The 124198-nt window shown below is 44.6% G+C and overlaps 2 protein-coding genes across 2 annotated transcripts; both read right to left on the bottom strand.

The window, feature by feature from the left end:
- Positions 1-2534: 2534 nt before the first annotated feature.
- LOC123858262 (large ribosomal subunit protein eL30-like) lies at positions 2535-3386 on the bottom strand. Its single transcript, XM_045895361.3, has one exon. The coding sequence runs from the start codon at positions 3132-3134 to the stop codon at positions 2787-2789; it is 348 nt and encodes a 115-aa protein (XP_045751317.1). The 5' UTR covers positions 3135-3386; the 3' UTR covers positions 2535-2786.
- A 2367-nt stretch (positions 3387-5753) lies between these two features.
- On the bottom strand, positions 5754-63708 carry TSPAN2 (tetraspanin 2). Its single transcript, XM_064588589.1, has 8 exons — positions 63574-63708; positions 47312-47414; positions 35555-35652; positions 33714-33788; positions 32331-32429; positions 31035-31106; positions 11931-12014; positions 5754-9599 (listed from the first exon to the last, which is right to left on the bottom strand). The coding sequence occupies exons 1-8, from the start codon at positions 63640-63642 to the stop codon at positions 9534-9536; spliced, it is 666 nt and encodes a 221-aa protein (XP_064444659.1). The 5' UTR covers positions 63643-63708; the 3' UTR covers positions 5754-9533.
- Positions 63709-124198: the final 60490 nt, after the last annotated feature.

The raw sequence follows: 124198 nt of genomic DNA, 5'->3' as shown, positions 1-124198 counted from the left end.
TTCCTGGTTGTCATGTCCTATGTCAGAAGGAAAGGACAGAGCAGTTAGAAACCACTTCAGGCCACATCTGAGCAAGAAGGAAGGTTAACAGGGAGAAACTCTCAGGTACTGTTCCTCTAAAGTCTATCTTTTCAGGGCACCTGGGTGGCTCAGTTGGTTAGGTGTCCCGACTCTTCATTTTGGCTCAGCTCATGATTTCAGGGTCGTGGGATCGAGCCCTGCATCGGGCTCTGTGCTCAGTGGGGAGTCTGCTTGTGATTCTCTCTCCCTCCCCCGCTGCTCTCTCTTTCTCTCAAATAAACAAATCTTAAAAAAAAAAAAATAAAGCCTATTTTTTCAAGGTTTTAAGTGTTGGAATTCACCTTGAAGCATTGAGCCAGCATCACCTTATTGGGTACATGTTTTTGTTTTGTTTTGTTTTAATTTGAGAGAGAGAGTGAGCGAGAGAGCACAAGAAGGGGAGGGTCATAGGGAGAAGCAGACTCCCAGCTGAGCAGGGAGCCCGATGCTGGACTCGATCCCAGGTCTCCAGGTTCATGACCTGAGCTGAAGGCAGTCGCTTAACCAACTGAGCCACCCAGGCGTCCCAGGTACATGGTTTTTAAAAGAAGTTTGACGGTAAAGAAAATACAAAACTTAACATAATAAAAGAAATAACATAACAATTCCAAATTGTATGATGGTTTTAAACCAGGACTCTAGGTGTGAAAATAGCCAACTGAAATATTTATTGGCATTTATCCCAATTATGGGGAGAAAGGTTCTCCCTGTGAAGGCAAACCTGGAGTCATGCATGCCTCCTAGAAGTCTCTGCTTAAAGTGACCATGAAAGCAGATTAGTGAATACTGCAGGAGCGTACTGAAAGAATTAACCTAGTGCATTTGGGAAGACAGAGTGCAGGTATAAACATGAAGAAATAGTTGATGAACTTTTTGAAAAATAGCAAAACTTCAAAGATGTTTTAAAATACTATTTATCTCAAAAGAACTGTTTGGAACCAAATGTGTTATTGACAATACAACCTGTAAGTTTGCAAATTCAGAAACCATAAATCTGGGTAAAAATCCAAAGTCAGTTAATAGTTTAGATAAAAGAAGACTTTTGTGAATTCTGAAAATTCTAACCCTTCAGAAAAATCAAGTGAAAATTAATGTGTCCCAGGATCGTAATTAGGTTGTTTCTGAAAGGCCATAATCAAAAGACTAGGTTCTCCTCTTTTGCAAGGGCTTGGGAAATGCAGACAAGAATATGGTCTTTCCATGGAAGAAGCAGAGAGAAGAAGCAACAGGGAGAAAAAGGTATATAGTCCTGTCCAGACATCTTGGAAAAGCTGTCTCATCAGATGTGTCTGCTTCGATTCCAGGAAATCTTTACTTTCAGGTCACCAGATGGTGTGCAGTCAGGCTTTGGTGCTTTCTTTAGATGAATCATGTGAATCCAAGAGTCTATTCCCTGGAGTTTGGCCGCACAAAGGTGGTTAGAATTCCTGATAATTATGGGCCTGTCCTGCGAGGTCAAAGAGTCTTTCTGGAGGTGTCTTTTCCAACAGATGAAATCCCCAGGTTGTAAAGTATGATGCTTAAGGTCATTGTCTCCTGGGGGTGTACTTCCTCATTCAGGGACCCGGAGCGATTGACAACAGGGCTGGAGTAGGCCAGCAGGTGGAGTGGCAGGTTGCAGGGTGCAGCACAGCCACAGGACACGGAGTACCTGCTGGACATGGGCAGGTTCATGCTTTCTTCTTCAGCATCTGGGTCTCGAGGCAGGGGCTACTCCTCCTGGAAGGGTGTGATTTTGATGATGGAGTAGGGGTTGACTCTCATTGGGACCACAAATGTAGTGCATTCTACTGGAGTGTCCAAATCTGTTCCCATCCCAATTTTTACCTCCTAGCCAGGACTCCTGCCTGTCATCCCTCCAAGTGCCTCTCACCCTGTACCACCCCCACCCACATTTTCAATTCAAATGATGGAGGTGGGCATGCTATGTAGGCTCAACCAACCCTGACTGATTGAGGGATAGGCATGTGAACTAATCTCTTCCAGTAGGAGTCAGTCTCAGGGCTTTTATTATAACTGTTGGACAAAGAGGAATGTTTGGCCTATTGGGATTTGTAAGCTGTGAGCCTAGAGCCACTGCTGGCCATCTTTGGCATCTCCTGGAAACAGCCAGCCTGAGAATAAAGCCAACCCAGAGGACAGCAAGAGAGAGTGAAGGAGAGAGACCTAATGATATCATTGAGTCTAATCAGAAGCTGGCTTCAACTCTAAATGAAATTGTAGTTTTTTTTATTATATTATGTTAATCACCATACATTACATCATTAGTTTTTGATGCAGTGTTCCATGATTCATTGTTTGCATGTAACACCCAGTGCTCCATGCAGAACGTGCCCTCTTTAATACCCATCACCAGGCTAATCCATCCTCCCATCCCCCTCCCCTCTAGAACCCTCAGTTTGTTTCTCAGAGTCCATAGTCTCTTATGGTTCGTCTCCCCCTCCGATTCCCCCCCCCCTTTTATTTTTCCCCTCCTGCTATCTTCTTCTTTTATTTATTTATTTTTAACATATAATGTATTATTTGTTTCAGAGGTTCAGGTCTGTGATTCAACAGTCTTACTGAAATTGTAACTTTTAATCGTAACTGCTTAAGCTAGTCCGAGTTGGGTTTCTGACACTTGCAACTGAAAAGTACTGACTGATTCAGCATCTTTCCCCTTAGTTTTTTTTTTTTTTTTTTAAACAAGCTGTGGCCAGTTTTATTAAAGGAAAATTTTGCGTGATTTACTCTTCACCAGTCTGTTCTGGCATGCTTCTAATGATATCAGAATCACCTGGATCAACGATAGCCAGTGTGCGTACTCTGTAGTATTTCCCACATGCTGTGCCCAATTCAATATTATTGCCACTGTAGTGATGGACACCAGTTTTGGCCCACATGGCGTAGTATTCTATTTCAGATGTCCTCAAGGCTGGGCAGTTGTTCACGAGGATGACCAGTTCCACTTTGCCATGTCTGATCATTTTCAGAGTCTGCTTGTACCCCAGCACATACTTTCCACTTTTCATAACAAGCTGGGGCCTGGAGTTGATCGACTCCAGTGACTTTTCCATCTTCTTTGTGGCCACCATCTTCCTGCCTTAGTTGCGGGACGGCCCCAACCAAAAGCAGCCGCCAAAATGCCGGGAGAGAGAAAGGAAAGACTTTCCCCTTAGTTTTAAAAGATCCCATCCCCCATTTCCTCCAGGACTTCGCTGTTTTCTTTTTTCTCTTCTCTTGCTTCCTCTTTATTGGCTTTTTCTCCTCAGCAAGAATCATTCTTCAATCTCTTCCTAAATAAAAATGCAAAAGCAAAAACAACTAAATCTTCTTGTGAACCTGTGCAACCTTTTGTTTATTTGCTCCTCTCTCTTTGAATTCTTATTCCAGTTTGTGCGTGTGTGTGTGTAAAAATCCCATCTTAATCTGTTTGGACGGCTATAACAAAATACCACAGACTGGGTAGCTTATAAACAACAGAAACATGGGGCGCCTGGGTGGCTCAGCCATTTAGCATCTGCCTTCAGCTCAGGTCACGATCCCAGGGTCCTGGGATCGAGCCCTGCATCGGGCACCCTGCTCAGTGGGAAGCCTGCTTCTCCCTCTCCCACTCCCCCTGCTTGTGTTCCTTCTCTCGCTGTGTCTCTCTCTCTGTCAAAAAAGAAATAAAAATCTTAAAAAAAAATAAACAACAGAAACTATTTTGGAGGCTGGAAATTTCAAGGTCATGGTGCTCAGCGTGGTTGTGTTCCATTGAGAGATTTTTTTCCTAGTTCATAATTGGTCCTTCTCACTGTGTCCTCATTTGGTGGAAGGGCCAAGAGATCTCTGTGGGGCCTCTTTTATAAGAACACTAATCCCATTTATGGGGGCTCTACTCTCATGACCTAAGAATCTCCAAAAGACCTCACCTCCTAATACCATTACATTGGGCATTTGGATTTCAACACATGAATTTTAAGGAGACATAAACATTCAGACTATAACAAGCCTCCTACACTGACCATTTATTTCCTCACTTCTCATTTTCTTCTCAACCTACTATGATTTGACTTCCACTCCCATCTTCCCTTGAAACTGTTTCCAGTGGGGGTTGACAATGACTTACTAATAGTCCAATATACAGGTCCTTATCTTCTCTGACCACTGTGTTACCCTAGAAGGCCCAGTGGAGGTCATATATCTGGATTCATAACATAATACATCTATGGCATTTATCATCAGTCCTAATGAGGCCGAAGTCCACATTTTCTCTTTTCATGCTTTTTCTTGCTACCCTTCTCTATGATGAGTAGAAATCCATGCTATGGTCTAGCAGGCAACTGTAATGTAGTTCTGAACTGTACTTCTTCTGAAAATGTAATTTTGCTTTGTGCTATAGGAGTGAAATTTGCACATTTTGTGAAAGAAGGGCTAGTATTCTGATAATCTTATGTATTCTATTGACCCTTGGACCCTGTTAAATGTAGAACATATGAGAAACTACCCATTTCAATAAAAGATGATTTAGATGGCAGCTACTGAAGGAGTGCGGGTAGCTGATAGAGACCCTCCAGCCTGAGATGGAGGAATGGATGGGGAGTATAGAACTGTTTCGGGCTTTAAACTTTACTGGAGTAGAGGATTCTAGTTTTTGAAAACTTCTCACTGAGGTCTTTAATGTGAAAGGCTACCCATATTGTTCAAATATGGGCATTTCACTTTTATGTTGCAGATTCCTAAACTATAGTTCCAGCTCGGACTCCTTTCCTGAGCTTCAGGGTATGTATCCAGTGCCTGATTATGTTTCTTCTTGGATGTCCTATAGTCATCTCCAGCTTGCTTCATCACTGCAGTCTGCTTTTTCTCCTGGGCACCACCATCCTTCAGCTGTCAGGAAACCTGGGAATGATTCCAGGTTCCTCTTTCCCTCAATTGCCCCTATATCTGTCTACTTCTTGGTAGGAATCCCAGTATGTTAGTTAGAAATCCTCATGAAATCCTTTGGCCTTTGCCCTCCAATCATTGTTCATACTAAAGCTACGTGATTTTTAAAAGGTTCAAATTTGATTTCGTAACTCATTGTTTAAAATTTTTGCTGTGATGGCCGTACAAAGATAAGACTCCTTGGTACAGTTTAACGGGGCCCTTCATCTCCCCAGTTCTTGACATGTCCTCTTGGAATGCTTCCATGCTGTCTGTTTCAGGGTCTTCTTGATGTCGTTACCTCAGTGATCCACTTTTCTTCTCTGCTGCTATTACTTTTTATTTGGATAATTTGTATGAGTTCTTCAGGACTCAGTTTAGAGATCTCAAAATTCAGAAAATCTCTCTCCCCTGATCAGCCTCTCCAAGATAGAGAGGGTCTACTTCTGGTTAATGAATATCATAGTGCTTACCTCATGGGAATTATATTTGCCCGTTTTTGTCTCAGTCGAAGCTCCTTGAAGGCAGACTTCTCTTATTCATCTTAGCATATCACTATCTTCTAAAGAGTTTTTTCAAATGTATAAAATAGTAGTCCTCAAACAAAGTAAACAAAAATCTAATATTAGAGTGGGTTGCATCTTATAAGGCAGAGCAGGCCCAGAGGAAAATATAGGGACTCAGACTATGGCTATTGAATTAAAATAGAATTGGGAAATATATCAAAAGTTATTCATTAATTCAACAAATGAATGTGTTCAAATAGGTATTTGGTGTCATGCAGAAGTATCTTCAGTTGTGCATGATGATGCATATTTGATTTATAATTAACAGAAACTCTCATCAATATAATAATTGTAACAATTTAGATAATATTCATTCATTGCCAGGTTTGCTACCTCATAGTTGGTTATTTCTTTTAATTTAAATTTCTTCTATTTAATATAAGTAAAACCAACATTAAATTATACAAGAAAAAAAACAATGAAAACAAATCCCAAAGCTTCAGATGGGTTTTTGGCACATTAGCTAAAAATTTCATGAAATCAGCACAGATTTTGCTTTGCAGCATTCAGGACATATTACTTCTATACTTCATGCTTTCCATATCCCCAGGAGAGAGCCATTGGAATAGTGGTTTCCTGGGACGTATTTAACTTTTTTGACAGTGAGGATATCAACAAAATGATTAATAACATTTTGCATTAGTGTAGTCTTTTTACCTTTCAATGGATGCCTACAGATAATAACTTTCAGGTACACTTTATAGGAAAAAATAGTCATGTTGAAAGAAAGTAGAAACTTTTTGTGCCCCTTAAAATATACCTTAATATAAATTTGATTTTGACAAGTCCAAATTAAGATGATGCAGTTAATTGGCTGGCTTAGGGGCCCAGGAATGCTCCCTCATAGGGGTGGGTAAAATAGGGTTGCTGAAATCAGGGGCTGGTGGCCAAAGGGGATGTCAATGGAGAGGTGAACCAGGAAAGTTCCTGAACTCCCAAGGGTGCCTCTTCCTTTTAATCTTTGATACTGACTTGGGAAGATACGCTATCTCCTTCACTGCCTTTTTCCCACAAGCCTCGTTTTCATCAAGTAAACCTATTAACGGGGCACACGGGGAAAGGAGAGCAACTCTCTTGGATGACTGTGCGGGGGACTACACTGGTCCCTGTACCAGTGTGTGGCTTTACAGATTGAACCCTGGACAACAAAGGAGCTATTCTGGATAGTATAGTTTGGATGAGACAATGTTAATTGAAATCTATTTGCACAAAATTCCTTAGGGTTGCTTTTAAGTCTAGCTCCTCATAGTCACACTACAGAAGGGTTACTATTCTTTCCTTTTTTTTTTTTTAACCATATGGTTTGGTAGTTGGACATTTAGATAAATTGTGTAAAGATGTGTATAAAGATATATTAGAATTTTGGGGCACCTGGGTGACTCAGTCGTTAAGGGCCTGTCTTCGGCTCAGCTCATGATCCCAGGGGCCTGGCATCGAGCCCCGCATGGGGCTCCCTGCTCCGCGGGAAGCCTGCTTCTCCCTCTCCCACTCTCCCTGTTTGTGTTCCCTCTCTTGCTGTGTCTCCTCTGTCAAATAAATAAATAAAATCTTTTTAAAAATCCCTTTTAAAAAAGATACAATAGAATTTTAAGAGAAATCAAACAAGCAATTCCAGTACATAGAAAATTTAATTTGAAATAACTTAAAATAGTTCATCAAGAAATTTTAATTCAGTGCCTTGGTACCAGATGCTTAAGAATATATTTGGGTCTGATCTCAAATCAGTTCAGGTAAACAGATATAACCAAAAATTTATATATATGTGTGTGTATGTATATATATATATATGTACCCATATATGTATACATGAATATGTCTGTATTCACACACATTCGTGCATACATATATTCAAGTTATATATGTATATATATTCAAGAGTTATATATTCAAGATACATAGATTCAAGACACATATAGATTCAAGATATATAGGAATTCAAGATATATATAGATTTACGATATATAAAAATCTGCCCTCACTCAGAGGTGGAATTCTCTAATTTTACTCATGGCACAGATTTTGGAAAAACTACTCCCCAAAGGGACACATTAACCATAGATGGAACAGATCTCCACTTCCCCACTTTTAAGTATTGTAGTCTTCTTAAGGTTGTTAATCAGGTATAGAATGAAACTCAGTGTGTTTGAATCAGAGACGATTCTGAGGTGGAAGAAACGAATGCACTTGGGCCTGTCTTCAGGTAGAGGATGAACTACAGCCATGAAGAGAGATGGGCTCTTTGTTCTTTGCTTAAAAGGTTATATTTCTCACCTACTGGAGTATAAACATCTATTTCATGAAGTGATTTTGTTAAAATAAACTTTTCTTTAGCTATAGACACAGTGAAGTAGCCATGTACAATTAAATTTTTAGCTTGCTTCCAATCTGACTTTTTTTTTTTCCAGAAAAGCTTCCTCCAAAGTTCGTAGCCGTAGCAAGTATGGCAGGAGAAGTGTGGTTCTCTATGCCAATAAGACTATTTGTAGTGGTTAAGTCTTTTCAGCAAAACGTTTTGTAAAAGTTTCTTGGGAGTGCACGCTTTCCTTTAGTGCATCCCCAAAGACTTGTGTTCTCACAGAAACTTACATGGTTTCCAAAGTCCCCAGTACTTTCACTTTTGTGTGGCCTTTTAAAGTGTAATAAAAAACCCCCTCTATGATCTACTAAATGTACTAAGTTGTTGAAAATTGACAAAGATATAAGTTTAGATTCTAAATTTGGGTTTACCTACCTAAATTGAAGCATCAAGACCATAAAGAATATGAAAATTTTATTTTTATAGGAGATTTACACAGAAAAAAATATTTCTGTTCTGTGGGTGTAAGTATTTTAATTTTCTTGGCTTGTCTCTGCTATGTGCACCCAACTAGTAGATGCTTTTCTTTCTTTTGGTTTGGCCAAGGATGCTTATGATATAATATTTGAATTAGGAAGAATTTTGTTTTATCTTAAGGGGTGAAAACTGTAGGTCAAAATCTATGAAGAATAATTCTCTGGTGAATAAGAAAAATACAAAAAATTAGGAAAATATGTAAACTCAAGTTATGAGGTATTTCAAAGATGCAGTGCCAGTAAAAATTCTCTTTCCCACTATTTGCAACTGCCAGATCTCTTGCTTTAGTCTTTCTATCTGTACATTTGGAGAAACATGGAAAAATTTGAGATAAAAGCCCTTTTGTTCATGGAGGGCTGCTGTAGTTCAGAGCAGAGTCAGGAAAAAGAAAGTTATAAAGTAATATTTAAATGTATTTATATAAGAACAAAAAATTTCCTTAAAAAGTTACTAAAAGGTATTTTTTTAAAAGTCCTAAAAACACTCACTTTTATAGGGCACATGATTGTCTGTGTGACCACTCCTTTCAGAGAGAGTTTTTTGTTTTTAAATACTAGGAAAGTATGACTTATTCAAATTAGATTTTCCATGCTATATTTAGTTTTACAGATGTGTTTAGTTCTAAAACTGTGTTTTACTGTGTTCTGGGTAGAGTATGTATATAAAAAAATCCCAGGAAACCCTTACACCTAACTCAGATGTAGTCAATTTTAGCACTACACCATCATCTCTCAAGTCCTGTAACTTATTGCTTCCGTTAAGCAGAAATCCTGAATTCTCTGTATCTAACTTTCTATGGCTAGAATCTGAGAAAATGACCCATTATCATTTCTTCTGAATAGCCAAGTTTTTAAAGTTTATCAAAGTTTGATGATCTTTTTCTGAGAGTCAAATAGGTTGTTCCTCTGATATAATAAGAACCAGGAATTTCCAGCAAACAGATTTCATTATGTACAATGCATACACCAGAAACACACAGACCACACGTGAATCTCTGTCAACATACACAGCATTCACTCAAGGGGTAAACGAATAATGAGCCAAACATACATACATGTGCAAATGTACAATTAACAGCATATTATTTTAGATCCTAATGTCCTTTGAATGTTAAAAATGAGCCAGGAGACAGTTCCGGTGACAGCCGTATGAAGGCTCTAGATTGCAATTTTCATGTAGAAGTAGCTTCATATCATATCTCGTGAGGTTCGTATTGCGCAGCAAAGAACCATGCTGAATATCATGCCAAAGATCTGAAACAGAAGGAACCACTTGTTAATGACTTCCAAATGATAGAAATTGATTTTTAAAAAGTCAGCAAACTGCGTGGGTGTCTAACAAATAATTATTACCAATAATTACTGGCTATAATGGCATTTTTATATATACTACTTAATTATGGCTGATGGCTAAAGACTTCCATATTAACCTGTCAACTGTTAGTTGTTTACGCTTTGGTCTAAATAGTTTCCTGTTGTTGGAAAAGCTCTGAAATTTTGAAACAGTGACCACAGATTACAAAGTATAGCATCTCTTCACGTTTCCTGCTCCATTTTAAGGTACAAATGATGCTTCACTATTTAACTCAACAGTTTTCCCAAAGCATAAACTGAGGTGTTGGAACTATGGTATTCTGACGTCTTCTGCCTCTTGGATAATTCTTTGAAAAGCCAAATACCGGGCAAAACCAATAGCGACTGGTATGGTTTGAATAGAAGGATGTCAAAAGATCTTTCTTGTTCTCAATCATTTCCCCTATAATTTCACAGAGCCTATAGAATGTAATCTGCGGGTGCGATGTTTATAAACTACTGTCGATGTTTGTTTAAAGAAATCTGTACCATAACCCTATGATTCTCTCCTTAATCCTATCCTACATCAGGCTAGAATCTATAAATGTTAAATTTAAAAAGCCATGTATTATCTGCTCTTATGGAAGGGCAGAGGTAGGCTTGAGAGAACAGCCTGGAGCAGGGCTCTCCGCTTCTGGCTGCCAGAACTCAGTACCATTGTATGGCAGGGGAGACACCTAATGGACATTTGGCTAACTGATCACACTGTGCAACTCCTACCTTAAGAAGAAAGGAATTACAGAAGGAACGCTGGGGGTGCTGATCCAAGATGACCAATAGAGAGCCTTCCCCCTTCAGTGTGGTTGTCAGGTTGGATGCAACCCTTGCTTCGTCCTGGTTGTACTGTAAAGGGACCCCTTGGAAAGGACCATTTCAGCACTGTCCTGGCACTGTCAGGAGTCAGGGGTGACTGCCTCTAGGACGCTCGCTCACGGAGACTGTAGAATTGTCAGGAGTGTCTCTGCGATACCTCTATTATGTGGCCCATTTTTAAATCTCCCGCCTCAAGATCGTCCTCAGGAAGCCACAGAACGGCAACCAGGCTAGCCCCAGAGCAGGTGAGGAGGGCCCGAGAGATGTCCCTGGATTGCGGGGTGCTCAGCATACCCCTGGGTGCTGCCAGTGCCAGTGCCTTGGTTTTCCTTGTAATGCCCTTTGCCTCCGCCTTAGCTGATCCCCTGAATTAATCTACCTCGAGAGCTAGAGGGTAGGTCCTACCTTAGCATTAGCTGTTGTCGCTCAAGCCCTGGACAGTGGAAATCACCTCTTCACCGGCCTGACCCAAATCCTGCCTCCCTCCAACTTATCTCCACACGGCAACACAGGTCCTTCTAGCCCTTGGTGGCTTCCTACTACCTTAAGGATAAAGCCCGGTCTCTCAAAAGGGCACACAGAGACCACGGTTATGTGGACACTCACACCCTCCTCACGGTCATCTCTTGCTGCTTCGATCACACCCCTTTGGCCCCTGTCGATTCTTGCACGCGCTTGTACTTTGGCGGCCCGGAGCCATCTGCCCCTACCTGGGTGTACGATGCTTCACACTTCTGCATACGTTACTCCCTTTATCTGGATTCTGGGCTTGGGAACACTCAGATTATGTACAGAGCTAGCGTTCATTGAGTGCTATCTTCCAGACACTTTATATGAGTTCATTCCTACAAATACTTTATATGTATTACCCCATTTTATCTTCACAACAATCTCATGAGGTGGGTACATTAAAATCTTCATTTTACAGATGAGGGAATTGAGGGATAGAGAAATTAAGAAACTTTTCCATGATCCCAGGGCCCGGGTGTAGCGCAGCCAGGAGGTGAACCCAGACAGCATGATGCCAGAGCTCGCACTATTAATCACTACGCTGAGCTACTTCTGCAAATCAAAGGTGAGAGAGATTAACCTGGCAGGCTATTTTAAATTTCTAACAGTAAGGAGCGACCCAGAATTGGAAATGACTTGTCTAGTTTAAGCTTGCTGGCCTTAATGTGGGAAGTTATTGCAATGATCAACTCAAGGTCATAATTAGGTTAAAGGTAAAATTGGTATCATATTTTAGAGAACTGAGTATTGCTATATCAAATGAGCTTTGTTCTTAGAAGATGTCCTGTCAACAAACGTCTGTCTTTTACGAGAAATCTCTTCTCAGATACTGCCATATCACACTTGAAGACAAATAAGATGCAAAGGCTTCTTAGAAAGCAAAAAAGGTAAGTTCTAGAACTTTCTCACCGTAAGACCTGCAATCCCAATACCAACAATTCCGATGAGCTGGAGCTTAACACTGATTATGGCCTCAATTTCATCAATGCAATTCTGTTTTGGAAAAAAAAAAAAAAGGAATAACAAACGATGGTATCTGTGAATCATCACTCTGATCCAACCCTCTCCTCTACAGAGCATCCTATGAAAGTTAATCCATGTCAGCTTCTGCTCACATTTAAACCACTTCTCTTAGCACCTTTCTCATAACCTTAAAGCAAAAATGTGTATTGGGGAAAAAATACAATCCTCTCTTTTTGGTGGAATGTTCCTATTTAGGCCAACGACTGCTTCAGAACCCTGAAACCTGGCTGGAGGAAGCTATTCTAGGACCTGAAGCATTTAAAAATTTGGGGCAACCTCTTGCTTTCAGCATATAAAAATAAGTAAAATATCCCCCAAATAATAGTCCCTTGCTTTTGTACTGTCATTAATAATTTAAAAGACTTTCTACATACTCGGTCCAATTTATTATGGAAGGTAGGTATTACCTAGTAAGGCTTAAAAGTCTGTACAGGTTCAGGGCGCCTGGGTGGCTCAGTTGGTTAAGCGACTGCCTTCGGCTCAGGTCATGATCCTGGAGTCCCGGGATCGAGCCCCACATCGGGCTCCCTGCTCAGCAGGGAGTCTGTTTCTCCCTCTGACCCTCCTCCCTCTCATGCTCTCTGTCTCTCATTCTCTCTCTCGTAAATAAATAAAATCTTAAAAAAAAAAAAAGTCTGTACAGGTTCAAATTAAACAAAAGAAAACTGAATGTTAGCAGTTAGAGGACCATTCCTTTCTATGATGGCTGGGCTGGGTGGGTCTCTCTCCTCTCATCTGCCCCATAGACACTTGTGCAGGGCAGGTTCAAAGAATGGGGGATAATTGGACAGGGAGCAGTACGGATCACTTGTAATTATAAATAGTTTCTCCAGCTTCTATTTGGAATCCTCTTAAGTACAGAGGTATGCCCTCTACGCAATTTTGTCTTTAGGCTGCCCAGGGCCTTTTATTTGTCACTAGTCAACTCCCTTTAACACTCACATAAGCTATATGAAACCCTTACCACTATTCTTATGTCTCCTCTCATACTGCATTCATTCATTCATTCATTCATTCATTCATTCATTCATTCATTCATTCAACAAACAGCTCTTGAGCATCTACCTTGCATCAGGCCGTCACTGGAATGGTGTGGTAGATATGGAGATAAGACATGATTTCTTCTGCCCTTAGGGAGTTCACAGTTTAGAAAAGGATACAGACCCACACAAAAATAATACATTATAATACATTCTGGTACAAGTTTGAGAACCACTGCACCAGAGAGTGGCTCTCTCACTGGAAAAAATGGGGGTCAACCTCTAGAAATCCTCCAACCTTCTTCTCCTTCACCTATAAACTTACGTGCTCCATTCAGGGCCAGGCACTGTTGTAGGCAGTGAGCATGCAAAGTCAACAAGGCAGCACTGCTCCTTACTTCCTTCTCGCTCATCAAACCACAGAAGTGCCCTTCTCTTTTGAAGGTGAACCCCTTTACTAGAGCCGGGTCTCATTGCCTCTCATGGCCTCAGGAAGCCTGTGATGTCAGTTATCTTCTTGTCTTCCTATACATTTAGCCTCTACTTCTCCATTGACATTTCCACTCATCGTATAATGCCATGCCCGTGTTCTTCAGTCTAAAACAGTACCCTCTACTATTGTCCTCCTCTACCTCTGCCCATATCCCCCCTTGCTTTCACACCCAGCTTTTTGTGAAAAAACTAACATGTATTGGTTTCCTTCACTGTAGAAGAAATATGTGTTTACTGTTGAAATTTGGGAAATTCAGTAGTTCCCCCCCTTATCTGCGGTTTTGCTTTTGCAGTTTGTTACCCATGATGAACCACGGGTCTGGAAGCAGATGATCCCCCTAACATATTGTTAGGTCGTTAGTAGCCCAATGACCTAGTAATCTCATCATTTTATCATCTTGCATCATCACAAGAACAAGGGTAGGTACGGTATGGCAAGATATTTTGAGTGAGAAAGAGATCATGTTCATATAACTTTTATGACAGTATGTGATTATGCTTGTTTTATTTTATTATTAGTTACTGTTCATGTCTTACGGTGCCTAATTTATGAGTTAAAGTTTATCATAGGTATGGATATATAGGAAAAAAGACAGTATATTTGGGGTTTGGTACTATTTGTGTTTCAGCCACCAACTGGGGTCTTGCAGCATATCCCCTACAGATAAGGGGGAACTACTGCAGATTAAAAAAAAGAAAATAAGACATATTTGCATTCTTACACTAAAGATAATCACTAACACTGTTGGTGTATTCTTTTTCTTTCTTTCTTTTTTTTTAAGATTTTATTTTTCTGAAGTAATCTCTACACCCAACGTGGGGCTTGAATTTACAACCCAGAGATCAGGAGTTCATGCTCTACCAACTGAGCCAGCCAGCCACCCCTATTGGTATATTCTTTTTTTTTTTTTTTTAAAGATTTTATTTACTTATTTGAGAGAGAGTGAGAGAGAGCATGAGCAGGGGGGAAGGAGAGGGAGAGGGGCAAGCTGACTCCCTGCTGAGCATGGAGCTCGATGTGGGGCTCATCCCAGGACATTGAGACCATGACCTGAGCTGAAGTCAGATGCTCAACTGACTGAACCACGCAGGTGCCCCTGGTGTATTCTTAAACACAAACACACACTTAATTCGTTCTTTATATCCAACTATGTGCTTTTTAGACTTAAAACTATGACTTCAAAATTACTTTCTTTAAAAATTCTTTGAAATAGTGGCTTTTAATGGTTGTAAAACAATCATATGATAGTATATAATTTAGACAATCCCCTATTGTTACATATTAATGGCCTATTCAGTATTTTATTCTTATGAAAAACACTGCAATGATACCATATCTCTGATTTCTTTTCCTTAAAATAAATTGAGGAGTGGAATTTCTGAATCAGAGGGCATGAACATACTTAACTCACTAGTCTTTTTAAATTTCTTTTTAAATTTTAATTCCAGTTACTTAACATACAGTGTTTAATATTAGTTTCAGGTGTATAATATAGTAATTAACAGTGCCATACATTACCCTATGCTCATCACAAGTGCACTCCTTAATCCCATTACCTATTGAACCCATCCCCCCATCCCCTTCTCTCTGGTAATCATCAGTTTGTTCTCTATAGTTAAGAGTCTGTTTCTTGGTTTGTCTCTTTTTTTCCCCCTTTTGCTCTTTTGTTTTGTTTCTTAAATTTCACATATGAATAAAATCATATGGTATTTGTCTTTCTCTGACTTCTTTCGCTTAGCATTATACTCTCCAGCTCCATCTATGTCATTGCAAATGGGAAGATTTCATTTTTTAATGGTTGAATGATATTCCAGTGTGTGTGTGTGTGTGTGTATACACATAATATCCTCTGTATCCATTCCTCAGTCGATGGACACTTGCGCTACTTTCATATTTTGGCTTTTGTTGATAATGCTGCTATAAACATCGGGGTGCATGTATCACTTTGAATTAGTGTTCTTGTTTTCTCTGGGTTAATACCCAGTAGTGCGATTGCTAGATCATAAGGTAGTTCTATTTTTAACTATGTGAGGAGCTTCCATAATGTTTTCCATAGTGGCTGCACAAGTTTGCATTCACACCAACAGTGCATGAGGGTTCCTTTTTCTTCACATCCTCACCAACACCTGTTCTTTCTTGTGTTGTTTATTTTAGCCATTCTGAGAGGTGTGAGGTGGTATCTCATTGTAGTTTTGACTTGCATTCCCCTCATGATAAGTGATGTTGAGCATTTTTTCATGTGCCTGTTGACCATCCGTATATCTTCTTTGGAGAAATGTCTGTTCATGTCTTCTACCTATTTTTTAATTGGATTATTTGGTTTTTTTGGGTGTTGAGTTTTGTAAGTTCTTTATATATTTTGGATACTAACCCTTTATCAGATATGTCACTTGCAAATATCTTCTCCCATTCTGTAGGTTGCCTTTTAGTTTTGTTGATTGTTTCCTTTGCTGTGCAGAAACTTTTTATTTTGATGATGTCCCAATAGTTTATTTTTGCTTTTGTTTTCCATGCCTCAAGTTGGCCATAGCAACATATTTCCAGATATGTCTCTTGAGGCACGGAAAACAAAAGCAAAGCTGCCTGTGCTCTCTTCTAGGATTTTTTATAGTTTCATGTCTCACATTTAGGTCTTTAATACATTTTGAGTTTATTTTTGTGTATGGTTTAAGTAAGTGGTCCAGTTTCATTCTTTTGCATATTGCTGTCCAGTTTTCCTAACACCAGTTGTTGAAGAGACTTTTTCCCATTGGATATTCTTTCCTGTTTTGTTGAAGATTAATTGGCCTTTGGGTTGTGGGTTTATTTCTGGATTCCTTATTCTGTTCTATTGATCTATGTGTCTGTTTTTGTGCAGGTTTTTCACCTCTTTGGTTAGGTTTATTTCTAGGTATCTTGTTATTTTGGGTGCAATTATAAATGGGATTGTTTTCTTAATTTCTCTTTCTGCTGCTTCATTATTGGTGTGTAGAAATGCAACAGATTTCTGTACACTGATTTTGTATCCTGAGACTTTATTGAATTTGTTTATCAGTTCTAGCAGTTTTTTTGGTGGAGACTTTAAGGTTTTTCTATATATAGTATCATGTTGTTTGCAAATAATGAATGTTTTACTTCTTACTGATTTGGATGCCTTTTTTTTTAAGATTTTATTTATTTATTTGAGAGAGAGAGAATGAGAGAGAGCATATGAGAGGGGTTAGGGTCAGAGGGAGAAGCAGACTCTCCGCCAAGCAGGGAGCCCGATGCGGGACTCCATCCAGGGACTCCAGGATCATGACCTGAGCCGAAGGCAGTCACTTAACCAACTGAGCCACCCAGGCACCCGATTTGGATGCCTTTTATTTCTTGTTGTCTGATTGCTGTGGCTAGGACTTCCAGTACTATTTTGAATAAAAGTGGTGAGAGTGGACATGCTTTTCTTGTTCCTTTATGTTTTTTATTAACTGTTTTATGTATTTAAGTGTTCCCTTGTTGGAAGCATAAATATTTACAATTGTTATATCTTCTTGTTGGATTGTCCTCTATATTATGATATAATGCCCTTATTCACCTCTTATTATAGTCTTGGGTTTAAAATCTAGTTTGTCCAATTTAAGTATTGCTATCCCAGCTTTCTTTTGACCTCCATTGTATGATAGACATTTCCCTGTCCCCTCACTTTCAATCTGCATATGTCTTTAGGTCTAAAATGAGTCTCTTATAGGCAGCATATAGATGGGTCTTGTTTTTTTAATACATTCTGTCGTCACCCTGTGTCTTTTGATTGGAGCACTTAGTCTATTTACATTCAAAATAATTATTTATAGATGTGTATTTATTGTCATTTTATTATTTGTTTTGTGGTTGTTTGTGAAGATTTTCTCTGAAACTTTCTTGTCTTTCTTTTATGGTTGCTGATTTTCTTTAGTGATATATTTGGCTTCCTCTTTATTCTTTGCACATGTGGTTTTTGATATACGGTTACCATTAGGTTTGTATACAACCTCTTCTGCATATAGCAGTCTCTATTAAATTGATGGTTGTTTAAGTTTGAACTGATTGTTTTTTCGTCTCCTCCCCATATTTTTATATGTTGTTATATTATTATATTTTATATCCTTTTTGTGTGAGTTCCTGGACTGATTTTTTACAGAAATATTCATTTTTATTCTTTTTGTATATTCTACTTCATGCTGTCACTTTTGGTCTCTCTTTATCACTCAAAGAGTCCCCTTTACTATTTCTTGCAGAGCTGGTTTAGTGGTCATTAACTCCTCTGTTGTTTTTTGTTTTATTTTGTTTTGTTTTTTGCCTGGGAAACTCCTTCTCTCTCTTATTCTAAATGATAGAGTATTCTTCCTACATAGAGTGTTCTTGGCTGAAGATCCTTCCCATTCAGCACTCAGAATATTTCATGGCATTCTCTTCTGGCTTGGGAAGTTTCTGCTGGAAAATCTCCTGCTAGTCTATGGGTTTTCCCTTGTACTGACTTCTTTTGTCTTGCTTTAAAATTTTTTTCTTTGTCGCTATATTTTGCCAGTTTAATTACAATATGTCTTGGTGTGGATCTGCTTTTGTTGATTTTGATGGGAATTGTCTGTGTCTCTTAGCTCTAGATATCTGTTTCCTTCCCCAGATTAGGGAAGTTTTCTGCTATTATTTCTTCAAATGAATTTTCTGCCCTTTTTCTCTCTTCTTCTTCTAGGACTCCTATTATAGGAATGCTATTATGTTTGATGGAGTCATTCAGTTCCCTGAGTCTATTATCATTTTGCATAATTCTTTTCTCTGTCTTTTGTTCAGCTTTCCATTACTTTCCATTACTCTGTCTTCTAGGTCACTAATTCATTCCTCTGCTTCTTTCATCCTGCTGTTCATTCCATCAAGCATGTTTCTCATTTTGTTTATTGAGCCCTTTATTTCTGCTATGTTATTCCTTATCTCTGTGCTAAGGGTCTCACTCAGGTCTTCCACTCTTTTCTCAAGTCCACTGAGTATCCTTATGATCACTGCTTTAAATATGCCATCAGGTATGTTACTTTTATCTGTTTTGCTTAGATCTCTGGATGTGGCCTTGTCCTGTTATTTTGTTTGGGATAAATTTCTGTCTCCCCATTTTGTCTGCCTCTCTGTGTCTGTTTCTGTGTGTCAAGAAAGTCAGCTGTGTCTTCTGTTCTTGAAACTGCTCTTTTATAAAAAAGACGTCCTGACACTTCAGGAGAGTATCCTATGTGTGTTGCTTATGCCGTTATTGTGTCTGAGTCACTTTTCCTTTCCATGCAATTGTCTGCACTGACTTTCTGCTTGTTGGTGTGTTGTGCTTGCTCTCTGTGGCGTTTGGGACCCAGGGAGGCCAGCTCTGAGTGGACATGCCTTCCAGGGAACTTGGGAGCAGGGTGGCAATGTTAGCAAAATTTGCGTTGGGTCACTAGTCCTATGCTGGACCCCCAAAGCACTGTGGTAGCTGGGGGCTATGTGCCAGGGCAGCCAGCGGTATGAGGCTGGGCTTGGTATGTAGCTGTGACTTAGCACGTGACGGTGGCTAGGGTACTCAGCTGGGCATGGTGCAGCAGCTGGGCACTCAGAGGCTGAGCAGGTGTGTGGGCAGCTTTAACAGAATTTGTCCTGAGCCCAGGGCCAAGGTTAGCAGGCGTGGAGTGGGCAAGTCCTCAGGAGATCTCGTGGTCATGGTGCACTGCTAGCAGGTTAGGTAGCAAGTATCTGCCCAGTCCTGCTTCCCACGTTTATGCTGGAGGATGGTGGAGGGAAATGACACTTGCCAGCTCCTTTGTTTTCGAAGTCACCCAATATGCTCTGAAATCAGTATGAACAGATCTGTCTCCTGTTTGCCCCTGGCACTGTGGAAACTGCTATTTTCATGTTGCCTCTCCATAGAGGCTGCTCTCTAAGGGTGGTGACCCAGCTATCTCTCACCCTCCCAGCTTGCCCAGTGCTGAGTCAGCTGACTCTTCAAGCTCCAGGCTCTAAGTCCCACAGGTGTTACAAACTCACGGAATTCAGCCTCTCTGGTTTTTAAAGCCAAATTTTAAGGGGAATAGTCTTCCCTGTGTGAGCTCCCTGGTGCAAGAGTCCACTTCTCTGTCCTCTCTGCATGTGCAGCTCCCTCCCTTCTGCAGGCAGCCTCCCTCTGCCTTTCTGACCTTCCTAACCCTTCAGATGCAGCTTCTCTATATTTAGTTGTGAAGTTTGTTTTTTCAGTCTTTGGATTGCTTTCCAGTTTACTGACTTGGATGTGGGTGATATCTACCTGTAAATATGGTGAGGTCAGAGTCCTCCTACTCTGCCATCTTAGAAGCTCTCTTAACTCATGAATTTTACAGTCATAATGACCTCTAAACATTTTGTACCAATTTCTCTGAAAGTGCTTGTTTTATATAAATTTTGCCAACATCATATATAATTAATAAGAAAAAAAACCCAGGGGCGCCTGGGTGGCTCAGTTGGTTAAGTGACTGCCTTCGGCTCAGGTCATGATCCTGGAGTCCCTGGATAGAGTCCCGCATTGGGCTCCCTGCTCGGCGGGGAGTCTGCTTCTCCCTCTGACCCTCCCCCCTCTCATGTACTCGCTCTCTCTCATTCTCTCTCTCTCAAATAAATAAATAAAATCTTTAAAAAAAAAAAAAAGAAAAAAACCCCGGCCAATTTCATAGGTTAAACAATGACAGCTCTTTAATTTGCAATTTTTTAAAACATTGCTATTAATTGCTTACATTTTTATGTGTTTAATGGTAATTTCGATTTCATCTTTTCTGAATTCTCTTTTCCTGTCCTTTGCCCCAAGACTACTTGAAAGGGCACCCCTATTCCTTATATCTCATTTCATGCAGCATGGGCTCTGTCCTCACTCTGCCCGACATCAAGGCACCTTTTTAAAATGCTCAATCCTATCAACATTTCAGTAGTTATCTTACTGAACCTCCTTGGACTTTTAGTTCCCTACACAAACCATCATATTTTCTGCTTCTGTGCCATTGCTTATGCTATTTCCTCTGCAGACAGATCTCCCCCTCCCCTCTCCTGTCTAATGCTTCCATAGTTACTTCTCACACCTGAAGAGTTAGCGGAGACATCTTTGCTCCAGTCAGCTTTCCCCTGATCTGTCCCGTCTCTGGCCTCACTAAGTAACCCGTTGTGTTTTCATAGCACTTGTACACTCTGTGCATACTTCTGTTCCTGCCCTTTATTCATTTCTGTGCTTATCTTTCCTGTTAAACTGCCAAGTTCCTTGAGAGGAGGGACTTTGTATCATTCATCTTTGTATTTGCAGTGCCAGGCATAAGATAGGTATTGATAAATGTTGAGCTGACCTCCGTGGCAGCACCTGACCCCAGTGATCATTCCCTCCCCCGACCATGTGTCTTCTAACATGTGTGTCTATTTTTTCTACTTTCTTTATTTGGCAGCTCTTCCTCTCCCCATCCTTAAATGTTCTTGTTCCCTAGAGTTCTATCCTTGCCCTTCTTTCTTCCAAACCTAATGGATCAAATTCTTATCTGCAGCTTTAAGTTTCCCACAAGGTACTGACACCCAAACCTCTCGCCTGATCTGCAAGCTAGATTTTCTGGCTGTCTATTGGACATTTCCAGTTGGAAGTTCCACTGGCTCCTCAAAATTACCATGTTAAGCACTGAACTCACTTTCTTTTCTCCAAAATTTGTTCCTTTTTCTCTATTCCTCAGCTCAATAAATGATACCATCTATCCAGCTGGTATCTATCCCTCTTCTTTCATATCTAACTGGTCTGGTGATCAGGTCCTGTAGATTTTACTTTCTAAACGGCCTTCTCTCCATTCCTGGTGCTCAGTCCAGCTCGTTACCAGTTAACATCTCTTGGCTGACAGTGAGATAACAGCCTTCCCAACTGGTCTCCTTGGCTCCAGATTATTCATTTTCCATCAATCCTCCAAACTGCTACTACAGCAAACTCAGGAAAATGCAAATCCCATCCCAGATTCTTTCCCAAGCATACTGCATGAAATTTAGACTTTGGGGTTCACAAGAATATTCAAGGCCCTTCAAGAACAGGCCCCTCGTCCTTGAAGAACTCATATCCACAGGCACTCACTCCCCACTGCGGGCACTTTTCTGGATACAACTACCTTTTTTTGCTTCCATGCCTTTATCCTATACCTTCTACCCTTCTCTTTTGTCTGCTAAACTCCAATTCATCCTTTAAAACTCATCCTAAGAATCACATCAGGGGAGAGGACTTCTGGAAAGATGGCAGAGTAGGATGATCCTAAGCTCACCTCCTCCCATGGGCACACCTCGATAAAAGCTACATCCACGCAACCAACTCAGAAAACCTGAAGACTAGCAGGACAGACTTTCCATGGTTAATCATAGAGAGGAGGCTACATTGAAAAGGGTAGGGAGGGGCGCCTGGGTAGCTCAGTTGGTTAAGCGACTGCCTTCGGCTCAGGTCATGATCCTGGAGTCCTGGGATCAAGTCCCACATCGGGCTCCCTGCTCAGCAGGGAGTCTGCTTCTCCCTCTGACCCACCCCCCTCTCATGTGCTCTCTCTCTCTCTCTCTCTCATTCTCTCTCTCAAATAAATAAATAAAATCTTAAAAAAAAAAATGAAAAAGAAAAGGGTAGGGAGGGCAGAGATGCAGTTGGGAAACAAACCCCTGGGTAGATTAACCACAAACAGGAGGGGCACCACAAGCATGGAGAAAGGAGAGAGACAGACCCCATCCCAGGCATCCCAGGCACAGGGCACTGGCACTGGGAAGATAAGTCCCTATAACATTTGGCTTTGAAAACCAGAGGGGCTTAACTTTGAGAGTTTTTACAATCAGTGGGGCTTAACACCAGGAACTTTAAAAATCAGCATGCTCTGCTCTGGGAGAGCCAGAGGGCGATAGGAAACTGAGTCACTATTCTTAAAGAGCCAGCATAACAAACAGGCCTACTGAGATAGAGCATAGAAGCAGCAGTTGAAAGGTACCTGGGGTGTATGGGAGGGAGATTTATTTACATCTCAGAACGTGTGCTGGAAGGGCAGGGACCTTTAGGAGACTTTTCCAAGAACAAAAGACCTGGTGGGCACCATTTCTCTCCCCCTGCTCCCCAGCCTAGATACCTAGATACCTACAGGAACCAGTGAGAACACTTGCCACCTAGCTTGCTAACACTGCCTGCCTCTGTGTTCTCCTGTGGATCTGGGTCCACCCCATCCAACCAGCCCCACTTGGCAGGAGTCTCTCCAGAATGGCTCCTGCCATATCTCAACTTGCAATCAGCCCAGGCAGGGACTCCACTACTCCAAAGTGACTCCTGCCCTGGGAAGAGGGGAAGATAACCATACACACCATTTCAACTGTAGTCTGAGTAGCCAAACCTTATAATTGGCAGTTTAGAGAGAGAGCCCTGCCAATCAGTGCATCTGCAGCAGACAGACTGGGGGCAGACATCTGATCTCATTATTGGCTCTGCCCACCGACAAAAACCTCTTTAGGACCTCACAGGAGGAGAGCCCGGCAGTTCACAGTCACTGCAGCATCAGCAGATGGATTGGGAACAGACATCTGGTCTGACTATAGGCCCCACCCACCAATGAAAGCCTCTCAGGGGACAAGGCAGAGATAGTGCCCTGCAGTTTGGTGTGACCACAGCCCCAGTAGATGGGATGAGGGCAGACATCTATTTGACTGCTGACACTGCCCAACAATAAGCCCACTGTGGCCCCAGATTAACCCTGTAACAGCACAAGGACCAAACCCTGCCCACCATAGGCAAAGTGGGCCACTGCAATTGTCTGGACTGAAGATAAACAAGGCTTAGCTAGAACAGTAGGGCCTATGCAACCCACATAGAAGACACCCCTGAAGCTCCTGGCCCTGGTGAACAGGGGACATTGCACTGCAGGGTACCACAGGACCTCTTCCTCATAGGCCACTACTTTCAAGGTCAAGAGACATAACTGACTTTCCTAATACATAGATACAAACACAGAGAGTTAGACAACATTAGGAGAAAATGTTCTAAATAAAAGAACAGGACAAAAACACAACAAAAGAACTAAATGAAATGGAGATAAGCAATATTCCTGATAAAGAATTCAGAGCAATGGTTATATTCACTGGACTTGAGAAAAGAGTGGGGAATCTCACTGAGATCTTCAACAAAGAGAAAATATAAAAAAGGACCAATCAAAGATGAAGAACTCAATAACCAAAATTAAAAATACAGTAGTGGGAATCAATAGATTAGAGGAAACAGAAAAATGGATCAGGGAGCTGGAAAACAGGGTAATGGAAAGCAACCATGATGAACAGCAAAAAGAAAAAAAAAGAACCATAAAAAATGAGAATAGTTTAAGGGAATTCAGTGACATCATCAAGCATAATAAAATTCACATTATAAAAATACCAAAGAAGAAGAAGAGAGAAAATGGGCAGAACATTTATTTGAAGAAATAATAGCTGAAAACTTCCCTAATCTGGGGAAAGAAACAGGTCCAGGCAGCACAGAAAGCCTCTAACAAGACGAACCCATGGAGATACACACCAAGACACATAATAATTAAAATGGCAAAAAATAGTGATAGAGAATTTTAAAAGCAGCAAGAGAAAAGTAAACAGTTACATAAAAACGAAACCCCATAAGACTACCAGCTGATTTTTTAGCAGAGAATCTGCAGGCCAGAGGGGAGTGGCATGAAAAATTCAAAGTGCTGAAAGGAAAAAACCTGCAACCAAGAATACTCTAGCCAGCAAGGCTATCATTCAGAATAGAAGGAGAGATAAAGAGTTTTCCAGATAAACAAAAGTTAAAGGAATTCATCACCACTAAACCAGACTTACAAGGAACATTAAAGGGAGTTCTTTAAGTGAAATGAGAAGGCCATAAACAGGAGTAAGAAAATTATGAAAGGCAAAGATTTCACAGGCAAATACAAACATAACAAAAGTAGTAGATTAATCACTTATAAAAACAGTACAGAGATTAAAGCACAAATGCAGTAAAATTAATTATGTCTATAAAAATCAGTCAAAGAATTCACAAAATAAAATAATGTAAAGTGTGACATCATATAAATAAAATGTGGAGAAGGGGGAGTAAAAATTTAGTGCTTTTAGAATGGGTTCAAACTTAAGTGACCACCAGCTTAAGATAGATTGCTATATGCATAAGACGTTGTATATGAGCTTAATGGTAACCACAAATAAAAAACCTGTAATAATATCCAAAAAATAAAGAGAAAGGAATCCAAGCAAATTATGAAAGAAAGCCAGCAAATCACAAGGGAAGAGAGAAAAAAGGAAAAAAGAACAGAGATGAACTACAAAATAACAGTAAAACAAGTAAGAAAATGGCAGTAAGTACATACCTATCAATAATGGCTTTGAATGTAAATGAACTAAATGCTCCAATCAAAAGACACAGGGTGACTGGATGGATAAAAAAACAAGGCCAATCTACATGCTGCCTAAAATAGACTCACTTCAGACTTAAAGACACATACAGATTGAAAGTGAAGGGGTAGAAAAACCTTTACCATGCAAATGGAAGCAAAAAAAAAAAAAAGCTGGGGTAGCAATACTTATATTGGACAAAATAGACTTTAAAACAAAGACTATAATAAGAGACAAAGGAAAGACATTACATGATGATAAAGGGAACAACCCAACAAGAGGATATAACACTTGTAAATATCTACGCACCCAAATACATAAAGCAACTATTAACACACATAAAGGAAGAAATTGGTAGTCTACAATAATAGTAGGGGACTTTAACACCCTACTTACATCAATGGATAGATCATCTAGGCAAAAAATCAACAAGGAAACAGTGGCTGTGAATGATACATTGGACCAGATGGATCTAACAAATATATTTAGAACATTCTATCCAATAAGAATAGAATATGCATTCTTTTCAAGTGTATACGGAACATTCTCCAGAACAGGTCACATGTTAGGCCACAAAACACATCTCAATAAATTAAAAAAGATTGAAATCATATCATACATATTTTCTGACCACAATAGTATGAAACTAGAAATCAATCACAAGAAAAAATCTGGAAAGAACACAAATATATGAAGGCTAAATAACATGCTAGTAAACAAGGAGTGAGTCAACCAAGAAATCAAAGAGAAAATTAAAAAATACATGGAGACAAACGAAAATGATTATACAGCATTCCAAAATCCTTGTGATGCAGCAAAAGCTGTTCTAAGAGCAAAGATTATAGCAATACATGCCTACCTCAAGAAGCAGGAAAAATCTCAAACAACCTACACTTACACAAAAGGAGCTAGAAAAAAGAAAACAAACCAGGCCCAAAGCCAGTGGAAGGAAGGAAATAATAAACATTAGAGCAGAAATAAATGAAATAGAAACTAAAAAGACAGTAGAACAGATCAATGAAAACAGGAGCTGGTTCTTGGAAAAGATCAATAAAATTGATAAACCTTTAGCCAGACTCATCAAAAAAGGAAGAGCAGAACTCAAATAAATAAAATCAGAAACAAAGGAGAAGAAAAAACAACCGACATCACAGAAACACGAAAGATTATAAGAGAATACGAAAAATTTTATGCCAACAAATTGGACACTTAGAAGAAATGGATAAGTTCCTAGAAACATGTAACCTCCCACAACTGAATCAGGAAGAAATGAAAAATTTGAACAGACTGAATACTAGCAATGAAATTGAATCAGTAACTTAAAAATTCCCAACGAACAAAAGTACAGGACCAGATGGCATCTCAGGTGAATTCCACCACTTGTTTAAAGAAGAGTTAACACCTATCCTTTTTTTTAGTATTTTCTTCCTTTCTTCCTCCCTTCCTCCCTTCTTTCCTTCCTTCCTTCCTTCCTTCCTTCTTTTTTCTTTTCTTTTCTTTTGAAGTGAGAGAGAAAGAGAGCCCATGAGAGTGAGGGGAGAGGCAGAGGGAGAGAGAAAGAGAGACTCTTAAGTAGGCTCCATGCTCAGCACTAAGCCTGATGTGGGGCTTGATCATAGGACCCTGAGATCATGACCTGAGCCGAAATCAAGAGTCAGATGTTTAATTGACTGTTTCACCCAGGCTCCCTGAGTTAACACCTATTCTCAAATTATTCCAAAAAACAGAAGAGGAAGGAAAGCTTCCAAATTTATTCTATGAGGTCAGCATTACCCTGATACCAAAACCAGACAGAGACACTACAAAATAAGAGAACTATAAGCCAACGTTTCTGTTGAAAAAGATGCAAAAATCCTCAACAAAATACTAACAAACCAAATCCAACAATACATTAAAAAAAATCATTCACCATGATCCAGTGGGATTTATTCTTAGTATGCAAGGTTAGTTCAGTATTCACAATTCAATCAACTTGACACATCACATCAATAAGAGAAAGGTTTTACCATATGATCACCTCAATAGATGGAGAAAAAGAATTAAACAAGGTACAACATCCATTCATGATAAAAACCCTCAGCAAAGTAGGTTTAGAGGGAACACGCATCAACATAATAAAGGCCATATATGACAAGTCCACAGCTGAAATTATACTTAAGGGTAAAAAACAGAGCTTTTCCTCTAAGATCAGGAACAAGATAAGGATATCCACTCTTACCATTTTTTTCTTTTTTCCCACTCTCACCACTTCTATTCAACATAGTACTGGAAATTCTAGCCACAGCAAAAAGAAAAGGCATCCAAACTGGTAAGGGTGAAATCAAACTGTCACTATTTGCAGATGACATGATACCACACATAGAGCATCCTAAAGACTCCACTGAGAAACTACTAGAATAGATAAATGAGTTCAGAAAGGTCACAGGATACAAAATCAATATACAGAAATCTGTTCCATTTCTATACACTAATAATGAAGTAGCAGAATTAGAAATTAAGAAAATAATTCTATTTACCATTGCACTCAAAATAATAAAATACTTAGGAATAAACCTAGCCAAGGAGGTGAAAGATCTGTACTCTGAAAGCTATAAAACACTGATGAAAGAAATTGAAGATGACACAAAGACATTCCATGCTCATAGACTGGAAGAACAAATATTGCTAAAATGTCCATACTACCCAAAGCAATCTACACCTTTAATGCAATCCCTATCAAAATACCAACAATATTTTTCACAGAATGAGAACAAATAATCCCATTTCTATGGAACCACAAAAGGTCCCAAATAGCCAAAGCAATCTTGAGTAATAAGAACAAAGCTGGATAAAATCAATCCCAGATTTCAAGATACCCTACAAAGCTGCAATCATCAAAACAGTATGGCACTGGCACAAAAAAAGACACACAGATCAATGGAACAGAATAGAGTCCAAAAATAAACCCACGCTTTTATGGCCAACTAATCTATGACAAAGGAGGCAAGAATACACAGTGGGAAAAAGATAGTCTCTTCAACAAATGGTGCTGGGAAAACTGGACTACTTTTTTACATCATACACAAAAATAAACTCAAAATGTATTCAAGACCTAAATGTGAGACCTGAAAAAATAAAATTCCTAGAAGAAAACATGAGCAGTAATCTCTTTGACATTGGCTGTAGAAACATTTTTCTAGATATGTCTCTTGAGGTATGGGAAACAAAAGCAAAATTAAACTATTAGGACTAATCAAACTAAAAAGCTTCTGCACAGCAAAGGAAATAATCAACAAAACAAAAAGACAACCTATAAATGGGAGAAGACATTTACAAATGGTATATCTGATAAGGCATTAATATCCAAACTACCTAAAGAACTTGTAGAACTCAACACCAAAAAACCAAATAACCCAATTAAAAAATGGGCAGAGGACTTGAATAGGCATTTCTCCAAAGACATCCAGATGACCAACAGACACACATGAAGAGATGTTCGACATCACTCATCATGAGGGAAATGCAAATCAAAACCACAATGAAATATCACCTTACACCTGTCAGAATGGATAAAATCAAAACACAAGAAACAAGTGTTGATGAGGATGTGGAGAAAAAGGAATCCTCGTGCACTGCTGGTGGGAATGCAAGCTGGTGCAGCCACTGTGGAGAACAGTATGGAAGTTCCTCAAAATATTAAAAATAGAAATACCATATGAGCCATCAACTTCACAATTGGGCATTTACCCAAAGAAAAACACTAATTTGAAAAGATATATGGCACCCCTATGTTCATTGCAGCATTATTTATAATAGTGAAGATATGGAAGCAACCCAAATGTCCATCAATAGACAAATGGATAAAGAAATAGTATATATACACAATGGAATATTACTCAGCCATATAAAAGAACGAAATCTGACCATTTTTTAGATCATTTTCTCAATTTTAATAGTCTTACATAAAAAAGAAATTATTTTTGTTACTTCCTTATCAGCAAGGAAACAAAAGTCTCTCACCTCTACAGCCTTTGAATGCCTATATATTTATTTATTTTTTTAAATTTTATTTTATTATGTTATGTTACAACATGGATGGGCCTAGAGGGTATAATGCTAAGTGAAATAGAGAAACACAGTCAGAGAAAGACAAATACCATATGCTTTCACTCATATGTGCAAATTAAGAAACAAAACAGATGAGCAAAGAAAGAAAAAAAAAAAAAAAGACAAAAAACAGACCCTTAAATACAGAGAACAAACTGGTGGTTGCCAGAGGGGAAGTGGGTGGGCGATTGGGTGAAATAGATAAAGGGGATTAAAGAGTGTACTTGTGATGAGCACAGAATAATGTACAGAAGTACTGAATCGTTACACACCTGAAACGAATTTAACGCTGTATGTTAAGATACTTGAACAACAACAAAAACGAATCACATCAGAAGGGCCTCCTGCAAGCCTTCAAATCGCATGCCCTGTTGAGTGTGTGGTGCCCCCTCTCATGCAGCCTAACTCATGCACCATTGTGTGGTGGTGCTGGCTCCCTGGCTGGTCTGTCCAGCAGATGGTGAGAACTCTGAGGGCCCTGGCTGTGCCTTATTCATGCCATCCAACTCACAGGGAGTCAATAAGTTTTCAATGCATGACTCATGACACAAGCTGGAGCTAAGGTTTCATCAGTCCCTTCACAGCTGCATGCTTAGAGCATCCATGGCACTCTCCCCACATTCTCATATCTCCCCCCCTTATTTCCCACATTGTATCTGTGCTTTCCCCAATCCCTTCACTGGAACTGCATAGCAAACACCATTAACGATTCCTAAGACCAAACCCAACACATTATTTCCGGCCTTCATTTCTTTGTCTTCTTCCCAGCATTGGACTCTATGGACAAACTCTCCTCCTTCACTTCCCAGACGCCACTGTCTTTGGACTCTCCCCAGTCCGATTCCTCCTTCACAGTCTTCTGGTTTCTTGTCCTCTGCTTACCCCTTAAATGACAGGGTTTCCAGCCCACCTCTTCCTTACTCTACACAACCTCCCTGGAGGCTCCCTTCTACTGCTATGGCTTCAGCTACCACCACTATGCTGGGATCCCTACACCTATCTTTAGCTCGGATTACATGTAAGTCCCACAGGCACGTAAAGGGCAAACTTGACCAAAACTGCCCCAGGATCTGCTCCTTTCCCTATATTCACCTCTCACGGGGAGCAGAGCCTCTACCCACCCATTCTGCCCAAGCAGAAGTCTGAAGTCTTACCTTCCTCCCTCCCACTCCCCACTCACATGCAAGAGGCCTGTGGATTCCACCCTGAACATTTTGGAATCTGCTGCTTCCTCTCACTTCCTACTGCTTGTCACTTGCATTAGCTCCTCATCCTCTCCTACCAGGGTGACCACAAGTGTCACTGAAGCAGCCTCCCTCCATCACTCTCCAACCTTCTATTCTATCTGTCGCATCCGGCAGCCTGAGTACTGTTTCTATGATACAATACTGACTATGTTAATCCTCTGCTAAAAGCAACACCTGTCCCAACCTTCCAGGTGTAAAATCATGCCTTTGTCTACCTCCCCAAACACGTCCCTCACCATCCCCTCTGGAGTCCCTATTTTCCTGGAGTTCCATTCTGCCACACCTCCGTTCCCGCTGCTTTCTGGCCCTGGGATGACCTTCCCTTATCAAAATGCAGCTCAAGGATTCCAGCCTCTGTGAAGCTTTCCTAATACCACTGTGTCCACTGCACTCTGTACAGACCAGGCAGAGCACCTTCTCCCCTGACTAGTCTGCGAGGCCACGGACGCAAGGGCCATGTTCTTCAGCTGAGAGTTTTCAGACCCTGGCATGGTGCCTGCCACAAAGCACTTAATAAGTGAAGCATTTATCAGTGACTTCCACGGAGAGGAGTGGGGCAACATTCTCAGGGTGCACACCCCTGGCCCTGGCAAGTTTAATTAATGCCACAGCATTTGCCCCATTATGGGCAAGTCAGCATACCATCGTTTCCCAGGGTACCAGGACACTGGGACTTGGCGTGCTTCACTTAGTTTACATAGAATAGAGCTGAGGCACAGAAGTCCCCGGGAGAGGGCCTCCTAGAGTCACACCCATCACCCCATGGGCTAGAACCATCTTCCATGACAGGTGGGATAGGGACCCTGGTAGAGAAGCTTACCTTGGGCCCTAGAAGCTCCTTTGGGCATGTGGGTTGGACCTGTTCAGAGCTTTCTTTTCCACAGCACTGAAACTAGAGTCAGAGAAGAGTTTTTAGGGCACAGGAGGGAGAAGTGGGAGCTACATGTCTGGGCGTCACTGCTGAGGCCCCGGGGGGCCCAGTCACTGCAACCCAAACTGCCCTTTCTAGAAAGACAGTGAAGACTCACATAATCGTGCTAGCAAAACAAGAAAAGGACTTCTGTAAAGTTTTCTGAGTTTTCCGACGGGAAGTGACTCAAGGCAACCCAAACAAAGCGAGAAGGCAGTTGACGGTGTCTGTGTAAATTGCTGTTTTTTAGACAGGAATTCGGTCTTTAGGTTCTTTTTTTTTTTTTTCAGCCTGGGGGTAATTTAACCTGCTGAGTAGCTAAAGTTTTATGAGCTTCAGGAAGGGCTCATTAACTGGGGACAGTCTGGGATGGAGAGGAGAAGTGACCACAGTAAATAAACCCTGGAGGCTGACAGGTCAGGGCCTGAAGGCTGGCCAGCGAACACATAGCCTGCCTTATGGCTGGCCCTTCCAGGACAAAGGAGAGTGTGTGCTGCTTGATGTCCCGGGAGGCAGTTGAGGCTGAGAAGGAGAAATGGTTTGCACCTTCCAGGACATTCCCGTGATGAACAAGAATGGCGCTACCTGATAGCACTTGGCACAGGAGTTCATAGCTACTTCTCCATATCGCAGGGCTTAAGACTCTGGCCTGGCCCATCTCCTCTGTGTGCCCTCCTTGGTTAATTGTGTGCAGCCGTCAGCACTGCACTGAAAGCACAGTCCCATGGAACGTTCCAGGATAAAGGGAGCATGGCTGTGTCCATGCCCTTTCATTTTACAAATGGGGAGCTGAATGATTATCAGGGAGACAAGGAACTTGCTCAAGGTCACGAAGCTGCTCAGTGGCAGGGCTGCAGCTAGAACTGAGCTTGTCCGACTTGAAGGTCGTGGTTGTTTCTGTTACACCACTAGGCCACCTTTTGAGAGACCTTGGTATTTATTTGGGCTGCTTTCTGGGTGTTCTTATTTGTGCTCTTTTGTCTCTCTGGGGCACATTTCTTGACTTCCTCTTGTGAACCCTCTGTGCTAGGCCTCTTCCTCTTCTAGGTTCTACACAGACTGTCAACTGTGGCTCCCGTGAGGGCTGAAATATAGGGCTAAGGCTTCATTTCACCAAATTTACCCTGATCCAGGTGATGGGAGAGAAGCTGGCTAATGAATGCTCTTTAGAAGATATGATTTTAAGGAAGAAGTAAAGTTACTTACTGTTGAGTGGAAGGTAATGAGAGTCCCGTTCCCCCTTTCCCTGTCTCTCAGGTAATCATTATAAGCCTCTTCATACATGGTCTGAACATGTCGTATAGCCTGAAAAAATATCAGGAAACCAAGGGGACAGTGAGTGGGAAGTTTCAAACATTCTCATTTCATCAAGGAAAACCCCTCTTCCTTACCCTTGGAAAATACAGCCTTTCCCTATGTTTAGCTGTATTTTAAGACAATTCTCCAAATATGGGACAGATTACAGACTCTGGAGTTTCTCGGATACTTTTGGAGATGGAAGGATAGACTAACCAAGAATAACTTTCATAGACTAGAAAGATTTCTCAGAGTGGAGGTTCTCAAACCTGAATGGACATCAGCATCCATCAGCCCCCAGACTCCTGGGCCTACCCAGGAGATTCTGATGTATAGCCAGAGTGGTGACTTACGCCTTTTTGGTACCCTACTGGTTAAAAGTACTCATGTCTATTCATGACATGGTTTGAAAAATATTCATGACCAAGGAAAATTGGTTCAGCATACAAATATAATATGAACTTAGGGAATGCTTTTTCTGGTATAAAGGCAGGTGATCTGACATCCATAGCATTTCAAAAGGTCCTAAGATCCAATTCCTCCAACCAAAAGATAGAACCAGTTACTTTAGAAATATTCCAAAGGAGGTGATATTTATTTATTCTACATATTTACCATTTTTAAAAGAAATCTAAAGTTCATAAACACTATACTGATAGCACATGAATTTATGTGAAATACAGTAAACTTAAGATTCCATTCTTCCTCCTTTTCATGCCCTGCTTTCCCACAGAGTGTCTTAACACAGTGTGTCCCTTCTGAAAAGGCCATTTCCTCTGTGGGTTCTCTTGATAACCTATTTTGGACACCTGTAGTTTGAACACCAATTTAAATAAACTGGTTTCACCAATACACAGCAGGTCGGGCTTTAGTCTTTGAGGATGACGTGACCTCTTTTCAGGCCAAGCCCTATGGACAAATGATAGTCTAACAAGGGATGAAAATGCATGTTCCTCTCCATCCCTCTTTCTCATGTGTGCAATCTACCCACTTCCCCATTACAAATGGGATCATCTTAAACTAGAGATCCTTTAAAAGAAATCATAGACTCTTTTATAGATTTAATGAAAGCTATGAACTATCTCCTCAGAAAAATGTGTGCAAGTAAATGTATGCACACTTATACATACAATATGCACAGGTCTGCATAATACTTCTAGGTTAAAAAGTTATGTGTAAACGATTATCTTGGGGGTTAGTTTTCCAATATCATTGTGGGTGTAATATTCTCATAGCCTTTGCTGCAAAGAAAGCCTTTAACCATTGTAAAAAGAAATTGTAATTTCTACTTACTACATCCTTGCCTATAAAAGCAAATACTCCAGTGGTTACTTCAGCAGCAAATATCACCAGTAGGCAGGTGAAGAACTGTAGAGAAGAGAATATACTCACTTCATTAACTCAATACCTTTTCAATTTATTTGGCCTCTTTAATGCTAGTTTCATTTGGAAAAAAAACAACATTAGGCGAGCTTATTAGTTTGCATTGATCTGGTAGGAAGCATCTACCTCCATTCCCCTGTAGTTTGTTCATTCATTCACTTGCTCATTAATTCATTCGGCAATTATCATTAAGTATCTACTCTGCACCAGGCACTGTCCTTGGCCCTGGGTATACAGCGGTGAATAAGATATGATCCCCACCCACATCTCTGCTATCACGGACCTCCTATTAGAAAAATGGGAAGAATATGTACCATTTGCATTGACATGGAGGGGATTATGCTAAGTGAAATAAGTCAAGCAGAGAAAGACAATTATCATATGGTTTCACTCATATGTGGAACATAAGGAATAGCGCGGAGGACCCCAGGGGAAGGGAGGGAAAACTGAAGGGGAAGAAATCAGAGAGAGAGACAAACCATGAGAGACTCTAGACGCCAGGAAACAAACTGAGGGTTTCAGAGGGGGGTGGGGGGCATGGGGTAGCCAGGTGATGGGTATTCAGGAGGGCACGTGTTGTGATGAGCACTGGGTGTTACACGCAACTAATGAATCGTTGAACACTACATCAAAAACTAATGATGTACTATATGTTGGCTAACTGAACATAATAGTAAAAAAAAAAAAAAGAAAATGGGAAGTATGATAAATGAGTAAAGCAATAAAAAAGTGAGTTAGATAATTTCAGGTAGTGATAAAGAAATCCCACCACTTAAAACAGTGCCTCGCACCTAGGTGCTCAATGAATTCTTGATGAACCAAAGAGATTCCATAAAGATATAAAACAAGGCCAGGACATAGGGAGCAACTGGTGGGGCCTGGGCTTGGGGAAGAAGGGGCCCAGACTGTGTGGGCTGTGAGGCTTCTCTGGGGAGTGGGAGTGGCAGTGAGGGCTGTCCTCCTGGACAGATTTCTCTTCTGGTCTCTTGGGTCTGCTCTGTGTTCAGTGATAAATGACAGGGATGCTCAGCAACAGGGGAAAGACAGGAAGAATGGAGGACTGAGGAGATGAATTAGATATTTTACTCAGCAAGAGATCAGAAGCATCAGCCACAGTTAAAAGTCAAAGATTGCAACAAGTAAGGAGAGACTGCCCCCCTAAAATTGCTGTTTCTAGACCCCTCGTGGAGACAGACAAAATCATTCTCTCTTCCAGCCCCTCTTCCTTCTCCTTGTCTCCCTCAGGTCACTCTGGTATTGGATGTATAGTAGTAACTAAAATTCATTCTTTTTTTCTTTTCCTTTCCTCTTTCTTTCTTTCTTTCTCTCTCTCTCTTTCTTTCAGGACAGAGGCTGCTTAATAAAATAAACTACAAGAGGAATGTTTGGTGAAGTTACTGATCTCAAACAGCAATTCTTTTCTTATAGTTAACAGCACTTCCCTGACTATAGGAACCTTAGCTGCCTCCCTCACTGTGAAATAATTTTGAAAGAGCAATCATAATTATCCCTTACAATTATTAGGCACTTTTCCTCCCCAAACATCTTCACGCTAATGACCTCATATTTTTCATACTTTCCATATGAGGCAGGGACAAAGATAATATTATTCTTAAGCAAGAGATGGAGAAACGGAGACTCAGGGAGGAGGGAGTGAGTGCCAAGGTCTCAGCGGGCCCCAGGAGCTGGCGCTGGAGGCCAGATCTGGGGGCCCGCTTCAGACCAGTTCCCTCCCCCGACGCCCCACTTACAGATCCGAGCACACACTGCGACTCCCGCATGGCTCCGCAGCACCCGAAGAAGCCCACAGCCATCATCAGGGCCCCTGCTCCAACCAGCACATACAGCCCTGCGGGGAAGAGTCAGAGGAGTCGCTGACCCTCAGCCGGCGGGCTCCCCGGCCGCTCCAGGGGGCCGCCTCGGCCGGGTGTCCCGTCCGCTGCGGGTAATGTAATGGGTAACACCTGTTGCATGCACCTGCCGGGCCCTGCGCAGGGATCCTGAGAGGCAGGGGCTACGGTTATCCCCAGGGAACAGAGAAAGCTGGTACTTACGGAGGTGAAGGGACCTCCTCACCATCACTTGAGCCACAAGGATTGGAAACCTCGGCTGTCCGAGTCCCACAGCGCATGCTCTTAATCACCTCCACACGCCACCCCCATGCCCTGCACTTTACCTTCCAGATCTCTACCGCCCCTGTCAAGTGGCTGTTACTATCATTTGCGGAAAAGTGATGCCGTTGAGCCCAGGGGCGGTCAGGATCAGTGCCAGAGCCAGGACACAAGTCCACACCTCCTTAGGAGCCCCTTGGGCTCTCATGGCACTCAGGAATTAATGGCTGTCGCCATCATAGGAGAGACCGGGAGGACAAAGGGCTGATGGTCTGCCCAGATGGGGAAGCTGGGACACCATGGGACAGAAGAGAGAGGCTCTAGTTAGGGGGGGTGTGGGGGGGGGGGAGAGGAGACAGCAATAAGGCCGAAAAGTTTTGTGAGAATCACACACTTTAGAGGGCATCACCAGGTACGCCGGGCACACGGGAGGTTGCAATGTTCCAAGAAAACAGCCAAGGAGAGGAGGCGACAAGGTAACACACACCAAATACTCGTACGAATACAATATTAGCTACATTTATGAAGGGCTTGTTTTCTGGGCACGGCAACTGGCGCAGATTTATTAATTGGATCTTCGTGAGGCAAGGCACCGTTATTATATCCATTTTCTAGAGAAACTAGGCCCCCAAAGGTTAAGCGATTTGCCCCCGGTCATAGAGCTGGGATAAAAATACCCATCCGCCTCCTAAGCCATCCCATCACCATTAGCCTGCCCTGCCCCGCCTCCCCGCGGGCGCTCATTTCCCTTACTACTCAAGTTACTACGACTTCCTAGGAACCGGTGTTCTCTCGGAGAAAGCAAAGGACAGAAATGTTCTTGTTCTGAGAGAAATAAAGCCAAGCCCTTTCTTACTTCCTTTTCTGATCCGGAGATAAGTTAGAACACAATGTGAGGCTGGTCCTTGACTTGCTTAGAATAATGTAATTGTCCCTATTTTATTTTTTGCATTGTATTCATATGAGTCACCTGGAAACCCCTCCCATTCTCTGAAAGGGTGGGGAGCCGGGCGATCCACCGCTGGGGGCGAAGCCTGAGCCCACCCGCCGGCGGGGTGCCTCGGGGGGGCCCTCTGGGGTGCTGCCGGTGGTTTGTGGGCAGATCTGTCGGGTGCCTGACACAGACGGGGTGCTGCACGTCCGGTACCACCCAGACTGTTCTCAGGGCCTCCGGGGGCCGGGAAGCCCTGCAGCGTCTGCAGTCCTGCTCTGCCGGCTCGGCCCCCTCCTCCCCTTTCCTCTCCACCAAAAGCAGGATTTCGTGGGGAATGGATGTGGTCACGCGAGAAATGACACCCTATTAAAAACAGGGCTATTGTTTTTAGCCCTGCCTCAACACCTTATTGTCTTAAACATTTTCTTTTTCAAAGCTCCTTCATTTTCATCATTTCACTGGCTTCTCGAACAAGCCTGTTAGGCGAGGCAAGGGTTCCATTTCTGTTTTGCTTCTGGGGGTCAGGCCTGGAGACCCGATTCCAGTCCTGTCCCAACAGGCTGCAGGCAGGGGGACACCCTCACCTTACTCAGTCCCCCTCACTAAATGTCTCACTCACGGGCGGCCTTATTACCTTGATTTCCCTCTACAGATTCTGCTCAGAGTTACAGCCTAGGGCCCGGGCCCACCCGGATCTTTCTCGAGCCTGGGCTCCGGCCACAGGGGAATTCACCGCGACCTGCCCTGGCCCTGCTCTTTTCCATTTGGTGCTTTTGCGGGTTCTCATATTTGTCTTTCTCTGTTTACTTAAGTCCACCAACTAACCCTATTCACCCGACCTAGAATATGCCCAGCGCAAGACAGAATTCTTGATCAGCCTGGCGGTCTGCCATTGCCCATCTTTGCTGAGAGATACATGCTAGGAATACATCCCCACAGACCCCCAGCGAGCCGCCACAGGGTGGCGCTCTCTCAGGGTCAGGCAGATGAGCGCATGGCTGCACACCCTGAGAACGGTTCCTGGGAGTCTGGAACACAGGAAAGAGGGCTGCTCCTGGGGAGGCTGGGGTGCGGTGGACATAGGCGTGGGGCCTGCGGAGGACACAGTTGTTCCCCGAGCTGCACACAAGCTCACTCAACCCTCGGGCAACAATCCTTGTCTTTCTAGAATAATGACCCCACCCCCACCCCAAGAAAATCTGCTTATTTGTATAGTAGGCCATTCTTAGGCTACCAGAATCCTAGAACTCAGAGCAAACACACCCTGGAACTGACCCAGCAGCTCCAATTCCTGAGGCCTTTCCCCAGCAACCAAAAAGCCTTGTCTGTATCAACTCATTTTAAAAGGACTCCCCACTTTGGATTCAGAATGTCTTGGGAGCAATTCATTCTGAAACAAGTTAAGGCACATCCTCTACCAGAAATGGTTCAGGAATTTTGTCCTGTTTCATATACAAGTAATATACATACACATAATAATATACATTATATATATATATATTTAATTTCCATAATTTGTTGCAGATTGCATCTCTCTAGCTCCCAACAGTGTTAGCTGCTATAGTTTTCCATCTCCTTTCGCTGGTCTTTAAGCTGACGGCTTATTGAATTTACCAGAAGCAGTGTGTTGAGATGAAAAGGACATGGTTTTTGGAGTCAGATCTTGTGATCTACTTCTGTCACTCATTAGTTGTGTGCCCTTGGTTAAGTTTCTTCATCTCCACATTTCTGTTTCTTCTGAAAAAATACCTACTTTATATGGTTGTAAGAATTTAAAAAGATAATGTATGTAAGTCACCAAGAACATAGTCCACACTGAATGCTCAAGTTCTCTACCTTTCTTTGTGATATGTAAATAAATGTAATCAATTGGTTTGGGGGGAAAAAATGGCTCCCCCCTTTATGGGACTGAAGAGTGGCATGGTCATCAATTTCCGTGGCTTTCTGGCCACGGACAGTTTTACAGACCCGGCTAATGACCATTTGTCATCTAAGAATGTTTTTTCTCTGCCTCTGGGCAACTCTCCCTCCCTCCCAGCTTGCCCTGGGTGCACATAATTTATATGTATCTAGAATACGGGACGGGACTTAGCTTATGGGGAAGGTAAAGACTTGAGCTCTATGTAAATAACAGCTATCGTTATTGAGTACTGTTGTATGGAGCTTAACATGTATGAGTCACGGAGTCATTCAGCCCTAGAGTGACAACTGCCACTTCCTGGCACCTCAGCCTCTCTGTGCAGCACCCACACTGTGCCCCTGACAGGCGTCAGCTCGGGAACCTGCCTCCCGAGAAGCCTCAATGTGATCAACCAGTCTCTCATTCTGACTACACGGCATCTAAAGCACTCACTCCTTTATCTGGCTTTCCTTCTCGCATCCTCCCGTGTAATCGTGCCTGCTGTAGGCTGGTTCCTTCCTTTACTGAGGAGCACAATCACCTACCTACATCAGAATAATACAACCTACACGACAGGTGCTGCGCTTAAGCGTGCTCTTCTGTTACCTCACGCTATGAGGTCTGTGGCATATTAGTATTCATATTTCACAGCCGGGAGTCTGAGACACGGAGAATTTAAGGCGTTTGCCAGAGACTGCCCAGCTCGTGAGGGGCAAAATTGGACCCGAGCTAGGGAGTCTGCTCCAAGGTACACAGCCTAACTCCTCTGGCACAATTCCAGTGGGAACTCAGAAGAATGGGGGCTCTCAGCTAAAAGGCTGTTCACTTAGCAATTTATAAATGTCACGAGGGTGCTCTTCTTTCTTCTTCCTTCAGAAAAGGACTTGTGGAGTCTCTAATGGATGATGTCTGGGTTTGTCTCTGAAAATACAGGGCTGGGAGCTAGAGATCTGCCTGTCAACTGACCTTTAAGTACATCTTCTTCCTCAGTTTCATTATCTGTGATATGGAAATAATAATCTAACTTGTAAAAGTGCTTTGGAGAAACTCTCAACCATGTAAGCTATAGCACCTCTCTTCTGCAACCACCACGACTCTCAGGTCCAACTGAAAACCAAGAAGTAAAAAAATACGATCGGAGTGAGTCAGAGTTTTGAAAAAGGCAAGCCAGCTCCTCAGCATTCAGCACTGGAACACTTCCTTACACATAATGTCCAGGCGCAATTGAAACCAGGCTCCCGGACTCTGAATTCAACAGGGAGAGACAGCTACGGGTCAGCCTGTGACCCTGGAGAGCCAAGGGGTTGCTGTCTGTGAGGGCATCCCCTTCGTGGAGAAAACCTGCCAACGTCCTCGGCTCACAGACACGGCTTCATGCGCTCCAGCACCCGCGCCCTGTCCAGGCTTCTGAGGCCTGAGGGGCTGGCTCCCCACTGAGCACTCCTGGAAAGAGCCCCCTGCAGTGTCTGTCCCTCCAGGAGGCAGCCCCTGGAGAGGGACTGTAACAGGAAGTCCAAGAGGCAGGTTGGTGGAGTTTGGAAGACAGAAGGTAGGGGAGCTTCCCCCCAGGAGTTTGCTGAGAGAGTCTACAGCAGAGAGAGTGCAGGAAACCCCAAGTTATCCCAGCAGTTCCTCTCTGGCAGGCTCTCCGTTCTCCATGTTAGCACTCCAGGGACACAGATATCCTGCACCAGCCTCCAGACCTTGGCCGGGACTCAGAGGACCTTGAGAAGGGGCGGCAGGTGGAAGTCTGGTTGCCCTCAGCCCCTGTTCCCCTCAGGGCTCAGGGCTGGATCTCTCCACCCTGTCCCCAGCTGTGACGTCAGGGTGGATCTTTACCACAAGAAGGGAACCTCTCTCTGTCACAAGGAAGAAGCAAGGATCCCAGACAGGAAAGCATCCCCCCACCAAGGACAGAGAGAAAGTTCTCCTACAAAGCCTGGCAGTCATCTGCCCAGAAGCAGGGAGCTAGGCCACATGTGTTCCCGAGGTCCCTCTCAGAGAGGGAACTCTAGGCCGTGAGGCTCTATTTCTTTAAGAGCCCCTTGAATGTGCCAAGCCTGTTCCCCGACACTCTTTAACAAAGGGGTGATAAGAGTTTCATGGGCTGATTGCTCTGGCACTTATTCTGAAAAGAAAACACACAGCTCAGTGACTGCCACTCTGTGACATGAAGCGAGATTTTCCAAAATCTGGGCCTGCTTCTTTTTTAAAGTCCTATTACCTCACACTGTTTGCTCTGTTAAGTCCACAAATGGTGTCCTGGTGTATTTTTCTTCTTGTTTTATTGCCAGAGAGCAGGTATCTTTCCTATCTAGACAATTATTTATTGAGCAAAGAAATACCAATTTCTGCACACATGTATATGGCTCCATTTATATTATAAGAAATATCTGGAGTGGAGAGGAGGTCTCTGACCTCCCAGGACTGTTCGTTGCTACTGTCCAGGGGAAACAGAACAAGCACAAGCCGGGGTGTCGGCAGACCTGGGTTGTGGGCTGAGCCCCACCACGAAGAGCTGGAAAACCATGGCTGACTGCCAACTCCCGTTGTTTCCTCACTGGTTCTGTTTCCTTATTCTACCTAGTGCTAAGTTTTTTTTTTTTTTAAGGTTTTATTTATTTATTTGACAGAGAGAGACACAGTGAGAGAGGGAACACAAGCAGGGGGAGTGGGAGAGGGAGAAGCAGGCCTCCCGCGGAGCAGGGAGCCCGATGCGGGGCTCGATCCCAGGACCCTGGGATCAGGGCCTGAGCTGAAGGCAGACGCTTAACGACTGAGCCACCCAGGCGCCCCTAGTGCTAAGATTCTTGATAACATGTTTCCCTGAACTTGGAGCACTGACCACGAGCATCTTCACCACCGGCCACTCAAGGGCAGACCCGGGGAGGGGAGGTGTGGCTGAGGAAGATTAAGGGTGGGCGAACCCACATCCATGCCCCAGGCCGCCAAGAACACGCTAGAAGGACTCAGGCCCTGCCATACAGACTGTTGTTTTCCCTAGCCCGCATTCACTTCCTCTTCATCTCTGTGAGAGAAACAAACCTTCTCTGCTCAGTCCCTGTGGACTTCAGCCTTTAAGGCAGATGTGAAGCCCAGACTTGGGCCGATGAGCCCATCCCAATGACTGGTGTGGGAACAGGCCCTGGATCCAAGAATGCCAAGCAGAGTGAGGCTCAGGGTTTTCGTCGGAGCTGCTGGAATGAAAGAAGTAGGTACCTCCATTGCCAGGGTTACTAGGGAGCTGGCGCCTGGAGCTGTGAGCAGCCATGTTACCACGTCTGGAGGAACCCTGCCCGAGAACGGAGCCAAAGGGGAGCAGAGTGAAGAGACAGGTATAGGCTGTACTCCGACCCATCATCTGCACCCCCGAGGCGAGCACGAATCCTAGACTTCTTGGTTTTGCAAGTCAAGAAATTTCTGTTTTGCTCAAGATAGCCTGTGTCAAGTTTCTGTGACTTGTAATGAAAAGAGTCCTGACAGATGTGTCCACCAAGATATGACATTTCTTGCATCTTGGGCCGTTCATATTGCTTCAGTTTAGGTTAGCAAATAGGATCTGGAATGTCTGCATGGAACTAGTTCCCCTCCTACTCAACCCTGGAACCTCCCGAACTGACAAACACTCCATTCTGATTTTTGCCACGTTAGTGGTTAAGTAAATACCAATGTAGGGGAAAGTTCACTCTTATTGTGGGAGTCTGCTCAGTTTCTTGGGCTTATAAAAACATGAAAAAGGTTTTCTTACGTTGGACCCAAATCGACACGTATGAAATTGCTATCAGCACTTTGTGGGCCAACGCGGACAGAGGGTGCTCCCCACACTGAACCTCAGGTTCACAGCACCCCTCCCCCGCCCGAGCAGGAGCCCTTCCTTCTGCAACTCAGGTTCCCACTGAGAATCATGAATTATTCCTGCTAGGCTTGACTCTTCTATCACTGATATCTTTGATTGTTTTGATTCCTTCTGTCCCTGACTTTAATACTGTCTAATAATAACGTTTAATAACGTTGCTTGTCTTCCTGTCTCTTTCTTCATAGTTCCTACTGTTGACAACCACCACGCTGATGCCCTTCTGTCTGACGGTATCAGTCACCTAGCATGTTCTTTTCTGTCTCCCCTCTCATTCCACTGCTGCCAGAATAATCTCTTTAAAATGCAGCGCCGATCGTACCTCCCCCCAAACCCTGAATTATCCCTCTGTGGCTTTACCAAATGACATTCAGGGTCCTGTGTGTTTGTCCTCTCCCTCCCTCCCTGGCACTTCTAATCCTACCTCCCACCTTGCCCCAATCTGTTCCACTCCAACCAGAGTCCTCTGTCCAGCCTGGGCTTGCTGATCACCATCCCCTGGATGCGCCTTTGCAGTCTTTGCCCAACAACCTCTGCTTTCCTTGTTTGTCTTCCACTCATTGATGACAGCCTGGTCTTTCAAACCTAAATCACATCCTCGCCTCGCTGGTTTAGAATGACCCCTGATGTACCCACGGCAAATACCACTTAGCTGGCATTTAGTTACACGCTCGTTTCCATTAGAATTTACATTGTTAACTCTGTGAGTCTTTTCAAATAGATCGTGAAGCTACATGGGAGCGAGTATAGCGTTCTCATCCTCTTTTGTGTAACTCCAGAGCCCAGGACTATAGAGGCTGGCTGATGTACCCATGAATAGATTATATTTTTTCCCAAATGGAAGAGCCTATAAAAAAAGAGGGAAAGAATAGAGGAGCCCCTGCTTCAATGCATAACTATGTTTGCAGAAACCCAAATACCTGATGAAATCCCCAAATTAAAAACACCATGAAGAGATTTTTAGATAGCCAGATGTTTATCCTCATTGAGAGGGAGACAGCCTTTCTTACATGTTTTTCATATAACCCAGGTCTTTCTGGTCTTATAAAAATGGTTTTTCTTTACTGCAGCCCCAAATTCCCAGTTCAAGCTCAGGAATTACATTATAGAGATTTACATCTTTCAGCCTCAACCTTGGTGGTGAGGGGGGTAGGTAGCTGGGTGTTTGGCAGTTAGTTATTGCCAAACAAGTTGAAGGAGAATGTCTGCCTGTAAGTGAATGGGTGGATGTTTTCCCATGTTTTGGTTCTAAAGAAGGGCGGACTCCTCCCCATCTACCTGAGGGCACAAAAGCAGCTTCTGATGGAAAGTCTTGCGAGTCCTACCTGAGGAAGAGGAGATAAATAGGGTTCCGGTGCAGAGCCAACAGCATGTGAAGAGAAGACAGACTGAAGGCTGATACCCTGAACCTCTATATGCCTGAATTTCAGGAGCAAAAGATTTTCACCGTTTTGTTGGGACTGACATCGTGTTAGGACATCATCAGGTAACTACTGAATTCAGAGTAGAGAGAGAAAATAATGTTCACTCTGAGGATCAGTTATATATAGTTGGAGGAGCTAGGTTAGGAAGACGCCCCTAAAAGAGTATCCTGAATGATGAGCCATCTCTTCCTCTGGCTAGAGAAATGATGGGCAGCTGCGTGCCTTACACTGGCCAGTGCTAACTCAGAGTCCTGAATAAGGCTCTCCCTAACTCAGTCTATCTGAAACCCACTGTCTTCTGAGGCCCTATTCAAGCACACCTCCATCTTGAGGCCTGTCCCGCTGGCTCCCACTGGCCTCCAGTGTTTTCTTCCTCTTCCTCTTCCTCTTCTTCTTCTTCTTCCTTCTTCTTTCCTCTTCTTCTTTCTTCTTCTTCTCCTTCTCCTCCTCCTTCTTCCTCTTCCTCTTCTTCCCCTTCTTCTTCTCCTTCTTCTTCTTCTTCTTCTTCTTCTTCTTCTTCTTCTTTCTTCTTCTTCTCCTCCTTCTCCTTCTCCTCCTCCTTCTTCCTCTTCCTCTTCTTCCCCTTCTTCCCCTTCTTCTTCTTCTTCTTCTTCTTCTTCTTCTTCCCCTTCCCCTTCTTCTTCTTCTTCCTCTCCTTCTTCTTCTTCTCCTTCTTCTTCTTCTTCTTCTTCTTCTTCTTCTTCTTCTTCTTCTTCTTCTTCTTCTTCTTCTTCTTCTTCTTCTTCTTCTTCTTCTTCTTCTTCTTCTTCTTCTTCTTCTTCTTCTTCTTCTTCTTCTTCTTCTTCTTCTTCTTCTTCTTCCTTCTTTCTTCTATGTAAGCTCTTGGCCCAACGTGGAGTTCAAACTCATGACCCTGAGATCAAGAGTAGTATGCTGTACTGACTAAGCCAGCCAGCCAGATTCTCCTAAATCTGTGATGCTTTTTTAATGTGACTGCTAAAGTCACAGGCACATACCACCACTGTTCCCACACAAAATCTTTTTTTTTTTTTTAAGTAGGCTCTACACCCAATGTGGGGCTTGAACTCACGACCCCTGAGATCAAGAGTTGCATGCTCTACCCATGGAGCCAGCCAGGTGCCCCTTCTCACTTCTTAATTCAGTGATTCTGACTGTACCACTCATTAGCACTTAACATATGCTTGTGATTATTGTCTGCTATTTATTATTGCATATGTCTGTAGAGGCAAGAATCCCATTACGGCGGGATCAAAACTTTGCTGTGGGTAATCCAGTGGGCACTGAGATGTGACAATGCCGAGCGGAGTTAGAAATCACAGGGAACAGTTATGAAATAAGCTGCCCCGGGACCATGAGCAACACGAGGGGAGATGCATTCCTTCTGCTACCTTCCCCTGACTGTTCCTGCGCGTCCCCTGGAGGTGGCGCAGGACCAGGACATGCTGAGCTTTGTCCTGGGGCACTGGGGCCTGCTCTGGGATGGAGAACGCTTCTGAGGAGGTTCACAGAGCCAGAAGTTCCTCCAGGAGAAATATGTTAAGCGTGTGTGTTAGCTTTGGACAGAGGGGTGTGTGTAACCTGGAAACCATGTGGGTGGAAAAGAGCATTTCAGTGTTTTAAGTCTGATGGCAGATTCCTCTGCTTCTTCTTGTAACAAAACTCTGATTTTGTCCAAGTGTGAGGGGCCCTCCGGGGAGCCTGGGCCCCTTCCCAAGCCCAGGGGGATTCTCTTTTAGTCACAGGGGGCAGTCACAGGAGCTCTCCTCTGGGCCAGGACTCATGCAGGCATGAGCACACAGTACAGTTCTGGCCAAGGCTGCAAGGAGAGGCCTGCTGGGGGTCTTCTGACAAAGGTTGTATTCATTCCTAAAAAGGGCCATGTGAGGGGAAACTTCCTTTCTTTCCCCCTCTTTTGGACATCGCTGTATGAGGACATGATGCTTGGAGCCATTGCAACTATCTAAACCCAAGGGGATGCATTTGAGGTCATCCCGAGGATGGCCAGGGGGAAGATGGGAAAAACCTTGGTCCTTGATGACTTTGTTGAACTCTGAACTAACTCTGGAGAGTCCCCATCTCCACGCTTCTTTCAGCGTGTTTCACCAATTTCAATATACATTGGACATAGTCACATTTTAATGTCCCTAAAATTAGGATGCATCTTTTATGGTATGGCATGGTTGAATTGGCAGCATTTCTTCTTTTCTTAGTGGAACTTAACATAACTGTGTGTTTTACAAAAGACTGCATCTAAGATTTGAGGAAATGTGGACTGTCCTTACTGCCTCCCATCTTATAGTAGGTTTGTGGTTACTTTCTTCTAGAAGTATCCTCACTGCTATGGCTGCTCTCTTCAGGAGGCTCGGGTTTGGGAAGGGCACTGGGAAGAGGAGGCAGCAGAGCTGTGAGCAGTGCTTTACGAGGCTCGGAGTGAGCCTGCGCGCTCCTTCCCTCCCAGGAAGCAGACGCTGCTTTTCTTCGAACCGGGAGCAAATGACCTGCACAGGACCCTGCTTCTCCCCATACTCTATGTACTCTGTGGCTGGTGCAGACCTTGGAATGGCCAGACACATAGGGCTATGACCTGTAGTGACAATGGTCTCGGGCTTTTTGAAATCTAGAGTCTGGGTGCACTCGGCTGGAGAGTGAGGACAGCCCGCAGAAGAGGATGAGAAGTAGATCAGGGGGACTAAACCCAGAGAAACGCTCAGCCCCTATTTACCACATTGTCTCAGAATTGCAGGCCACCCCCCCACCCCTCACCCCTTCCCCACAGCTGTGGGGGAGGCGGCCTCATCCCCAGGGGAGCCCTGCCCTTTGCAGTCTCTAGAGAGGAAGTGAGTACCTCTGAACCTTGAAATGTCTCTTCACTTGGAATTATATCTCCCTCATGGACAACTTAAAATACAAGATCACAAATAAACCCCTCACTCGGCAGGGACCATATCAGCCCAGATGGATGGATGTGTAACTGACTTTGTGGTGCATCCACTTCGCTCAGCGGGCAAAAAGGAGTCTTCTAATTCTTTGGAAATGAGTGGTGGCTGAAAGAAGCACAGTGGGTCTGTCCTCCCACACTGGTCTTTCTTGATTTCGATGAACCATGTGAGGAGCGGGCAGGCTAGGGGTGCAGGGTCCTCCCCCACCCTGACCACATAGCCCCTCCAGCCCCCCGGGCCAGATAGAGTCTACAGGACTCAGTTTTGCCTCCTCACTTCCCCTCCCACGGAAGTCCAGGTGCAGATTCTTCTCTAAGCCTCTGGGGCAACTCCAGCTGAAGCTCAGGGAAGCTGAAATCACTCACCCATGTAGAAATACTCTGGGGACTTGTCTTCCGATGAGAAATCCTTGATGGTGCCTCCAAACCGAAACCATAGTCCAAAACCAATGACAGCAGACCCTGCCAACTGAAGGGGAAACAACACTGGTTTTTAGCAAACGGAAGGGGACAGGGTACATATAGCCCAGGAGAGGGCTGGGGGCACAGAGTGCTGAGGCTGGAAAAGGCTATCCCTTTAGAAATCAGCTTGTCTGCCCTTCACGTTTCCTGGAGGAGGAGAAACGATGAGCTCAAAGCCCCCCAGGTCCCTGACGGGATTATCAGAACTGGGGTTTCCTGATTCCAAGCTGAGTTGTCTCCGTTCTGCTGGGCTGCCCTGTGGACAGCACAGCCCGGGGAGGCGTCTCAAAAAGAATGTTCCAATAACAGTCCCCCTGGAAGGCATCTGCCCCCTGCCCTGTTGTCCCTTGCTGGGGACCCCAGACCTCCTCACCAGCATCACTGTGAGAGGGACTGTGTTTCAGCCTCTGGGTTGCCAACAGCAAGATGAACTCTCAGACCTGGTGGAAACCCACTCTTCTAAATTAGAAGGAAACACACAACCTTCAGGACCTGACCACACCTCAGGAGTGTGCAGGGCCAGTTAGAAAGCTGTTTCAGAGACATCTAGGACACCCTCTCCCCGGGCCCTCCACGGTCACTGTCCTGCCTGGGGATGGTTTTGCAGGCAGAGAGGGAGCTCGGCCGTTTTTTTGTTTTGTTTTGGGGTTTTTTTTTTTTGTTTTTTTTTTTTGGTTGCTATTTTGAGTTTCCATGGAAAGTGAGAAAGGAAAAAATACTTTTCTGAAAAAGCATGGTCTGTGTGCTGTGCGACTCACGGTGAGGCCGTGTGGCTGGTGCAGGCAGTGGTTGGTAGACTCATTGCCTGCTTCCTCTGGGCCACTCTGGGAGCTTTTGTGAGGCTCTGCATCAACGCTCGGTCTTTTCTATCATTGCAGGATTGTGGCAACTGCCTGCCGGCAGGCTCCCACCACAAGCACCCATCCCGAATTGCATCACGTCAGTCAAGCAACAGACATTCGCGGGGCACCTTCTGGACTCAAGTCACACGGGGAAGTAAGCAGATATAAAGACTGCGTCCTGGTTCTGCCAACCCATCTAGTTAGCGTGGGGGTCCCTAGCTTGTCACGAGATGAACAGTTTAGAGGCTGTCCCTGTCCCAAGAGCAGACGCAGATGCTGGCAACAGGACAGGATGAAGTCAGACCAGTAGAGGTTTAATAAGGAAAAATGGTATCAAAGTCAGGGGCAGACCAGAGCCCTTTGTACACAGGGTCCCTCTATTAGCAGGGCTGCATATCAAGACCTGGGGCTGCCCTTTGGGGTTCTCTGGCTGGACTTATAGAAGGCCTTAGTCATTCTCTTCTGTCCCCTCCAGGCCAGCTTCTTCAGAAGAGCGGCGTGACTTCAGTGAGGAGTCAGAGGGGCTAGAGCTCAACCAGCTGGACTCTCTCATGTGGAATAAGTAAGAGTTTCCAGTACTCAGAGGAAAGCACTAATTGGATAATGTGAGGGACAACTAAAGGAGCTGGACTCAACCAGCTTTAAAAGAGTTTTGCATTTTTAAAAGGGTAGCATGGCATGGAAAAATATTGAAAGAAGTCATGCTAAAACATTCACACTATTTATCTTTGAAGGTAGGATTACAGATGGCTTTTTTCTTTTCACTCTATCTTTTAAATTGTCTGCATGAAGCATGTAATTACTCTTGTACATTTAAAAATGTTGTTTTCTCAATGCATTATATGGTAGCTTATCTGCCCAATCCAGAAAAAGTGGAGAGGGTTTTCTTGGGCCGTGTTCTAGTTTGGGAAGAAACCAGCTTTGAGGTCATTGCTGTTCTTGTGCAGGAAAGAGAGTGATGCCCTTGGGAAGGCACCGTCCTGGAAGCTCCCCGAGGCTATCTGGGACAGATATGCCCAGCAAAGCCACACAGGCAACCCCCCACCCCCCCGTCTTGCCTCTGCGGTGACTTGATGGAAAGACAGTTTCCAAATACAAAGCAAAATCTATTGACAGAGGCATCAGGCCAAGGCTTGCCGCCACCAAGCAGACTGTGGAGGAGGTGACTGGTCCCAGGGACACCCTACCATGCGGCCACATTTTTGGCATGTCTGTACACAGACTCTAATTTATTGCTGTCTGAGATCATCATCCCAGACGGAATACATTTGTCCACTTCTGGCACAGATGTATTTGATGCATAATGGAAAATTAAAAGAGAGGTTGCAATTTCAAGCCACGGGGCAACGAGAAAAAATCTGCGCTTGCTCAACCACACCCCCAACCCCAAACCACACGGGTTTCCTCCCTGGTCAAGGAAACTGTGGCTTAACTGAATGTCATCACTGTGTGGAGGGAATCCTCCCAGCACGCAGCCACTGGCCATGTCAGGAATACGTGGGTGAGGACCCGTCCGGCCTGAGGTTGCTCGTGACAACGGCGATCACTGCTTTGGAAAGTGACATCAACAGAGACCACATAGCCTTTTGGTCTTTCCAAACTCACCATTCCTGTAAGGCTCCTGTAATACTCTGGTCACTGGGCTTTGGTTGATCTGCCTCACCCTAGAAATGGAATTCAATTGAAAAAATTCACCCCAGTTCCAGACCAGTCAGGAGCAAAGTGAGCAAGGCTAAAGTGTTATGAAGTCCCATTGCTCTGTGTATCCCAAGCCCTGGAAGAGACATCTCATTAAATGATGTGGGGGAAGCCTTCAGGCCCACGAAAAATTTTAACCCCTTCTAGACCCAAGCCCCTCTGTTCCCTGTTCCTTCTTCTCTTAATCTCAGCCACAACATTGCCCCTCAGGCAACGTTAGAACAAGTAAGGAATGAGAGGCTGCCCTTTCCTTCTCTTGCCCCTGCTCTCATCTCCTTCCCCTTCCTCCCTGTCTTTCAAGGAATCAACTGTGGTCCGGGTTAGGGATGTGCTAGGCTTCAGGGAATCAATGATGAAAGCCAGGACTCACAGTCTCACATGGGAGCTAATTCCATAAATGGGTACGTGCAATATAATGCAGAAGTGTGCTCGGTGGAAGAGCGTCACACTGCCCAAAGCGCGACAAACGGTGTTCAGCAGAAGACATTCTGTTTTGATTTACACCTTGAAGAATGAATTTGACGTCCTTGAGCAGGGGAGGACTGGAGGGAGGAGCAAACACCAGACAGAAGGAACTGCATGGGTAAGGCTTCGCTTCCTTACCTGAAGCCTGTCTTGGGCAGAGAGGAATCTGGGGTTGGAAAAGGCCAAGTTGGGGCAGACCATGCATGGCCCATGGCTTCTTCTTAGCTTGCTACCATCTTGGAAAGCCCATGGCAGGGCCTTGAGGGAGGGAAGACGGGAGCTATTCATTCTGATGGAATCAATCGGGAGCATGAGTGCTCCCTGATGCCAGACAGCGAGGAGCCAGAGATAAAGACCTGATGGCCGAAGGCGAGACGCTGGGGAGTGGATGTGGTGAGCAGTGATGACCAGAAGGATCCACTCTACTGACTAAAGAATGTTGCTGAGGGCTGCCCTGCTTCCAGGACTAGTACCAATCCCCACGCCTTTGGAATAATTATCTCTAGAAATGTTGTTTTTCCAGGAATGGACTTTTTTGTACAACAGCATGAGTGGGACTTTGATGCTAGTCATTTAATAAACATTTATTGTGAGCCAGGAGCCAAGGATTCATAGGAAAGGAAGATCCAGCTCCTTCTCAGGAGGATCTCAGGGGCTCGTGGAGAAGCTGATTCCTCCTGGGTGGTCTAGGAGGGACACTAACCTTGCAGGTGAGAATTCAATCACAGAACCAGCCCAAGAGAAGATGCTGGATATCATCATTTCTTTGTGTCACATTTCTTTCCTGAGTGCCAACTGTGTGTTAGGAACTCAGAGAATGTGATGAGACAGGATTCCGAGGGCAAAAGTGTGCCCATTATTTAAAAAGAAATAAAATAGAAAAAAAAAAAAGCAGCAGTGAAAGAACAGTGACATATCAATCCATGTCATTAAATGAGGGGGGGGTCACCAGATACAATTATATTATGCATCTTCACAGGCAAGTGATTTCAGTTTCTAACCATATTCCAGAGAGTCTGCAGGACACAAAATTGCAAATTTTAAGCATATGTTTTTAGAGAAGACAGTTCGTGTTTCTAAAACAGAAGTAGCAGAAGAGAGGACTACCGACCTGCTCAGAAAGCATTTAAAGCAAAGTGGATGGGCCAGAAGTTTCCTTTAAGTATGGCTATCTGTCAGAAACAGGTCATTTAGCATGAAGCAGAACTTGTTAAAGGATTTCGGTTTTATTTTACCGTATTTACTTCTACTTTCCTGGGATTGCTGATGAAATGTTCTATCTTGAGGACACTTTTTTTTTTTAACTTAAAAAAAAGAGATTTCATGAATCACAAACTTGGTTCTTGGCACTAAGTTGGAAATCAGGCAGTGCTGAGATGCAAAAAGGCCAAGATTGCTGTCAGAACTGGATCACCCAGGCTGCCTAGCTTCCCCCCACCCCCACCCCCACCCGCACCCAGAGGAGGCCAGCCAACCCTGCTCACAACCCTGAGACACACCACTCTGCTATCTGATTACTGACCCCAGCAGAAAGCCCCCTTTCTGGGTAAAAAGCTTCCTTGGGGAAGTTCTCACGCAGCACATGTTTTTTCACCTAAATGGGGGACAATTGTCCTCAGATCCTCTAGCCACACAGTTTCAGTTGCCTCTCCCACTTGGGGTCTCTGCTCCTGCTATTTCTCTAGCTAAGAAAGCTCTTTTCCCCTACCTGTCTACCTAGCTAACCCCCTCCCCACCCCTGCCCCAGCTGTCAGCTCTGAAGTCACTTTCTCTGGGGAGCCTACCCTGGCCTGGGTATGTACCTGCCTTCATGTCTCATACAACCATTTCTATTTTTTTTTTAATTTTTATTTTTTAAAGATTTTATTTATTTATTTGAGACAGAGAGAATGAGAGGGAGGAGGGTCAGAGGGAGAAGCAGACTCCCTGCTGAGCAGGGAGCCCGATGCGGGACTCAATCCCGGGACTCCAGGATCATGACCTGAGCCGAAGGCAGTCGCTCAACCAACTGAGCCACCCAGGTGCCCAACCATTTCTATTTAAATATTTCTGGAATTAAAAAAAAAATGAAGGCCTGAGCTGCATGGGCATAGGGACAGTGTGTTCACTGCACTTAACCTCTGTGTGCAGAGCAGGCTCCCAACAGACATCCGTTCAAGGAAAGAGTGGAGGGCCTTCACAAAGGTACCAATTAGACTGTGCTATGGACTGAGTTGTGTCTCCCATCCAGATTCATCTGTTGAAGCCCTGCCTCCAGTGTGATGATATTTGGAGGTGGGGCCTTTAAGAGGTGATTAGGTCTAGACGAGGTCATGAGACTGAGACCCCATGATGGGCTTCTCTTGTAAGAGAGACCAGAACGCTCCCTCTCTCTCTCCGTCTCTGTCATGTGAAGACAGTGAGAAGGCAGCCATCTGAAAGCAGGAAGAAAGCTTTCACCAATACTTTGATCGACCGATACCTTGATCTTGACCTTCCAGCCTCCAGGATTGTGAGAAATCCATTCCTGTTGTGTAAGGCACTCTGTGGTATATATATATATATATATATATATATATATATATATATATATATATATATATATTTTTTTTTTTTTTTTTTTAATGGCAACCTGACTTGACTAAGACAGGCTGTCAGGAGTTATTGCCCCCACGGGAATCCTTTGCAAAGTACTATTTTCAAAGATATCTGCCCCTGGGAAACACTGTACAGATACCTCGGAAGGCACGGTGTGAACACACTGTTGAATAGACTCAGCAAAGTACTTTCCCACAGAAAAGCACAACAAAACTAGCGCATGTAGTATCAGTTCTGTGTTTTCTTCAGCCTGTGGGGATGTGTGCCGTGCACGGACACCAAGGGCAAAGGACACCAAGTGCCGCTCTAAATGCCTAAGGCAATTAGAGCGGCACTTGAATGCAAGAATGAACAAGGTCAGTTTTGCATTCTTGCTTCCCCAGGGTGAACACCAGATGTCTACATAACCCACCACATCTGCAATTCTCTTCTTTGCAATGAAGTCACAGAAAGCTGGAAATGACACCGTAACCCTAGAGTTTTCACTAAAAGCTTTTAAGCTAATACTTGCTCTTGGTGGCAATTCCCATCCCAGACGCAATCAGGTAATGAGCACTCACAGTCTTGATCTGATTGCAAGCCACATTATGATACCATAAGGGTAATGGAGTTCCATCCTTTTAGCAGGCAAAAGTCAGAAGCTGGAAGATGACACTAATTTTCTCCAAGAGGAAAGCCAGCTCTCAAGATTTTCATCCTCTTATTCAGTGAGAGCAAGGCGAGGAGTCAGACGGCACTTTCTCGAAATCAAAGATTCTGTCAGAAGAAATACAAGAGCCCAATGCCATAGGACATCCATGCAAAACCACCTCCAGGGAAGCTTGCTGCCTTCGCCTTGACGTCAGGTGCAGATGAGGTGGGGCCGCAGATAAAAAAGGGGGGTTCTAGGCATTCTAGGCTGCGCTGTGGCAGCCTGTGATGAAGCGGCTGTTAGCTTGGAAATGTGCTGGTTAGGGACCAGGGTTTCTGATTTTCCTTATTATTTTTCTCATAACGATTCCATGAGAACAAGCTCACGCTAAGAGATTCCCGAAAGACTTCCTTCAGGTAAGGATATATTTTAAAACCAATCAGTGTTGAATTCTCCATCCTGATGGTAGCATTCTGCAATCACAACCGTGACCGAGTCAGGAGTGTGCTATTCATCTCTGGAAGGAATGCGGGGCTACGTAGTTGAGCCAAACATACCTTCTTCGGTTTGCTTAGGTTGTTAGGAAGTTGACTTGTGTGGATCGACTGGCATTGCTGGGAGGCAGTGTGGAAGGGCTGGGGGCATTCAGGGCTCAGGGGAAAGAAACTGACCTGGGGTGAGGGAAAGCTTGCTGTCATGACAAAGCAGATCCAACACAGGTGGTGGGAAGTGTGTTGAGTTTATTCAGTGGTTCTAACACAAGGCCTTTTCTCTAAAGAAATACAGGGCAAAGGAGGAGGGAGGAAAGATCAGCAAGAATTAGGAGAAAGAGGGTGGCGGGATAGTTGTCTTTGACAGCAACACAAATATCACAGACTGCTGGCTAGTGATTCCAGGGAGTAGATGGCTTGATTAAGTGAAGATCAAATACGTACAGAATTAAGATCCAATCCACCAAGTCACCGAAGTGAACGAAATCCAAGGTCTGCCTTACCTTACCTAGCGATGATTTCCAGGACAGTAATGGCCTTGTGGACATTCTCTGACTTCCTCCTGGCAACATGGGCTGGCTCTTATCTCAGGCTCACCCTCGGAGTAAACACTTACCCTGAGGGATACAATGCCCGCTGTGAGGTCTCATCTCTATTGAGCTTCCTATGAGCAAAGACTGGGCGTTTAACAATATTTGTTTTACAGCCTAATATTGTTCAAGGTAGTTTGAGAGAACTACTCTTGAGATAAATAGGATTCTTACGTGTCAATTAATGAAAATGATTTACACCCAGTTTTAGTTGTTACTGAGAGTCAATGTCAGGAAAAAAATGTTTCAGGTAGAACTCAGGTTAGCCTCTGGAACAAGCCTAAATACTTTGGTTTATTAAAAAGTTAGCTTGGATGGGATCCTGGAGAAATCATGAAAGTCCAGCTTTTACTTCACAGCAATCTTGCCAGAAGCCATTTTTGTCTTGAAGGCAGGCAGCACTGGGTCATTTGCGGGGAGAGCGGACCCATTCAAGCATGTGCAGGGCGAACAAGTGGGCTTCCTGGCTCAGTGCCAGTAGCTTGCAAGGCACCAGGCCCTGCCCCACTGGGGATTCTGCCAACCCTGCCCAATTCCCTTGCCCCAGTTTATAAGCTGACTCTTTCCCAATCACCATTATGATGGGGAGGACAACTTGGCATGCACTTTGGAATACTGCGGCTCTTCTAGAAGCTTTTACCTCTTCTGAGTATTCAGACTGCATAGTGATGCCCTGAGGCAGAATGATAACAAAAACATCCACCGTAGAGCGCTGCGGTGTCGTGGTGTCGAGAAGTTGCAGCAGATAAAAAAGGGGGGTTCTAGGCATTCTAGATTTGAATCAGGTTCTGTCTGTGATCTTGGGCAAGACACTTGATCGCTCAAAACCTCAGCTTCTTCCTCTGCAAAGTGGAGGTAATAATAGTGCCTCCCTAAGAGGTTAAATGAGTTCGAGTTTCACATTTAGAACGGGGAGTGCCCGGCACTTAGGGTTATTATGGTGGTAGACTTGTTAATGTTATATTCAAACCGAAAACTGAATCCTACCCAAGGTAGGAAACACCATTCCCATAGTACCAATAGCAAAGTCCTCTGCTGCCTTTCTCAACTCATTTTTATTTTAGCTCTACGCTCTTTCCAGGACAGCTAGAATCCCTTGAGTTTTCTAAATGATCTATACTCAATATGTCAGTGCCCCTTTCTAGAAGCTATGCTCCCCTCTCTCTCTTTAGTTTTAGTTTTATAAGACCCAATAAGAGATAAATAGAAAAATGGTTTAGAGAAAAAGAATAACTATATCTAGGCTAGAGCTATCCAACAGAACTTTCTCCAGTGATGTACATGTAACGTCCTCAATCTGTGCTGTCCAGTATTGCATCTAGTATGGTTATCAAGCACTTGACATGTGGCTACTGTGATGTAGAAGCTGCGTATTAAATCTCTTTTAGTATTCATGAATTTAAATTTGAATGGCCACATGTGATTAGTAGCCTCGCCGCCATATTGGAATTCACACGCTTTCTTTCCAACCTTCTCTCCCGTTCGTCTGCAGTTTGGAGTGGTGGACAGCACAGACTCTGGGGCCACACACAGAGCCCAGCCCTGCTGCTGGCTGGCTCTGAGCCCCTGGCAAGTCTCTTTAAATTCTCTGGACGTCTGCTTCCTCCTTTGTAAACTGGGGGGTGACAATAGCTGCTATTTCAGGGGGTCAGTGTGAGGATTAAAGGAACCAGTGTGCAAAATGCGCTCAGGAAAGTAGCAGCCCACAGCTTGCATTTATATCACGCTTACTCTTCTTCAAGTTTTTGCTACTGAAATTAAGTTTAAAAACGTCTCTTGATGCATACCTTTTCTCAATTCCCATCTTGCTTCTCCTCTGCCTTAAACTGATCAGTAGTGGTTTCAACCTAGCTCTCCTGCTTCTCTCATATACTGGGCCTGACTTTCAGCTTCTACGTCGGTAACATGGGGACAATTACATTATTTCATGGGATTTCTGCAATTCATGATCAAATGGGATAATGCTTGTGAAAGCATTTTGTAAACTGAAAGACCAAATGAATGTTAATTAGCATTATTAGTTTTGTTCCCAATTAAATCCAAAAAGGATGAAAAGGTGGGCCAAGGTAACCCTTACTCATCTGTAAGATGTGCTCCCAGCCAATCTGATATTCTCATTTTACTTGCTTCTTCCTCCATTCTTTCTCCTGATTCCTTAGCAACCATGATATGGTCTCAGTAGTCAGTACAGCATCATTTACTTTAGGAGAACAGCCCTATTGTGATATTAATTGTCAACATTAAGGTAGGGGACAGAGGTCATGTTCTCTTTTGCCACACGTAATTTGAGACCCAAAGACAGTGCATGGATGTTTTAGAACTACACAGTGAAATGCAATGGACAATGAACACGTGGCCACCTAGTAATTCTAGAAGCCATCATGTCTTAATATGCAAAAAAAGGTCTTAAAACAATAATGGTAAAATCGTAACTGGAATTAAGAGAAGTGCTATAAGGAAGCCAAGACGAAGGGCTCTCTCTGCCCCATTCAGAAATGAGAGCCACCAGGAGGTCTTTACCAATGGTTCTCAAAGTGTATTCCCTAGGCCAGCAGCATCAGCATCACCTGGAGGCTTGTTGGAAATGCAGACTTCCTGGGGCACCTGGGTGGCTCAGTTGGTTAAGTGTCAGGCTCTTGCTTTCAGCTCAGGTCATGATCTCAGGGTCCTGGGACCAAGCTCCATGTCTGCGCTCAGCAGGGAGTCGGCTTGGATTCTCTATCTCCCTTGCCCTCCGCCCCTCCCCCGTTGCATGCTCGTGCGCATATGTGTGTGTGTGTCTCTCTCTCTGAAATAAATAAATAAGCCTTTAAAAAAAAAAAGACCTACTGAACAGAATATGTACTTGGACAAGATCCTCAGATGATTTGCATACACACTGAAATTAGAGGGGCACCAATCACCAAGGTTTTCCCACCCCCTTCCAAGGCTTCCCCTCGGTAGCAGAGAGGCAGGGCAGGGAATAAATAACAGCTCCTGTGCTGGCGTGGGTGCACACAATCCTGTGAGCTGGAGCTTTGCCAGTGACTGCTTTAACCTCTTCTAGGTGCTGAGGGATGCGAGAAGGAGGATCCTAGCAAGAAACAGTCCCTGCCTCAGGGAGCCAAGACACTAGAGAGGAAATGAACTACAGGCAAAGGCAAAATGGAGCAGTGAATAGAGGCATGAGTGCCTCAAGGTCAAGGACTGTGTCTTCATCATTTTTGAATGCCCAGGCACTTGCCAGAGTGCAGGGCACAGAGTAGGTCATCAGCATATGCTTCCCGAGGGCCTGCAGAGGAGGAAATCTCTCCTTTGCATTCCATGCCCTTGAGAAGCTACGCAACTCTTGTTCTTTTTCTTGGCTGGTTGGACCTAGGACACCTACTTGCCACTTCTCTTTACTTTTATGAACCTCTTGGATTCTGGTTTCTACTTGTGCTTCCAGTACTTAAATATGACCACTACTAATATCTTACGTTATTGAGTATTAATGATGCACATGGACCATACTACTTACTACTTGACATGTATTAACTCATTTTATCTGCACAAAAATCACAGATCGATGTTGGTACTTAATTATGTCCATTTTCCAGATGAGAAAACTGAGGCTCACATAGGCTAAACAACATGCCCGAGGTCCCCTAGGTGGTAAATAATACAGGCAAGAGTCAACCCCGGCAGTGTGATGCCAGCATCCACCTTCCTGGCTTCGAGTTCCTGGCTTTGAATGGCCATCTTGCCTGGGCCTGTCCAAGGGCTGCCAGACTGCTGGCCCTCTACCTCTAGCCTTTGCACACTGACCCCTATCATAAACTCCTCGCCCCTTCCAGCCACGCCAGGGCCCCCTCGTCCACGTTAGGGGAGGCTGGCCTCTACTGCTGTCTTCCCGCCTTGACAGAAATCAGAAATGAAGACTATCCTACAAGAAAACCAAGGAAATTCCTATCTGCCTTCTGGGGTGGTCTAGCTTTTTGGGTGGACCCCAAAGAATACTTTCTTCAGGTATTTATTTATTTATTTATTTTTATTTATTTATTTTTAAAGATTTTATTTATTTATCTGACAGAGAGATAGACAGAAGAGCACAAGCAGAGGGAGTGGCAGAGGGAGAGGGAGAAGCAGGCTCTGCACTGAGCTGGGAACCCGATGCGGGACTCGATCCCAGGACCCCGAGATCATGACCTGAGCCGAAGGCAGACGCCCAACCATCTGAGCCACCCAAGCGCCCAGTATTTTTTTTTTAAACCAGTGTTCCTGACAGGTGGTAGCTCTGAAATTACTGTCTGAAATAAGTTTGAGAAAGAGGAGGAGGCAGCCTGGGTAAGCCACATCAAACACCTTTCACTCCCAGGCTTGTGGGACACGATCTCTCCTAACGGCCCCTGTTAGGCATCACTGACTGAACCCCCAAAGCTGCACGAAGGCAGGGGGGGAAGGAAAGGAAAGCAAGTTCAGACAAGCCATATACAGCTTGTGACTTTCCACAAGGAACAGTCCCGCTTCCTGTCGGTCGCTAACACTGACTTGCTCAGTACAGCACAATGATAGGAAAACGCTAAGCGTACAACAATAAAGCAAGGAATAAACAGCGCCCAGGTTTTTCTTTAAACCGACATACGTGGCTTGGTGGACTGCGGTGTTTTATTTATATTGCTATGCAACGGAGGAAAAAAAAATAAAGGTGATTCCAGTGAGAGGCATGGGCATCTGCTGTGCTATCTGATTATAGCATCCGAATTTAGACATGACCGATGTTGGGAGGGGTTCCAGGTTAGACATCAACCATGATAACAGAAATGAATTTAGTGGGGTTCATGGCCAGGCTTTACTTTTGTTTTTAAAAATGTAGTGCTGAATACAGTCAGCGGCCCTGGGCCAGGCAATGCTGTGCTGGCTCTGGCAGGATCTAGCTGAATGTTTATAAGATCAGGAGCACAGCCTAGGGAAACTTACTTAAACCAAGCTGCCAGAGGAGGCTGCAAATTGGTATGTCAAATTGCAGATCACAGAACACACCCGCCCCCACCTCCTTGCCTGCCTTCTGGTGAATTCCTGATAGGAAAGAGAGTGTGGTCACCCAAGGGGACAAATTGCAGGTCACAGAACACACCCACCCCCACCTCCTTGCCTGCTTTCTGGTGAGTTCCTGATAGGAAAAAGAGTGCGGTCACTGAGGGGGACCTTATATCTCACAAGGGCAGGCACCCGAGCATGCGAAGGGGTGAGTGAATAAGACCCTTGAAGTCACAGCGAAAGCCTAGCCTTCTAGGAAAACCAGCCCCCACCTTCTGCCCCTTCCCCAAACTTCCCACGAACCCCTCCAAGCAGGAAAAACAACTTCAGAAACTAGGGTGGGGCTTTTCTGGAATCAGGTTCCCTCGGTTATGGTGAAGGCAGATATCTAGATAATTTATCCCCAATAATCACCTTCCCCTAAAGCATTATGTACTAGTTTCAGTTGGCCCTTTCCCTATGGTGGTGCAGGTCTAAGACTTGGGAAGTCCTCCTGTAACTGCTACTGTTCAGACACCCTCGGTCCCCACCCTCCCGTGGAGTTGGGAGAGAGGAAGGCCCCATACCCCCCTCCTGGGCTCAGTCTGTGCAAACAAGGAACAAATCAACAGCTAATGCACAGGAAGAGGTAGGATCAGTCCTCAGATCATTGATTATCATCTGTGCAAACTGGGAAGGCCATTTGTACCAAGTGCTCTAACCTGCAGATCCATTCATTCATTCTACAGATATTTACTGAATGCATCCTGCATGCCGGGCTCTGTTCTAGGCACTGGAGATATAATTGTGAGCATAACAGAAAAAAAAAAAAAAAGCCTCCTCTCAAAGTATTCCAAGTTCTAGTGGGGAAAATTCACAAGTACAATTTGAGAGGATAATGTGTAGTCATCCTAAAACAGACAAGCTGCAAGTCACTTTGCAAACATAGATGCGATTCCCCCAAATTAAGGGACTTGGGAAAGAGAGTTAACTTTTATTGAATGCTCCTATGTGCAGGCACTAATAACAATGTTTTTTTGAGCACCTTCTATGTACTAGATTCATAAGAAGATGAGGTCAGGCTCTTTATATATTTCATTTTAATTTTCCTGATAACCCGTTATCCCAATTGTGTAGATGAGCAAACAGACACCTAGAAGTAAGAGTAACTTACTCAAGCACACCCTGCTTGGGATCTCTGCACTCAAGCCTGACCCCTTTGTCAGATGGTAGTCACACTCAGCCTTGCGCTGTTCCTCTGCTGGCGGGTGGCCTGTCACCCCCCTTGCCTCGCCCACCTTCATTCTACCAGTCCTCTGAGGTCCAGTTTAAACACCCTATTTTTCAGGACAACTGTCCTGACTCTTCACTGTTGCTGTGATCCTTTCTCTGAACTCCTTTTTTTTAAAGATTTATTTATTCCAGAGAGAGGAAGGAAGAGAGAGAGAGAGCAAGGGGGAGGGTCAGAGAGAGAGGGAGAGAAAATCTCAAGCAGACTCCTTGCTGAACGCTGAGCCCGATGTGGGGCTGGATCTCACCACTCTGAGACCATGACCTGAGTCCAAAATCAAGAGTCAGACGCTTAATTGACTGAGCCACACAGGTGCCCCATCGTTCTCTGAACTCCTTAATTAGATCATATATATAAAAGGTCATGTCTAACCCCAGTGGCTAACACATGGCAGACACTCAAACATCACTTTTGTTCCTACTTCCCCTCTTTACTAGGCTTATGGCCAGAAGTGTGACATTTGTTACTTGATTATATACTTATTAACTTGTTGTTCTATATGCACTGGACTTACTTCCTTAACAACATTAGCAGCTTAAGGAACAGCATTTTATATTTACAAATTATAAATATTTACTTATATTTATATATTATATATAAATATATTATATATATATTATATATTATCTTTATAATATTTATTTAATAATTGTTTAACAGCGGTTCTCAAACTTGAGCAAGCATCAGAATTACCTGGGGGGCTTGCTAACATAGATTATGGGTCCCTCCCCCAGAGTTCCTGCTTCAGTTGGCCTAGAATGGAGCTGCGAATGTGTATTTCTGACAAGTTCCCAGGAGATGCTGATGCTGCCTGTCCAGGAACCACCCTCCGAGAACCACCGCTTAGGAGTGTAATGTGCCACAGTGCTTAGGACCACAGAGGCTGATTCTGAGTCCCACCTCTGCCACACATTAGCTATGTGACTTTGGGCAAGTCAGCCTACGTGAGCCTCTGTTTCCTCATGTGTAAAAATGGGGATAACAATATTATATACATGAGCATTGTTGCGAGGATTAAGTGTAGTAACGAATGCAATGTGCTTAGCACTGTCCCTGACACACTGAAAACGTTCAATAAATGCTTCCCATGACCCCTGGAAAGGCTGGTACAACACCAGGCACTAAATAAGCACTGAGAAGTCCTTCTGGGGCTGATAGAAAACTTGTTTTGAATTTGTAAGCGGTGAGAGCGAATGGTGTCACCGAAGCATGACATCTATAATGAACAGCTCTTAAAATTAAGCCAGACTATTAAAAAGCACAACATAAAGGACCTTTAGAAATGTCCCTCCCTGTAGTATGCTAAGTATAAATGCCTGGTGTTAAAAAACCATATGTGTTTTTAAAATTCAGGGGCCGTCCCTGGGGCGCCTCCTTCACACCTTCCCTTGCTGAAGGATGCTGAGCGTGGCAAGTTGTCTTTTGAGAGGTTAGGGTTGCTGGAGTCACCCAGGCATCTGGGCTAATGGGTTGGCAGACGCAAGCAGAGCCCATCATTCAATAATTAATTAGTTGCAGTCACGGGAAGACAAACTCCCTGGAGCAGATAGGACAATCACCATCCTCCTCTCTCCTGGTTGTTTCAAAGCACCCAGGCGACTGCTGTTCCCCACTAGCCTTAGGAACCTGTTCACCCAACACAAGATTTATATTTTCCCCCAGGGTCTAACTGAGCTGTTATACTGACTGGCAGTTTCTTGAGAAAGCCCAAGAGGAATGTGCAGACAATTGTCTTACAGTCCTCCAGGGCCTGAGACAGGGTATCCAGAGATCTAGGGATGGTCTGGCCCTAACCTTGTCCCAATAATATAGGAGACAAGGGGCATGGCCCCCTATCTCTCTGTGAACCACTAATCCGGGGAATGTTTGTTCGATGCAAAGTTGAATGAGATCATCTGTGGTATTTAGCGGAGGCTGTGGGCTAGGGGCTGTGGGGAGATGTTGCTGCCCTTTGGAAGCCCCTCTCTGCCGTCCATCCGCTTCACGGAAGAGCACCACCACCTCCTCGCAGCCAGGTACCCTCCTCTGATACCCAGAATAAGGACGACACCTGCCCCCCCCCAATGCCATTTTCACTCCTACCCCCAATTTCCTTAAACAAAACCATCACCGCCAGGTGGTGTCTCCACACACGCCGTTTGGGGCACCACCCCTGGCAGCCCCCGCTCGGGCACAGGGGTTTCTCTCCCAGCGCCCTGGCCAGGCCCCGGCTGCAGTGGAGAGGCAGAGCGACAAGGGGTGAGTGCCCCGGAGGCAAAGGGGGGGCGACTCCTCAGGAGCTGAGGTGAGGAGGGGTTGGTGTCCCCGCACCTGGAGTCACCAGCTGAGGCGGAGGTTCCTCAAAGGGAAGAGCCACAAGGTGTCCCCCCTTCTCACCGTTTCTTGTTGCTCAATCTCTCCCTCCCTCTGCGCTCCCCCCCGCTCCATCCCTCCCGCTCTCTCTCCCCTCCCTCTTTGTCTGCCTCTTCCTCACCTCCGCCTTTTTGAGCGCCCAGCCTTCTGGAGACCGGCTCGGACGCCGCAGCGGCCAGCTCCACGGGGACCCCGGCCCCGCGCCCCCGCCCGGCCCCTCCCCTGCCCGGCCTGCCCGGCTCCGGGTCTCACCCAGAAGAGCAGGTTGAAGCCGAGCAGCAGGTACTTGATGCACCGCAGGCCCCCGCGGAAGCGCCCCATGCTGCGGCCCCGGCGGCGGGATCCCGAGTCCCCAGGCCCGCGCTCGGAGCGCCGGGAGCGGCGGGAGCCGGCGGGGAGGGGGCGGAGCGCATGGGGCTGTGGGCGGGGCCTCCGGGGGGCGGGGCGGCGGGGCGGGGCCCGGGCCGGGCGCGGGGCGGGAGCCGGCCCCGGGAGACCCCGAGAGGCCGGCGTGGGGTGGGGGCGCAGAGGGGGCGGAGATCCGGCGGCCGGAAGGACACGCCCCCGCCCTGCCCCCGCAACGCGGGTCAGTCCACCCGCTGCAGGGCCCCGCGGGCGCAGCGCCCTCGGTGCTTCCGCGGGCATCTGCGGGGAAGGAGCGTCCGCTGGGGACCCGAGACCCATTTAATCAGCGCCCTGTGTAGAGACTCATTTGAGGCCTGCGGTGGCTGTGGAGAATGAGGACGCGGCCCCCGTGGCTATGGAAACCTAAGAAGGTGGCCTCGGGTAGAAGAGCAAAGTAGGACCTGGGGTCGCCCTGAAGCTGGCAGCACCCGTCGCGGGGCACCCGGCCCGGGGCTGTGCTCCCCCGGCGCCGGACGAGCGCACAGGCCGCTGGGCCCCTTCTGGGGGACCCTCCGTCGGTCCCTCCCGCGCTCCTCCGGGAACTCTTAACCTTAATAGGCAAGAAGTGGCAGAAGGCGCGGGATGCGGCTGCCCTGCGCCCTGACGGCAGCTCCCCACCCTGCTCCGCCCAGCCAGCGGAGGGGTGTCCGTCAGACCCCTCGGGTCCCGCTGGATTCGCCTGATGGGAGGGCTTGGAAAGGAATTCAGATCCTCGGGGATTATTGTGATGTGGAGATGGGAGAAAAGGGGGCGGGTTTTGTTTTGCTCTGTTTTATTAGGTTAGGCTGCTGGCTGGGAAACCAGGCTCCGGCTCCCATTGACTAAGTGTCTGCAATATGTGGTGCCAGACGGCATGGGGGCGACGAGAAAGTGTAAAATCCAGGGATCTTGTGCATCGATTCAGCAAACCTTGAAGTGCTTATTATAAGCCAGGCATAGTAGCAAGCCCCAGGGACTCAAGAATGAGGAGAGAGCCAGGTCTGGTAGCATCATCTCTGGTGGTCGAGAGAGAGCTGTAAGCACATAAATATAGCAGGGTGAGGAGGCTGGGCAAGGTGCAGCCTGACTTCACCTCATTAGACAGAGAAGACTTTTCTGAGGAGAGTGGGCCTCACCTGGTCTCCAAGAATGAGCACAGACCACAGGCAGTCCAGACAGAAGGGACAGCACGTGCAAAAAGCACAGGGCTGGAGAGACCAAAGACCACCCCCTGGAACTAGGAGAAATGTAGTTAGCTCAAGTGAAGCAGACAGGAGGTGAGGCTGGGGGGTGTTGGGCATAGCTTTCAGCTGACAGAGGTGCAAAACTACCCTTGGGCCTCAGTTTCCTCATCTGCAACATGGAGATCATAGTACCTACTTCATAGAGTTGTGAAGATTAAGGAGTTACTATTTGTAGAGTGCCTAGAACCATGCCTGGCACAGAATAAGTACTCTATGAAGCTTAGCTATTATCACATTGCTCTCTATCAATCAACCAGTTTCTACCACTTTGCCATCTTTGCCTCCATCTGTGCTTTTAGACATTTGTTTGAATATCTAATGAATTTTATTTATGAAAATGAGTAGAAGACAGAAAAATGAAAGTGCTGATTCTGGTGATAAGAATAAGTCTTAAATAGTGCAATAGAGAAGAAGATGGAAGTCATTAGGTATGCAGAAAGAGGCAGATAGCTTCAGTCGAACACTGTTCTAGATCTGTCATCTCTGTTCTATTATAAAGGAAAAAAACTAAAGCCTAGTGTCTGATACATAGTGGGCATTCAATAAATTTCTGAACCGAATGAACAACAACGATATTATACTTTAAATATGTTGTTGAGTTTTATGTCTCCAAGACAAAATGCATTTAGAGATGATATATTCTATAGTCTCTGGAAACAGAACCCCTATCATAACATGTAAATCTATTGTTCTTTCATACTACAGTTTTAGCACAAATGTATTAAAGACAGATGGCTGCCTGCCTAGCACAACAGGTTTGGATTTTGAGTATGGACTTCCCCAGCTCCTCCCTCTAGGAAGTTGTGTCTTAGGGGACCTGATCCTTGACAGGACTGGAGCACTCTAACGACGCATTTTCAAGAGTATGTTATTAAGGAAACTGGGGGACTACATTACATGACATACTAAGGAAGTTAGCCTTTAAACTAGGTGTTATGCAAGGCCACAGACAAGATCCAGGCAGGGGATAAGATGGTTAGATATCTATTTTTAGAATGGTCAACCTGGGGCCACATGGAGGATAGTTTGAAGTTAAGACTTAAGACTAAGAGACTTCAGGGAAGAAATGAGAACCTGAACCAAGACAGTGGCAGTGGGTGTGGGACGGAGGCTCCGATGTGAGAGAGATTCAAAGACTGAGAAAAGAAAAAGACAGTAGATATGAGGAGCAGAGGAGAAAGAGAGCTAAGGATGACTCCTGGGGCTCCTTACTTGGGTAAGATGGGGAGTATAGGAGGTGGGGCAGGTTTGGCGGAGAATATTACAGATACTGTAGGTGGGCTTACGCCATCACCCAATACTGCATTGGATTTAGAGGATAAGGAAATTAAGTCCTTGCCTCCTGGCTTCCTTTGCAGCTAGGGCGACAGTTCTGATTAATGGGATTTATGGGGAAGTCTGCTGGGAGGCTTCTGGAAAATCTGAAGCTGTGTTGATAAAAGCTCAGTTGTCACTGGCATTGCTCCCTTCCCCCTTTTCCTATCTTGAACTCAGACATGATGCCTGGAACTGTAGAACACTTTGTGACTGTGAGGGAAGGGAATTGTAGACCTGCCAGCCAGGAGATCGTTGAGGCTGTTGAATCAACACCAGCAGCCACCTACCTCCAGATCTCTTGTTATGTAAGAAAAATCACCCTCGTTTTGTTTGTTCTATTCTGTTACTTGTAGCTGATGGTATTTCTAACTGACACAGGAAGACAATAAATTCATATTTGGATCTGTTGAGTTTTAGATCTGATGGGAAATCCAGATGGAGCGGTTCAGGAGACAGATGGAAAGATGATTGAGATTCTGGAGAGAGGTTTGGGCTGTAAGTTTAGGTTAGAGATTCATTAGCAAATGGTGGTGATAGAAACCAACGGGCTTCAAACTTTTGCCCACATGTCCCTTAAAGAATTATGAAAAAATATATTCTTGTTTGTATACTTTCCCCAACATTTTATTGTGAATATTTTCAAACATGTAGAAGACTTGAAATAATTGAGCAGTGAACAACATATACACGCCACCTAGATTCTACTATAAACGTTTTGCTTTAGCTACATCTGTCCATTTGTCGATCTATCTTATTTTTTATACATTTCCAAATAAATTTTTTGACACCAATTCATTTCATCACTAAATTCTTCTGCATGCATGACATATGTTTGTTTATAGTTTTTCTTTTTTTCTTGAGATAAAACTTACCTTAATGAAATGTAGACATCTTAAGTACACCATTTGATGATTTTTGACAGACACTTTTGCCTTTCTAACCTCAAACTCTGTTAAGGCATAGAACATTACTATCACCCCAGAAAGTTCCCTTGAATCCTTTTACAGTTGGTCTATGCCCCCAGCCCCCCTAGAAGCAACCAGGGTTCCGATTTTTTTATGATAGATTAATTTTCTCTGTTCTGTAACATCATATAAATGGAATTCTACAGTATTTACCCTCATGTATTTTTCATTTGACATATAAAATTCTTTAACTTTTAAGTTTGCAAAAGATGTCATTTCTAATGTATTTTAATTATTGACATAAAAAAAAAGGTCACATCCCTCATTTTAATGCGCCCAGGAGAAACTTAGTGTCAGTGTGATCTGATCTACCTACCATCATCCATTTCTTTTTATGTATCAGGTTTAGTGCTCGAAATGACAACAGGAAATTTTTGATCAAGGCTTGTAGATGGCGATCTCTCAATTTTTAAATATTTCTTATTGATGAGAAACTTAACTCAAAATAATTTTTTATTGAGGTGCAATGGATGTACAACATTATATTAGTTTCAGGTGTACAACATAATGATTCGCTATTTGTACCTATTCATTATCCATTTAAAAAAATGTATAAATAAACGCCTCTTTACCAGAGTGAAAGTTTGACATCTTTTCTTTTTCTCCTTAAACTTGTATTTCCATTCCGTCTTTTCCATGAAATGTAATCCTAAAGTAATTTTTATGCTTGAAACATTTTTCTTGAATATCCTTTTATACTTGTCTGAATATTATATGTTTATTAAAAGAAATTTTGCCTCCTAAGACCTTAATGCTCTAAGTGTTAATTAATTTATTCTAGCTTGAGCTATCATTAAAATTATTCTTAGTACACAATTGATTACTGATTAAAATAACAGTATAGTTGAAATACATAATTATTAAACATAAAAGTAAAATATTACTGGAGCTGCATCTCTTAATGAGTTTGGTGGCGCTGAGATTTTTTCTACTACTTCACATATCCATGGATGAATATTCCTTATTGCTAGAAAAACACAGGGCTCAGCATAAATTCCCTTAATATTTTTCATTGCTTTGATATTAATGCTGAGAAACATTGTTTAGATAAGTAAGTGGATGAGGATGGAAGAAGTTGTTATAGCAATGCCAATCAGTTCTTTAAGCCCCTTCTGAATTATAAACCCCAATTCACAAGCGGATGTCTCATCAAAAACTATCATCAAATGATCAATAAGCTGACAACTCCATTTGGTCTTTCTTCAATTTTATTGAAAGCAGAGTTGGAATCCTTTTAACTTACAAGAGCATTTATTACCCATATTGTAGTCATTCCCTGCATTATAGTCATTGTAGGTAGTCTCAATGTCTACGGCAATTTTTTTTTAATTGAAGTATAGTTGACACACGATATTACATTGTTTTCAGGTGTACAGCATAGTGATTTGACAAGTCTGTACACGTACGCTGCACGCACAAGTGTGGCTGCCATCTGTCCCCATACAACGCTATCACGATAGCATTGGCTCTATTCCTTATGCTGCGCCTTTCATGCCCGTGACTCAGTCATTCCGTAACTGGAAGCTTGTATCTCCCTTCACCCTTCACCCTACACTTCCCTTTGCCCATTTTGCCCATCCCCTACCCCTTCCTCTCTGGCAACCATCGGACTGTTATCTCTGACAGCAGTTTTTCAAGTTGCTGGCCCAGAGATTTTCCCGTAAACTCTGAAGAGATGTACCCTTCTCAGATTTAAGATGAGTGAGAAGGAGCTCATGAAGGAAGACGGCTTGATCCCAGGCATATTCTCAGGCAGAGTGACTCTAGGAAGAAATACACATGGCAGTTGAGGATCTGGAAATGGATTCTCTTGAAACTATTCATGTTGGAGTGCCCTCTGGAAAGATTTCTTACGCTGCCAGGTTATTATGCGTGCCCCAGAGATGGGACGGCTGCTTTAAGCCATGAGAGTGGATGATATGGCCAGGGAGGATGTGAAAAGTGTGGAGAATGGAAACTTTACAATAACTACATTTTAAGAAGTGGGCAGAGGAGACATAACACTCAAAGGAGACTGGCTGGAAATGACCAGAGAGGTAAGAGCAAAATCAGAAGAAAGTAATGTAATGGGGGGGTGGGGGGTGGGAGGAAGAAGTTTCTGAGTGGGAGGAATAGCCACAGTGCACGAACCTCAGCAGGAACAAGTGAGATAAGAGTTGACTGGATTTGGTGCTCTGGTCATTCAGGACTCTGGGGTGAGGGCTACTTCAGAAGAGTTGAGGTAGGGGTGGAAGCCAGCCTGCAGTTTAGGGGTGAATGAATAGTGGGGGAGTCACTGTAGCCACTCAGGAAGCCAAGCTATAGGAGGGGTAGAGCAAGAAGGGGGGGAGCAAGTTTTCTTTTCTTTCCTTCCTCAATGGAAAGATCTGGACATGTTCTTAGTGCTTTGGGAAGGTGCCTGTGGAGAAAGACAGGTTGAAGAAGAAACAAGAGCAGAGTCTCAGGGAGAAATAGAAAGGCATGGAGAGACGGAAACTGAGGGAGGTCTACATTTGGAGACGGGAGAAAACAGGCAAAGACCATGTTGTAGGAAAAGCCGGCTTTCTAGATTGCTTAATCTCAACCCTTGAGCTCTCTGCGATCTGATTTTGCTGCCTGTGGAACTTTCTGCCTGTTGATTTTAGTATCTTGTTTCCTTGTGAATCATGTGATTCCTTTCTCTTTTCTTGCTGTAAGCTGCTCATTTTCCTTGGAAAATTGTGGAAATGCTTTGTGTCCTGAGTTGAGGTTTTGTTTCCCCGGAGAGGATTTACTTGGACTTTTGCAGATCAGTCATCTCAAGGGAACACCACAGAGTATTATTTCAGACAGCAAACCCATTTCAAGGCTGGCTTTACAAGATTCCACCCGAAACCCCCCCAGACCTCAAGATCATAACATGTCCATTTCCTTCTTGCTCCCTTTCTTACGATGGGTTTATTTCCTCTCTATTCCTACCTTGAGAGCATAGCCCTTGGGAGGGGACACGAGGTTTGGGTAGAGTTTCCTAATAGACTCTTGACCTTAGTGGGATTTCACTCTTTACTTGATGAACTGCAAGACTTTGCAGCTGTTGAAACAGAAACTCGGGGCCGGAGGTGGCCTCGGCGCCTTTACTTCCCAGGATTCTTGCTTTCACTTCACTTTGGCCTTTGTAGATTCTTTTTCCTTTGTGCTAGCTAAGCAAAGTGTTTTTAAAAAGATGCTGATGTATTTTATCCAGTGTTTTAGTTTCAATGGGGAAAGTAGTTTGGGATATCAAGTCTGCTCTACTGCTGGAAAAAGAAGACTGGTGTGCCTGCTATCATAACTTTCTTTTTTTTTTTTTTTAAGATTTTATATATTTATTTATTTGAAAGAGAGAGAGAGCTTGAGCAGAGGGAAGAGGCAGAGGGAGAAGCAGGATTCCTGCCTAGCAGGGAGAGCAGGGAGCCCGACGTGGGGCTCGATCTCAGGACCCTGGGATTATGACCTGAGCCGAAGGCAGACGCTTAACGACTGAGCCACCCAGGCGCCCCTCTCCCTTTCATCCTTGTCTTGCTTCTGTGTTTGCTGATGAGAGGAAGGAGCGCACACCTGCTCATGCAGACATGTGGGAAGCAAGAGAAGGGACCAGGAAACAGGTGAGGGAACAAACACAAAGGATAATTGATTGTTTCCATAGGGCCCCAGGGGAATAATCTGCTCACTTTTGTTTTCACTTTTTTTTTTTTAAAGATTTTATTTATTTATTTGAGAGAGAGAGAATGAGAGAGAGCATGAGAGGGAGGAGGGTCAGAGGGAGAAGCAGACTCCCTGCCGAGCAGGGATCCTGATGCGGGACTCGATCCCGGGACTCCAGAATCATGACCTGAGCCGAAGGCAGTCGCTTAACCAACTGAGCCACCCAGGCGCCCCTTGTTTTCACTTTTATAGGAGGTTGGGAAGGGAGAGAACATGACCCATTCAAGGTCCAAGCCTGAATATTTATTGTATCTCAGAGATGATCCCCATTTTCATCACCTGGATTAGGAAAAACCTTACAAAATTACAGAGTAATAAGCTGGCATAATTTTGTGTGACTTTTCCTGTTGTTTTTTAAGTTTTGACAGAGGCCCCAAAGACTGAGAACAAAATCTTAAGGACCTTTACATTCTAAACCAAGGTGTAAGTTTGTCTGTATTTGTAGTGTTCTTTAGAGAAACAGAACCAAAGCGATGTATGTGAATATATATTATAAGGGATTGGCTCACATGATTGGGGAGGTTGAGAAGTCCCAAGATCTGTATTCTGCTTCCAGTCCAAAAGCTGGCAGGCTTAAGATCGAAACAGAGCTGATTTTTCAGTTGAAATCTGGAGGCAGAAAAAGACCAATATCTCAGCTTATGGCAGTCAGATGGGAGGAGGTCTCTCTTACTCAACCCTTTTGTTCTATTCAGATCTTCAGCTGCTTGGATGAGGCCCACCCACATTGGGGAATAATCTGCTTTTACTCAGTCTACCAACTCAACTGTGAATCTTGTCCAGAAACACCCTCACAGACACATTCAGAATGATGTTTGGCCAAATGTTTAGGCACCCTGTCTCTGATCTGGTTGACACATAAAAATAACCATCATTCTGTCTGTGTAGGACTTGCAAAGGGATGAAATGAAACCTAGTCAACTAGGCAAGGGCATCCCCTATCACCTTGACTTTATAAAAAAAGGCTAAAAATACACTGATAAACTGGAAAGAGAGAGGGTCAGTCTCACCCACCAGGGTGAAGGGAGAGGGAAGAGATTGCTTTCCCCTGAACTCAAGCCAAATCATGAAGGACCCTGTCTCTTTATGTCTGCTAAGTTATTGAAACTTTATTTTGTGGGGAACAGGAGAACGATATTTGAGCAGATTTGTGTTTTGCCACAAAGAGCACTGGACAGCGAGGACGCATTCATTCAGCAAGCGTGCACTGAGCAGGACCCTATGCAAAATAACCAGATATGACCTCTGGTCTCAGCAAGCCTGCAGATATTCTGAAAGAAAAGGCGTCTACCAAGACCTCGCACTTCGAAGAGGCCAACTGAGAGTCCCAAGTGAGAAGTCCCAGGTGCTCCAAGTGCGGTGAGAGCTCAGGGAGACAAGATTCCTTCAGGCTGTGAGAGTCTGGGAAAACCTCAGGAAGGGGCGGCAGTGGAGGGTCTTGAGTGATTAGTGTGATTTGAGAGGCAGAGTTGGGTGGTGGGACAAACGTTGGAGGGAGTGGTGTGTGTGTGTGTATGTGTGTGTGTGGGGGGAGCGGGGGGAACGGCGAATTGTCCGCTTTGGCCAGAGTGCAGGGTGTATGAATGAAGGGCACTGAGTGGGAACCAGGGACAGTGTGGTGCCACTAGGGGATGGTTTTTGGTGGCATATGATGGACACTTTAGAGTTTATCAGTTAGGCATTTATATTAATGTACATTGGAAATATTTAAACAATAATGATAATATTGCTTACAATGAAGGAAAGTAAAGAAAATGAGGCAATTTAATAAAATTCACAAAGTAATAATTTGGATGGTGCACAGATGTGACAAAGATCATCAAGGAAAAATTCAGGGAAAGTGGGCTAAGTTTAGAATGATTTAGGAGGGTAGGCACACTAGTGTTTAGGGTGGTGCTTGGGTAGAAAGATCAATCTGGGAGCTGGTGTAAAGTGGAGTAAAGTGGAAAAAGTGATCTAGGTTGGAGAGACCAGTAAGGAAACTATTGTAACGCATTAGTAGTAAGAGTTTCCTCTTTAAGGAACACGCACTACTTTTCCTTCCCACGTTCCTATATTTGCTCAAGGTCTTATTGTAAATTCATCAGCTTGCTTCACGTGGAAGCAACATGTGCCATTGGAAGTGGCCGCAATTTTCCCCACTGCCTTTCTGCAAATAGACATCTCTTGGTTTTGGCAGTGGTGTTTTGAAGATTTGACACATTACATGTCAGTTTCATCTCTGAGCTTTCTCCTTAGAATCAATGCCATTCTTTTTGCACCAAAAAGTTTTCATCTCATTGCCATGAAAGAAGTCGTCCGTGAAAAGAGTGTGTTGGGGTGGAGGTCGGGGGGAGCAATAAGACCTTCTGAAACTGTCAGGCTGATGCCTTGAAATTGCACAAAGAATCTTGAGCTCTATTCCAGTGAAACAAAATAACACGGGGGCAAGCAAAGGCTTTCTGTCCCACCCTAATGTCCAAGCCTGTGTCCTTTTTATCTTTAGTTCTTTTGCAATGTCTACTTTCTTTGAAGCATTGTGGATTTCTTAAGATACTGCAACCCACAATGAAATGTTCTTCCTGTGAGAAATTAAGCATTGAATTAGCATATGGTGAGGCAAGTTGCCTGTTCGGGAAGGAAACTACAGGGCTAGTCTAATGTGATAGGTCTTCAGGAGCAGGAGAAGTGGCTCTGGCCTGTCTCTGGGTGCTTCCTGCCTAGAGTCTGTCAGCTCATTTTCCTGGCTTTTTGTTCTGACATCTGGAATCTCATGGATGGGTAATGCTTATCCCTTCCTTCGTCCTTCCAAAGCAGGGGGACACTTCAGAGTCAGCCTTCTTCTTTAGATGGACATGTTTATACGTAATTATTGGTGGAATAAATAAATTCCTTTTCAGTTTCCTCTGCCACCTCTCCATAGCTTGGTGGCTTATTTATTTAGTGGTTGGTTACCTTATCTCTCTGAATGCTATGGATGAGTCAGAGAATGAGGCCTGGGGAGGGTTATGTGGCATGTAACCTGATATGAGGTGCCATCTGGTACTTCCTTTCTCTACTTTCCATCTCCTAAACCTCCCCTATGGCCCACCCCTTGACATGATGCTGCCGGATTTGTTTCTTAGACAAAACCACAGGTAAATTCAGTTTGTCCTTAACGATCCTCTAGCCTTTTTTCAGACTCTGTAGTAAATGCCTGATTTTTTTTTTTTTGGGGGGGTCCAAATTCCTTCCCATTTCTTTGGGAACATCTCCTCAATTTCTCTGCGATTTTCCGTTGGGGGAACACTCTTCCCCTTGGAAGCTGTCTTACTGAGAGTCTGTCAGTGTAGGTGTGTTGTCTTGTGGCCAAGAAGTGAGCATGTGACCCAACCGAGCTGTCAGGGTCTGTTTCTGGGGAATCAGAGTCTGAGAGACGCGTACAAGGACTGGAAAGTGGTCAGGCAGCTTCTTGGGGATGATGGTGACTGTCTATAATCCCCACTTCTGGGATCTGTGGCATTTCCTTTGTTCCTGTCCTTCTCAAGACCCTGTTGTTTAGTCTTTCCTTTGATGCCACATCTGCTTCCAATAAATTAGCTTTTTCTGAAGTAAGCCAGACTCTGTTGCTGTTGTTTATGATCAAAGAACCCCCAAAAGGCCACCCTCTGCTCCTTTTTCTCCGTCTCTTGTAGCTCCCACACTGCTTACGGCTTTGGCGGCTTCACATTTCTTTTAGAGCAAGACCCAGCTCCCAGAGCAGCCTGAAGGCCCAGGCCACATGGGCCCTGGGGGCCTCCCCGCCCCAGCTCCTGGGTGATCAGTCTCTCTTCGACCTCCCTGGCCTTCTCTCCTTCACTGTGAGTCCCATGCACTCTCGTGTGGGGATTCTCCCATGCTGCCTTCTGCCTGTGGGGCTCTCGGAGTTGGCCTTCTCGTGCCCTTCCCAACCCCTGCCCAGGTTTGTTGGCTAGGGGCTCTCTTAACACACCTGGTACTTTCTCATCATAACATGTATTTTGCAATCCTATATCTGTGTGTGGCTTATTTGATCATTGTTTGTCTCCTTCACTAGACCATAAGCTCCTTGAGGACAGGAACTGTGTTTTTGTTCCTGACTGTGTTCTAGGGTCTAACACAGCACCTGCTAGGGGGTAAGAGTCCAAAACATTTTTGCTGAGTGAATACAGAAAAAACGTGCAATCGGACCTTGCCAGACCACCTGAGATATGAAGTCACTCCCAGTCTCTATCTTATCAGGATTTCTGGGCTTCGTCTGTTCTCTTTAGGGCTCTGGCCTGCCCTGGGCGGTGATGGCTGGAGTTCAAATCAAACCCACAAACACAATGGAGGCTAGCAAGCTTTCCTGCAGCTCTCCTCTCTTTAACCGTTGATCATACCCCTGCCTAATGTTCACCTTAGGCCACCTGATTATATTCTCCTACAGAGGCCCATTTCATGGTCGGATTATTAGATCCTTGGAGGCAGCAACGAGGGGTGTGAAGACTAATTCTTATTCTGGTTTTGTGCCTGAGTAGCTAATTCAGTTCATCTCACTGAAGCTTAGTTTCCTCGTCTTTAAAATGGGGGTAATATTTTTTCTACTGCCTAATACCTGGTGGTTATGAGACCATGAAGAGATAATGTCAAAGCACTTAGGAAAATTACTAAGTGGATATAAAACATGAGAAATATTTATCATTGCCTTATATCTTTCTGATAGCCATTATAACATTTAGTCTTTTCTAGGTGCTCTCCAAATGCTATGATGCCTTAATCCACCTGCTCTTCATCTAGTAAGTGAGAGAAGATATACTACTAGTTACCACCGAATACCCACTGAGAGCCAGGCACGCACATTGCTGAGGGCTTCACATACGGAATCTCATTTAAGGTGCACAAGACTTTGAGATGGACATGAGTTTTCCTCCTTTGAGGAGAAAACCGAAGCTAGGAGAGGTCAGGCAACTTATTCAAGGTCACACAACTTGCAAGCTGGGGAGCTGGGATTCAAATCCGAACGCACGGACTCCAAGTCCAGTGCTCTTCAGCAGGACCCAAAGGGCCTCCCCCTGCAAATCCCTTAGGTGGCTGATCACCGGTCAGACTATGCTAAGTGCCCGCTGTGCTCTGGGCACTGTGTTGGCTGACTGCCATGCCTCTGTTCATTTGAAGTTCACACCGTCATCATCATTTCACAAACGAGGAAGCGGAAGCTGAGAGAGGGAACTTGGACATCTGCTTCTGGGTAAGATACAGAATTGCAATAGGTCTCCGCAACTGTTGCAGTAAGACAGTACCTAGGGGAAAACTGGATACATTGTTCAAAGTATAAAGACAATGGAGAGCCTTAGAAGCAATGAGTAGGAAGCAACTAAGCTAGAGAAGGAAGAACCTTTCCTAGGCCAGGGGATCCCCACTCATTTTCTTCCCTGGGGGCATTTGCCTGGTCTGAGCACAGGTGTGCCCTTGATCTGAGTGAGCGGAGACTCCACCGAGGGAAAGAGAAACCATCTCGAGGGGCTGACAGGACAGAGAAACCAGAGGGGCCCCTAAGGCAAGGCTGGTCTTCTCCACGGAGCATTTGCTGAGCTGTCGGGGAGCTGATAAGAAGGCTCAATAAGCCGGAATATAGCTCTCTCTAAATCTGGGCCAGCCTTGTTTTGATTTTCCTTCCTGGAGCCCATGGGGATCAAGGGATCATCTCCCCTTCTTCCCTTTGGTATCTGTATTCCTCTGCATCAACGGTGTCTACATTTTCTGTGGCAAGTAGCTTTTCACAGACATTGGCGCCCCCTGCTGGCGGAGAGCGGTGCTGTAAGGACTTGGAGCCTGCTCTTAGCATCTTCTGTTCTGATACTGTTCTCCCAAGCACAGGGGGTTTAACTCTGATGATCAATTCCAAAATCTGAGATTTTTGTCCCACTGGTCTCCTCTACCCCTGAGTGTTAACTGTCTAGATTGGTAGACGCCTGTGGCTGTCAGGTCCTCATCTGTAAAACAGCGTTGATGGTGCCCATTTCACGGGTTGTGCATTCCACAAGGCAGGGTATAACGTTCTTAACATTGCCAGGTACACAGTTAGTGATTGGTAAATAGTAATAATAGCAGTGATCATTGTGATCCTTCTCAAAGCTCCTCAAAGGAGGCAGCCCTGGGTGGGACTCTCGGAGGTGATGAGAGCCTCCCTGTCTCCGGGATGTTCTGGGAGACATTCTCAGCTCTCCTCATGGGAGTGCACCAGGAGCCGGAGCCTGGTGTCCAAAACCAAGGAAGAGGAGAGGAAGAGGAAGGCTGGGCTGGGGCAAGGTGAGTGCCAGGCAGCTCCCTGGACATCAGCATCTGGTCTGTTAACTCGTTGGTGTTGGTGATTCTCAGGCCTCGGGCCCCTGGGAACTGAGGTGGCTGAAAGTACCTCTGCCTCTCTGAAGGTTGTGTCTTGGTCCCCTCTTACAAGATGAGACCCCTGACCTCCTTAGATGGAGGCACTGTGAGTTCACTGATCTGATGGAGAAGCGTGGTTAGGTATTTCAGAATAGTTCTGGACTTGGGGAACTGCTTTTCTGCTTCACACGGTGGGTGCTGGGGTCTGTGGGTATGGGGGCAGAAACCTGTCCGGGGGGGCTTCCTGAGCGTGGGTCCCCCAGGGTCACTGGGAGCTCAGACCTTCAGAGTCTGTGGCTTCAGCTCTGGATCACTCCCGTTTCCTGTTTTCCAGTTTCCCCCGCTCTCAGGTTCGCGTGCTATGAGCACCCCAATAGCAGCGTTCTCATGGAGGTTTCTTTCCTGGCAATCAAGAAGACTTCCCATCATTCTTCACTTTGAAAGCACACACTGTCCCTTGGGCACCCATCTGCATTCCCCCAGATCTTGGCTTGCCTTCCCCCAGGGCCCGCCCATGATCTTCTCTCTCCCAGCGTGCTTGGCCTCAGCCCTGGCTTGAGAGGACGCAGCTGGCTGCCAAGCCCCTGGACTTCTCTCTTGGGGTCCCAAGCTGCCTACCACACAGGGATGCAGCCAGCAGCCCCCTGCAGTGATGGGACAGAGTCTGAGGTGTCCCCCTACCGCCCACAGACCCACAGCATTACGACTCCGTGACTTGAATTTTCATTTACTCGCATGTTGCCTCATACATAGACCGAGGTCTGGGGCTTGTGATTTTGTTCTTTTCTAGGGTTGCCAGATAAAATACGAGACATCTGGTTAAATATAAATTTCAAATAGGCAAGGAATTTTTTTTTTTTTAGTGTAAGTATGGCCTATATATTACATACCAAAAAAAATTCCTTATTTATCTGAAATTGAAGTTTAACTGGATGCCCTGTATCTTTATTTGCTAAATATGGCAACTCTGTGCTCATCTGCCCCATCAGGGACCTCTAGGGGCTTGGGAACTTTCTGGAGGAGGCTCCTTTCCTGACAGCGGGGACTTTGCCTCCACCTTTTAGATTAGGAGACTTGTCACCCATGATGTCTTCCTTGGACTGGGAGATCCTTGAAGATAGGACACATGCCCCTGTCTCCCACTCCCACCCTTCAGATGTTCCGGGTAAGCCTCGCTGTGTGTGCAGGGTCTCGAGCCGGGGCTCCAGGACTCAACTCATGGTGAACAATTTGGGTGTGGGGCTCCCTTTCTTGCAGAGTTACCCGGCAGAGCTAAACCTACACGTGTCCTGTCCACTCGAGGGACCCCATTTCCTGAAATGGCCATGGGCTGGTGAGCAGCAGGGAAACCTGGAGGGGAAAATCCCCCTCTCACAGGTCTAGTGATGTCTGTGGGGCCGGGAGATCGGCTCTGAGCTGAGGGAGCTCCCTCTGGGTGCCTCATGGCATTTTGCAGGGCACAGAAGCCCACTTCATACTTTTCTGTGGCAGGTGGTAGAGGATAAAAATCAGGCCTGGACTTCATTCTCTGCCTGGTGGCCTTTCAATTTTTTTGGCTTGTGTTTCATTTCAAAACTTCTTTATACAGATGAGAGGGACTAGTTCGAGCAGGATCTGGCTCTGCGGCTCTCAGTCCGGTGCTCAGCACGAGGCTGTCTCTCTGGGCTGCTGGGGTGGGTGGGATAGAGGAGGATGAGCTGAGGCAGGAGGTTTACCCACAGCCCAAGCTCTGGCAGTGACTGGTTATTGCTTCCCTTCTCGGCAGAGAAGATAGACAGGGTCAAAGCCAAATATTCACTGGAGGCGAAGTCTGAACACTTCAAATAAGATTTAGTGACTCCTTGGTCGTGGCCAGCTCAGGAATCCCTGCAGGTTACACATGGAGAGCCCGGCTAAGCTTAGGAAGATGGGCAGGGGCATTTTCAGGTGTTTATGTTTTGAAATGTCTCCTTTTCTCCTCCACACAGGAAAAAGGACTTTTATCCTCAGGTGTGAAGTCGAGGAGGCCTCTGGAAGCCTGTGATTGGTCAGTGACTATGGCAGGGTCTGAACAGTACTGATAGCCTTTGGATTCAAACAACCCCATCCCCTCTCCTTCCCCTTCCCTGGATGTCCACTCATTTCCTGAAACCTGTGCCCATGTGCAGATCAGCCCAACGCTGGTGCTCTTAGAGGCGCAGAGGTCACCCCAACTGTCCCCTGCCTCAATGGCAGATAGGGTATACAGAAAAGGTATCTCTTCTTTAAAAGCACAGCCTCACCTGCTTTAGCCTGAGCTCTCCTTAGTGCATTACCCCCACACTCCCTTATTATCAACTTTTTTGCTACATTTCAAATCCCTAAGTGCCCCTCAGAATCCTGTGTTGGGACTTGCCCCGTTCCTCTGGCAAGAGGGAGGGGTCCTCCCGCTGGTTGGTATTTCTAAACTGCAGCCCTTCCCTTGGGCTCTTTCCCACTTTCCCCCAGCTCTTGCCCACCTGGCAGCTCTCAGTGAGTGATTAATGGTGTTGTCTCTCCTCACGTTGCTAGAGGGGAGAAGGTGATGATGCTGAAGGAGAGAGGGGGGGCCTGGGTTTGGGGGTGGGTGGGCTTGACTCTTTGGAGGGGCCCGAGATCCTTTGTAATACCTTGGATTTCATGCATGGAATCAAGTAAGCTTTTAATTAAAAGGAAAGATTTTGAAAGGACTGGCCCCCAACACTGATGCTGTGGTGTGAGAAGAATTCTTAAACAAGACATGAAAAGAATTTACCACAACATTGATTAGATTAAAATAAAGAATTTCTGTTTATTAGACATCTTAAAGATGAGTTGCATACTGGGAGCAGATACTCAGTGTGCGTGTAATTTGCAAGAGATTAATTTCAAGAATAATTAATTTCATGTATAATTCCTACCATTCAATAAAGAGAGAATAAACAACTCAAGAGAAAAATAGGTAAGTCACAGGAATAGGGGTTTCACAGAAAAAGAAATTTATATGGCTAATATACACATGAAGAGATATTCAACTTCTTTAGTTACCAAGGAAAAATAAATTAAGACAACAGTGAGTTAACAATTATCTGTTTAATTGGTAAAAATTACAAAGTTTGTTAATATAGGGAATTGGAAAAGATGTAGGTATTTGTTCATTTATTCAATAAAAATTCATTCAACCCTACTTGGCACTTGGTCCTGTTTTAGGTGTCCAGGCTATAGCAGTAAACAAAAAGATAAAAATGCCCGTTCTTGCGGTGGTTTACATTCTTCTGGGAGGAGATGGACAGTAAGAAATAAATGTAATATAAGGGAGATAGAGAGGAAGGTAAGGACAATTGAGCATGATGGTGGGGATGGTGGGGTAATTTTCAACTTAAATGGAGTAGGTCAGGGTACATCTCATTAAGAAAGTGACATTTGAGAAAGATTTGAACAAGCCTTGAACAAGACTATAGATCAACATGATCTAACAGACATCTATAGAGCACTGCACCTAACTAAAGCAGAATACATGTTCTCAGGTGCACAGAGTACATTCTCCAGGATAGACCATAAGACAAAATTCAATAAATTTTTATTTTATTTTAATTCCAGTATAGCTAACATACAGTATTATATTAGTTTCAGGTGTACAATATAGTGATTCAACACTTCCATATGACACTTGGTGTTTATCACAGCAAGTGCCCTCCTTAATCCCCATCACCTATTTCACACATCCCCACCCTCCTCCCCTCTGGTAACCATCAGTGTGTTCTCTATAGTTAAGAGTCAGCTTCTTGGTTTGTCTCTCTCTCTCTCTTCTTTCCCTATGATTATTTGTTTTGTTTCTTAAATTCCACATATGAGTGAAATCATATGGTATTTGTCTTTCTCTGACTGACTTGTTTCACTTAGCATAATACTTTCTAGCTCCATCCATGTCATTGGAAATGGCAAGATTTCATCCCCCCCCCTTTTTTTACGGTTGAGTAATAGTCCACTGTATATATACACCACATCTCCTTTATCCATTCATCAGTCAATGGACACTTGGGCTGTTTCCATAATTTGGCTATTGTAAATAATTAAAGTTCAATAAATTTAATACAATTGAAATAACATAAAATCTGTTGTCTGACCATAATGGAATGAAATCAGAAGCCAATAGCAGAAACAAAGTTGGGGAATGTGTAAATATATGGAAATTATGCAACACGCTATCAAATAACTAGTGGGTCAAAGAAGAAATCACAAAAGAAATTACAAAACTGCTTGGAGATGAATGAAAACACAATGTACCCAAGCTCATGGCTTACGTGAAGGCAGTGCTAAGAGGATATAAACACATGAAACAAATATTTGTCTCTCAGGTCAAAATGACCTTCCACCTAAAGACACTAGAGAAAGAAAAGCAATCTAAAACATTCCAAGAGAGGTGAGGCCGAGCCTATGACCATTCTCACTATCACCAATATCCAATATTACTTTTCTTTCCTTTTCCTTTGTTTACCCAACTCGAGTGGTGGTCTCCTGAGGGCAGGAGCAGGGACTGCTTATTCTCACTGTTGTATCTCCAGTGCCTGGTATGGTGTCCAGTACATGGGACGGACTGAGAGTTTTGTGGGATGAAAAGATGTACCCTTATTGCTGCACTTGTGGGGAGTACCACCTAAGGCATAGATCGTCCCGTTCTTGGGTTGGGCACCAGAAACCAATGTAATACTGTGTGTCAACTATACGTCACAAAAAATATTCTTAGAAGGCCTTTTGTCTGTCTGGGGTGAGTTTCTCAAACTCAACACTCTCGATGTTTTGGGCCAAATGAACTTTTATTCTTGTGGCTGGCCCTGTGCCCTGGAGGAGGTGTGGTGATATCCTCACCCACTTGATGCCAGTGGCCTCCCCCGGTTGTGATGACCAAAAGTGTCTCTAAACAGTGCCACATGTGCCTCGGGGGAGGGGGGACAAAAAAATCCCCTGGCAGAGAGCCATTGGCCTAGTGACACAATCTTGAGCCTTCCTGAAGTTTGGACGAAGGACCTTATAGCCACTTCTTGGGTTTGATGCATTTCTTAATATGAGAATTGTTGACAGTGGTGAGGTTGTAAATGAGGAAGTTTTATTTTCAAACGCTCCATTATATATATTAGTTCATCCTTTACTTTGTTTCTCTCCATTCACATTGAATCACAGGGATTGAGGAGCAGCCAGGTGGCCCTGCCAATATTCTGCCTGCAAATTGCAGATCCTCAAGTTAGTTCGGTATGTTCTAGTTGGTGGGATGGGTGGTAGGCAGGGTCATCCGGTACAGTCATGCAAGATGGACTTTGAACCACTGCAAACCACAAATGACAATGTGAGTGGTATTTCCAGAGCTGTGCAGTATGGCAGCCCTGGGTGCATTCACAAATCAAATATTTATTATATATTAATATAATTTATCATAATAAAATAACAAATAATAGCAAATGAATACATAAGAGGAAAAAATAAATACATAAAATAAAAGAGGGAAAAGAATAGTCTAAGTTTTAGTCTGTCAGAGAGCCAACAGCACTTTGGGGGCAGCCAAGAGCCACTTCTTGGAAGGAGTTCTGAGATACAAGGGCTCTCTTTAGAGAGATTCAGGCCTCACGGTGGCAAATTCACTGGAGTGCTTGACTCATGGCCATTCTTCCTTCTCTGGGGCCAGCAGAGGTGGGTCCTGGCTGGCCCTGTCTCAGGCTCAGCGTCTGGCTGGCTGATCTAGAAGTCCACACCTGACCCATCTGGGCTTATCAGAGAATACCCTGGCCCTGACCACAGGGTTGATCCTCTGACCAAGTCAGGCCTGTTAGTTATTCCTCAGAGTTTTTCCAAAGTGGAATTGGAAGTAGGAGCCAAAGGCTTTGAAGCTCTTGGGCCCTCAGCCGCCAGGCAACCTGCAAGGGACATGGTCAGTCAGCAGAAGAGAATGAAGCAGCAGGCAGAGAAAAGCAGAGCAGGAAACGGATGGTGAGCTGTGGCATCTGAGTCCAGCTATATTCTCGCCCTTCCTTGATGTGGTGTGCAACCTTCCTTTGGTTACATGATCCCAGCCTCCTTCCAATAACTTTCCCTTTTGGCCTGGCCTAGTGTCAGTGGGGTTCCTGTCACTTGTCCTCACAAGGTCAGGGAGAACACATACACATCGTGACTAAGGAATGCCTTCACACAGCCATGTTTCAACATGCAGATTGAACGTGAACACCAAGTGCTGATGAGTTTCTAAGTAGGAAGGTAAATAGTTGAGGTCCATCAGAGAAGCCCAAATGCATGCATTCATTTATTCTCTTTATTCATTCTTTCAGTCAACATCTATTGGGTACCTGCTGTGTGCTGGGCTTTTATAAGCTCTGGTTATTCATAAGTGGGCAAACCTGCCATGATACCAACCCCCATGAAGCTCATCGTCTGGTGAGAGGCAAGCATTAAAAGAAATTAGCCAACATATAACTATATAATTATAAATTCTGATAAACGCGCTGAAGGAAAAAGGTAAGATGTTATGAGAAAATAATAGGAGGGATGGACTTGAGAGTAGGTGATCAGAAAGGCCTGTCTAGGGAAGGGATGCATAAACCAAGACAAAGATGGGAAAGGGGTCAGCCAGGGGAAGAATGGACTGGAGGGAGAAGAGCATGTGCACAGCTGCAATGGAGAAAATGATACTAATAAAAACACGTGGTACTTACTATAAGCCAGGTGTTCTTAAAATTAACCCTCACAACAATCCTGTGAGGTAGATACTGTTACTACGTATTTCTTTTCTTTTCACAATTGGAAACCATGGGGTAGAGAGGTGAAGTAAGCTGCCCAAGATCACACAGCCAGTAAATGGTAGAGCTGTGATTCTTACCCAGGAGAAGGCCACTGAGGTTGGAACTGGATGGTGAGGACAGGAACCGCAGGAGATTGGGCAGGGGCTCTGAGGAGGGTCTGGGTCCTGTCCAGCCTTGCAGGCCATGGATAAGGAGTTTACATTTTATTCTGTGTGTCATGACAAACTATTGAAAAGACTTAAGCAGGAGAGTACATGATTTAATGTACAAGTAGAAAAGCCAGTGATGCGAATTCAATCAAGTCTCAGGATACAAAACCAACATATAGAAATCTGTTGCACGTCTACACACAAATAATGAAGCAGCAGAAAGAGAAATCAAGGACTTGTTCTCATTTGCAATTATACCAAAATCCGTAAGATATCTAGGAATAAACCTAATCAAAGAGGTGAAAGATCTGTATGCTGAAAACTATAGAACACTGATGAAAGAAATTGAAGATGACACAAAGGGAAAAACATTCCATGCTCATGGATTGGAAGAAAAAATATTGTTAAAATGTCTATGCTGCCCAGAGCAAGCTACACATTTGATGCCATCCCTATCAAAATACTACCAGTATTTGTCACAGAGCTAGAACAAACAATCCTAAAACTTGTGTGGAACCACAAAACCCCAAATAGCCAAAGCAACCTTGAAAAAGAAAAACAAAGTTAGAAGCATCACAATTCCAGACTTCAAGCTGTATTACAAAGTTGTGATCAAAACAGTATGGCACTGGAACAAAAAATAGACCCATAAATCAATGGAACAGAATAGAAAACCCAGAAATGGACCCTCAACTATATGATCAATTAATCTTCAAAAAAGCAGGAAAGAATATCCAGTGGGAAAAAGACAGTCTCTTCAACAAGTGATGTTGGGAAAACTGGACTGCAACATGCAAAAGAATGAGACTGGACCACTTTCTTGCACCATATACAAAGATAAATTCAAAATGGAAAAAAGACCTAAATGTGAGACAGGAAACCATTAAAATCCTGGAGGAGAACACAGGCAGCAACCTCTTTGACATCAGCCATAGCAACTTCTTACTAGATATGTCTCCTGAGGCAAGGGAAACAAAAGCAAAAATAAACTATTGGGACTTCATCAAAATTAAAAAGCTTCTGCACAGTGAAGGGAACAAGCAATAAAACTAAGAGGTAATCTACAGAATGGGAGAAGATATTTGCAAATGACATATTCAATAAAGGGTTAGTATCCAAAATGTATAAAGAACTTATAAGACTCAACACCCCCAAAATGAATAACCCAATTAAAAAATGGGCAGAAGACATGAATAGACATTTCTCCAAAGAAGACACCCAGATGGCCAACAGACACATGAAAAGATGCTCAACATCACTTATCATGAGAGGAATGCAAATCAAAACTACAATGAGATACCACCTCACACCAGTCAGAATGGCTAAAATTAACAAGTCAGGAAACGACAGGTGTTGGCAAGGATGCGGAGAAAGGGGAACCCTCTTACTCTGTTGGTGGGAATGCAAACTGGTGCAGCCCCTCTGGAAAACAGTATGGAGTTTCCTCAATATGTTAAAAATAGAATTACTCTATGAGCCTGCACTTGCACTATGAGGTATTTACCCAAAGAATACAAAAATACTAATTCAAAGGGATACATGCACCCCGATCTTTATAGCAGCATTATTTATGACAGCCAAATTATGGAAAACAGCCCAAGTATCCACTGATTGATGAATGGATGAAGAAGATGTGGTATATATATAGAATGCAATGTCACTCAGCCATAAAAAGAAAAGAAATCTTGTCACTTGCAATGATGTGGATGGAGTTAGAGAGTATTATGCTAAGCGAAATAAGTCAGTCAGAGGAAGACAAACATCTTATGCTTTCACTCATATGTGAATTTAAAAAACAAAACAACAATCATAGTGAAAAAAAAAGAGAGAGAGAGACAGAGACAAACCAAGAAACAGACTTTTAACTCTAGAGAACACACTGATGGTTCCAGAGGAGAGGGGGGTGGGGGATGGGTGAAGTAGGTGAAGGGGATTAAGGAGGGCACTTGTCATGATGAGCACCCGGTGATGTAAAAAAGTGTTGAATCACTAAATTGTACACCTGAAGCTGATATTACACTGTATGTTAACTAACTGGAATTTGAATAAAAACTTTAAAAAAAAAAGAAAAGTCAGTGATGAATTTTATTATTTTTTAAAACACACTGATCATATTCTATGAATAGAAAACCCACATATTGTTCATTTGGACCACACAGAAAAACACAAAGTAGAAAATAAACGTCACTTTTAATCCCACTGCCTGAAGACAATAGGTAATCGCTGTAAACCTTGGAATATAGCAATCTTGGCATAAAAGTTTTCCAACCACTGATAAATATTTGCATGATAATTGTAGCATAATTGGAATGATCACCCTATCCATATTGCTTTGTCAATCAGCACTCCAGAAACATAGAGTGTCACATGGTGGTTTTGTTCCAGGGTTTGCAGGAAGAGGTGAACATTGGTGAGGCGACAGGAGCCTGGAGGGCTGGGTTGGGGGATGGAGAGAAGCCCATTATGTTCCAGGAAGACGGGTGCGTCTGGGCCATGGGTGTAGGGTGCCACTTTGGAAGGATGCTTGTGAGCCACCTGTGAGCTCCCTGAAGCGTTCTCCAGGGAACAGATTAGAGGCAACACCTTTTCCTCCACTGCAGGCCTTTGCCACAAAAACCCAGCTGCCCGTGCAGCTCATCATGGGGGAGATTGTCCCACGCTGCTCCGTGGGCCTCTCTTCCGCCCTCCCTAGGGCCTAATTCTGGTGTGAGAGGATGGGCAGCTTGTATACCCCGGCCTACCCTACCTGCTCATAATTACAGTACCTCTCCGATTTTGTATCAGGCACGGCGACAAGTACTTTTTATATGTGTCACTTTAATTAATCCGACCTACACTTCTCTGAGGTAGGTCACATCAGTCCTCTGACGCTCAGCAGCCGGAAGTGACAGAGCCGGCGGAACTCAAGTATGTCAGACCCCAACCTCCATGTGTTTAACCTCTTCTGCACATGGCCTATGTCCCCTGAGACACTCTCGTCATCCTGGTCTGATGGCTGCAGGAGTTCACGTTCTCCATCTGACTCTGGGATTGGGCCAGCCGAGGTACGCCCCCAGGTTACCGGGGAGGCCAAAGCAGCCCTAAAGCTGAGGGTACTGAAGTCATGCAAATAATGGGTAGGTGCTTGGAAGGCAGGTAGCCCAAGGCCAGAAACCCAGGCTGATGGACTACCACGCAGGTCTAGCAGGGAGAGGAGGCCGGGTGGGAGAAGCAGGACCACCTCCCGTTTAAAGAGCAGGGCTAAAAGGCTGAATCCCCACACCCATCGGGGCCGCGGCCACAGCTGGATCATGTTGGAGTAAAGTCCCCAAAGCCAACTGGGAAAGTCCCCAGGATGCTCGGTGGCTCAGGAAGCGTTCCCAGGGAGGCCGCCCCTGCTGCCACCCCCTTCCCTCCATTCATGGAAAAATACAGACTGCCAGGCCTCCATGCAAATGCCTGGCTGCCCTCCGCACTCACAACGGCAAGCGCTGACTCGTTTGTCCTTGGTCCAGGGCTGGAGGAAAATAGTTTCCCAAAAAGGCAGCTTAAAAAAAATGTGGAAAAAAATCCACACCCCAAGTGTCTGCAGAGTGGGGGCGGGAAGTCCTCTAGACGGGCTTGCAGCCGGAGAGGAGATTCTGCGGTCCTCTTGCGAAGAGCCAGGGAAGGAATATGAAACCCTATCGCTCCCCGGGGGGAGAAGACAGGCACACTGTGCCTTTCACTTTCTGCTTGCTCTTGGAGGCATCTGGGACTCACGCTGGGAAGTCGTGGCCTCCTGAGAGGCTGCCTCAGACGGCAGGGGTTCAGTGAGTCAGGATCCCTGGTTTGATCCCCAGATGCTCAGGGGGACCTGGAGCATGCATCTGTTTTCTCAAGGATGCTGCAGCCACCTCGGCCTCCCAGGGCTAACCTACTCTCTGGGACCTCTTCCTCACTTCCTACCTTAGGTAGTGATTCACAGTTTACACATGATCTCATTTGACACTTGCTGTCAACGGGGAGGTGGGGTGTAGAAGGTAGACACTACTGGGTCTATTGTACAAAACAGAGGCTCAGGGTCAGGAGGAGAGGTGTCTGCTTAGGGCCACATAGACCTCAGTCTCCCGTGAGTCCAGCATCCCTTCTGCTAGGTTGTGGGCTGCCCCTCAGACTTTTGCCTCAGACACCCCGTGGGACCCTGCTGCATTATTTCAGAGGTGGGAGGTGCTGGAGAGTGAAGGCTCTGGAGTCAGGAGCCCGACCTTCATGGCACTGTGCCTGGCCCCTAGGTGGCTTCTTGATTGTGTGAAAGAATGAGTGTGTGCCCTTGGGCAAGTTGCTTTAATCTTTCTGTGCCTCAGTTTCTTCATCTGCACAATGCAAGCATAGAGCTGGAGCGTCTCTGAAGTCTGAGCCCCTTTCCATTCTCAGGCTTTGAGGGGTGAGCCTTTCTGATCAAACCCAGATGTGCTAGCTCGTGGCAATGCAGCTTTCGCCCCCGCCGTCTAGTCACACTCTGCTGGGACCCTTCCTGATCCCTACCTGCCCCAGTGAGCTGGGCTGAGCACAGAGCTGGAGGCCCAAAGTCTATTTTTACCTCTGCCTCTCCCTCTGCAAGTGTTGGATCCTCCTGCATGCCCCAGCCATGGGTCATCTGGATTCAGTGATTCAGGGGGCCGTATTTCCTTTTTCTGGTCTTAGATGGCTGGCTCCTTGACTGGGCTAATGGTATGGGGCACAGAAAAGGCAAGCGAGGGGCTCCAACAAGCATCAGGGGGCTAAGTTCTCGAAGCACATGGGTGTGCTCGAGGGGGTCCAAGGGCTGGATTTTCACACCCGTGAGCGACTGAGCACTGTATGGAGATTCTATCAGCGTGGCTCCTCCACGCGCCTGGCCTGCCCTGCTCTGGCGATGGGCTGGTGTGGGGAGAGCATGGGGACACTGACTTGGGGAAGGGTGGGGCCGCATCTCTGTCAGGGCTGGAATGGCCTACTTCTGTGTGTGCAGAGATGGTGGGGAGGGGTGGAGGGTGGCTTGTGGCCCCAGGCTTCCCCAGCCTAGCCACCATGTTGGAAATCCAGTTTATTGAATTTACAGTAAAGGTTTTATGGGGCCTTCCTGGAAGCTTCTCATTATGGAAACTCTTGTGCTGGCAGTTTGGTGGCTGGTGTCTGGTTTGTTTGGGAGAGGTTGAGTCAGGTCCTGCCTTGATGGAAAGTTCCTTTGCCTGGGTCACTCGAGGGGAGCAGGCTGGGGGCCTGAGTGGGTCTGCCAGATTCTGGGAGGGGACCAGCCATCCTGCAGCTTGGTCCCGAACGGGTCCCCACTTGTTTCTTATCTGACAATTCTTTGTGGGTTCCAGATATCTTTTTGGGGGAAGCTGTGGCCAAAAAAAAAAAAAAAAAAAAAAAGTAATCCCAGTTATTAAAGCCATTTTCATTATTTTCCACATAGTTGAAAAGTAGGAGGGGCCAGGTGACTGAGCAAAAACAAGCCAACTGCATGAAAATGGATTTGCTGATTATAAACATCAGGCACACGCCACACGCGTGAGGGCAGCTGGATGGAGAGTCCTTGGGCCTCAGCATGAAGGGCCTCCAGCTGCCCCTTAGAAGCTCCTCTGTCTGGTTTTTCCAGCTTCCTCTTGGACTCTTACTCTGCACCCTCCTCACCACTGGGCTCACCTGCCTACCCCAATATGCCGGATTTCATGGGGAGAAGAGCAGGGCTTTGGCCTTAGGATCTTTGAAAAGGCCCAGAAGCCCAGTTTATGAATGTGGGTGTCTCACTAAGGCCCGAAGCAGAGATTGATTCACAAGTCACTAACCTTCCTTTGGCTGCTGGGGAGATGATTAGATCCTGCAGCGCTGGGTCACTAGTCCTTTCCTGGATGGTTTTGTTTGTTTTTGTTTAAGTGTTTAGATCACCGGTGTTCTCCGTCTTTAAAACAAGGGCCATTCATAAAACAGAACACACTGCTTGGGATCTGAATGGCAGTCATGAAAATCAGGTTGTTCAGGTTCCTCTGGGGACTGAGGCAGGTCCCTTTGTACAGGATGTGGAGGGAGACTTCCCCTTGGCCATGCTGGTGGACGGCCATGTTTCTAAGGGTCCCAGGTATTCACAAGCACGGTCTGTGCCACCCCAGGGCGTAGCAAGCCGCCTGTCGCCAGGTTTGCATGGACTTGCTCCGAAGGGTGGTGGGCCCGGAAAATCTCTGAGCTTCCTGGAGTGGACAGGTCTCAGCTTTGCAGTCCGACGGCCCTGGGTTCAAGCCTCAATTCTCCCACATGCTCGGTTTCCTTCTCTGCAGAAGAGAACATAATGACATCAAGGCTGCATTGGGGCATGGCACACGGGGCACCTGAACCCCAGATGGTGGCTTGCTATGACACCCCCCTCTTCCTTTCCAAGTCAACTGTGTGCTCAGAGCATGGTGTTTTAAATAAACCACCACTTAGCTTCATTTGATACAGGATCTATATATACACACGAGGATTTGGGTCTTGTTTTGATTTCTCCCCACCGCCTGTGTTTCCCACACGTATGTCTGGGTGAGTGTGTCTGTCCTCGATGGCCGCACGGGGCACAAGTCTGGCCACACCCATCTTACGTTTGTGGTTGCGTCTGACTTTCGCAGGACCCCTCGGAGGCAGGAAGGACGTTGAGGTGAATGGTACCGCTGATGAGAGACAAGAGCTCACAGCCGGGGTTGCAACAGGCCCAGGCTTACAGCACAGGCCCAGCTTGCGGGCTGTGTCGAGACTCCCCAGGATGGCCCTCTCTCTGCCTCCCCACAATTCCCCTGCTCCCCAAGATGTTCTTCTCTTAATGTCTTGGGCCCCTTTCTATCTGGATTTGGCTTGAGTCCCAGTAACCAACTGAGATGGCTAATTTTCCACGTGGGCTCTGAGCATGACCTAAAAGACAAGGAAGGCTTTTCTTTGGACCCTGTAGGCTTGGGGTCCGGGGTAGCCAAGGGCTCAGCTGCCTGCAGACTAGAGGAACACACCATTTGTCCAGGGAGCTGTAGGCTACCTGGCTTTCGAAAGTCATCTGGTCAGTCTTTATTTCCTCCCTAAATTAATATGTTCATTCATTCACGCCTCTGGCCTGCATGGCATGTTATACTCAGTGCTTCGTCATATGCAGGAAAGGTAAGATCCTCCCTGGCCTTGAGGATTTTGCGGTCTGGTTGATGAGTCAACTAGACAATGAAGATGGGCAGATGGGAGCACCAGAGAATAATCTAAAGGCTGAGAGAGAGAGAGAAAAAAAAAACCATGGCAAAGCCAGGGTTTCAATCCTGGCCCAGTGTGGGGAGTGGGGATTGCGCTGAGGGGCTGCTGTGGAGTCTCAGGTGAGAAGGACACAGGGCCTGGCTGTGGGTCACCTGTGGGTCTGAGCGCACTGGATGTGCCTGTCACTGTCGCCCCGCTGGCCTCCCACTCGCAGCTGCTTGCTCTGGGAAACAGCCCAAGGCTTTCATTTTTGCAGAAGGCTGGCCCGGATCGGACAGAGCATCTGCCCTAAGTGCAACTCTCCTCTAGGCCTGCCCTTGACTTGGTTTGTTTGAAAAGATGAGCCAGGCCCGGTGAGATTCCCCTCTAACTGCTCTGAACCAGAAAAAGCTGAAGAATGAGCTAGCCATGGAAGCTGAAGCTGCGAGATCTCGAAGTGGGACGGGAGGGTGGACGGGATGGACGTGGGCAAGAGGCTCTGAGAAGCAGAAGCTGTGAGGTGGGGAGAAGCTGCATATAGAGGCAGCCAGAGAGCCACTCAGAGGTGGGAAACGAGAGGAAGGCACAGAAGGAAGCCAAATCACGTTCGTGGTGGCCCATTAGCTGGAAGATGTACAAACTCTGCTGTTGAGGGCTGCTGTGGATCCGGGACCTACCCCCAGGGGCTGCCCCTCCCCTGGTGCCAGGCTGCTTGGCTTTCCTGGGTTCTTGCATCCATGTACCCGTCAAGAAACCCCCATGAAGAGAGGAAGCGTTGATCAGTTTCAGTCTCATGCATACAACAGATATAGTAGCCTAACTAACTTCCTAGAAACCTGGGGAATGAAGGTCAGGGGATGTCCACACGTGCACACACAAACACACATACACATGCACGCACACACGTGCATATCTTAATTTAAATGCATTTACAGACTTGGTTGCGATACGGAAGTTCTATAAGCGTGGAGCCGCAGGGCTGTGATGGGGTGGACGGGGATGGGCAAAGGAAAGCAAAGCTCCCTTCCCGGATAGTCCAGTTGGAAAAACAAATGGGTCATGGCAGTAGAAACTGCTAATTTTAGTTTCCTTCATGATGTAGATGTCATTTAAAATCAAACTGTTTCCTAATACTTGTGCCCAGAAAGTGATTTATTGAGGAGTGCTAATGCTGTTCTCTGTCCGAAGTGGGCAGTATGATGCTGTCCCAGAGCAGGGGACATGTGGCCAGTGAGCAGTGTTTCTCTCGGCTGCCCCGAGACCCTCCACCGAGGTGGATTCCTCTTCACTTCAAATACGTTTCACATATGTCATCTTCACATACCCTTTCGGCCTTAGAGGTTTGTGTTTGTATTGGCGGTGTATTGCTTTCTTTGTTTCCCTGAACCCTGGGGTTGGAGTCAGGAGTTCCTGCTTGGGCACTCTGTGCTGTGGGACCTTTAGCAAGCTGTGAGCCTCTCCGAACCTCTGTTTCCCCGTCTGTAAAATGGGAACAATGACATCTGAGGATTGATATTATGCTCTTCTTGTAAGGATTTTGCTTTATAGTTTTTACTGGCTCTATCACAACCCCAACCCCAACTAGCATACCGATGGGCAGATAGGGGTGGCTCAGTCAATAATTGTTGAATGTGATCACTGTTGTTGCCATCTTCATGAATTGCTTATTAATGCCCGTCTGGTGCTGCACAGAGAGCTCACCCTCCTTGCCACACTGACGGATGAGTATGGACACACACATGCTCATGGGAAGGCAGAAAGTTTCGTAAAGCGCCAGTGGAGAATAAACATCAGTTACACATAAAGGTTAAGTGCATTCTGGTGGTTAGAAAAAGTGATGAATGAATAATTGAGGTAAGAAAGCAGCTTGCAGGAACAGCTTTAAGATGCAGATTGAAGCGGGGTGGGGCAGGGGCAACTGCTTATGTGATTAATCTAAGAAGACCTTGCAGAGGAAGTGGGCTTTCAGGAGCAGATAGATTGGAGAAAGAGATAGGCTTGGCAAAGAGGTGGCCAGGGAACATTCCAGGCCCATGAGTGTTGTTTCTGCAGGCCTGAGGTGCTGAGGTGCCCTTAGAGTGGTTCACTTCTTTGGACCGCTTGGAGTGGCTAGAGGTGTATGTGTGTGTGTGCGTGTGTGTGTGGATGGTAGAGAAGGAGGGCAGTGAGACAGTGAGGTAGGAGAAGAAAGTATGATGAGTGATGAAGAAAGTGTGAGGTTGTTAAACTTGAGGCATGAGATATTTCTGAGGAACCCCATCAAGAGTGTTATGTCCAATAAGGATGTCCCAGCTTCCATGTTTGGATTCAGAAGTTGGACTTGGGGTGAGATTGAAATCAAAAGTAGGGATAAGGTTAGGGGTGAGAACAGAGTAAAGGACCCAGATTCCAAGATCCATAGGATGATTTACAGATCTTACTAGAGTTTGGCCGAGACTGGCCAGTTGGCCTACCACCTTTCCTTTTGAAAGTTTACCATTGAAATTGAGCTTTTATTTCCTTGCTGCTCCTTGTGGAGAACCGTCATCAACCCCCCCACCTCAGGCCTCAGAAGTGAGCAATGTGATCCGGCAGCCATTGTGACATTGGCTTGTGCTTCTGGATACGCATATCCTCTGGAAGTTGGGAGGGGGACTGGCCTTCCCTCTGTCCAAGCCAACAATCCAGACATGATCTCATCGGGGCCACTCCCTGGAGGGAAGCAGGAGGCTGTTTCATCCCATTTCCAGATGGAGAAACTGAGGAATGAGAGGAGCTGCATAAGGATGAGACGATGAACTCGCTGCGGAGCTGAGAAAAAATTGGGCTCCTGCTCAGAGTGGCTACCATCCAGTAGAGTCAGTGTGTGTGCGTGCATGCGTGTTCCTCTCTAGTCCTCCTACATCTTCAAGGACACTGGGGATGACATAGTTTAAAAACAGACCCGGGTTCCTGAGAAAGAATGTGTGGCATCTGGAGAATTACATAATCTTTATAAATTCGATGTCTTCATCTGTAAATAGGGAATAATGATAATACTTACCTCGTACCACTGCTGTGATGGGCCACTGAGGTCGCTAATGGATCTAAATCTCAGGACCCAATTTCTGACCCCTAGCTGAACGTGTGAGCCACCTGACCACAATGCCCACTTGGTGGAGATTTGTCCATGTGAGCTGAGCCCACTCTCTGTTACCCTGTTCAGGGGTGGGAGCCATGACCTGGTCAGTCTAGACACCGGCTAATCCAATGTGGGTCTGTATTCTGTTAGATTTATTTTCCTAATTGTTTTATCAAAGTGGGGGAAGGAGCTAGCTTTGAGTGCTTACTATGCGCTGGGCAATTTTCTAGGTGCTCCCCGTAAAGGATTTTATTGAATTCTTACAGTCCCGTAAGGAGTATTATCAAATGAAGGGTTTGCCTCCTCTAGAAGATATTGTACCTGGGTAGCGCTGGAAGCTGAGTGGTAGAAGGAAAAAGATATTTTCAGAATCCAAGTTGAAGAGTGTGTATAAGACCACAGGTATTCTTCAACCCATTGCAAGACACATAGTCCTGGTGGTCACTGGACAAGATTGATCACAGGCTTCTTGAAGCTCTCTTCCATGGCTTCAGTCCTTTCTGGTTCTCCTTCCACTTCAGTCATTCCTCTTGGTCTCCCTGGGGGACAACTTCTCTTCTGCCAGCTTCTTACAAATGAGCTTTCCCTAAGGGTCTGTCCTCAGCTCTCTCCTCTCTTCATATAGACAGTGCACCTTGAGACAGTTTCCCCTCCAGTGCCACAGATTATTCCCAACCCCCAAATCAGTTCCCAGAGCTCCAGACTGAAGAGTCAATGAACCCCGGCCTTCCAGAATTTTCCTCGGGGCTGTCCCTCAGGCACATCCAATTCTACCTGTTCAGAACTGAGCTGACCTTCTCGCATCCTGATCTGCTCCTTCTCTTTGTTTCTGGTTTGACAGGTGACGTCACTGTCATGCTAACCTGTGTCCTTTACCCTCTGCACCCCATCCACAACCAAGGCCTGTAGACCTTCCTTCCTTCACATCTCTTCCTCTGTGCCTTCGACATCTTCGGTTTAGGCCCTTGGTTTTTCCTTGCGCTTCAACTTCCGCCCCCTTTACCAGAGAAATCCTTTTAAATCTGTAAAATTGATTTATGTTTCTCTGGCTTCTATCACTTTTGGGATGAAGGCCAAACCCTCCTTTATCTGACCTGATTTCTCGCTCTCCAGCTTCTTCTCTGGCCGCGACCCCCACCTTCTCTTTCTCCCAGATGGGACTAGAACACCTCCAGTCTGTGCTGTTCTGTCTAGAAGGCCTGTTTCCCACTTATCTGTCTGGCACACATCTCATCCAGAGGGTCACCCGTCTCAGGAAGACCTTCCTGTGCCACCACTTCTGCTTCTGCGAGGCCAGGGCCCTTCTCTCTCTGTCTCTCTCTCTGTCTCTCTCACACACACACACACACACACACACACACACACACACACACACACACACACACACACACACACACAGCTACCACGACGCGTCCGGCCTCCCCAGCCAGCCTGAAACCCTCTTGAGGGAGTGATGATGTCTCACTCGCTTGTCTATGGTGGGTGGTGAGCACGTAGTGGGGATTCCAGCAGTATCTGTGGAATGCGTGCCCAGAGAAGGTGATGGATGAATAGACCCCTGCCGCTCTGCGCAGACCTGAGGGTGGCGAGTGCTTGTTGCTCCCGCTAGAGGGCACTGTCGCCGTGTGCTTCGCTGGGCCCCCGGCAGAGGCGGGCTCCTTAGGCAGCTTCTCAAGGCGAGCTCCAGGGGCGCCATGGGAGCTGTGCCGTCCTTACCAGCCTCCCGTCACTCCCGTTAGATGCATCCTTTGTATTTCTTACTACCCTTCCCTAACCTCATGCCCCCTTGGACGTATACCACAACCCTCAACTGTGGCAGACTCACACGTGTCCTTCCTTCCTTTAGTGGTAGCCAATAACATCTGAAATCACTCTGGCTAAGTTTGAGGGTGTCATCCTCCTGTTGACGTGGTGGCATCTTTTTTTTTTTTTTAAGATTTTTATTTATTTATTTAACAGAGATAGAGAGATAGCACAAGTAGGCAGAGAGGCAGACAGAGGGAGAGGGAGAAGCAGGCTTCCTGCTGAGCAGGGAGCCCGATGCGGGGCTCGATCCCAGGACTCTGGGATCATGACCTGAGCCGAAGGCAGACGCTCAACTGAGCCACTCAGGCGCCCGAGGTGGTGGCATCTTAATAATCGCTTTCAATGCCTTTGAGTCACATGGTATGTGCCCAGGCAGTGGGCATGGCTTGGTGGGAGGGGTGGGGACGCCCTCAGAGCCCCTCCAGTCACACACAGGGTGGCGGGCCTGTGAGTGCTCAGTCCCTCTTGACATGCTAAGGCGCACATCCATCAGCCTACCACCCACAACTCGCCTTCCCTGCGGAGAGCAGTGCCCACCTCTGAAAGCTGGTGTCCAGCTTTGAACTGGGCGGTACTTTCAATTTGTAGAGAATGTTGAAAAAGCAATGCATTCTTTAGCTTCATTAATAGAGTTTCTTCTTCATGGAAAGTTCTGCAGCGCTCTGTGTTGTGAAACCACACTTGAATTATTGTGTTCAGTCATGGGCACGTCTTTTTAAAGACAACGGCAATTATCCCAGGACAGTATCCAGTATCGAAAGGAGGGTAATCAGAATGGTTGTGCCATCTGGGGGTCCGATGAAACACTGGGGGCTGTGTAGACAGCAGAAGAGAAGATGAAGGGAAGCTGTGAAAGCTTCCTGTTGTGTTCTTGCTTCTGTTTCCACCACCATATAATAGAGGAATAGAAGATATCAGTGCTTTCAAAATCAAGGAAGCTTCTGGGTCTTCTTTTGTAGTGCAGAATCTGGGGAGTGGGTTAAGAGAGAAAACAACAGAAAGTAAAAGAGCTAGAGAGGCTAAGATTATCCCCGAGAGTCGCACAGTCAGGGGGCAGGTGAGGGGTGGGGGCGCTGAGCAAAAGGCTGCAGTCCACTGGCAGGCTTTTTGGGAATGGTTAAAAGGAAGAGTTTTGGGGGTCTCTGCACTGAGTAGGAGATCAAAACAGAGTTATGTAGAAGGTGGATTGTGAGACCTTGTTTGTAGTTGATGACTTGATGGCTTTTTGATGATCTCTGAGAAATTCCAAGCCCTTTTTGAATCGCATCTTCACCTCTTCTTGGTCGTGAGACTGTTTCTCTGGAATGAGATGTTACTGCAACGGGAGCACAGGAAACTACGGGATTGTATGGGCGAGGCGAGGAAGCATATTCTGATAACCAGTCCAGAATAGGCTAGGCTCCCCCAGGACGTGGTATGACCACCGAATCTGGATGAGCAGCACTCCAGGGTGCTGGGGAGAGGTGTTCTGCTCTGGGAGGAGGGTTGCAATAGCTTCTAGGAAATGTAAATGATATGAAAATGACAGATTGCTGGGCAAGGGTGAGGGGCCCACCTTCTCACCTGTCCTCCCATGGTCTGATGTGTGGTTATAAGAAGTTGGGAATATACAAGATGATGGGCCTCCAAACTATGCTGGGCAGTTCTCTTCTGGCGTCTAACTTAGCTCTGAGGGACCCCGGTACCCAAAAGACCATCAAAGAATCATCCTGTATTATTGTGCATACAGTCAGAACAGTTAAATAAAATTGCAAATAATCAGCTCTACCGATGTCTGCCGCAGGCATTCTATGTATGGGGACAGTCCTAGGAGCTAGGGGTACGAGTGTCACTGAGACACAGTCCTTGTTCTCTCTTTTTAAAATCTTTTAGTTCTTTAAAAAAGTTTTATTATTGAGGTATAGTTGATATGCAATGGAACATTAGTTTCAGGTGCACAAAATAGTGATTTGATAATTCTGTACATTATGTAATGCTCACCACGGTAAGTGTAATTACCGTCTGTCACCATACAATGTTATTACAGTATTATCGACTATATTCTCTATGCTGTGCTTTTCATCTCTATGACTTCTTTCTTTTACAGTTGGAAGTTTGAACTTCTTAATTCCCCTCACCTATTTCATCCATCCCCCCTCCCCTCTGGCCACCACTAGTTTATTCTCTGTATTTGTAAGTCTATTTCTGTTTTTTGTTTATTTTGTATTCCTCCTATAAGTGAAATCATATGGTAATTGTCTTCCTCAGACTTATTTCACTTAGCATAATATACTCTAGGTTCATCCATGTTGTTGCACATGGCAAGATCTCACTCTTTTTTATGGCTGAGTAGTATTCCATTGTGTTTGTATGTATGTATATATAATATCTTCTTTATCCATTCATCTATTGATGGCCACTTGGTTGCTTCCATATCTTGGCTATTGTAAATAATGCTACTATGAACATAGGGGTGCATATATATTTTCAAATTATTGTTTTTGCTTTCTCTGGGTAAACATTCAGTAGTAGAATTTCTGGATCATATGGTAATTCTATATTTAAATTTTTGAGGAACTTCTGTACTGTCTTCCACAGTGGCTGCCCCCATTTACATTCCCACCAACGTGCACAAAGTTTCTCTCCATATCCTCACTGATGCTAGTTATTTCTTACCTTTTTGATGCCAGCCATTATGGCTGGCAAGAGGTGGTATCTCATTGTGGTTTTGATTTGCATTTTCTCAGAGCCCTTGTTCTTGAGAAGTTCATCTTCTGTAAGGAGAGTCATGTAAGCCAGTGGCTACATCCAGTGTCCCAGGCACGGATAGAAGTATGTACAAGGAGGGGTGATGAGTGGAGGCGGGCAGGAGCTTTGCTGAAGAGCTCATTCTTTTTTTTTTAAGATTGATATATTTATTTTTGAGAGGGAGAGGGTGGGAGGAGGAGGGACAGAGGGAGAGGGAGGGAGAATCCTCAAGCAGACTCCCACCTGAACGCGAAGCCTGGCCTGGGGCTTGATCCACAACCCTGAGATTATGACCTGAGCTGCAATCAAGAGTTGGTGGCTTAACTGAGCCACCCAGATGCCCATGCTGTATTCCTTCTTGAGCAAGTTTTAAAAAGTGAACAGGGGTTTACCAAGTGAGCAAGGGTAGGGAAAAGGCATTCTAGACAGATGAAGCTGCATGGGCAAGGAGCAGGTATGTGAGGCCATATCACGTATTAGAAGCATTGAGGCCAGGGAGGCAGAGCCCCGGTCAGAGCCGGAACGTCTAATTATAATGTTTGTGAGATATTAAGGTCTTTCTCTTCCATGCTGAGGAGTTCTAGCTTTATCCTACCGGGGCTTTGGATCCCAGAAGTACTTTAACCCTATCACTGTTTGGTGAGCAAATGGAAGACGGATTGGAAGGGTGTGATTGCACACATATGGATGTACATGGTCCAGAGGACATTAGTCGGAAAGCTTAGGGGAATGGGGGCCTTCCCAGTGGACAGCCTCACACCTGCTTCTACACCATGCTTCCATCCTCAACTTGTTTCACCTCACCTCTCATAAAAAATTTTTTTTTTTGCGAGAGGGAAACAGGATCAGAGTGGGACAATCCCTTACTCAAGGTCACATAGCTAGGAAATGGCAGATCCTTTGGTTTCTTGGCTCTTCATCCAGTGCTCTCTTCATGATATCATTCTGCCTTCTGAGAAGCTCCAACATGCACAGTGCAAAGTTGGAGCTCTGGTAAACGGTAGGTAAAGCTTTGGCAGCCTGGACACAGCCATCTTTCCTCCCCAGGGAGGATTCAGCTCATGGCATGCCCAGGGACACCTCTGTGCACCATTTAAAAAGCTCCTGTTTCTCTTCTTCCTAAAGAATCCCTACTCCTTCTTTAAGGTCCACGGTAAATGTCACCTCTCATCTGAAGCAATATGTTGCTCAATAACCCCTCTGGGCAGGACCAGTGTGGCAGGTTTATAAGCCTCCTGCCCCATGAGTCTTGAAGTTTCTTGAAGGAAGGCATCATTTCCATCAGGTTCCCAGTTGTAGCCCCGTGCCTAGCATGGTACCTCGCACTGAGTAGATGTCAGGAAAATGTCTGTTAAATGACTAAATTGATGAATGTATGAATCAAGAATCTGACCCTGAATCCTTTTGTGTGGATCTATTATGAGGTTTTCAGGGCCCTAACAAAGTACATGGTTTTCTTATTTTATGGTGGCCGATGCTGGTGTTTCTAAGTAGAAATGCATTAGAGCTAGAAAGCTTTCTATGTGTTTCTTTCTTTTTTTTTTTTTTCTAAAGCAAATTGATGGTGGTCACTCTGGGTTCATTGTTCCTTTGTAATTCTTCTGTCATATGTTGACCCCAGGAAAATAATTTCCCTTGGACACTGACACTTTCAGCCTGAAAGTTGGTGTTTTGTTTTGTTTTGTTTTTAGCTGCCAAGAGCTGAAGCTGTTTTTACAGTTTAGATTTCTTTTGGGTCTTTTGGTAAGAAAAATCCTCTTGCTTTTTTTTTTCTTTTTATTAAATTTCTTCCTTTTTCCCTCCCAAATTCCATGCTTGTTTAATCTTGTTTAAACAGATTCATCTTAAGGAAGCCAAAAATGGAACCACTTTGGGGAGGGGGCCGGGGGCCAGCACTCCTGCCCAGCCAGCTTTTCTCTCTTCGAGAAGAGCCTTTCCCATCTGTGCTTTTCTGCCAACTGATTAACACCTTGTGATGAGCACCAGGCTGTGCATCTCCAAGGGGTTAGCTCTTTCTGCATGGCAACATTTGTTCTTTGTTTCATGGAGAACGACTTACATTTTTTTTTTGCATGGGATTAAAGCTCCAGGAGTGGCAGACTCTTGGGTCTGGTCCAGGCAAAGCTGTGAGAGGGTGACCCTGGGGCATGGGTGGACCCCGTGTGGGAGAGCTCTGGGCTCTCTCTTTTTTCTTTTTTTTTTTTTGGAGGGGGGCTCTCTTTTGAGGAAACAGCAGGATTTGGCCTGGGCAGGACGCCTTTGGTTGTAGGTGTCCAGACACTTTCTCTCGCTCTGGCTTCACGTGTCCTTGAGCCTCAGCTCCCTGGGGGCTCTCTGGGGGCTGTTTGTGGCTGTCAGGAGCTGGTGCTCTGGGCGGGAGCTCACAAACCTGCCTTGCAGCCATGTGGTGTAAAGCCCTTCCCAGAGCTCAGGGAGGTCTGAGCGCAGAGCAGCTGCGGAGTCACAGCCCTCTGGCTGCAGGGAGGGGAAAGGAGTGGCATTTGTGGATCACCTTGCAAGTGTGAGGAATTGGGCTAGGGATATTTAAAATGCACATTCATTTATCCTGGTAATAACAGTCACTGGTATTTACTGATGCCTGCCTCGCACAGGGCACATTAATACATGGTCACGTTTAGTCCTCAGAATGTTCCCCCATTGATTGCTTACTATTTATTTCCATTTTGCTGATATGGAAACTGAGGTTGGAGAGATCAGGTCAGTGGAAGAACTTGCCCAGGGTGGGAACGAGACCAGGCTCAAAAATCCCCTTCCGGGGCGCCTGGGTGGCTCAGTTGGTTAAGCGACTGCCTTCAGCTCAGGTCATGATCCTGGAGTCCCGGGATCGAGTCCCGCATCGGGCTCCCTGCTCAACAGGGAGTCTGCTTCTCCCTCTGACCCTCCCCCCTCTCATGTGCTCTCTCTGATTCTCTCTCTGTCAAATAAATAAATAAAATCTTAAAAAAAAAAAAATCCCCTTCCGCAATATCTTGTCATGGGGTCTATCTGGGTTTTTTTCCAAATGCCATAAAATATGATCTCTTAAATTCCTTCAAATGATCAAGGAGCGATTTCCCCCAGCAAACATGATCGTATTAAGCTACAAACACTAGCGGCCCAGGCCATAAGAAAGCAAACTGCTGAAGGATGCAAGAGTGTTTGTTTCTCAGTTTCTCATTAATAGTGTCTACTCATTCATTTATTTCGTCTTATGCTAGCTCCGGCTAATAGGCAAGTGGTAACAGGAACCAAGGGTGGAACAGAAATTTATGGGAGAAATGCCTACAATTGAGAAAAGTCTCTCTATGTTCACATTTTTTTAGCATATCAGGAAAGCTGCTAATGTTTGATATGAACAGCGCAGACATGCTTCCAGAGCACCAGCCTCCACAGAAGCATGGATTCTGAGCACACTGAGCATGGATGATGGACATGGGTGTGTGGGGGGGAGGGCTCCTCCCAAAGGATAGATCTGTTCTTTTGGACTCTGAAAGAGCCTACAATTTTACACGCAGACAATTCACCTTCCAGGTCCCTTTTGTTTAGGTTACTATCAAAATGATTTGAAATGCTCAAGTGCACTGATGGGCCCATGAACTTGGCCCGAGTGTGCTAGAGTAGGGGTGGGGGATGGGAAGGTGCTATTTGCCTGGAATTTTAGAAACAGTTGGGGATAATGCTGTAAGTGGGCCACTGACCTCCAGAAATTACCTAGTTGATTATCTTCTTCTTGGAAGGTTCTCCAACAGGCACATACGCACAGACCGTCATTTTCCCCAGCAGGTGAACATCCTCCCCAAGGGAGACGGAGAGCACTCTGGTTCATCTTCCTGTCCTCATTCCTTGCTGTGGCCTGAAGGTTGTGAGCACCACAAGTCCCCACAGTGTTCGGAGCTCTCGCTGCTTTTGCTGCACTCGTATTTATGCACGAGGGCAGCTCTGTGAACCAAGCTTCACATGGACTTCAGGCCAAGCCCTTCCTTTGGAAGTAAGGGCGGGGGGGGGGGGGGAGGGGGGGAGGCGTGGGTGGGTTGGGTGAGGAAAGAATACCAGGGCTGCACTAAGGCAAATGCACTTCTCCGGCTCACCTCTGTTGCCAGTCTCTGCACAGGGACTGGGCTCCAGATGATAAGACACTAATGAAATGATTGGGCTGCACTTTACACTTGTTAAAAGAACAAATGTTAAATAACAACAACAATGGTAGTAATATGATTCTGGTTTAGGGCTGAGGCCTCAGAATTTTAGAGATGGAGCGCATATGGAATACATTCATAGCTCTGTACAATGCCCCATAAACTGATTGGGTTCAGATGAGAAGCATTTGTCAGCGGAGTTCCCATTCCTGGGCGTGGTGGGGTCTGGACTGGGCTCTTACTGGAGGGGCTGCCTTAGGAGACAAGATGCTATTGTTAGCTGTGGTGGTGGGAAATGTTCTTCAGGGAACCCTCCTTATCTTCACGTAAGCGCCAAACCAAGGAATGGTTGAGATGGCTTAAATGGCTCATTTCACTCTGGTACTCAGCAGGTGTGGTGGATCGACCAGAAAAATGCTAAGCACATGGGAGGACACCTCCTCAAGTCGTATTCTTTGAGAGTTTCAGATTTCATGTTCTTCTTCATAAGACACAATAATAGGACATTGCTGGTGAAGGTTTTACAGGTTTGGGTAATCTAGAAGACTAAATTCCAACATACTGATGGTTGTTGGTGGTACAATGTGGTGCTGTTGGGGTTCAGTGTACAAAGCCACTGACCTTCCAGTATTTGGGCTGGGCACCCTTTTCATGATAAGATAAACCACCATATGACTACAGTTTTGTTCTGGAAAAGAAGCAGCTGAAGGTTTTCCCAGAGGACTGTGTCCCTGAAGCTTCCTGCTCCTCTGTGGTTTGGCTTCCCCACTTGGGTGGCCTTCGTGGTCGCTGTTTTCATCCACTTTCCTTGCTTCTCTTTTGATCATCAGTGCCACCAGTCATGGCTGCATGTTCTAGCGGAGATTTTACAAATATTTAAAATGAGATTGAGTTAGAGGTTTATCAAAAAGGGCTCTTTGCCACATTTAGGGAGTAGCTCTAACATATGCAGAGTATTTACAAAGCCAAAGTCTATTTTAAGCAGGTTTCTCCTTTGTGACATAAATCCGTTTTTTAAATTTTGTTTTATAAAACTTGTTCTTTGTTGGAACTTATCAGGGATACGGGTAGATATGAGCCCTTCAAGGAGCCTGGAGGAGAAGTGTGTTGGGAGCAGGGGCTGAGTAAGGGGACAACAGTGGGAGGGTGGGCAACTAAAGGAGGGGAGATGGTGCACATGGGTGGTGTGGCAACCATCAATGTCATCAGAAAATACTTAGCATGGGGGCACCTGGGGGGCTCAGTCTTTAAGCATCTGCCTTCAGCTCAGGTCATGATCCCAGGGTCCTGGGATTGAGCCCCGCATCAGGCTCCCTGCTCGGCAGAGAGCTTGCTTCTCCCTCTCCCACTCTCCCCTGCTTGTGTTCCCTCTCTCGCTGTCTTTCTAAAAAAAAAAAAAAAAGAAAAAGAAAAAAGAAAATACTTAGCATGAAGTGCCCATGTATACCACTAACGGCAACACGGGGATGACTGACGTGCCCAAATCTAGGAAAAGAGGCAGGTAAGCTAGTGGGTCTCATCAAAACCAGGAGGCCTTCCTGGAGGAGATGGGGCTTTTGGAATGATGGGTAAAAAGAATGCTGGCTGGACCTTGCTTCTGGGGTAGCCTGCACGGGCTGCTGGTCTTTCCTATTCACTTTGTCTATTTTTGCTATCTTTGTCAGTCCTTGATCTAATTCAAATATTTCAAAGCAGTAGGAGAATTTTAGCAGAGAGTTGGGCTAACTTCTAGGAAGGCAAGTTCTGCTGCCACCATTTAAACCATTTTCTCTCTAGATTTTGACCTTGTTTCCTGCCTGAGTCCCACTTACGCATTTCACCCTGTTTGTGGGACTTCTCCAAATGTGTGCCCAGTTGGTACCTCACATTTGAAATGTGTAAAATATAATTTCTTATCATTCCTCTCTTTTTCTTCTCTCCTGAATCCAATTTCACTCTGAAATGAATTCCACATTTTTATGATTTTCATTCCTATTATGACCACCACAGTCTTTTTTTTAGGACCAAATTACATCATGACCAAGTGCACTAGCATGGTTAGATTTCCCATCCCTGTCCCCCACATTTTCTCTTCTTCCATGTGCTGATGCTAGAATGGCTTCCCATATATAGTCCAGTTTAATAAATGTTGACTAAGTGCTTAATATGTGCACAAGGCCTGGCATTTATAGACCCCAAATAAGTGTGACCTGAATTACACCAAATTGAAATACTAATTTTGAGATGCATACAATCTCTTTCAAGAAGACAAGTACAAAGTCATAGGACAGAAATAATTGAGTAAAGGAGAGGAAAATATTAGTATAAAAGATGAGGATGAAGAAGTTTCTGGGCACTGTGAGATGGTAGACTATATACTGAAGGAAGATCCAGGAGCTGCTCCTAGTCAGTGAGAGACTTGCAATCGAGTACAATACCGTACTTCCTAGTTATAGGATCTTGAGCAAGTCATTAGCTATCTCTGGGCTTGTGTTTTCTCACTTGCAGGGTGATAGTTAAAAATAAGATCATCACCAAGTCCCTTCTAGGGGACAATTCTTTGGTTATTTTGTTGACTTGTGTTCATTTTCCAGCTCTGCCCAAAGGCTTAGGAATGGGGCACGACTGGTGCTTTAGTTCTGAAATAAGTAACTCAGTACTTTATTTGTAAATATACGTCCTACAGACCACAACAGGCCTGCCAGTTTATATTGAGCCAACAGACAGTCTCATGAGTGACGTCCTCCTGGAGGACTTTAATCTACATTATTCTTGGTTGGGAATACTACTGATGTTCATAGCTGTCTACCAAGACAGGTGTGTCTGCAAGTTCCTCAACCTGGGGTAGGTCTTAGCCACCACCCCCTGCTTCTGTAAGACTTCACCTTACTCTTTACTCTCAAAGCACAAAATTTCACTACAGTCCTTGCTTGTAATGGTCTGAGTGGTTCTTCAAAAGGCCCAGGCACTACCTTCAGAAAAAGCCTGGGACTTTGGATAGTTAAGTTCTCCAAACTTAATGGAATCTCCAAACTTGTGGAATCCAGAGGGGCTGCTCTCACCCTCAACACAGGCTTCTGAATGTGTTTCCAGAGTATATATTAACTCAAATGTCAGGAGAGAAATTATGAGATGAAAACAGCTCCAACTTTAAATATTACCAGCATTTATTTTTTTTAATTGTCTAATGTCAACTACGGGCCTATGGCCTAATTTCCCTGGCTTATTAAATGTCAAAATATTAGTTCTGAAGAGCAGCACTATGGGCCTGGGAATGAGCTCAGGAAAAATACATCATACATCTTTTAATTCTTCCCAAAGCTGGGAAGGCTTATAATAAATTTGGTCGGACTGACAAGTCTAAGAAAAAATTAATCTGGGTCCAAGGATAAGATTAATAAAAGGAAATAGTCTGCCATATGCATTCTTTGCTCTTCCAGCCAAGCTAATTTGCTCTCAGCAGCCTCTCTCCCCAGGCAACTTTGTATTCCTTCATCTCTATCAGGGCTTGACTCTACTTTGTAATGACCTTCACCCTCTCTCCATAGAATTGTGTCATTGGAATCCTCCCAAAATCATTCCTTCTAGAAGTTTTCCATTATCAAGATATCCAATTGGAGGATCACGTAGTTGTGTAATAGTGAGCAAGACTCTTAACTCCTATGCCTCATTATTTTTTTTAATCTTTAAAATGAGAGGGTAGAATATTAAGGACCTGTCTAGTCACAGGGCTATGGCTCAAGATGTGGAAAACTGCATGCATTTACCTTCTTTGTAAGAACTTGATTGCCGATGCAGATATAGGGAAAAGAGAAAGAGACCCAAGGTTCTGTTTGAATAGAAATAAAACAGAGAGAGAACATTTTATCCCTCTTTGCAAAGATGATTTTCATCCTCTTCAGATTAATGTTATTCCCATCCTTCCTTAACATTTATTCTTCTGGGGACAGGGTCATTTTTGATTCTTCTTGCTCCTGTAGGCCCCCTCCCCAAGGGGTCAATCATAGTCATCACAGTCTGATCATCGTTAAGGTCGTCGTAACTTGAATCCTATTACTAGGTTGAACCGTATGAAATTGGCTTTTTTTTTTTTGGTATGTCAAAAAATGGTCTAATATTGGCAATCTTGTGTGGTCTTCCTAATACAAGAGCCTTTCCTGAAGCTCTTCCCTCAGTTTTTCCACTCTTGTCATCTTCCCTCACCCCAGTCATAATTCTCTGACCAACTGACAAATTTCTGCTCCTCTTTCAAGCCTTTGTTCAGGTATGAGCCTTGTCTATGCACTTCACCTGAGGGCTCGGACTCTAGTGCTGCGTGAATGTCTCTGCTCTGTGAGGTCAGGGTGTCAAGTAGGAAAGAGAAGGCACATTCAAGTGGGGAAATTAAGGAGAGCTTAAGGAGGGGACTGTTTTTAAGATATGGTCAGAATGAAGGGAAACCAGAAGGAATGGTGAAGCCACTGGGACCAGTGACAGCAAGGAGCCCTTGCGCACCCCCAAGCCTGAAGAAGAAAGGGGAGACTGGGGGATGGCTCTAACCCAGTGAGAGCCACAGCGGAGCCCAGGAGAAGCCCATGTTTAGGAGATGTGGTCTTCAATAGAAATACACAGCCACTTCCAACATGTAGGCCTACAGGAGGAAGCCAGGGAATAAATCCCTGGCCTGTTTTTTCTTTCTGTGGAGCCATCTCTGCTTCTGCCTCCCATTTACCAAATCCCATCTGAAGCCAGAAGGTAAGGAAAGTGTTGTCTTTACAGATCAGCTTTCCAGGGTGTAGAGCAGAGTAGAGGGGGTCTGCCAAGGTCAGAGATGCTTCTGTGTCAGCAACAGCCTGGAGGAGAGCTGATGACCCTACTACCAACTTTTGTTCATCATCAATTTCCATTTGCTTCTTGAAGAAGGAGGAAAATCTGGCAGAATCAGACAATTTATCCTTTGTGAAGGAGGAAGGAGCCTGGAGAATGTTTTCAGAGTGGTGATTTACACCCATCATTTTTTAAAAGTTAGACAATATTTCAAACATAAAACCACACAGTAATGTAAGAGACACCCAATATACCCACCACCAGATTTAAGCGATTGTTAATATTTTCCCATATTTGTTTCAGATTCTTAAAGAAATAAAATATTAGAGATTTAGCTATAGCCATCTTCCCCAAATCCCACTACCCTCCCATCTCATAAATAACTCCTTTCTTGTACTTTCTCCATAATTTTGTTACACCTTCATAAGCAACATGCATTGTCTTGAATGCTTCAATGTATATAAATTGCATCCTACTACAATTTGTTTTTTTTTACTCCAGTATATATATATATATTTGAGATTTATCCATGTTAATAAATTAGATCTAGTTCATTCATTGTAACAACTGCTTATTGTGTGACCACTCTGTAATTTATTTACCTGTGCCTAGATCGATGGGTATTTAGGTTCTTCCAGGGTTTTTCTTCTCTTTTTTTGTTACTACACATAATGCTATGTTAAATACCTTTGAACCTGTGTGTTGTGCAAGAGCACCTCTGAGATGTATATTTAGAAGTGAAATTGGTGGGTCACTGGAAATGTGCATCTTCGACTTTACTAGCAGTGCTAAATTATCCTCCAGATTGGTTGCACCAGTTTACAGAGTTGTGGAATAGAAGGCAGTGGCGTATGAGGATGCTTGTGAGTCCTCCCTTAGTCTGGGCCTGGTGGAACAATGAAGGAATCTGCTTCTGGGCCCCTCCCATCATCTGGAACCTGGTCCCAAATAGGGAGAGAGAGGAAGGTCAATATTTGCCCGTGATAGCTTGTAATTTTCCCTGCAGGGCCCTTTGGGAGAACAAAGGCTGTGTATATGCTCAGGGGTGAGGCGGGTGCTGAGAGAATAGTAGAAAATATTTTCTGAGTGCTTGCTATGTGACAGGCACTTAATCAATTTTAACTTTTTTGTTAAGAAATATAACACATACAGATATATATATATATATATATATACACACACACACTATATATACACATATACATACATATATATACACATATACATACTATATATACATATATATATACATATACATTTTAATAAAAAATAAATGTGCTCAGGAAATAACAAAGCAAATACCTGTGTAACCTCCACCCAGTAAGAAAAAGAACACTGTTAGCATGTCTTTTGTGCCCACTCATCTGTTCGCACACTAGAAACTTCCTCAAAGTTAACCATTGACTTCTAATGCTATAAGTTTAGTTTTGCCTGTTTTGAAGTTATCTAGCTAGAACTGTACCCTAATTTTTCTTTTGTGCCTGGTTTCTTTGGCTCATTCATGTTGTTAAATGTACCTGGAGTTAGTAAGTTTCATTGCTGTATAATGTTACATTGTACACGTATACCGTAATTTACTTATACATATTTTCTGTTGATGGACATTTGAGTTGCTTTCAGTTTGGGCTATTACAAAGAAAGTTACTATGAACATTCTTGACTGTGTCTCTTGGGTATATGTCTAGGTTACAGGGTATCAATGTCTTTATCTTACTACTTAATGTCAAACTATTTTCCAGAGTGGTTATACCAATTTAGGCAACCACCAGCAGTGTATGAGAAATTACGCTGCTCCAAATTCTTACCAACACTAATTATTTTTACTCTCTTAAATTTTAGCCATGCTGGTGGAAGTGTAGAGCTAGCAATCTCACTGTGGTTTTTTTTTTTTTTTTTTTTTTTTGCATTTTCTGGATGACTGAAAATTACTGGCCATTTGGGTATTATCCTTTGTAGAGTGCCTGTTCAGATCTCTTTCACATTTTTCTATTGGGCTGTGTATCTTTTTTTCTTTTATTAACACACAGGAATTCTTTATATTTTTTACTGAATGAGAACCCTTTGTCAGTTACATAAATTGCTGACACCTTGTTTTATTTTGTGACTTGCCTTTGTAGTCTCTTAACTGTGTCTTTTGGTGAGCAGATGTTCTTAATTTTAGTTCCCATTTTATCAGTCATTTTCTTTATGATTGAGGCATTTTTAAACTCTTGCTTAAGAAATATATCCTTCCTCACAGTCATGAAAATATTCTGTATATTAATGTCTAGACTCTTTATTTTGCCTTTCACATTTAAAGCTACATTCTTCTTGGAATTGATTTTTGTGTAGGGTGCGAAGTGACTTCAGTTTATTTTTTCCATATGGATATCCAGTTAGTTCCGTGCCATTTATGAAAAATATCATACTTTTCCCAATTATCCACAGTATCAACTTTGTCACAAATCAAGTGTTTATATATGTGTGAATTTCTGAAATTGCTATTTTATTCCATTGGTTTGTTTGTTTATCTCTGCACAAAAACCTGTACTCTCTTAATTTTTGTGGTTTTAGAATAAGTGTGATAAGTTTAGAATAAGTTTCCTCCCTCTTTGTCTTTGTCAAGAGTGTCTTGACTTTCCTTGGCCTTTGAGTTACCATACATATTTTAGAATTAGCTCATTAAGTTCTACCAAAAAAAACCACCTACTTGTTGATGCAAAATAAACAAACCTTTTAGAATTTCTAAAAAAAAGGAAGAGAGTTTTATTCAAGCCCAAGTTAGGATAGCTGCCCAGGTTTCCATTATATTCCATGGCTTCAAGAAAGCATCTCCTACCTGAGAATTTTCAGGGATGGTGTGTGAGAAGAAAACAAAAAATCTGTCTTGACCCTATTAGTTATCAATTGTTGCAAAACAAATTTCTCCCAAACTTAGCATGTTAAAAAAAACAAGCATTGCTTCTGAGGGTCAGAAATCCAGGAATGATTTAGCTGGATAATTATGGCTCAGAGTCCAACTCTCTGCCAAGGTTACAGTCATCCAAAGGTTCAACTGGGGCTAGATGATTTTCCAAGATCACTCATGTGGCTGTTGGCTGGAAGCTTCAGTTTCTTACCACATAGGCCTCTCTATAAAATTGTGTATGACATGGCAGCTGGATTTCCCCTGAATGAATGATCTGAAAGAGCAAGAGAGAGCACCTAAGACAGAAGTTGCTGTATAACCTCATATGTTATTGGTCACACGGACAAACCTTTGTGCAATGTGCAAGGAGACCACATGGGATGTGAATACCAGGAAGTGCAAAATCATACACGACCATCTTGGGATCTGGCCACCACGGTCTATCTTTTGGCCCCTGATAATTCATATGCCCTACACATGCAAAATATACTCATTCCCTCCCTCATCCCATTATAGCATCAGCCCCAAGTTCAGAATCTCATCTTTTAAAGCAGATCCAGGTTCTCAGGTATTGTTCCCTTACATACAGCTTCATGAGTATAGTGCCTCTCAATTTGTAGACCTATGAACTAAGAAAACAAGTAATCTGTCCCCTACCCATACAACATATAATGTTGGCACAGCAGAGGATAGTCAATATAGACACTCTTGTTTGAAAAGGGGGAAACTGAGGCACAAAGGACTCACTGGTTCCCAGCAACTCTGAAATCCAGCCAGACAATTGTTGTAAGTTCCTTGACTAGGACTCAGCACTACTCCTGCCTGGAAATGACTTCCATAGTTCTTGATTCCGTTCTCTGGGCTCTTAGTCCTCTTTTGGAATCATCCTTCTCTGTTCATGAGAGTTATCATGTGTTTGCTGCTGAGTGGTTTTCTCAGCCTGTTTATTGCTTGTAGAAGTTTGGGGGTTCAAAGGCCTCTTTTTATTTTATACTGTTTCTGTCACTTTCAGTTCAAGATGGCAGTATTTCTGGCCATAAAATTCTCTCAGACTTTGTGGTCCTCCTGTGAATCTCACTGAGGTTTGATCCATTTGACAAACCCACACCTACAAATCTCTTTGAGGTAAATCCTCTCTACTTTGGGCTTCTGCTAAGATGGTTGAAGGACAAAGCCCTTAAACTTCTTAGGACCCATATTATTTTATTTATAGGTGCCAAGAGGCAAATGTTTAAAATCTTTAGAGGGCCTTTTGTGTGTTTGAAAGTACTGTGAAGATCTATCTTTTAACTTTCTGAAGTCTTAACAAAGGATTTTACAGATATACTCTTGGCTTCTAGAACATTGTTTCCTGAGAATGTCCTGGACTTGATCTTTGTGTAGGAGCAATTTCTTAAGTTTAGTATTGTTTGCCATTTGGGGAGCCTCAGAATCTTCAGAATCAGCAAATCCCATCTTCTTTCAGTTTAACAGTCCTTCTTTTAGCTCATCTGTCTCCTCTCACATTTTAATATAAGCAGTCACAAGAAGCCGGTGGCACCTTCAACACTAGGGCTGGAAAACTTCTTAGCTAAATAAGCTAGTATACCAGGTGCATTTTTTTACCTTTCACATTATTGCAGGAGAGAGTGCTACTAAACTTTCTGCCATGTATAACAAGGATCCCTGCTTTTCAAGTTTCCAACAAGATTTTCCTCACTTTCCTTTAAGACCTCACCAGCTACCTCCTCAAACGCTGATTCTGACAGTCTGTTCAAGGTAATTCAGGTTTTCATTAGTACTCTCCTTAAAGTCCTTATAACCATTCCAGCTCTGCCCATTGACTGGTTCCCACATCACCCCTACATTTTATGTTTTTATTGTGGTAGCACTTAATTTCCAGGTACCAAAATTTGCACCAGTTAAAACACTAGAAGGTGTATATTTTTAGGTCTTGGGGGCAGTCTAAATCACCAAAGGATGGTAATAAAGAAGTGCCTTGGCATATACTGATTCTTTCAGTCATCTGGCTTCATCTTGAGTCCCTGAATTAGTTGGAGTTGGACCTGCAAAACTCTAGGGACTTAGGGATGAGTTAACGATTAACTCATATGGAAGGATCTAGATCAGTGGTAAATGTTTAAGAAAATAAACACACACACACACACACAAACATGGAGAAAATCAAGACTGGCCTCATTTTACAGATGAGGAAGCCATGATTCAGAAGGGTAAAGAGAATTTCCTAAGGTCACATGGCCAATTAGTGGTGGAGAAGGAACTAAATCCAGTTCTTCTAACTCTTCATCCAGTGCATATTCTAGGTACCATATGGCTTTAGGTTTCCATTATGTTCCACGGCTCCAAGAAAGCATCTCCTACCTGAGAATTCTTAGGAGCAGTGTGTGAGAAGAAAATAAAGGGAAGAATCTTAGGATTTTCTGCTGAAAAATTCATGGTTTTTTATGCTCTGCAGTAATCCAGCTAACTAATGTTTGGAGAACTACGGCTGCTGATGGGAACTTTCCCTTGGGATTCTGAAGATATGAGGACTTCATTGTGACAGATTCAAAGATCAAAGAGTGGAAGATTATCTCTGACTCTTCCTCTCATCTTTGCTTTTATTTCATGAGTAATGAAGCAGGGATCTTTGAAATAGTTTTCATTTTCTTAGTTACTTTTTTCTTTGGAAACAAAGTTTTCAGCACATGTTCAAAAATCTAGATTTTGAATAATTTAGTACACCTGCTTCTATGAATGGTCATGAGTAAAAATTAGCCAAGGAACTCTTCTGAGGTCCTGATGCATATTTCCAACTGTCTACTGGACTTTAGAACCCTGGCCCACAGATACCTCCGACTCTATGTGTTCTTAACTCAACTCATTGCGTTTTTCTCTCAACCTGCTCAGCCTCCTATATTTGAAAAAATCTTACTGACTTTATTAGTCACATAACATGGAAACTTTGGATTTTTCCATTTTCCTCAGACCAAATTCTTTAGAATCTTCCCGAGAAAATATTTATTTTTTAATGTGTGTCTGTATTTTATTTTTAAAAAGTGGTATTATATAATGCTATATATTTCTGCAAGTGTTTTCCCCCCTTAACCATATCATGGACATTTAAAAAAGCAAATAATAAAGCTCTTCAGGTTCTTGAACAGCTGCATAATATTCAGTGTCATTCAACATCACTAGCCATCAGGGAAATACAAATCAAAACCACAATGAGATACCACCTTACAGCAGTTAGAATGGCAAAAATTAACAAGACAGGAAACAACAAATGTTGGCGAGGATGTGGAGAAAGGGGAACCCTCTTACACTCTTGGTGGGAATGCAAGCTGGTACAGCCACTCTGGAAAACCAAAAATATTTCTTAAATATGCCCTTTTCTTTACATCCCCACTGTTACTGCCTACTTTAAGTCCCCATTCATTCATTCACCAATGGATGGCATTTATTGCATGCCTACACTATGCCAGGCATTGTGTTCTGGGCTGGGATACGAAGGTGAACAAGACATGGTGCTGGTCCACAGGAGTTTATCCATATGTGGGAATTGGAGGGGACAAAAAGAAAGAGTGACAGTAAAATGTGATATGTTCTACATATATCCTTTCTCTCCTAGCTCTTACAATAGATCTTGACCTTTCTCTATCTTTCTTCTTTTCCTCCTGATCCATTGTCTTCATTGCTATCAGAAGGACCCTCCTAACATAACAATTTGATCATGATCATTATTATCTTTGTCTCTTTGTTGCCTAAAAAATGAAGACCATAGTCCTTAGTCTGTTGTTTCTTCACAGGCTGGCCGAAACCTGCTTATCTTCCTCTCTATCCCTTTGTTTTCTAGCTTTGAACCCTATGCTGTAGCCACATTAGACTACTAGTGGGTCTCCAAATACTGCTCAGGTAGTCTCACATTTCTGTGTCTCCCCCCGCCCCCATTTCTCTTGCCTTGAATGCCCTTCAAATCCCATTCATCACCTGGCTAGCTCTGACTCATCTTCAAGCTCTTACTCACAATGTTTAAGACTCACCTTCCTCAGCTTCCCTACCCTGAGGCAGAATTAATTATGAACCGCTTTTCACATGCCACTATTATAAGAATTTATTTCATTGCATGGTAATTAATTCATAGCTTAGATACTGAGTTCCCTCCCAGCACCTAGCACAGTGTTAAATATATATTTGTTGAATGATTGAAAAAAAGGTTAAAATATTTAAACTATACAGTGTACTATTGTAAAGGGTGTTTTGATTTTTATTGGTAATATATTGTGAAAAAGTAAGCAAAGTCCCCAAGTGCCTGGCCAGGGTAATCAAAATTCCTGCATTTGGAAAAAAAAGAAGTTTCCACGTCTGTTTTTCATCCTTTCTCTTTCATGTAAAGTTTGGGGATATGAGTTGGGACATCTATTGGGTTATCCTGAGTTTCCAAGATGTAAGATGGGACTAAATGACCTCAGGGTTTCCATCAGAGAAGTGGGTGGTGGTGAGAGAGAGCATTCCTTAGGGATGCTGGAGGTCAGGAGAAAGTCCCACTTTCGCTTCATCCATGTGATGGAAGTTCTTTTGCAATCCGCCTCATGGTTCTGGTGGTGAGGTGTATGTAGATGCGTGTGTGGCAATACTTGGAGATAGTTTCAAACCTTAGACATGAAATGACCCAGACATGATTCACCAGTCATTGTCAGTGCATCTTCCCCAACAGCTTTATGAGTAAGTGGCAAGATATCTGGGCCTAAGTGCTTTTTTCCTACCAAACCCTGCCTTGAGAGTGCAAACAGGATGCTTCAGAAGAGAATCTGCCCCACAATCAATTGGATAAAGATTTCTCATACATTTGGGAAAAGTCACTCAGAGAATTTTCAGCCCTTATTGCAGATTAATCCCCAGAATTTCATTTCATGAATGCCCACTATTTCAAAACATTTCCCACAGGGAATCCTACCAATGGATTGGAAGTCTCCAGAAGGTGACAGATAAGGACAGAAATTCTTTCTTTTTCTAAAGCTAAATTTCTAAAACCAAAACCACATGATTTCTAGACCTGGTTTAGGGTTGAATGTTTTCAAGCTCTTAGAATGTTGGAGCTGGAAGGGCCTTTGAGGGAATAGCTGGTTCAGCCTCCTCATTGTACAAATGGCATCAGGGAGATGAATGGCTTTTTAAGGTCACAAAGCTTACTGGGGTGGAGCTGGGACAAGGACCCAAGTCTCTGAGCCCTTAGCCTAGGGATCTTTCCTCCGTATCAGCTTAACCACGGGCAAATTCCTTTGTGAGATGCATGGGGAAGTTGTAAAGAATAGATACAGAGATACAGGACTTTAAACATTTTGAGTAGGGACATGTCACATTGCTCTCCTGAGACCCAAACCTCACTCTAAGCCAGCTCTCCAAGGCAGGCCTCCCTGCAAGAGGCTGGCACTGTCAGCCCTCATCCTGGACCTGCTCTTAGAGGAGCCATAGATATTGATGACAGATCAATATATAACTTAGATTATGAGGACCAGTTAATTCAGTGAACTTATCTGGTATCTGTTCTGTCTTTCCGTTATGATTAGAAATCTCTAGCCCACCTTCAGCCTTTACCTCCTCAGGCAGTGTCTCCTGTCCTCCTCTCTTTCCATCCAGTTCAGCCCCATTCCCACCCAGGACACCTTTGCTTCCCCTCTCTGGGACTCTTCCATTGAGCCCAGGAGAACCCTCGTCCTATTGAGGACAAACTCCTCCTTCACCTTTCCTTAAAGCCTTTCTGCCTCCTTATCACAGCAGAAGCTGGCCTTTTCCCTGGATACTGTTCCCGCAACTTTCTCCAACACAGACCTTCCTCCTCCCACTTGCAATGCTCCCTCACTTTCCTCCAAATTAAACGCATTAGTCATCCTCTGGCCCTCACCATCCTTTTACTATCATTTAAAACATTCTTACTGCCTTACCAAAGCTCCCTCAAGAAGTCTTTCTGCTAAATCCTTTCTTCTCTCTTTAAGCCTTGAACAATTGTCTCACTTCCTCAGGCTTTGTAGATGGTTCCCACCTACTTTCCTAACCTCCCAACTTCTTTAACTAACCTCCCAACACTTTCCTTCAGAGTTGACTGAAGCTCTTCCTCCTTCCTCTCTCAAAATGTCTATGTGTCTTTCCCTATAGTGTTGTTCTGCCTTGCTATTTTGGAGCAAGAAGTCAAAACTTGAAGGCCAACCTCCCCAGGGTTCCTGGGTTCTTGCTCTGACTGTTCTAGGGCATCTCTGAATTGCATGGTGTTTCTGTATCATGGGACGCAGCCCTTCCTCCCCCACCCACATCACCATCAGCTCAGGTATTTCACAAGGGCGATTTCTTGGGTCCTTTCCCAATGAGTGCTGTCCAGTTAATGCTGCATCCCAGTGCCTAAATGAAAATCTTTGGGTCTGGTGCCCAGAATCTGCATTTTGACAGACTCCAAGGTCATGCTTAAGGACAAGAAGTTTTGAAACTAGAATCATGTGCAGGCATCCCTTATCAAAGATACCCATCCCGTGTTAGGTCCCTATCGCCGTGTAGGAAATTATCCTAAATTTAGTGGCCTAAACCAACATTTCTTATCTCACGGTTTTTGGTAAGTCAGGACTCGAGATGCGGCTTAGCTGAGCCCTCTGCTTTGGGGTCTCTCACAAGCTACAGAGCATTGGCTGGGGCTGTGGCCACATCAAGGCTCAGTCGGGGAAGGATCTGTTTCCAAGTGCATTCTTGTCATTGTTGGCAGCACTCAGTTCCTCATGGGCTGTCGGCCTCAGGGCCTTAGTTCCTCGCGGGCTGTTGGCTGGAAGTCATTCTCAGTTCCTTGCCATGTGAGCCTTTCCACAGGTGGCTCATAACATGGCAACTTGCTTCATCAGTGAGCAAACTGAGAAAAGCCAGGGGAAGACAGAACAGAAATAAGACAAAATCACTGGCTTTTATATCCTAATCTCAGACATAACCTCCCAACACTATTCCTGCATTCTGTTTGTTAGAAGCCAATCACTAGTCTAGCCTGTATACGCGGGGATGGGATTACACAGGGGTGTGAGTATCAGGAGGAGGGATTTGGGGGGAACTTTTAGAAGCTGTTTACCATACACCCCAACCCCATATCATTCCCTCAAACCTGCGGCTACCCATTTAGGATGTCAATCTATTTTTCACCTTGTATTGCCCACTCAGCTTCTCAAGAGAGGGATCCAAATCGGTGGCCCCATTTTCTGGCCACACATTCACTCCTTAACCTATTCCATGGTGGTTTCCGTTCTTGCCACTCCACACACTGGTTTTGTTGAAGGTCATGAGTGAACTCCTGATAGCCAAGTCCTTTTCTCCTCCTGCTCTGTCAGGGCCTCTCTTCAGCATCTGATTGCCCCTTCTTTCTTAAGATGCCCACTTTCCTGGCTTCCATGACACTCTGCTTCCTTGGGTCCTTGAGCTTCTTTGCATGCTTCTTCTCTGTTTATTCCTCTACTGTCCCCTGTCCCCAAGTCTGATCAATTATTACAGTGTACTGGACATAATATTTCGTATTTGATAGCACGTATTATTTGAGAGAGACTGAAAAAGTTTTGGGTCCAGCTTAAGATTTATCTAGGGACAGAGAAATGACCAGTTCACCAAGCCCATCTGGAAAGACAGCATAAGAAAAACTAAAGTTGCTTTAGTTTGGGTGGCTCAGTTGGCTAAGCATCTGACTTTTGGTTTCAGCTCAGGTCACGATCTCAGGGTCGTGAGACTGAGCCCTGTGTTGTGCTCTGCACTCAGTGCAGAGTCAGCTTGAGATTCTCCCTCTCCCCCCACCCCTCCCCGCCAACTGTCTCTCTCTAAAATTAAATAAATCAATAAAAATCTAAAAAAAAAAATGCATGTTATCACCTGTCACAGTCATGAGGACCCTAAGGAGACACAATGACTAAATGCACTGGTATCCTACCTGGGATCCCGGAATGGAAAAAAGACATTCAGTAAAAACTAAGCAAATCCGAATAAAGTATGGACTTTTGTTAACAATAATTGATTGATGTTGCTTCATTAATTGTGACAAATGTACCACACTAATGTAAGATTCTAAAATGAGGGACTTGCATAAGGGATAGATGCAAAGTCTGTGCTCTCTTCACGATTTTTCCATAAACCTAAAAATATTATAAAATAAAATGTTTATTTTTTTAATTTTAAAAAATATTTTACTTATTTATTTTAGAGAGAGAGAGTGCATGAGCAGGGGGAGGGGGCAGAGGGAGAAACAGACTCCCCACTGAGTGGGGAGCCCATGTGGGGCTCCATCCCAGGACCCTGAGATCATGACCTGAGCTGAAATCAAGAGCCAGCTGCTCAACCGACTGAGCCACCCAGGCTTCCCAAATGTTTATTTTTAAAAAGGCACCCCATCAAGCTCTACTCTTCCCACTTAAAGGTCACACTGGTATGTCCATTTACATTTATGTCTCATGTCTCTACAAGATTCTACCCTCAGGTTTGTGCTCATCTTTTCTACCTCCTTAGAACTAAGCCCAGGGCCCTGAACATGCTATGTAATTGTTGACTGAATGAGTGAGAGTGAGGGATTGTGAAAGACCTCCGTGAACTCTCGGACAGGCTGTTCTGGGAGGACAAAATTAACCCAGTCGAAGCCCCGGGGAACAGGAATGTTTCACTGGCCTTTGTCTTCAGTTCATTCAGTTCAACCAAACCTCTGAAGTGGCATGTCCCTACTTTCTTCTTCAAATTACATGTTCCTGCTCTGTTTTTATCTCTGTCACTTCCTCCTCTTTCTTCTCTTTTTCTCTATTGTTGGCTCTTCTACTGCGGTGCCCTTCCACTCATGTTGACCCAAACAATGGTTGTTCTTCCTAATGTGTTGTGGTCTAGTGGGAAGTTTCTTGAGTGTCAGCGATGAGCTGGGGCTGAAGGACTAGGAGAACAAAGACGTTCGGTTCTGGCTGTGTGCCACCCAGGTAACCACAGAACCTGGATGGGAAAGCTTGGTGCCACTTCCCACGGAACTCGTCAAAACTGAGTTGTTTTGACTAGCATTAAACAATCAGACTTAATTTTCAAATTTCGTCATTCGGGGACAACTGTTTTGGTTTCCATTACCTTCAGTTTTAGTGTTTGCTCTTGGGTAAGGTGCTCAAATACAGAGCACATTTTCCTTTAATGGTCACTCACAGAGCTCTCAGCTCTACATCGTAACAAACATTTGTATACTTAGGAATATTTGCCTCCTCCTCTTCCTCCTTCTCCTCCTTCACTTCTAGATATCTGGCTTGCTTATTCCCGGACTTGGATTTCCCTGGGCCTTGCAAAGTGTCCTCTTTTTTTTCTTTCTTCATGTTTCAAAAATAACACACCATCCTCCATGAAGGAAGCCAGTACCATTGGCTGGTCCTCAAAAAGGATAGATGGGAGTCAGCTGATTTCTATTGGTTTTAATTAGCTGTTCAGGGTTTAAGCCCGGGATGTGACATGAGAATAATGCAGTTAATGAGACCACAAAGTTTTGGCCTCAGCAGCACAATTTTCTGATCCTCTGACCTGACTTGTTATAGATTGCAATTAAAAATGTCTTGTAATTTTACAGTGTTTCGTGCTCTTCATGGAAGTTTATTTTATCTGTTCTCATACTCTTAAGACATGGTTCTTTCAAGAGCCCTAGTTCTCAGGTTTTCAGACCAGCTTGGCACTGGGTGGGAGGTGTATCTGGAGGAGACAGGAAGGTAGAAGGGACTAAGCTTGGGGTGAATTCCCCTGGACTTTGTTTCAGAATGGTGAAGGCTTAGCAAGCCCAGGAGGGAATTTATGGTCCTTTGTGGAGGCAGGGACTGTGTCTGTCCCGTTAATGCTCTGTGCCCTGTGCCTAGAATAGTACATGGCCTAAGATAGGCACCCAGGGAAAGTTGGCTCGATATCTCTTTCCCTTGGGAGGAGACAAGAGAAGGAAGCTGAAATGGGCAGTAGGGTGATTCACTCCCATCATCTGTACCCCAAAATAGAGATTTCAATCAACAGTCTTGGAGAAGTTGTGGTTCCCAAATTGTTCCTATTTGTAAGTGAGGAATGAGCTTAGCTCTATTCCCACTTCCCTTCTTGTGTCTGACAGGGAGGATGAGTTCTTAATTATGTTAGTCACCATTCAGGACATAGAGCCATATTTACTAGTGGGTAGGATTTTAAGGACAATGGGCTGGTGCTTACCAACCCACACAGGTTTGTGGGAGCTCATCTTGGGGGGTCTTCTAAAGCAGGCCAGAAGGTGGTAAGACCCTTTAGCCACTAAACTGGGACAATGTGTCAGCCCTGCTTATCAGGAGTTGTGCAGTGGAAGCTCAGGCCCAAACCTAGTGAAATGTTTAGATAGAGGTGTGTTGATCTTATATTTGCTATTTTCCCTTAGACTCCCATTTCTCTTAGGAATACACAGGAAGGAGGGCTGGCTGAGCCAAAGCAGGTCTTGAGAACTGCCGGACCCATCGGCAGGACTTAACTAAGAGCCCCTACCTCTCCCAGGCCCACCTGTAGATCTTACTGTCTCTTCTACTTGTTCCTTCTTTCGCCTCCGTCTCCAGGCTTGTCTGCAGTGGCTCCTGGGAAATGAGCATCGCATGAGTTTCCTGTGATTATTGTAACAGATTGCCACCAGGTTGGTGGATTAAAGCAGCAGAAGTGTTTTCTCTCATAGTTCTGGAAGCCAAACATCAAAAACCAAGCCAGCAGGGCGTCCTCCGTCCCGAGGCTCCCTCCTTGCCTGCTCCAGCTTCGGGTGGTTGTTGCATTCTGCGGCTGGGGTCTGCAGTGCTCCAATGTCTGCTTCTGTCTTCATAGGGCATGTTCCTCTTGTGTGTGTCAGGTCTGCCTCCGCCTCCCTCTTAGAAGGATATATGTGGTGGCACTTGGGGCCCATCCGAATAATCCACGATGACATCTCCATCTCAAGGTCCTTAACTTAGGCACATCTACAAAGACACTTTTTCCAAACCAGGTAACACTGTAAGTTCTGGAGATGAGGAACTGGTATCTCTGGGGCCACCATTCATCCCACTCTAAGCAGACTCCAGAATCTTGCTTTTATCTCTTTTTACCTTCCTTCTTCCTCCTTTTAAAAAGAGACTGGTATGTCCACAACGGAATTTCTTTGGGCAGATTAAGCCCCCAGGTCTTGTTCTTGAGTATGGTGCTGGAAGGGACAAATGGCATCTTATTTCTTCTAGTTATTGTAACTTACTCTGAATTGTAATAAAAAAAAAAAACAACACAGGACTTCCAGGCTGGTTCTACATGGTTCTACATGGTTCAACATCTGGATGAAAAGCAAAAAACAAATGAGAAAAGCCCCAGACAATTAACCAGTTGCTTGTTTCTGAGCATCTGGAGGTTGGGTCCTTATATTTGGGGGTGCAGGCAACACAGGGGAGGCAGCCTTGAGAAGAGAGGGAAGGTCACGGGGTCTGCTGGCAGGGAGGCAGGATGTCGGGGGTCTGGAGTTGAGGGCACACTCTTAGGGGTGGGGGGAGATGAGAAGGAAGGAGGGGGGACTGACTTCTGCATGCAGAACTGTGTCCAAAAATTGGGGTGGAGGCACAACTGGAGAGTGAAGACAGAAGTAGCTGCAAATGCCCACATCCTGGCCCCTCCAAGCAGCCATATTTAAGATCAAAGGGACAAAGTCCGTGCATTCCAGAAGGAATCGGGCAGCAAAGCGCAACTATGAAAGCATTCTTGACTGTCATACCCTCGAGTGCAGTGAGTGGGCTCTCTGCACGGCACTGTGTGTTCTGCCTGCAGAGTGGAGAATGCTCCTTTAGTCTTCGCAGGGTCTAGGCTGTGACAGGGATATTTAAAGTGCAATCAGAACAAGATGCTTTGGTGCAGTGGCTCCTTTTTTGCTTTCCTGGGGACGTTTAGGAGCCCCTGGGAATAGGAGAATGAGGGGACCCTGTCACTTGGGTTTCTGGCTTTTTAAGAGCAATCTAACCCATTTACATTTAGGTCAAGGCTTCTGGAACAGTCACCCGGTTGACAGATCCTCTTCCCTTTGGGACCTTCCTGAGAGCTCAAGACGCCAGGACCCTGGTGAGAGGAAGCTGCTCAGCTCAGTGCCTGACCACAGTGTGTCTGACAAAAGGATGGCAGGAAAGTTGCTTGGGTCTGAGCTCCTAGGCCTTTAGTCTGGGGTGGTGAGGTGCTTTCTCTTCATCTCAAATCACTGTGACTCTTGTTACTTCATCACTGCCTGGCCTGGATTTTAGATTGGCTAATGGATGTGGGCTGTGTGATTTGGTCATAGCTCAGCTGAGGCCCACCATCTGGATGGACCATAGGAGTCCGTTTAGTTGGGGATTCAGGGCCCAGGCTCTGAATTTAGTGACCCTGACATTTACTAGCTGAGTAGACTCGGACCTCAGCTTCTTTCTCTGTGGGAGTGTGAGGATAATGCCCACCTTTTAGGCTATTTGTGAGGCTTGCATGAGACAGACTCAGAAAACACTAGCTCAGTGAGTAACCTAAAGTAAATAGCTAGCTCAATAAATGCTAGCTATTTTTATTGCTGTTATAAAAGCACTTCTCAGACAACATACATTTTCTTTTTCCTTCTCTGGTTCACCCCCACCCCCTTCCCTTTCCTTCTAGGATTCTACATCTGGGGACCAAAAACATGAAAGAGAGAAAGAGAGAGACAGAGACAGATGATGGATGTTTCCAGAGATCCTCTCATCTTGGCTGGGAGCTTATTTGTCCATAGTAAACCAGTTTTGTTATGCTCTGAGGCAATTAATAACCGAAAAATATGTAAATTTCAATTAAAGCAAAAATTATGAACCACTATTAAGGTTCCCAGGTAGAGTTAAATCCAGTTAGTAGGTTAATACGCCTGCGACATTCTGCCTTTCCTACAAGAAGTCAGGGCAGGAAGCTGCAAGCTATATATGTAATTGTAAACAAGGCCTTTGAAGATCATTTTTAGATCATGAATAGTCACCTGTCAGAATGAAAAACAACATTTTGGACGCTATAAATTTTCTTTTCTTTTTTTTATTTTTTTTAACCTTTTTTTTTTTTAAAGATTTTATTTATTTATTTGAGAGAGAGAGAATGAGAGAGAGCGAGCACATGAGAGGGGGGAGGGTCAGAGGGAGAAGCAGACTCCCTGCTGAGCAGGGAGCCCAATGCGGGACTCGATCCCGGGACTCCGGGATCATGACCTGAGCCGAAAGCAGTCGCTTAACCAACTGAGCCACCCAGGCGCCCCTTTCTTTTTATTTTTAAAATTTTCTTTTCTTTTTCCTTCCTCCTTTCCTCCCTTCCACCCACCCTTCTTCCCTTCCTTCTTTCTTTTTTTTTTTTTCTTTCAAGACTTGATTTTGGAAATTCTAATGAAAAAATGAAGCAGAGT

The sequence above is a fragment of the Mirounga angustirostris genome, unplaced genomic scaffold, assembly GCF_029215605.1.
Source record: "Mirounga angustirostris isolate CCGP_5_RB_7025 unplaced genomic scaffold, mMirAng1.0.hap1 SCAF_4, whole genome shotgun sequence".
Lineage (NCBI taxonomy): Eukaryota > Metazoa > Chordata > Mammalia > Carnivora > Phocidae > Mirounga > Mirounga angustirostris.
Note: the sequence above shows the minus strand (reverse complement) of the source record. Positions and strands in the feature narration are given on the sequence as shown.

Bases quoted from the DNA above. Each gene is read 5' to 3' on its own strand.
- LOC123858262 (XM_045895361.3), bottom strand. From the start codon at position 3,134: ATGGTGGCCACAAAGAAGATGGAAAAGTCACTGGAGTCGATCAACTCC.
- TSPAN2 (XM_064588589.1), bottom strand. From the start codon at position 63,642: ATGGGGCGCTTCCGCGGGGGCCTGCGGTGCATCAAGTACCTGCTGCTC. The intron at 35,653-47,311 runs GTGAGTGATTTC...TCTTCCCCGCAG, and splicing joins CCCAGAGTATTTCTACATGG to GGCTGTATGTGCTGGTTGGA. The intron at 9,600-11,930 runs GTGAGAAAGTTC...CTTCTGTTTCAG, and splicing joins TTGGGATTGCAGGTCTTACG to ATCTTTGGCATGATATTCAG.